General features: G+C 37.9%; 3 protein-coding genes across 3 annotated transcripts; all 3 read right to left on the bottom strand.

The window, feature by feature from the left end:
* Positions 1–2,366: 2,366 nt before the first annotated feature.
* fabp2 (fatty acid binding protein 2, intestinal) lies at positions 2,367–6,402 on the bottom strand. Its single transcript, XM_036582996.1, has 4 exons — positions 6,151–6,402; positions 4,282–4,454; positions 2,899–3,006; positions 2,367–2,608 (listed from the first exon to the last, which is right to left on the bottom strand). The coding sequence occupies exons 1-4, from the start codon at positions 6,215–6,217 to the stop codon at positions 2,558–2,560; spliced, it is 399 nt and encodes a 132-aa protein (XP_036438889.1). The 5' UTR covers positions 6,218–6,402; the 3' UTR covers positions 2,367–2,557.
* A 12,695-nt stretch (positions 6,403–19,097) lies between these two features.
* On the bottom strand, positions 19,098–66,780 carry gucy1b1 (guanylate cyclase 1 soluble subunit beta 1). The gene is made up of 13 exons (XM_036582995.1): positions 66,669–66,780; positions 66,075–66,148; positions 58,146–58,246; positions 57,122–57,240; positions 54,505–54,702; positions 50,281–50,511; positions 46,511–46,627; positions 44,105–44,238; positions 40,626–40,823; positions 30,123–30,360; positions 28,243–28,383; positions 21,379–21,533; positions 19,098–20,285 (listed from the first exon to the last, which is right to left on the bottom strand). Exons 1-13 carry the CDS (start codon positions 66,669–66,671, stop codon positions 20,165–20,167), a joined length of 1,830 nt encoding a protein of 609 aa, XP_036438888.1. The 5' UTR covers positions 66,672–66,780; the 3' UTR covers positions 19,098–20,164.
* Positions 66,781–69,244: 2,464 nt separating this feature from the next.
* On the bottom strand, positions 69,245–86,958 carry gucy1a1 (guanylate cyclase 1 soluble subunit alpha 1). Its single transcript, XM_036582994.1, has 8 exons — positions 86,536–86,958; positions 85,677–85,735; positions 84,349–84,437; positions 82,929–83,650; positions 79,425–79,910; positions 74,469–74,612; positions 71,508–71,662; positions 69,245–70,160 (listed from the first exon to the last, which is right to left on the bottom strand). The coding sequence occupies exons 1-8, from the start codon at positions 86,767–86,769 to the stop codon at positions 70,004–70,006; spliced, it is 2,046 nt and encodes a 681-aa protein (XP_036438887.1). The 5' UTR covers positions 86,770–86,958; the 3' UTR covers positions 69,245–70,003.
* Positions 86,959–115,568: the final 28,610 nt, after the last annotated feature.

The following is a 115,568-nucleotide window of genomic DNA, read 5'->3' as shown; positions in this document are numbered from 1 at the left end:
ATGTGAAGAAGATAAAGACACCGAAGGAGACTGACAGGACTGTAGTAGATCTCATGGAAGTTAGTGACCAAGAAGAAAGTGAGGGAGAGTTGTTTAAGCTTTTATTTCAAATAAGTACTGAGTTTTATTGAACTCAACTGGGAACATGTCACTATTACCATAAAATTCTGTCACCTAGCTTATTAAACATGCCTACAGAGCAAAATCACACTTCATGATTCCACCAAAACTGAACTGAACTATAATCTGTGCATTTGAATTATATTTTTAGGATCTTGTAACTGATCTATTAGAGAAGATATAGCATTGCTTGAGTTCAGTCCCCTAGGGTCATCTGTGCCTGTTGTGAGTGCATGGATACAGTGTTTAAATCATACTAGATCTGTGCTTAATACAGACTACAAAGATACAGCTCTGCTGTGTGCTAGTTTGACCAAATAACAATTTTCGTATCAATTTTCTGGCTGTTCTAAATGTTTATGATGTTATGTTTTGGGGCCCATTAAAAAATTCTCCTGGGAGGCTCAGCCTCCACATTCATAAACCTCTAGTGTTGACCCAGCTTTTAAAGGAGTGGTTTCTGTACACCTTTAGACACAGTTGGACATGGTATTGCCCTGGGCTAAAGCCCAGACATGTTTTGTGGAATTCTGTTCAGAGGTTGTGTTGAAACAAATAGTCTGGAGGCTGTTCACTTCCTTAGAAAACTGATGACCAAAGTGTTGCACTTTCATTTTGCATTTTGAAATGCATTCTATTCTTTATGCAATCTGCACTCTGTTTTTCTTTATTATTTATTATTATCAGCAGAAGTAGTAGTAGTAGTAGTAGCAGTAGTAGTATAGTAGAAGCAGTGGTAGAATAGTAGTGATAGAAGTAGTAATAGTGCTAGTACTAGAAGGAGTAGTGAAATAATAGAAGCAATGGTTGTAGCAGTGGTAACAGTAGTCACAGAAGTAGTAGTAGTTGTTGGAGTAGAGTAGTAATTGTAGCATTAGTAGTAGAAGTTGTTGAAGAAGTAGAATAGTAACAAAAGTGGTGGTAGTAGTAGCAGAGTAGTAGTAGTAGCAGTTGTAAAAGTGGTGGTAGTAGTAGTTATTATAGTAGTAGAATAGTAGTAGACCAGTAATAGAGTTGTAGTAGTACAATAGCAGCAGTAGTAGAATAGTAGTAGTAGTTGTTGAAGTAGTAGAATAGTGGTAGACCAGTAGTAGGTAAAGTAGTAGTGGATTAGTAGTAGTAGTTGTTGAGGTAGCAGAGCGGTAGTAGTAATCGAATAGTAGTAGTTGTTGAAAAAGCAGGATAGCAATAGTAGCAGTAGCATTCGTAGTAGCAGTAGTAGTTGTTCAAGTAGAATAGTAACAAAAATGTTATTTGTAGCAATTGTAAATGTTTGTAGTAGCAGTTGTAAAAGTGATAGTAGTTGCTGAAGTAGTAGAATAGTAGTAGAGCAATAGTGGTAATACAATAGTAGAAGCAGTAGTAGAATAGTACTAAAGCAGTAGTAGTAGTACAATAGTAGAAGTAGTAGTAGTACAATAGTAACAGTAATAGAATAGTAGTAGTACAATAATAGCAGTAGTAGAATAGTAGTAGTAGAACAATAGTAGTAATTGAATAGTAGTGGAATAGTAGTAGTAGTTGTTGAAGTAGAATAATAGTTGTAGTAGTAGTAGTACAATAATAGTAGTAGTAGTAATAGTAGTAGTTGTTGAAATAGTAGAATAGTAATAGCAGTAACTTTAGTGATAGCAGTAGTAGTAATAGTAGTAGTAGGAATAATAGCTGAAATAGTAGTAAAGTTATCATTGTTATTATTATTCATTTCTTGTAGCAAAAATAAACACTTCAATTTAAAAACCTTAAACTCCTTTTACTATTAATACCTGTAATGATAACTTTAAAACCCCATTTATCCTAATACCTCAATGAAATAAAACAAACAGCTTTATTTACCTTTAATAACTTTCATGATAACTTTAAAACCCTCTCGTCATCTTGTCAAATTTGTAATGAGGTATAAACCTGCTCCTACATGACATACATACTTGGAAAGTTCCATGTGACCACAAAGGTTACACAGTGAGAGCCGTAAAGAAATTCATGTAAATTCTGAGCCTTAAAGACATCACTGGTTTTCACAGTGGAACTTGACGTTGTGTGGGGTGAGATGCTCACCATTCCTGCCCCCCAGTACTTGAATTCATTTTCATTCAGTACTTTCAATTCATAGCAAATTCATAGCAAAGCTTCTTATCTCATTCATAAGTTTGTCATGTTAATCTTTCTTCTACTCATCTGCCATCCGTTTCTGTTGTTCAATTTTTTTTTGTGCTTTTATTACAAATGAAAAAGAAATAATAAAATACATCTCAGAAGTGACTTTATTTTCTTAAATATCAAAATTCACAGTTCAAAATATAACTGATGTGCTGTATATAACAGTGCCGACAGTGATGTTTGAAAACATCCAGATGGTTGAGACGTTTGAGTTTGATGAGAAACAAAAAAAAGAGGTGTTTCTGATCAACTTGTCCAGATTCAGAACCACTTCATTTTAGGACCTCTTGAAAATCCTCTGAGCGTCCACACCTTCATAGCTGTAGCTCTGTGGAAAAAATGAAATGTTTTATATAATCAATCATTTTGGTGAACCACATGCTAAACATTTTTAAGTGCTTTAGATTGAATATTTAAAGTATTTTTCAAACAAATGTGTTGCTCTGTTATTTGTCTTAAAAGGTGCACAATACAATCATTTTATATGTGTTCCCAAAATTTGGCGTTATATTGCTGAATACAGTGAAACTTCTGAATGCTAAGGTGAGAATGCTCATTTATTATTTAGTACAGGAAATAGCCTGTTATTAGTAACATTTCTATCTGTGATCCCATTACCTGTATGAGTTCGTCACCAACGATTTGCCTGGTGGTTATCAGTACTTTTCCGTTGTCTTTGCGGGTGAAGTTTCCCTTCAGCATTTCACCCTCCATGACCCAGCCACCCTGTTTAGAGTTCAGTGATCACAAAGTCAAGCTAACATTCACAATAAACATTGAACAAAGCAGTGAGTGATAAAGATGTTCAAGCTGCCTAGAAATGACACCAATGAGAGCAGTGTTTTCCTACTGTGAGGTGAAAAGATTTACAGATTAGCACAGATATACTGTATGTTTTTGTCTTAGCCTCTTCAAGAATGAACTTGTTATACAACCAGGCCGATGGCTGAGCTCATTAAAATCTAACTCTCGAGCCGTCTTTGGTTAAAAATCTAATTTACACAAACTGCTCCTAATGCCAATTGTAGGATTTTGCAATTTTTACAATATATACAATCACATTACATTTTCACTTGCTTTGAAATAATTTTGTACCAGAAGCTTCCCTTTTCACGTTTACATGTTCTTTACCATTCAAGTCAACTGGCTTTTTCTCCTGGCAAATTTTACTTCATGTAATCATGGCCTTAAGCATGCAGACGTATGCTTCAGTTGCTTGTTAGCTACGTTAGCCTCGTAGCACCTTGTAGCATTTTTACACCTTCCCTGTTGTAAAGAAACCTTGTATCTCCTCCTGCTGGTTGGGGTCTTCTTCAGTTTTGTACTGGAGCTATGAGGCTAATGTAGCTAACAAGCAATGGAAGCTAATAACCTGCTGGTGTCTAAAAAATAAAAATGTTTCAGAGCTAACAACAGTACTAGCAACCATTTTAAAGCCTGATTTTTGTTAGTTCTTTTGTCCATTTTAAATACATAAAAATGAAAACAGAAGCAAGTCTATTTTAAGGCAGCTGTGTGATGATTTAAGCTGCTGAATGCAGCACTAAGCAAAATTAACAGCTACTGGAAGCTGAATCCTTTTTCACATTCCCACACCCTTTACCATTCAAATTAACTGGCTTTTTTTGCCTGGCAAACTTTACTGACATTTGGTGTAACTGTGGCTTTAGACATGCAGTTTGCACAATGCTGACCTGGCTGCTAGAAGATTGCATAACTTGTGAGCTACATTCCTATCGCTAGCACAAAACTAAAGAAGCAAACTTAAAACATGTCTTGGCTGTTCCACTGCATTTGAGGTAAGGGGAAAATAGATTTTTGGCCAAACTATTGCTTCAAGTAACCATCCACAGTGGCCAAAGTACTCGATTATCATCCACTCACTGGCCACTTTATTAGAAACCTCTCAATTCATAAAGCGGTCAGTGAGTGGATGTTTCAGGCAGGAGTTTCTAATAAAGTAGATGGTGAGTGTATAGGTGCTTGTAAACGTTTGCTTACAGTGAGTTCAGTGCCATCAGCCAGGGAGTACTCAAAGGTGCCCCCGAGGGTGAAGTCCAGCTCCAGTGTGCGGAAGGCGCTGACCTCCTTCACGTGGAACTTGTCGCCGGTCTGCTCCAGAGTGATCTTCAGGTTATCATGAGCTGCAAGTTTTCTTTTCACCAAGTTGATGCCTGTTTGGACACACCCCAGATGATGACTCGTTCAGTTCACCCAGGAACAATTACGTAATTATCCGTCTCAAAGGATTAACCTGTACTGTTTCACCATGACAACAAGCCATGTATGTCATATATGTACTGTTGCTGCTGCATTGTCTCAGACTTGCTTTAGTGCTAAATGTGCAGTTAACCTCTATGTGTATGTACATAGGATTATATATAATGACCTTTTGTTCATTCAGTTTTAAGACCATTTTGCCCAAATTCTCAGAGAGAAGGTGTGATGCATGGCAACATACATTGGTGAAAAATTATATAGAAATATGTGGGGCATAGCAATAGCTTTCGAGAGCTGTTGAGGTACACTGAGCCTTGGTCATGGCATTTATGTTATGCTTTATTTTGGGTTAGTAAAGAATGCTAAAAAACTTTTAACAGCCCATCCTCATAAATTCCATTAATTTTAATAACGTTTACATTTTTTTAATATTTTTATCTTGTTTCATATATGTGCTTATGTTTGGCCCTGCCTATTAATACTAAGTTCCATTCCATGTTCCATACAAGGAACACTGTTTAATATTTTGGTGCGTTAATACAGAATACAGAACTTGTGTGCTCAGAAATGGCCTTGAAAGCAGCTCAGCCAATCAGATTTCAGAACCAGAACAGTTTTATAATTGATATTGATATTTTGATGGGCCGCATCCTTGGTTTTAGGCTTGCCAGTTAACAATTGATCGTTGAGTGCTAACGGTCGGTTATTGGTCAAAGAACTTGCCAAAAATTGCATCCCTAGTACATTTGAATAAAATATATTAATATCTAGAGGTGGCACCGATCTGATACTGGGATCAGCATCGGCTGATATCAGCATAAAACACTGGATTGGATATTGGTGGGAAAACAAATAGAATGACTCCAATCCTGTAACAAATCTGTCCTAAAACAGCACACACTCACATTGTGTTATGTGATGTTAGCTGTGAATTTCCTTCTATGGAGTAGTAAAGTGTATGAACAGTGTCTGCAAAATAGCCTACATTTAGATGCTCATTTTAGTGAAGTGCACCAATGAAAACAGCCCATTTTAAAGCTTAGAAGTTTTTGAAGAAAATAATGAGATTTGTATTGTCTGATATTTAAAGTTTCAGTATTGGTATTGGAAAAGAAAAAGTGGTATCATGCCATCTCTAACATGCACACAGTTTTGTTTCTCAGTCACTTTTATCAGTAATTTACATAATGTCATGTTGAAATTATGTGCACACTAAATTGTAAATTCAATGCATGACTTTTGTCACTTCCCAGGCATGTTCACCAAACCATCTTCTGGATGTTTACCTTCCTGCACATTTCATCTCTAACCCAAAACTAACAAACCTCCTTTAGCTAATCCAAGACTTAATTAGTTGGACTAGGTGTGGTCAAATAGGGTTAGAGCTAAAGTCCACTGGAAGGTCTCCAGGAGCAGCACTGGTCACCACTGCTCTGCAGTTTTTATTAACTATACCAGATCAACTTAGCTTCCAGAATGTTCCTAATCTCTTTTGTTAATTCAGGCTGTGCACTGAATACATATTGCACATCTTAAACAATGTGGCCCAGAAATGAGATCATCTGTTTTCAGTGTAGTTATGGAAATGTACAAGTCCTCAGTCCATTTGAATCTTATGTTGATACTCATAAATGAATGTATATTTCTCACCCATTTGTTCCATAAACTTCTCATAATTCTCATTGCGGTCCACTTTCCATGTGCCGTTGAACGTCATGGTGGTAGGAGGTTGCAGTCCTGGACAGGAGTGTGCAGGTTAGTGAGTGTGGGAGCACCAGAGTGGGCTGATATTTCCTCACGTCGTTCTTTATATGCTCTGAGCAACGACAGCACGCCCCCTTATCCTTCAGCATTATCTTTATGCTGATGTGGCTGAGTAAAGCTCACGCAGAGTGAATCTCGGCCCCCTCAAGGCATCCCGGCATGCAAAGCTTCTCTCAGGGATTGGGGAAAGGGGGAAAAAAGAAAAGCATGAAGGCTTGAGTCACTGTGTGAGAACAAGTGGCTGCTTGTGTGGGACGAGCAAATATTCGTGTTTGATTTGCAAGCCTGTTGTTCATGCTGACAGAGCCTCTTTGATTGGATGAGGGCTTGGAGCTATATGTTTACACTGCGAGGGTGTGCCGTAGTGGGAGAACATAGCTACGCTTCTGCAGTGTGTGCGCAGTTAACCACAGTGAACCTGTAGGGCGTGTGCAGTAACAAAGTACACTGTAATGAGGTAATGAGGTGAATTTAAGAAGCACTTTATCAGCAAGCTGAAGGATCTTTAGTAGTTTGCAAATGCACATGTATGAAAGTGCATGTCAGTGTAAAAGTTTATAGCACCCAAACTGCGAAACATTAAATTTATGACAAAAGCCCATCTGAAACTGGAGAATAATTCTGGTCCTGCCTTGTGTCTCATTTGTTGTATTTACAGTTCTGTGCAAAACACCGCTCTTCATTTATTTAATTTCCAGCATAATCAGCTATAAAAAAAATATTTGCAGGAGATATTTCTGATGACATTAGCTATAAGATAAGCCACTTGCATAAGGAAGTCCAAGGGAAGTGAAAACAGGTCTTTAAAAATATGGAGTTCAAAAAAATAATTCAAAGATATTGAGAAAATTGGATTCCTAACGAACACCTGCAAGACCTGGTAGACCACTAAAACTGTCCCTATCAGATAAACAGCACTTAAAGCTTTCATCTTTGAGAGATCTGTGAGAACAGCTGAGCATGAATCTGAAGGAATGTGTAGCTATCAAGCAGCTGTTGTTGCGAAATGAAAGAAATCCTGACCTCAACATCACTGAATGCATCTTGGATCATGAGAGGCAGAAAATGCAACCAATTTCTAAGACTGAACTTTGGAGGTGTGGAAAAATATCCCAGCAGATTTCCTTGAGAAACTGAAAGCAGGTCTCCTGAAAAGAAGGGAAGAGGTAATAAAGGCAATGGATTAACTAAATGGATTAAATTTAGTTGTTGAGGTTTCTGTGTAAATTTCTGTTAAATGTGTTTTCTGAAAAAAAGAAATCAATAACCATTTTTACCTGAAATTAGATAAATAAATGAAAGGTCATTGGTCTCTGGACAAACTGTTCTTGCTGACACAGCCTGATTATGTCCTGCGTTGACAGTTACCTGAGGAACAGTTGCTCTTCTGTTTTTCTTACGTCATGGTCACTGAATGTGCGTTTTTGACCACAACGTCCAGCTGTGTTAACTGATGTCAACTTTAAATCTAAACGCAGGTGTCACTTCAGTCACTGTTTCTGTTCAAACACTAGCCAGTTTAGCACTCTTTCTGACTGAAACTATATCCGTCCCCCAATAATGAACCCTCTTTCAGAGCCACTTAGATCTTTTCCTCTTGCCATCTAGATCCAGTATTGAGGCCTACACATGCTGCAGACCATGGTAGCATGTTAATTGCTTCAACCATATGGAAGCATCTGCACTTGTCATGTTTTTTCACTCATTACATTCAGGTTTTATTTACATGCAAGTGCAGTACACCTGAATATGAACAGTCACTCTGCTTAGGATTAGATTAGTCACTAATCTGTTCTCTCAATTCTTCGACCATTAAATGTGATTTAAATGTGTTCCTCTAGCTTGTTACAATAAGGGCTCTGGCACATACACTGTTGGTATGAGCCTCTTTTGGCCTTTTGTCATGAAGAAAACTGTCAAAATAATGTAGAACACAGATCCCGGGCCAAATGGAATAATAATAGGGCAGTAACTCAAAGGAATGAATTGTGCTGGAATATGATTTGGACAGTTAAGCCATGCCTGAATAAACAGAAGACACACTACGTTTTATGGCATTTGTTTTAAATCTTTTATTGTTCTGATCTATTCCTGTATATAGATTGTGTACACTGATTTATTCAGATCAGATTTATTATTCTGAATTATGGAGTGCAATCAATATTTATTGTAGTCTCTGTTCATTACCGTACAAACCCTTATAATCTTAACCGGGTGTCATTTACCTTTGAGCAAGCAAATGTTTTCTGTGGAGACATCTAGGCATCTGTCCCATTTGGATTCCATTCATTTCCATTACAGTCTTTCTGGTATCATTAATCCAAATGGGTGTGTCACGTTCTCTGTATAGTAATGGTTATATAGACTCATCAACTGTATCCGGCAGAGTATAATGACCAGAGTTAAACTTACACCTACATTACAAACTGACGACAATACAGTGTACTTTGCAACAATGCACTGCAATACTGTACTGACTGCAACTGAGTATACAGCACTATAAAAAACGTAGTTAAATTTTAAAACACTTCTAATGTTTAACTACGTTTGTTGGACTTAACTACCATTGATGGATTTATGAAAATTCTTAAATCCTTAAATTACAGTCAGTTTTTTAAAGACAGAAATTTACCATTTTAATAATTTGACTTAAGCATGGCCAACTGTCAGCTGTTGAGGATGCAGCATTGTGCACAAAACGTAAGCGAATAGTTAAGCCAAACCCAGTATTGGATGATACCTATGAACAATATTGGGCTTCCTGAAAGAGAGGTTTGGAAATGGTTAAACCAACACATTGACATACATAAAATCTGTTTATTGTCAATATTATTTGTATTGTTTGCTAATACAGATTGCGGTGATCAGTACATTCTGTTTGATCTGCATTAAATTGAAAAAACAGTACAAAAACACAATATTTGATGCTTTAATTTATGAACTTTCTTTTCTTGGAAATATACTCATAAAATATACAGGCTTGGAAAAAGTGGGACAGGAGCATGTTTACCACTGTGCTACATCACCATTCCTTTTAACAGCAATGGTTTTGGGACCAAACCCACCACTTGATCTAGTTTAGAAGCAGAATTTTTGCTTATGTAATACAAGTCTTCAGCTGTGCAACAGGTTCCTTTCAGTGTTAGACACCTGCACTCTCTGATTACACAGCCATGCTGTTGTATCAGGTGAACAAATGTGCAAGTCACCCAATAAAATCCCCCATCTAATGATAGACCCTGTCTTTTGAACTCGTTGTTGGTAATGTTCGTTGGCCCAAAGAACCCAACCTCCATTATTACGTTTCCACTGTGCATCAGTCCATTTCAAATGAGCTCGAGCTCAGAGAAGTCAGTGGCGTTTCTGGACACTGTTAATATATGGCCTCCACTGTGCATTGCACACTCTTAATGTGCATGTGTTGATGCACCAACGAAGTGTTCATGGACAACAGTTTGTAAACGTATTCCTGAGCCCATGTGATGAACACCATCACAGAAGCATGCCATTTTTTAATGCAGTGCTGTCTAAGGGGTCGAAGGTCACAGGCCTTCACTTATATTGACTTGTATGCATTCCTTCCTTAATAGTAAAAAAAAAAAAAAACAAAGGAATTTCAAAAAATACTTTTTTTATGACATTTTCTTACTGTGCAAGAAGAGGACACAATGGATTTACATCCTTTTTTGGAAAAACAACTGCATGTCAAAGTTATTTAATATATTTAATATTCTACAATAATGTTTAAGCTTGAATTATGGCGAATAAGTTGACAGAATTCTTTACCTTCGGTCATAACCTCTTGACCCCAGTCACATATTTGTGTTTCAACTTCTTTTCAGCTACCATCATCAAGATAAAGATCCATCATCAAAATGACCTCCACAATGTTAAAAGTACGATTCACATGCACAGCTTTGTGTGTGGCCTCATTGAAGACAATGCTGTGCCAGGTTGTGTATCCAATAGTGAAAGTTTTGCTACTTTGCCAATGGTCATTACAGACTATGCAGATGAAACGATAAGGTTAACCTGCCCTCATGAGTACACATTTGTGGCCTTGGACCTAGTGACTACTTTGAACATCACTATCTCTGATATCGGTCTTTTCCATTGGTGAACGAACCACGGTCCACTGACAACTCAATAAAAAAGAAAGAATAAAAAAACCTTTGTACCTCAAGAACAATATTTATCTCATTGGGATTACTGAGGAGAAATAAGGCGATGAATTGCATAATTGCAATGCAGTTAAAATAAAGTGACTTCAAAGGACACTCATGCCCCTAGTGAAATCAAGCATTTTTAAACTGACATCAGATTAAAATAAGTTCCCTCCCTCCCAAATGTATAGTCAGCCAAGAAATGTTTAAATGTATCTAACAAGAAGCTTATGTACACTAATTAGTGTCATGCAAAATGCATGCCAAACCACACTGAGCGTGACTTGCTAATGTGGTTTTTGAAACTAAATGTCATGCTGTTTTCTATAAAAATGGACAAAAGTGGTTGCATAGCTAAAAAACAGTAGTGGTGCAAGTCAGAATTTTGTCCAGTTTTATTGATTATAGTCTTACAGTGCCAGAAACCTAAATCTATTAATTGGTTACCTAACATATTTACTCCAAACAAATCTATCTTGGTAGGTGAAACTATCTTAAATATAGTGAAAATATCTAATATTTCTCATTTCGAAATAAGAAGTTCATAAGATTGTTTAATTTATTTCACCACTTTTTTAACCTGTTTTAAGTGATTTTAGTAAGTCAAAATTTTTTTTGTTTCAAATTAGTTTTTGTTTCAAGCGTATTTCTTACAACAAGGAAAGTTATCTGCCATGTTGTGTGATCATTTGACTTACTAAAATCACTTCAAACAAGTAAAAAATGTATAGGAATAAGTTTTTAAAAATCTTATATAAGCTTATAAGAATCTCAAACTGAGAAATAGTAAATATATCGACTAGACTGTGCAGTTTGAAGCAAGTACATTATGCAGTTTGCACAATGCTAATAGGTGGTTATAAGCTTTCAGTACTTGTTAGCTACATTAGCCTTGAAGCTCCACTGTAAAGCAAACCCCAATACATTTTGGGGAAAAAAAAATATGTGTAAATTTGATCTTTTGCTGAACTATCGCTTGAATAGTCCCTCTAGAGCTTGCGGAAATGAACCCCAAACAGCAGGTATGTTACTTGAATGGTTGAAGCTGAATGTGCTAGAACTTTAGACCATCCGAAAGCATCTTAAGTCTTGCAGAAAGCTAGTGCACAGCTACACTGGCAACTAAATTAGGAAACCCTTATAGCTCCACCTTGCTAGTGTACAGATAAAGACTGTAGCCTAGCACAGGTTGTTGCTGCACATCTGCCACTTTATAGCCCATATTTTTTTTATTTTGGGTTACACCAATTTGTCAATTTTGTCTTTTTTAAAACTAAAACCAAATGGATTAGGAAACAAGGATTTGTTTGTGCAGTAAAGCTCACCATCAGCTGCACAAAGAAACCAACAACACGTATTTGCTCAAAGGTAAGTCATTTTATTACTGTTTAGCTGGCAATGTGAACTAGTTTGACGTAATAATTGACCATGCATGAAAAAATACTCCTGTAAAAAACGTGTTGCATCCTTAGAACTCAAGTGTAGTGTTAGCTGCCATGCTAAAGGTTAGTATTTGCAGAACCATCAAAATCTTTGTGAGGGTAGTAATATAAAGCTGGCTTTAGCCATGCCTGCTTTGCAGGAACTTTTTAAGTAGGTGAAGTAAGTTAGCTGATCTAGCTGAGGCCTAGTAAAGCAGCAGGGAGTAAGGAGAGCTAATAGACCTTTTCATTATGCTCATTTTACACTGAGAGTGGTTGGGGTACTAATGTCAATATGTAATTTAAGCGGAAGCCATAGTTGTAACTCCACTGAGTGAAACACCACTGCCTGTAACACCACTGACAGTAGCTCCACTGAGTCTAACACCACTGACTGTAACTCCACTGACTGTAACATCACTGACTGTAACACCACTAACTCAACTGACTAACACCACTGTGTGTAACACCACTGAGTGTAACTCCACTAAGTGTAACTCCACTGACTGTAACACCACTGAGTGTAACTCCACTAAGTGTATCTCTACTGAGTGTAACTCCACTGACTGCAACATCACTGACTGTAACACCTCTAACTCCACTGACTAAAACCACAGAGTGTAACTCCATTGACTGTAACACCACTGAGTGTAACTCCACTGATAATTTTGCTAAAATTTAAAATTTTCTACAGTATAGTGCGCTGCCACAGTTTGAGTCACATTATATGTAGAAAATTACAAATGTTGCATTGATGTTCTTATTTTATTTCAATTTTAAAATGACTTCATATTTCATGAGTAACACCACTGATGCAATCTTTTTGTGACACATTTCACCCGAATATTTTCAGAAACATAAAGGAGTTTCACTAATCGTGGATATCTGAGAATTCTTCATCTGAGATATCCATAAAAAAAAGATGTTTTTAATGACACTTTATGTTTCTGTAAGACCACTCACAATAAAAGTTATATTTAAAAATATTTACATATTTACAAATTATTTTACCATAGGAGGGAAAATAGTCAATGCATTTTCACCATAGAAACTGAAAAACAATTACAATCATAATTGTTGATTCACAAAAAAAATTGCATCTGAGGTCACACTGTTTTTCACGCACAACATGACAAAAAAATTGTCCTAGTTTTATGTTTGTTAAACAAAGAATATACAATCTTCAATTTTCTGTGGTTTATTCATTTGTTGAACCAATTTTCATGACTTTGAAGTCATAAAATACCACTTACCACCATAATGGTAGAAAGAATTTGTGTGGTCTGATACACATGGGTTCAGTTATCTCAGTTTTCAGGATGGAGTCATTGCTAACTATACAGACTGTAGCCCAGCAACAGATGGTATGCACTTATATAGAGGAGCTATAAGTAGTTGTTTATAATAAAGTGGCCTGTGAGTGGAAGTACAAGATAGGTGTTTCTAATAAAGTGGCCAGCACATGGAAGTACAAGGTTGGTGTTTCTAATAAAGTGGCCAGTTAATGTAAGCACAAAGTAGGTGTTTCTAATAAAGTGGCCAATTAGTGTAGGCACAAGGTGGGTGTTTCTAAAAAAGTGGCCAGTGAGTGGACGTACGAGGTTGGTGTTTCTAATAAAGTGGCCAGTGAGTGAAGTCTGCTGTTCTAAGGTTAAAGAGCTGATATAAAAGCATAAAGAGCCTGTTCTTCCACTTCTCACAGTTCTTCTCCCAGAATAAGTATTGGAACACGTAGTTTAGGAAACTGTCTAGACATGCTTGGTGTGATTTTGTAAGGACATGCATGAGCATTTGAGAAGGTGAAGAGATGTTTTAGTGCCTCTGTAATGTCTTACATTAAAAAACTATTGCATTCAATTTACATTGTACATAATTTCCACAAGAATAAAATATTACATCAACATAAGTATTCCTAAAAGTACATAAACTGAATGTACAATGCACTTCTTTGTTCAGTGTTATTGTTTCAGTTTATGTTTATATTTATACCACACTTTGTGATCAGTATTAGGCTGGGATATGATGAGATAATCTCAGCACAGATCAGGACTTTGTTCAGACAGTTCAGCTGGAGGTTATCACTTTATCAGAGGTGTTTCCATGGACTGAGACTGTTGGTGATGGAGGAGACCTTTCTTCTTTTGCCTTGGTGATACAATCTCAAAGAGACAAGAGCCAGTAAAGATTATGTTTGTGACTAATCATTAACACCAACTACAAACAGAACATATACTGAACGGCACAGCGTGCACAGTCAGGACCGTCAGGACCATCTGCTGCCTCCTACAGGAGACGTACCTTGTCATTTAGGGAAAATGTGTAACAAATCATTCTAAAATCTCAGATATATGTTTTACATTTTTGTTAGTGCATTTACGTCCAACAGCCAGATTTAGTATGATCATGAAAAATGCCATAGAAATTGTTCTGGTTGGTCTAAAATGATGATCTTGGATATATATATTTATATGGGATAGGCTCCAGCAACCCCCATATATATATATATATATATATATATATATATATATATATATATATATATATATATAATTTTTTTTTAGACTTTTTCAGGTTTTCTGTTGTTTTGTTTGTCAGTAGTCCCATGTGGCCGAAAGAGTTAATTTAATTTGATTTAATATGATCAATCAAGTGATATAATCACTCACTTTTAGCCATATGCTTTGACTGGTTTGACGTATTTCTTTAGATTTGCTCAGGTAAGCTCAGAGAAAACGCAGACTAAAGGCAAATTAGATTCAGCTAAAGCTGCCAAACTAATGTCATTTCCCAATGTCATAAAGCTGAACTCAGTAAAAGTGACATGACATAACTATATTTTCAAAATCCTGCTAAAACTAAAAATAAAACTAAACTGACAGACAGACATAAGCTATGTTAACTAACATTAGAGCATGACTGTACATGCAGCTTACGCTTAAACTAGTGTAAATCTTTTTCCTTGTTTTTTTGACATGAAAGAGTTTCATATAGCATGTCAAAACTGGCAATGTTTTGAATTCATGTTTCTTGTGATGTCACCATACAAACTACACAAACCTTATAAGTAAAACTCAGGGGAAAAAATGAAATACAACAAAAATGTACAGCATTGGCCCTTTAAATATGCATTTTATTGGCTGAGCAAAGTAATGAGGATAAAGTTAAATGTGGTCAGAATTACAATAAATCTCGTTAGGTAGCGAAGTAAAGGTTAAAAGTGTAAAAATAATAATAATAAAGGCGTTTAAAGTACAATAATGGACTGTTTCCATTCACAGTGTAATACGCGATTTGACCACAAGATGGAGACATTGGCAACTAATGCCAACAGGCCGTGAGCTGCTGTGTTTGCTGTTGAAAAGCATCAACATTGATGGCAGATAAATGAACCTGTTTGCAGCAAACTCTCTGAAAACCATTCTCTCACAGTAACAAACCAGAAATCTCTGTTACAAGCCCAAAAATCACTCTGCTTCTTTTAGCTGTTGACTCCAAACATTTATTTTTTTGGCAAAGCCCTTCCTTAGCTTAGCCTAGCAGTGCTGCAGGACATACACCCCTTTTTTCAAAGCTTTTTCTGTGATTCTGTGAGCCAATTTTAGTCCAACAAACAACTAATAATTACTTTATTTGTAAAAGTAAAACAAAATTTGTTTGTATTTTGGGAACTATGTTAGCTACGTCTACAACAAGAGAACAGTGTTTTTTTTCCAGTTACTACCCTGCTTAAAAATGCATTCTGTGCTGGTTAATGCAGGTCTAGTGCTGGTCTGGTTCTGGTTTAGTTGGTCACCCCAGCATGACCATGCTGGTTGACCAGCACACAAGCATCCAAAACACAACATATGCTGGTTTTGCTGGTGACCAGCCATGCTGGTCTATGCTGTTTTTCCCTAAAAAGAAATTTAACACCAGCCGTGTTTAGAAGTATTCAAAGTCAGTAATATCGGAGGCTGATTTTGGGTTCTAGTTTTGATCCTACAACCCCATTTCCAAAAAAGTTGGGATGCTGTGCAGAATGTCAACTAAAAATAGAATGCAGTGATTCAATAATATGCAAATCATGTAAACCATATTTTTAAAGGAAAATATTACAAAGACAACATATCAAATGCTGAAACTGAGAAATTTTGTATTTTGAAAAATATATGCCCATTTTGAATTTGATGCCAACAACATCAACGTTTCAAAAGAGTTGGGACGGAGACATCTTTACCACAGTGTTTCATCACCTCTTCTTTTCACAACAATCTGTAAGAGTTTGGGAACTGAGGAGACCAACTGCTGTAGTTTTTAAAGTGAATGTTTTCCCATTCTTGTTTGATATAGGATTTCAGCTGATCAACAGTTCGGATTCTCCTTTGTCGTATTTTTCATTTTATAATGTGCCAAATGTTATTAATGGGTGAGAGGTCTGGACTGCAGACAGGTCAGTTTAGCACCCAGACTCTTTTAATATGGAACAATGCTGCAGAATACATGCAGAATGTGGTTTGACATTGTCTTGCTAAAATAATGAAGGCCTTCCCTGAAAAAGACGTCGTCTGGATGGCAGCATATCGCTGTTGTCAGAAGAAAACCTCATATCTCCAAAATGGCAACTTTACAGGAGAAGTAAAAAAGCTACTTTAATTTGATCATAAGTCAATGGAACCAGACTTTTTCCAAGTAATTTTGGGCAGTTTCTGTTGGTCCATTCATCATGAAATTTACACACAATATAAAGGGCAAAAGGTATTTTCAAATCATGTCGAAGCTGAAAAACAACAAAAATGGAGATACGAGGTTTTGTTCTGACAACAGTGATATGTTGCCAAAACATGTATATATTGTTCAGCATTAATGGTGCCTTCACAGATGTGCACATCACCCATGCCTTGTGCACTAATGCACCCCTATGCCATCATGAATACTGGCTTTTGAACTGTGCACTGATAACAAGCTGAGTGGTCTTTAGCCCAGAGGACACAGCGTCCATGATTTTCAAAAAGAATTTAAAATTTTGATTTGTCAGACCACTGGGCACTTTTCCACTTCACCTCAGTCCATTTTAAGTGAAACTTCGGCCCAAAGAAGGTGGCAGTGTTTCTGGATCCTGTTTATATGTAGTTTCTTCTTTGCATTTTAAAGTTTTAACTTGCATTTGTGGATGCAACAACAAACTGTTTTCACAGTCTTTTTTTTTATTAATAATGTCATTTGAGCAAAATCATTGTTTATAAAGCCTTTTTAATAATAAAAAAAAAAATCCTGAACTCTGAACATCCTGCTGCACAAAACTGGTTTGCTGTAGAAAAAAGGAATCATACAGGTGAGTTTTCTGTGCTTTTTTAGTGAAATACATCCTTCTACTTTCTAAGATTTCTAAGTTCTGGGCAAGTGTCTTTTGCGTTTCTAGCCATTGAGCTTTATTTACTCCCATACATTGAGGACTCACTCGTGGGCGCCCTCTGGCGTTTAGCAGTCCTGTTTTTGATATAACAGAGGAAACAGGAAGAGGCTCCTCATAAACCGGCTCTGTTTCTACATACTATGTACGTCTCTGTAGGTGAGTCTGTTTACTGCTGGGCAGTTATTTCCAGCCATATAAGACCAGACTCCTATTTTTTTTGAATGGGGAGAGACCAAAATACGATAAACTGAAGGTCAAATTCCGTTTAAAAACATATTTGAAATCACTGGTAAAATCTAACAAAAACCTCATAAATTTGGCTCAATATTGGAGGAATACATTCTTGGAATAAAGCACAAAAACATGATTATTTTTTTGGGGTTGTTCTGGCTGAACTTGCAGATCTACACAAAGGGGCGGGGCCTCCTGGCGTAACTAGCAAGCGGATTGGCTGTTTTTATTGAAGGGCGGGACTTTCTACGTAAACAGACGCCATGTTGAGCGTTGTTAGCTCTGCCACTCATATTTCTGTGAGCGGTCGTTTATAACGTCTCTGCTGGCAGTTCGTGGCTGTTCACCAGTTCTGAGCTGGTTAAAATGAAACCAAGATCAGGATTTCACAAACGAAAGGAGCGGAACACATAGAGAGAAGGCAAAAAGAGGACAGGCAAATTCTGACCTGTTTCTTTCAGAAAACGGGTGAGCCATTAGTGCCAAACTGTATATATATCGTAGTAACGGGAGCTAGCAAGCTAGGTTAGCTAACTAGCAATTATTCAAATGATTTCAATTCAAGTCAACTTTTATTGTCATTATGCATATGCAGGGCTACAGTAACAAAACATGTTCTGGCTAATGTCACTTCTTTGGTGCGTAAACATTAGGACGAAAGACGTGAGTGCACATGATTAGCTTCGTTTGCAGTCACTTGTAATACAAACACAAGCACAGGATTTGATTCAGTGCAGCAAGTAAGCATGTTTAAAGTAGCTTATGTAGCTAACAGTGTTTCTGTGATCACTGCACAATGAAGTTCAGCCTTAGTTCAGCAGCTAACCTGTAAAACACACTGTTAGTTCCAGAAGCAGCTACAGTCACTGAGGCAGAGACACCAGCAACTCTTCATTTACTGATGCAGCTGAAGACCAGAGACAAGGTGAGCTCACCAAACTAGGTAGCCAATAGGTAACTTCCAAGCAACCATCTGTTGTCCAGTTTTAAGTGGAAATGACAGTATAATATATTTAAGTATATGACATAGTTTTCTCACTTTTGGATTCCAGTCTAATTACATCAATTGTTTTGAACAGAGACTAAGGCCCAGCCCTGTTTCTTATTTTTATGTCACCCCTTGGAACTGAGTTACAACGGTAGTGGTTGAAATCTTCCCTTACGAAATAGAACAACCCCCAAATAAAGAACATGACTTCATTAACAGGCTACTAGTGGTGCTCTGTAGGCGACCCTGCCAGTCTGCAGTGATAGCAGAGGAGGGTAAAGTTCAGCAACCACCCTTTAGTTTAGCTTAGTTAAATTTAGGGAATTAGATGCCTTCAAAGGGTGGGGGAAGCAACAATTATTTATTGCCCACCCCTAATTCTTTTTTACTTGTTCTTGCTGAAATGTCAGCTTCCAAGATATCAGCTTAAAGTTGCTGCTCTAAAAGTGATACAGAACACACGTTATTTTTTTCTCACGTTTTCCCACATCTTGCACTGTGATTGGCCACCTGTGCTGTTATTGGTTAAGATCCTGCCAATCCTCGCATACAGGGTGGGACTTGTTGGAAAATGGGTGGGAAAAATATGAAGGACCAGGTGGCACATAATAAGTCAGATTTAAAACTTAGTCATATTCTTTTTTAAATGTTTATTTTATACAGACCTTGTAACATATGGTGCAAGTAAACAGTATAAAATGTGCAAACAAGTTAAGGTGCCAATCTAACCCTATTCTACATACAGCACATTAAGTAATAGAAAAAGACTTTCTCAGTTCTATCACAGCACAGAATTACAATTTCACTGTTGCAGTATTTTCTCTTAGAGCATAAGAAACAAATGTTTCTTGTATGAATGTGAGCAGCTTAAATACTGAAGAAAAAAGTGAGTGTAGGTTTCTATATATTATGTGCAGATTCATTAAAATACTATAAATATGTATCAATCTCAACTACTAACTTGCCTACTTATAGAACAGTGTTGCTTTGTTTATGTAGTGATTATAATTTAAAATATGGGTTTAAATAACTGTATATGATAACAGGAGTTAACTGAGGTCAAAGGTTGTTCTGTAAAAAGCTTTTGTCTGCGCTGTTCTAGACACACTGCATTTCATGCTCTACATCCTCTGACAAAATTCTTCTCTTAAAAAAATGGAGGTTTTTTACTTGTGTATTCCTTCTGGTTTTGCTTTCTTAGAAATATAGCCATGAATATAATAACCTTTTGAGAACACTTTCATATTAGTGTTTTTCTTTCTTTCTTTACCTTAGCTTCTCTTTCAAGTACTGATATTATATTTAAAATGTTTTAAATGTCAAAATACAATAACATACATATCTATTGCAAAACAAAAACGAATATAAGAAAAATAAGGACGTTTGCTGACATACTGTTAGCTTTGGCCCCTTCAATCTGAAAATAATAATAATAATAATAATAATAATAATAATAATGGCTAGGACACCTGTAATAGCTTTAACTAAAGACACATAGCATTATAAAACTGGTAGCTGCTATAAATGACAATACTGTAAAAAGAGGTACATATAGGAGCATGATCTTTCCTGCTAAATTAAGAAGGATTGCTCATATTTCAGTGTAACTGTTAGCTGTAAATTAGTTACTGTAACAAACAGCTTCAATAGACAAATTGTGGAAAAAGAGAGTGAAAATGGTGCCCCCTTGTGGACCCGTGCTGGTCTACGGAGTTTTCCGGGAGAGGAACCACACTTTCATCGGTTCCTTTTTGCCCTTCATGGTGACGGGTCCTCTGTACGCCAGATGAAACTGAGGGTCAGCATTTTCTACTGACTGCAAGCACCTAAGACAGAATCAATAATTGTATTTAATGACCACATCAAATAGTGCTAACAACAAAACAATCACATCTATAATTTTATAATTTTTATTCATTTTTATTCAGTTGAATCATGCTTGTATTTAATTTCTGCAAGTATTACAGTATTTGTACTATTCTTGTTTTATTGTTGGGTTTTGGATGGAAACAAAAGGGTTACATTCTTCAAAGCAAAAAATTGGTCAGTCAGGAACTGTTTTGTTCTCCATTGGAATCTAGCTAGATACAGCTAAGCAAGAGCTGAAGAGAAGGCTTTATACGCTAGATTAACTATTAGCATAATTACAAAGTGACAAAGGACCCGACCGATAACATTTTTATTTCCAGGGGGCTGGACCAAATTATTGAGAAAACGCATCACTCTGGACCTTCTGGAAGTTCTAGATACATCACTGACAAGTGGGCTGTTGGCTTTTCTAGTCACTCTGAAACTGCTACAAGGTAAAATATGTTAATATGGCTGTCACAAACTTTGAGTAAAACAAAGAATGTCTTTTAGAAGCTTCAAATGTCTGGGTTTAAACTTAAATGGCCAAAATATTCTTCATATAAATGACCATTACTTTAACGCTAACAAACTACTAGAATCCTAAAATTAGCATTACTGCAGAGGTTTTTTGACACCAATTTGGACATTTATGGCTCAAATTGAAGGTCTAGCTCTAATAGTCATGATTTGCCACTGGCAAGTACAATGTGTAATTAAAACTGGAGGACAAAAAAATGATTTCTTGACATTCAAATTATGTCCATTTGTGGAATGACTCATAAGCTTCCATTACCTGTTAGTAACATTAGCCTCATAGCACCAGTGCAAAACTAAAAAAGCAAACTTAAGACACCAAACATGTCTTGGTTGATTGACTACATTTAGATTATGGGACAAAAAGTGGAAATAAACAGAAATAAAAAGAAATGCAGACAGCAATAAATCAAAGCTAGTTTTGGCAGTTATCACAGTATAATGCTAACTGGCTCTACAACCTTTCATTCTTTATCTTTCTCTTTTCTTGAATTAGTGAATTCTGTGGTGGCTAACAGTGACGCGGCTGCTCACCTGTAGGTGTATTCAGACACGTTTATCTTCCCTTTCTCTCCTGTGGTCTCAGTGCGGCTCGTCAGGTTGACCGTGTTGCCAAACAGGCAGTAGCGGGGCATCCTTTGACCTATGACCCCTGTCACGACCTCTCCAGTGTGGATCCCGATAGTGATCTAAAGAAATAAAAGGCAAGCATAATCAAAAACAGTGACATGAAAATGCTGCTAATTTCCCTGTACAGTTTTTCACAACAATTTCACAAAAGAATAATAATATTAAACTTTAACATGTTATTTGCAATGCTGTGCTGAATTATGTGGTGTAGCATTGTTCCCCTTATCGGTTTGATGGAATTCACAGTCAGATTTTATTTTTCTTTGTGTTTTCACTCAAGAAAATTCTGTCACTACAACACCCATCATGCATTAGGTGAACACAATCCAACCAATCCTGAATGAATCAAAGCACTCACATAATCTGGCCAATGTAATTTATTTTAGTCAAAAATAATCCACAGGGCAGGAAGGGTTGCCGAATGGTTTGATGAGCCTGAAAGCAGTGTCAATTAACCACTATGGCCTTCAGCCCCCAGACCTCAACACAACATCTGTGGGAGATTTTGTACTAGTGTGTTGGGTAGAGCTCTTCACTACCATCATCAAAACTACTAAGGAAATATTTTTTTGAAGAATGTTGTTCCCTCCCCCCAGTAAAATCTAGGCCAAAGTGCATTCTGGTGTTTTGTAGTGGCCCAGCACCTCACTAAGACAGTTTATGTTGTTTTTTCTTTTTAGTTTGTGTGTGTGTGTGTGTGTGTGTGTGTGTGTGTATATAGCATAATAGCACTGTTTTCTAATTTTCTATGGACCAGGCCTGCTTTTAAACCATTTGTAATGAGGGGTTTACACACTGCAGCATTACTATAATATCCCGGCTGACAGTCTAATCATGTCCTGTAGTGATGTCCTAAGTCACCTGATGAACAGCTGCTCTTCTGTCTTTCTTTTAGTCATTGTTACTACTGAAACACTGCATCACTTATATTTTCTCTTTTTCCATCATGATCCAAAATCAAGGTGAACTGCTCAGCATTTGTATACATGCTACAGAGCAAGTTAGGATGTTGGTTAATTGTATCATGCTGTACACCTGTCTGCAATCTTCTGCCCTTGTTTTGTTTTCCCTCTCATTCCTTCAAGTTTTTCCTTTACTTTCTCCCCCTCTGTTTATGGATCATTCTACCGAATAGGTTCCTAGCCAGTTGAAAACACATTTCGGACTTTTAACTGACTTGAACCTTGACTGAAATCCTTCTGTTTTGAGTGACGCTATAACTTAATTTTATTGTTAGAAAATGTAGTATGTTTATTTTATTAAAATAAATGATTAAACGTTCCATTTTGTCACTACAAAAACAACCATAACACTACTGAAACTTGAGCAAATGTTTCGATAGTGACTGTTTCATTAGTGAAGATTTCAGCTTATTTTGAGCAAACGCCTTTTAACAGTTGTACAATTCATCTGATTTCAAAGCACCATATTTCACAACTGTGAGGCGCCTAAGAACCAATCGCATATCAATTGAAAGAGGGGGTCATTTATAGGTTACTGCATTGTTCTGTAATGATTTACAAGTGAAAACAATCATTTTAAAATCTGGTTAATCTTTTTGAATCACCCTGTATTTTTCATTAAAACACAAAAAAGTGTACTTAATTGCAGAAAATGTCTTTCAGTATGTTGCACAATGATTTTCAGACTTTGGGACACATTTACTTGAAAACAATAAGATCTAACTGCTCATCATGTGGCCATCTGGGACAGGTATGCAGTCTCACTTCCTGCTCTAAAATGCAGGGGTGTGGCTAAAATAAGGTTTCACCTATGCACTAAACCCTGTGTTTCGGTAGTGACAGGTAAAAATTTAGTGTTATTTTCACAAGTTTGAATTTAGGGGAATTTAAGCTAAATTTTACCCTATAAAATTTAGCTTTTACTATCTCAATTCAGGTAACATTATCCTTGTAAATATCTAAGGTCTGAAGGTTTTTACTGTGGGACTGCAGTTTGAACTAATTCAGTAGAATGGTCCCTATATATACAATCCATGTACTGGACTGTGTATCACCCTTGGCATTATTAGCCCGTGTATGGAAAATAAACACAACCATCGAGCACAGAACAGAATCCTGTTCGAAATGTCTCTTTACTCGGTGAGCTCTGAAGTGGGCACAGCTTGAAACGTTTGGGACAGAGTTAATGTGGGTTTATTTTTAAACAGACTGATGATTTTCAGGGAGGCTGATTTTTTTGTTTTTTTTTTTTGCCTCCGTTCGCATGTGCCTGTGCGAGTCTGTGCGCGTATGTGTGCCAGAGCAAGAGAGAAAGTGTGTTTATGTATGTGCCTATCTGTTTGTGCCAACCGGGCCCCAATAAATAGGAGCGCCTTCGTTTGACAGTGCAGTTTTCCAACACCACCCCTGCAAGAGTCACAGATACAATAACAAACCCGAGACGTCGCTTTAAACAAAGGATGCACTGCGGAGGCTCACGTTTATAGCAGCTCGCTCCAGCCACTTCTCAAAAGTGCACGGCGGGTATTTTTAGAATGCCCAGCGCACGTGGATTCGCTAGGTAAAGGTAGCGGACTGATGGATGTCATTTACACACAGAAAGCTGCAGCCTTTATGGATTCCCCATCATAATTGTTATGATTATGATTATACCTTCGTAAGGGGTCTAAGCTGTAATGTTATTATACTAATATGCAAGATACTAAAAGACATAAACTTTGCTTATTGGGTTTCAATTCATAAAAGGGCTCATGTTTGACCTGAATTTGCCTGATATTTGGTTATGTAGGTCTAGAGAGTGTGACATAAGCAGAGTGGGTGTTGGCAGGGCACCTCCGACAGCTCCGCTTGTCATTCTCAACCAGCTGGGGACGTGCAACATTTCAGGAGAGAGAGAGCAAAAAGAGGGAGTGGGGTACAGACACAGAGAGAGAGACAGACGCATGACAGATTGGATAAATAACTCGCCTGTTCTCTGTGATGCCACCCAATTATTCAACTGACCGGTGTGTCATCAACATCCAATGGTACTCAACCCTCTGACATAGCAACAGCCAGTCATGCTGACCAGTACTGGCAACCCATAAAGAGGCTTATATAAGATCCAGGGTTGTTTTTTTTTATAAAGCATCTCTGTAAGTTTTTGCTTTTCGTATCTTAATGAATACACCTGTACACTTACGTGCTTCATCAAAAGAGCCCATATAACAGAAAACCAATCAAGGAAAAGATATTAACTGTGACATTTTCAAATCATACAGAGTCCATATATAGAAACTGAGCTGCAAAAATGTCCTGTTTTGAATTATTTATTTTTGTGATGTCACAAAAGGAACGCATCTACGTACTGCACATTCACCTGTTCTGTCCACTTTACACTGAAGGTATTTATGAGAAGTGCTTCAGCCTGGACTGCGCTATGAATAAGGCACAGTACAGCACAGCCAATCAGTACAGAGCTCATTGACATGTCAGTCTTAAAGGCACAAAAGCAGCCTGTTTAATTCTAAGAGATAAAGAGAGGTTGAAAAATAGTCATGTAGAGATGAATTATGGCTGTCTTTGGTATATACAGTCATTTAAAAAATTACACATGGAAATTAAGCTGCAAAACCCATTTTAAATTCACTGTTATTGTGATGTCATAAAACCAAGACATTTACATATGCCTACTTATTTAGCCCACAGCAGCTGATCTCTGCCCATTCACACTAAAGTTATGAAAGGTGTTTCAGCCTGGACTGCTTTTGATTGAGGCACAACACAGGGCATCCAATCAGAAAAGAACTCATTTGCATATAGCTCATTTGAATGATTTGGGCACACAAAAGTTTGCATACTGCCCCTGGTCAGCTGACTGATTTTCTACGTTAACAGTTCACAGACCACATTTCTGCGTATTTTAATACACAATTACTGTTGTTGTTTTTTCCCCAAATTTAACAATTTGGGGGGGAAATTAAATATATAAAATGTAACCTGTGCAAGTGTTATGGCACATTTTATGTTTTTATTTTTTTTCCTAATATGTTAATCTCAACAAATAAATTTTGATATTTTGCAGAAAATGTCAGATTTATGTCTGCTCCCTGTGGATTTATTTTACCTCAGAAAACAAAACATGTCATTTGCCCAGGGTGCTCAAACTTTTCCATACAGCTGTAAACCCACACATCAGGTGACATGAGGGGGAAAAAAGTAATTAATTCAGTAAATTTATTATATCCATCTGTCTGTGCCATTTTGACACTTAGTATATAGAATTGATGTTTTTATATTGCATGTATGAGAATAACCGGCACAAGGCACAAAATGTTTACCTTTAAGTAAATCTTTTATCATTATATACTTTGTGAACATTATATACAATATTGTAAAACACAGTTCTTTTCTCTTTCAAAGCATGACTATGCAGGGCTATCACATCATCTGTCTTACTCATATGTACTTCAACCACTTTAAGGGAATAGACTGCATTTCCTCAAAACATTTTTGTTTATTTTTTTATATTTCAAAACAGTGTTCTTTGTGAAATGTAATTTTTTTTTAATGAAAGTTTGATGCAGTATGTAAACATTGTTAAGAATTCAAAGCACACTATTCATTCAGTCTATACAGCCCATGTATGAAAACTAGGCTGCAAAAATGGTCCATTTTAAATTCAGTGTTTTTGTGATGTGACAAAAACCAAGACATTTACATACATACACCTATTCAGCCTACGGCAGTTTAGCGCCACCTTTTTTGTTTCATTTTAAGGGATTGAGAGAGGTTGGAAATGGTCAAAAAAACGAATCGTGACTGTTTGTGGTACATTAAACCAGAAAAAACATCACAAGTGAACCATACATGAAAAATGTAGGATATGGGTCCTTTAACATATTCATAAAAAATGTTTAGTATAAAATAATTATTTAACTATTTTATTATAGCTAGTATTCTGGCACCTAAGAGAGAGTAAAGTGGAAAGTGTTTGTTTAGAAATGCAGTAAAGGTTTCAGATGACTTAAAAGATTACAAATGTTCTGTTTGTAATATTTTACATCATCTGAAACTTTTAATAACAGTAATAATAGCACTACTCTGAGACAGTATTGCACTGCTGTATTAGCAATTAATGAGTTTCTAAAAGCAATTTTGCTGTCTCATTCTGTACGCTGTGGAATCAGATATAATTTTATATATTATACAGATACAAGATACAGATGCAGATACAAGAAAACACGCCCATAATTTAAAAAACTAGAAACAAAAAACATTGGACTTTAAGGTGTATGAAATATTAATCTCAAAAGCAGGGATGCTTTTTTTTACTTTCAGATTAAGCTGTAATGTGGTTGAAGCCCATGTCCAGAGACCCTCTAAATACTTTATTACCCTAAAGTCATAAAGTGTTGCACCAAAGATACCTTAACAACTGATGATTAACTGTCATATAAATAATTGTAAATAACAGTTTGTCTTTTTTTGGTTTACTGTATGCAACTGTTAAAGCAGAAGCCTAAAGTAAGCTCACTGGCTGATTAGCTATGTTGCACCGTTGCTGTTGATACTTAGTAGCTCCCAACCGACCACAGAAACAGCTCAAGATAAAATGAACAACCATTAATCAAGTATTACTCACTGCGGTCCTCTACAGGTGGTACAGCGTCAAGTCACAAGTTAGTGTCTGAATAAAAGCATTTTCTGCCTTCTTTTATTTATATACACCCAATTGAACTCAATTAAATTAATCAATTGATTAACAACTGTGAAAAATAACTGCAATTAGCTAAAATAACTGTTATCAGGGGATTATGTAATAATTGTAACAGGCCTAGTGTTTATAGTACGTGTAGTCCATCGTGTAGTTTGAATGGTGAGCAGAACTGAAAGACACAGAGCACTGAAAACTAGAAAACTAACGACTATGCAAAGTACACACTACCCAAAAGTTGTTTAGTTTAGGGCTGTAATGTCATAAAGCCAGCAACATTTTGGGATTTTATTGTTGACCTGCTGAAAAAAGTAAGTCAGTCACTAATGTGTACAGCTACCAGTTCAAAGACATCTTCGGATTCAGAAGCTATGGCATTTACTGCCTTTGCTATGCTTATTCCATGTAATTAGAAGTAACTGATTCAATTAAAATTCACATATTAATTAACATTGAGCAACACATCTTCTCTAGGTAATAAACAACCTCCCGTTTTGACATTTTCAACTGCAAACATTCCTGCATTCGTGAGATCCAGCTGATAGTTTCATTGCCAGTTTCTTCCCTTTCAATGATGTGCACAAAAGCTACTGGAGTGCTTGTGGAGAAAATTGTTTATCTGTTCAGTTTACTAAATGAACATTAAAATTCCTGCTTTTTACATGCACATTCCAGTTAACCTTCGATGTCTAGCTATTATTCTTGTTTTGCTGTACTACATAAATGTAATCATAACATTACCTAATTTTACAGTCAATTATGTAATGAATTGCATTTAGGTTCTGTATCAGTTGGTTCGAGCCATTACTCATGTCCGTTGTTTATACATTAGTTCTAATGTCAATGACAAAAGCACGACTAAAATGGTTAATCTTTCCACAAAACAAGAATGTACATACAATAACCTTTCATCACATTTGAATCATATTTAGATATTCTCTTTCACTTACAAATATAACAGAAAGCTTAGAATATGCACTTTCATGTTTCTTGTTTGTTATGGTTGGCTGTAACTACAACTTATGAGGGTTGATGTATGAGGACAAATGGCAGAAAACATGCCTCCCTCTATCTCCTTTCTGAATGTAGACTCATCTCTATCGCTGTTACCTGAACAGGTTCCTCATCCACTTTCACTTGCCCAGCGATCTCCATCATATCCAGGGCCAGGTGGCAGATGGACTGGGCGTGGTGGGTGCACGGTTCTGGAAGGCCACTTACTGTCATGTACTTATCACCAACAGTCTCTACCTGCCAGAGAAAGATTTTAAAGTGACAGATCAGCAAAAAATCAAAATGATTTTGTCCTTATCCAAAGTCAATGTAGCTCCAAGTAATGGAAGCGTATGCACATTATCTTAGCATCCTACAAATTGCAAGTCTAAATCATCACATTCTTGCCTCAAACCATGCTAGGTTTGTTAAAAATTCTCAAACAGATGTGCTTATGTGGTTTCTGACATTAACCAACATATTGTTTCTTCAGATATAGACTAAATTCATACTTTGCTACTGTGTTTAGCCATGCTGTGTATCTATACTATTTTGGCTTGACTGATTGAATACATTTGGGGTATGGACATAACTGTATAAATCACACGTTTTCCCCTAAACTACTGCCTTAATATTGCGATGTCAAAACAAATCAATTTTATGGACTTGTAACAAAAATGAATGAAAGCAACAACTATTACATTAGCGATGGCCCAACAGGCCACACATTACGTTCTCAGTGTAATCTCTGACAGTCAACCCCAGCGTGTCGTCTTTTGCTCAATACAACCAAATACCCCTTGACATATGCTTAAACACACACATCTTTGAGAGCCCCTTCCCTCGAGAGACAGTAAAAATCTCAGGACCACCTAGACACAGATGGTCTAGAGTAAATATTGCTTTTTTTGGTGAGCCAGCCTTGAAATTCTAGCCTCCCATTTAGGTCGAATAGCTCAGCTTCTTAAAGTGCATTCCTGTCTGAAAGCCTGGCGCGTAAATCACGGAGGCCATCCTGCTGTACCCTTGTTTTCTGGAAAGTACATGGTATCTACAGCAGTCGCTGCAATGTGCTAAAAATGAATCAACCTCATAAACAAAATAAAACTAATCAATTGCTGTGCTCCCACTGCATACATTATTGGTTATGTACTAGAGGTTGCATAGAAAAGATAACTAGTCAACTCTTATATCCACGAGTCGGCCTTTGGCCTGCTGTCAATTAGCCGAAACAGTGCCTGATTTTAGTATGAAGTACCTGGAAAGCATTTTTTTCTGCTAAACACAAGACCAAACATACTTTGTTATGCCAGAAAAACTACGTAAGAAGCTAAATCAGTTTCACTTGCAAGAAGTGTAAGACTATGCTGAAATGTACATCTCACTGTCTCCACTGTCAGAGACACTGGTAGGTTTTGAAGCTCAGATTGATTGAGAACTGCCTACTTTGAAAGAAAAGGGCCATCAGAACATTGCAACAAAAGCAGAACCTGTGAAAAACAGTAGTATATGGTGGCTAGAATTCTACAGAACTTTCTACGGCGTTTGCTGTGAACTTGCTTTAGATTGTTCATTGTTGACATAGTATGGTAACTGGTGAGAAGCTAGCATTTACCCTATTAAACAAAAGTTTCAAAATCAAACTGATAAAAACCAGTACATGGAAATGCAGACAGCAATATTCCAATATCTGTGGTCATCTAGCCTCAGAACTAGTTCAACTAGTTGACTCCTTTTTTGGATAATCATCTGATTAGTATAAATAAATAGTCTTGCAACTTCTGGTATTTAGAATATTAATATTTATCTTTAAATGGTCGCACAATGTTAAGAGTCAGCTGGAATTTTCAAGGTTTACTTATGTCAGTGATAAAATTTCAAAAAATATCCATTATTAGGGTTTTATGTTGTTGTACTTTATAAAATTAAGACCCATAAGTTTAGCATTTAGTGAGTGACATGGCTAAAGTTGAACTGCTACATTGGCCATTCCTTACCTTGTACACGTAAGGGTTCTTGCGGGAGTCGGTAAGGATGTCAAACTTGGTGTAGATGTCATTGAGAAGGTTGACAATCTTTATGGCTCCCTCTGCTGATGCGTGCTTACTGCAGAAGGCATTGAATCCAACAATGCCGCTGAAGAGGATGGTCACGTTGTCATAGCGCTTGGCTGGCACAGGCCGTTTGTGTCTCAGTTCATTCGCCACAGAAGGTGGTAGCACTGAATACAACAACCTAAAACAGACAAAAATGATATAGATTAAAAACACATGTAGATGGAATGTAATGTTCATAACATAACTTCCTTCAGAACATCCACAAGAACCTAACAGCCCTCTAGTTCAGTGAAAAAAACAAACGTACATACCATACCAGTGTAAAAAAAACAAAAAAAAACATTTTTTGTTTTCATACCAAAAAAGTTATCATTGAGCTATACATATATAAAGTAGGGTGTGAATAATACACATTTTGTGGCTAATGCTGACAGCAATTTTAGGGGGCTATAACTTCTGCTGACCGATAATACTGACCGATACAATTTTAGATTTCAGTTGTTCTCCAATAATTTTAGTTAAACTGTGCTTTAATGACAACTCTCAAGTCTCCACTGTCACATTTCTTAGACTCAGATAACAGAAACTTAGTCTTAAATAATATAAATACTGTAGCACTGGGGTTGGAGCTACTCAGAATTCTTTTCAGCTTTTGGTTTCTATTACCTCTAATTTTTTTGCATTAGTACCAGGGTCCTTTCTATGTGGAGTTTGCATGTTCTCCCCGTGTCTATGTGGGTTTCCTCCGGGTTCTCCGGTTTCCTCCCACAGTCCAAAGACATGCAGTCAGGCTAATTGGACATGCTAAATTGCCCCTAGGTGTGAATGTGTGTGTGAATGTGTATGTCTGTCTGTCTGCCCTGCGATGGACTGGTGACCTGTCCAGGGTGTATCCTGTCTTCCACCCAATGACTGCTGGGATAGGCTTCAGCTCCCCCCGCGACCCAGAAGGATAAGCGGCTTAGAAGATGTTTGTGTGTTTTGCATTAGTTCTCTTAATTTAAAACGTTTTTTTTGTGTGTTTTATATTCTCACGCTAATTCTCAGGTGAATTCTCAAGCTAAATAACCTCATAAACAGAATATATCTATTGCTGTTCCCCAATCGTATACTAACTCTACCTGCTTTTTGTTGATATATTAGAGGTTTCACAGACTAGACTACTAGTGAACTCTTAAATCCACCAGTCGACCTTGTTTACTGATGTTGAGCCAGAACATTGTCTGATTTTAGTAATGAAGAGGCTCAAGACAGCATTTTTTATGCTAAACACGAAACTAAATATACTTTGTTAGGCCAGAAAACATAAGTGTCTGAATCACTTGCCAGTTGTGTAACAAACGTAACTTACTATCTCTGCTCATAATGATTAAGAACTGCCTGTTTTGAAAGGAAACTGCAACAAAATGGTGCAACAAAAATGGTACAACAAAACAGACCCACGAGAAACAAAGTGGCTTGAATTCTGCAAAACTTTTAATAACTTAGTTGGTTTGCTGTGAAGTTTGCGAACTTTTCTCAATCTAATGATTATATCTTGCTTCAAAGTTACTTGCTGTCACAGTATGCAGCTGTTGACTCGCTAGCATTTAACCTGATAAACAAGTTTATTTCCCTTCATAATGGTGCACGGAAATGCAGACAGCAAATGAGAGTGTAATTGGCAAACCTATACTGCTGTCTAAAAGTTAAAGGAATATTGGAATTCCCAAAAAAACAACTGTCCAAGGTTTTTGCCTATCGTCAGAAGATGATAAGTTGGAATCCTGGCCAAAACAGTTGCAAACTGTTATAACATTTTTGCAGATAAAACATGGGGTTTTCAATATCAGCCAATATTATTGGTCAACCAATATATCAGTCAGGGCCCTAATACAAAGAAGAAAGGGCCACTGCCAGACCTCCATCTCAGAACAACAGGTATATGAACAAACAGTCAGAAGTGCAACTCTTGCTTTTGCAGTATTTCCTGATTTGAACCTAAAGTAAATTATCCCATACCAAGTAGTTTAGCCTCACACAACCTGAACAAAGGACTTTAATTATCCTTAAGGACTAGAGCTAATTACCTTAATTACCCCATTGACCGTTGTTGTTTATTCACATTCGGGCATTTCTCCACATCTGCTTCATGCACTCGCTATGCTGACGTTACATGAAAAAAGGATTCAAAATAATGAGGCTCCTTTTGTAGAGTTCCATTGTGTAATGTCTAGGAAATGCAGTCTATCATGCTTGAAATTAGCCTGTTGGGATTAGTGCAGCTTTTCTTGCGACAAACGAGTGTTTGCAAACATTCTGAGGACATGAAGCCTCCCTCATGGTTAGATTATAGTCACATCATATTGAAGCAGGTCTCTGGAGAACGGGGATGGGTTGCTATGGAAACCGCCTTAGGTAGGCTTATTACTCCCTGCCAAAACCTCCAAAATGCATTAAATAATGAATTCGTATTACTGGGCACACTGCAGACAGGGCACATTTCAATGATCTAGTTTTGCTGCGGATGCCTTCTGCATATAAATCATCGCGCTCTGTGTGAGCAGTCGGCTTATGGCTGACTGCCGCACGCTAAATGATAAATATTCCAGAAGTAGAGCCACATGTTCTCTGCATGTGGCTGAAACAACGACTAATTGAGTCCTTGATGGACGACAGGAGCTTTATTGGTTTGAATATAATTGATTCAGATACATTGGTTCCGCTGAGATTTATCCCATCAACACATTAACTGTCTTTCGTTTTACTCACTTTTTGCAATAGTTGTGTTTCTAGCTATCACGGTTAATTGATTAAGAACAATTACTCGATTAAACAAATCATTATCATAGCAGTGGTACTCAGGCTACTCATAAAGTGAAGGTTTGTGCATAAACCTCTGCTATATAATTTATTCCTATCATTTTTTCTATATAAGCTGTGCAAAAGTTATTTTATTTATATAAGATATTCCACTTGCATTAAGAAGGGGAAGAAGAAGAGGGAAGAAGAGGAAAGTCAAAAGATGAACAAACAGGAAAGTGGAGTTCAAAAAGTTATTAGAAGCAGTGGAAATGGGACTCATTCAACTGTCCAAGACCTGGTAGACCACCAAAACTGTCCCCATCAAATAAAATGCAGTTAAAGCTTTCATCTTTTAGAGAGAGGAGAAAATCAAGCTCCACTGTTGATTCAGATCTGTAAAATCCACAGGTGTTTGTCTATCCTTCCACCAGACAAGAAGAACCTTCTAGTAGACGAAGAATAGACAAACAAGAATAATCTGTTACACTAAAAGTTACAGAGAATGCAGTTTCACTGCTCCACAGCCTAATGCAAAATGTATTGATGAAGACTTTGAGATAGTTCAAATAGAGAGATTTAAACCCCACCAGTCTTTGTCACAACACAGCTGATTGGCTGACATGCATTCACAAGGAAGGATGTTCTACTAGGATAATATTGTCACAGTTGGAACAAAACCTCGTAACTCCAAAGTGGTACCTTTACAGGAGAAGGCAAAACGTTCTTAACTTGTAACAGACATTAATGTAACATGATTTTTTAAGTCATTTTTGACCATTTCTGTTGGTCCGGTCATTGTGAAATGTGAACACAGTGCAAAAGGTAAATGGAGGTTTCAAATTATGTAGAAAAGTGAAAAATGCGAGGTTTTCGTATGTCAACGATATAATAATTGTGGTTCCAACTTTAAATGAAAACTAATTTGTTTTGCATATGAAGTCATATACATAATTTTACACTTCTAAGCAGATGTCTTTAGATCAACACGTCTTTAAGAATTTAAACAACTATTTGTTTCCAAACATTCAAATGTGTACATAGCTATAAATTTATTACATTGTGAGTTACACTGAAATACATTTCAATACATTGAAATACATTCAGTTTGCATTCTTCATTGACAGCTTTGAGGATTAAAGGGGTTAAAACAATGGTTAATATGAGGATTTTGGCCTGGATCTATGTGCACCATCATGAACAGGGCTTTTTCTGGATGCATTCTAAAAGAAATGAGTAGCTTGCTGTTGCTGGAAGTCCTATTTGTATCCTGGAATTCGCAGGACCGCAGGGAAATGCACACAGTCCAGAAAACCTGCTAGCGCAGATAAGCCAGCCTGTTCAGCAGAGGCGGGCATATAGCAGTTTTGTTCTGCTGTTATCACCAGTTAGCATGCTTCCAAGTCTCAGGGAAACAACAAAGTGCATGATGCTCTGCAAATACAAACTGCAGAGGAGGCACATTTTATAAACCTCCCCTCAGGGGCACGCTCCAGACCAAAAGACATGCGGCCTCCTTCGGAGAACATTGTGATGTTTCTATTTTTCCCTCTGACAAACAGTGTGTCACCAGACATAATTACGATGTCTGGTTGCTGTTCACAACTCGGAAGAAGACATACACAAATATGTATTCACTGAGGTAATTGCAACACCTCTAAAAACAAATCAGCCAGCACATGTAACACCAGTTCTTTAGTGATGACTATAGCTGTACTGAGCTATGTCATGATGTTAAATTTAACCTAATGTGAGACCTCTCCAGTTCATCAAACATAAATATTTAATATCTCCATTACTTTATCCTGTAAATGCTATGACTAACAACAGATGTAAGACTTATTACAAATACTTAAGGAGCAATTGTTCACAGTGGTGGTGATGGGAACCAGATGTCTGAAGAGTTGAATGCCTCACGAAATCATTACATCAACGTCTTATTGCACTGTATTGTATCATATAATTTGCGTGCATATGATTTCTAAAAACTAATGCACGCATGAACTATGAAGTACGACTGAGTCAATTATTAATCACAAAGCGTTGTAGAAATGAGAGCATGTAAATGAGCTTTCCAGCTCCACCCATCTTTTAACTGGTAAAAAGAGTGGTATAGTGTAGTGTAGTAACATCACTGCCTTCTATGCTGTAGACCCTGCCTGGGCAAGGACTCTACACTATACCATTAAGAGCCCTTGGGCAAGACTCCTAACACTACCTTGGCCTACCTGTGTTCTACAGACTAGGTGCTAACTAGTTTAAAAAGCATACTAAAATGGTCTGTTTTATTTTTTCTCAACAATACATTAATGTTAGTGTCTACCTGGTAGAGTTTTAGGAAGGTGATGTTGAGGTGGCTCTCCACAGTGCTTTGTTCAACCAGGTCCTCAAGAAGGACAAACATTTCTTATTAGCTTCTACTTAATGAATAAATGAATGACTGAACGGTGTTTGCTGTGCAGTTTATTTGCAATAGCCTAGTTTGCAACACAGTGTAAATCATGTAACATAGTGTAAATTTCAATTAAGTCATGTGAATTTTACATGATTTACAATGAAAATATTATACTCATTATATCTCTAAGAGATGCATTTTCACAGAACACACACTTTCGTCATACATGCAGGCACGGCGGAGGGCACGGGATCAGATTAAGCATGCTACTGTCTATTTGAGTTGAGTTTACCACATGAGAAGTGAAATTTAACATATCTTCCATCAGCAATAAGTTAACATCTTCACTATAGTAAAGCTGTTTGTCATGAGATGATTTTAAAGATTATTTGTTTGTTTATCTTTTATTCCACATAATATGAAATATCTGATGTGAAGATGTGTTGACTATTAGCTTAGTGACCATCACTTATAATTTTGTCTAATTCCTTTTTCAACTGAATACCTGTGTTTTTATTATGATGTAGGTAGTCATGCCCCCCTAGTCATTTGTGTCTAACTGATCCTGTCACAGGGACCGACTGCTGAAAGGTTTGTACATCAGGTTGGAAACGTGCCTTAGGCTACGCATGTTTTTATGTTGAAATTCCATTTTATAAATCATTGTCTAAACATGAATTTTCAAAGCCGTGCATATGAATCTTTTATCAGCACCACAGTTAAGAAATCTGAGTCTGTAAGTTTCTCTAGAATGAACTATTTCTGTCACCTATCAAATCACTTTTTTCTAAAACTCAACCATTATTTAGAAACTGGTGGGCTGATATTTTTATTAATATAATCAGATAAAACTTCAAAATATAATTAAAAATGTATTCAAATAGTTTTAAACATCTGATTTAATGTTAAAAAATAAAACAAGGCTGAACTGAGATACCTCCAAAATTGCAATTTATGGACACTGTGGAAAAAATGTTAACAATGGCAGTTGAAGACATACTCCTTCAAAAACCATTATGATTATTTATGACTAGGAGTGAATCGATTGAGAAGCTACAATCCCTAAACCTTTGGATGTTTCAAGTTATTACTGTCATTTTGCTATACCTTTCAAATGCAATTACTTTACTACAGTGATGCACAACGAAAATTCCTGGTCAAAACTAAGACCGACGTTCAAGATACACCTGGTCACAAACCAAAAAATTTGCCATTTTATTTTATACGTGGGCTGACAAAAAATTTACACTTGCCATAAAAGAAAATTAGTATGTAGGCTACAGAACATGCCATGAAATCCAGTTGGTCATTCAGGAGCGTGAAGAAAATATAGCGTTTTTATCGCTGTTTTTCAGTTTCATTGGCATTAAAATAATTTGTAAAGTCTTATATTTTAATTGGCTGGAATTCAAGGGCTTCCGTACTGAATTATGTAATTAATTTAATTTACATTCAATTTACATTGTATACTGGCAGATTCATGTGTGTCCTTCTCCTTTGCCACCATGTATTTTCTATTGCTGGCAATATCTGCGATTTCCGTGGGTTAAATTCTTGTTTCAGTTTGTGGTTATTGTACTTCTGTTACACTAGAGCTTAGACTAGACATTAATTGCTTTAATCAGTAAATACTCTAAGTAGCAATAAATCAAAGGCAATAAATCAGTAGTCTGAGTCCCTAAACTAATTGTCCGAGTGGCTGCGCAAACATGCTGCATTCATCTTTTCGTTCCGCTGTGGCCGTTCATCAGCTCCGGGCGGATTTGAGCTGACAGTGCTTGCGGCAGTCACGTCGCTAAATCCACCGCGGGGCGACTGTGGATTGAACTTTTTCCATGGAGCAGCGATGCGGCACTCAGAGCTCCAAACAGCTGTCAGTGTTTGCTGTCTGGGCAGGACTGGGACGTGGAGCACGGTGTGAAATACTGAGCTTTCCATCAGATTTAGCAAACACAAAGACATACAAACACAAACGCACACATGCTGAGGCAGCCTGCTTCCCTGCAGAGGCTTATTTCTAGAACAGGAAAAGAAAGACAGCCATCTTGGACAGAAAACAAAACACTGCTACACGCTCATGATATGGATGTCTTTTGGGATCTTTCAGTAAATATGCTTCTCAGAAATATAAATGTTTATGTCAGAAGAACTTGTGCACATTTCTGCTTCTTTTGTATTTGAAATGAGATGAATAATAAATAAGTAGTGTAGAGTTAATATTGTTTTCTAGTTGTAATTTAATAACTGCATATTTAAATTCATAGTTACGTTATGAATTACATTTGCATTCGATTTGCATTTCTGTATCAATAGCTTCGCATCTGCATGTCTATCCTTCATTCATTCGCTTCGAGGTCAAGAAATTACAAAAACACAACAATTTTTTGGCAAAAAGGATTTAGTCTTTCTGGATGGTGCATTCTGGGAGAATCAGGTTAAACTGTGGGATTGTATAGTAACTAGAACATGACTAATAAGTCTTGTGTAGGTTCACTGGTGGTTTTGGATAGAAAATAAAATGGCTGTATTTGTGTTGTAAATATGGTGACCTCTGGTTCCTGTCACCACCACTGCAAGAAATCTGAGTCTTTGTTTCTCTACAGTGAACCATTTCACATCAAACCACTCTGAATGACTGATAGCGGGAGCTTTTTACAGCAATTAAAATGTAAAACTGTAAACGAAAAAGCACGCCTAGAATTACAGCCATCATATTGCTATCTCAAAAAACAATATTATCAACAGGAATAATAATATTATTCATATTCAGAACAGAGATGCAATTTAGTGGCCTGTTTTTAGTCTGATCTGCTTCTTGTTCCAAAAATATTTAGCAAAGTATCCCAAAAATGTTAAATATGATGATAATTATGAAGAAAAGGAAGGACTCTCAATAACTGTTATGGCATAAGTCAATGAATGATCATAATAATACAGTCAACAGGTTATGTACTTTTTTTTGACAACCATCCTGCAACCTCCAAATTTATCTTGGGTAATTCTAAAAGTAGGAGAGACATGTTTCTACCTCTCCTCCCCTCCACAGATTCCTCTTAACTGTGTAACAGGATGCATGAATGTTCAGGCAATTGCTATCAGAAACTAATCAGACAGCTGTACATTAGAATGCAGGAGTGCAAAAAAAAAAGTAATCAGCTGTACTTAAAGTACATCATTATATAAAACATATATAAAAGTATGAGTACTGTAAAAAAAAAAGTAAATTACAGGATAAATTGTTGCTAGAAAATTACTGTAAAAATTTTACACTAGATGTTTTTGCACTTTATTTTAAAAGGAATTGATCTAGAAGCTCTACATAAGGTCTTTGGCGAATGTCAAATGAAAATATTTGGCAAGATGTAAAAACTAAACAATAACTTATCCTTTAGAAATCTACAGTTAACATTGTTTATTTTCTACCTATATGTAATTCCATAACTGCACAATTAAGTGCATAGTTAATTACATACTGAATTATAGCTACACTCAGTAGCTATAATTGTCTAACAGCTTTGAGACTGTCTAACAGCTTTGAGACTGCATATCCAACTTTTTTTCAAAATCAAGAAATTACAGAAACGTAAGTAAGAGTTTTTTTCTGCAAAACAAGACTGTTCATGGAGGTTCTGCTCATCAAATTCAAATCATAACAAAATATCTCTTCTGCTCACAAATACAAATATGGTCTTGAAATTACACTGTAAGAGTGTCTGTAAGAGTTCAACTACAAATGTATGGCTGAATATAAAAATAACAGTTAAAGGGCATTTAGTGTTCCAATTCCTTATGTAATAGTTTTGCTTTAATTATTTTAGAGGCTCTTGGTTAAATTCCGAGGGAAATATCTTGCAAGTGATGTAAGATTTGGCGTAATCATTGCACCATTCATTTACAAACTCATTAGACAAATAGCAGGCATGCACCACTGCGTGACCACATTTATCCAAACAAGGATGAGCCCGAGCAAACATTACCAGAATCCGTGTTAATGCATGTGTTAAACATGTATCAAATGTATTAACAACCAATGTAAATACTCTTGCTTATGTACATTTATCACACTTCTGAAAGTCATTTTAAACACCAAGTCTGAATGTGTTTTCTGATCCACTCAACCTCAATGATGAAACATTTACATTTGGCCGACATTCTTTGGCGGTTATGTTTTGACATCAAGTCTTTGCCCATTATTTCTTCTCATGGAAGAAGGAATACAGCGATAAGAATTTATCCGAAAGGTAACAGTGATTTCTCTAGTATGTCTGCTATTCAGCCCAATATGTAGGAGTCAGTATTAGGGAGTGGAGAAATATTGCTCTGATTTTTGCTTCCCTTTCTTGCAGGAGCTGTCATGTAGCTAAATGAGCAGAAGAAAGTTGGGTTTCTGTCAGATTAAGGGCTATTTTTATGTCTCCTCACGCTTCCTCTTGAGGACCTTTATCTTCAGACAGTTCTTATAAATATTTCTTGTCAGGAAGTTCATGGACGTTCTGTGTTTGACAGTCTTGCTAGCTAGCTACTTAGGCTAAGTGTCAGAGGAATCTGAGCGGTTGTTTTAAACTATGACCAAAAGACAAAGTGAACTGAAACGTGAATAATAACATCCTTGTGTTTTGATTTTTAAAAGGTTCTATGACAGTTAAGTAATTAACAATCACTATAACCTAGCATTGAACCAGAAGCCATTAGCAAACAGGCAAGCTAGCGTTTGCAGATACATTATTAGATAATCTTTTACTTTTGTGAAACATCTAACCCTCAATTTAGTAGATTTTAAAAGGTTTATCATAATAATGATAGTAGTAATACTACAGTAATTAGCAATTGCTAACCCAGCATGAATCAGAATCTATTAGCATACATTGAGCTGAGCTACTGTTTTATTAGTTATTTATAAATGAGCTATTTTTAAGTGAAATATCTGTCGGTTTAGTCTATTTTTTTAAATGTTTATCATTATAGCTGGGTAAAAAGCAATTGCTATAGCCTAGCATCATCAGTATACATTGAGCTAAGCTATAATTTGCAGTTAAATTATTAGCTAATTTTATTTTAGTTAGATATAATTTTTAAGACAATCTGTATTACATCACTTTAGTTATAGACCTATCTAATGTGTGTTATTAGGCAAAGTACCACATATAGGTACTTTTATTCACAGTAGTGGAGTGATAAAGTGATCTGACTGACACTCATTTAGGAGCCAACCTTTGAACACACTACATTATGTGACAGGCAGCATTGTGGGATGCGGGAGGACTGACCTGTCAGTCTTCTTCTTCTCGTCCTCCAGGGCTCGGAGCGTGTGCTGCAGGCGGTCGGTGAGGATCTCCAACTCCTGCGTTAGTTTGTACTCCTCTCTGAACTGTTCTCCCAGCAGAACCAGGTCACGTGTGGCATCGTGAAGCGGGATGTCACTCAGGTACAGGCCCCTCCGCGTCAAGTCGTCCAGGTTCATTACACTGATGAGAGTGGATGAACAAAAGTAGGGTAAAGCTCAGTAGTTGCTACACTGTTTCTGCACTGAAAACGCAACACTTCAAGGTGTCACATCTATAGCCTATATTGGATCAGTAAGAACAATGATTTTGATGCATTTGACTTAGAACAGAAAAGAAAACCCAATTGGCCAGCAGCTGAATTTGGTCAGTAAATCTTTATGCAAAACATGCTGGTTCTGCTGGTTTTAAATACTTTAGTACTCACTTTCGGTAGTACCATTTTAAAACTATAGATATAATTTCAGAATTAACCGTACCTTTAAGTATGTCTGTTTATTTTAGTTTGTGTTTTTTAATGAAATGGTTCCAGTTGTCAAATTGTAAAATCTTTGTTAGGCAATGTGTTTTCATGGTTTCACAGCAAGTTATTCCACTGCTAACATAGTGGTTCAATTCCATCACAGATGAAATCTCATCGATAGAACATCTCATTCAGAATTGAGGACTCGGGGAGTTATTACAATGTTTTATACTAAAATAGATTTAACATTCAAGTTAAACCAATTCGCTAGCCTGCTATCACTCCATAGTTATGTAATTTACATGTTGCTAATGTTTTTATGATAAAATGTCTTGTTTAATAGAGTTTTAAATATGAAACAATTATCAGGAATTTACAAATTATTGTCGAATTTTGGTGAGGTCTGAAGGTTTGACAAAAGTCAAAACTTCCGAATACTAAATAAGGAAATGCTGACATAACGAACGAATACTCGAGTATTGCTCAGGCCAGCTCTAGCAGCATGCCAACACTGATGAATTCTCCAGTCTGACGTATTTGTAAATTAAGCTGTACAATTCATTCTTTTGGAGATGGGACTAGTTTTCCAGAGTGAAGAATTTGCAGTGATTCACAGGATTACCATAGATACCAGAAATCCTAGGAGGAAGCAAAAGTAACCAGAACTACTTTTTTTTTTTTTACTGTTACCCATAAGTGGATAAAACAATCCTAAGACCTGTATTGTTTTAATTCACATTATATTCACTGAATTCAGCAAATGCTGAATTTCTATTTCTATTATAAGTGAGTTTCGAGTCAACGGGTTCACTGTTCTTTTGGTAAGTACGTGGAAAAGTTGAAGTGGTAATCGACTGCACACTACATGTGCTTCAGATCCAGATTAAGTGGAGAAATGCGGGAATTTTCCTTCAAGGTTACTCCTAAAGTTGCTCCCTATTCAACAGTCACGATTCTACAGTTAACAGTAGTTTTGAAGTCAAGTTAAGCAGACAGACGAAACCACTCCTCAAGCACCAGACTGTTGTGAAAGGCTGTTGTGTATAGGTATATTAAGATCATAATATACCGAATGTGCCACTATTTATTTAAGTATTTTTGTAGCTATGTAACTTCTTAGAACTCAAGGTTGTCTGCTTTCACAAAGCCTGCACCTATAAAACACGTCCATTTCTTTATCTCATATATTCTATTTCTTCACTACTACTCTAATCACAGCACTTCACTGCATGTGTGCTGTTTCGGTTTTCATCGCAGAAAAGCTCCCGCACTTCAAAAGAAAGGTCTGTTGCAGGATTCTAATTTGCCTCCAACAAATTGGGCCACGGAGAAGAAATCTGATTATTCTGACTAGCTGTGTCTCCTGCTGCAATACAAGGTGAAGCTATTGTTAAATTGAGTTATTGCCCGCTAGCATGAAGTGTGTCCGCCTCATCCACATGGCCACTGGACTGAAATGAGGTATTAGCACACGCACGCTGACTGAAATGAAAAATCCTCCCCCTCCCCGTCTGAACGAGGTAACCAATGAGAGGCCTACAGAATAATTGAGACGTGAACATCAGTCTCCAGCCTACTCCCCACTCTGATTCAGTTTACTATATTTAGCAAATATTCTACCATCTTTAAAGCCTAATTCAGTGCACTAACAACCACATGCTACAACATCTCACCAAAACATATCTCTGTCATATGGAAATCTTGTAAGTCATTAGCAGATGGTATCAGTACACATGGTATCCTGGTTGAAATTCCATCTCAGGTATGATTTTTGTCTTAACCTTTATACTGATAATCTACAAATAAGCACAGATAACATTATATAAAAATAGCGCAAATCTTGTAACGTTAGCCTGTTTAGCTGAGTCATCGATGTTTCAGACATGTTTTAAATAAAAATGAAAATGCAGCAGACCTTCCATCACCGCCTCCTGTCTAGTCCCTTGCATACACTTTGTTTTCGAGGCAGCCAGTCATTTAGGGTTATTCTTAGTCTAACATGGACACCAGAGCGATTGCCGCATTTCTGTCTCCTCTCTCACCTGTCTGCCTGACAAATGATTGGAGAATTCGACAAGGCTGAAGTTGGCTTCTTATTCGAATTTCCTGTTCCACCTGAAATGGTGCAGCAGTTACAGGTGCCAGAATTTAAAATGGAACTGAAAATCTGAATAAGAAGCCAACTTCAGCCTTTAGATGTAAAAGAACATTTAGCAGTGTTTTGCTGGGCCTGCAGCACTAATGTTAGGAAGCAATATTGACATAGATTTATCCAGTATATTGTTACATTTCACACAAAGAAAAATTGAAATTTACTTCAGTTGTTGAAAATGGTTCTTGTTAAAAAATGACGTAACATTCCAGAATAACAAGCCACTGTTAACCTACAAAAATGTTTACCTAAACATCTAAAATGGTTTTATTTCAAAATATACTTTGCAATATATACTGAAACAGTCAGAAATATTAAACTATTTCAAATTATATAACAGTATAAACTTGATAAAAACTTGAAATAAACATGAAATAAACTTTTAATGATCAATATAATAGTAAACAGACAACTGTAATATAAGGATCCTAATGCTTTCATGCTCAACATGTAAAGTACATCCACTATAACCTTTACTATCAGTAAAGACAAAAGACAAGTTTATGTGAAGAGAACTGATGCAAAACATCTAATTTACCGATATCAACAAAACAGCTAGGGATTCTGGGAAGCTGTTAATTTGTCTACACAAGTCTGTCATAATTGGCAATTCACAGTTTTATTAGAAAGGTTTATCAGGTCAGTGAAATACTATTTAATTACCAAAGTCTGGGAAACTTTTAACCATCTAAAACTATATCAGCCAATACTGTCAGTTATCAGAATTTTTAGCTCTTTCAAATCAGTACTGGTGACAATTTTCATTTCATTTTATTTTGAGTCGTATTTTCAGCACCCAGAAGCGTAGCTGCATTTCCGTCAGACTTGTGCAAAAATTGAGTGCAGTACCTGGGTGAGCACAGGAAGAGGATGTTTTCAGTCTCTGGGAGGGAAATCATCTGGCCTTTCAGCCTGAGGCAACTAATCTCCGCTCCCGTCAGCTCGTCCTCACATTCTGCAGTCTCCACGTTCAGCAGGCCCTCCTACATCCATACAAATACACAAGCAGCAGGGCCTTATTCAGAAACCCTATGAATATCTTTAACACTTCTCTCAGGGCTTGGAGTAGATTTTTTGGGCTGTGGAAGCTGCCATAGGCATGTGCACTTCTGCTGGAATCCACTGTCATATTGAAACTTGTTATTTTATTCAGTAATTATTTACACAGTTTAGCATGAAATATTATAAAATTGGACATTAAACAATGTTTAGATGTTTTACTCAATATTTCAGATTTCATCAAGAAGTTATTAATTAAATGCTTAATAATATATTTTAATTACACTATATTGCCAAGAGTATTCACTCACCCATCCAAGTCATTGAATTCAGGTGTTCCAATCACTTCCATGGCCACAGGTGTATAAAACCAAGCACCTAGGCATGCAGACTGCTTCTACAAACATTTGTGAAAGAATGGGTCGCTCTCAGGAGCTCAGTGAATTCCAGCATGGTACCGTGATAGGATGGCACCTGTGCAACAAGTCCAGTCATGAAATTTCCTCGCTACTAAATATTCCACAATCAACTGTCAGTGGTATTATAACAAAGTGGAAGTGATCGGGAATGACAGCAACTCAGCCACGAAGTGGTAGGCCACGTAAAATGACAGAGCGGGGGTCAGCGGATGCTGAGGCGCATAGTGCGCAGTGGTCGTCAACTTTCTGCAGAGTCAATCACTACAGACCTCCAAACTTCATGTGGCCTTCAGATTAGCTCAAGAACAGTGCATAGAGAGCTTCATGGCCAAGCAGCTGCATCCAAGCCTTACATCACCAAGCGCAATGCAAAGCGTCGAATGCAGTGGTGTAAAGAGTCGCCACTGGACTCTAGAGCACTGGAGACGTGTTCTCTGGAGTGACGAATCACGCTTCTCCGTCTGGCAATCCAATGGACGAGTCTGGGTTTGGCAGTTGCCAGGAGAACGGTACTTGTCTGACTGCATTGTGCCAAGTGTAAAGTTTGGTGGAGGGGGGATTATGGTGTGGGGTTGTTTTTCAGGAGTTGGGGCTCGGCCCCTTAGTTCCAGTGAAAGGAACTCTTAATGCTTCAGCAGACCAAGAGATTTTGGACAATTTCATGCTCCTATCTTTGTGGGAACAGTTTGGGGTGGCTCCTTCCTGTTCCAACATGACTGCACACCAGTGCACAAAGCAAGGTCCATAAAGACATGAATGAGTGAGTTTGGTGTGGAAGAACTTGACTGGCCTGCACAGAGTCCTGACCTCAACCCGACTGAACACCTTTGGGATGAATTAGAGCGGAGACTGCGAGCCAGGCCTTCTCGCCCAACTTCAGTGTCTGACCTCACAAATGCGCTTCTGGAAGAATGGTCAGAAATTCCCATAAACACACTCCTAAACCTTGTGGAAAGCCTCCTCAGAAGAGTGGAAGCTGTTATAGCTGCAAAGGGTGGGGTGACATCATATTAAACCCCATGGATTAAGAATGGGATGTCAATAAAGTTCACAAGCGTGTGAAGGCAGACGGGCGAATACTTTTGGCAATATAGTGTATCTATTTATAGCCATTTCTTGTCAAGTTATCTGCCTCAAGAAATAATCTCCACTTTTTGAAATATGTTGCGTTCTGGATATCAATTTTATTATAACTTCATTCTTGATGCTATACAGCTTTCTCAATTAGTATGGAATCACCTTTGGTAAAATCGTATATTTTTTATAGTTTCCCACTAATTATTTGGAATTTCTGAAGCTGTGGAGCACTAGCATAATATTAGAATCATTTTATGCATGTATATACAACAAATTGGCATTACATTATTAAAAACTAACTTGATAGTGTCCTAAAAATGATCTATGGGAAGTAATGCTATTGGATTGGATTTAGAAGACATTCTAGAATGAGCACCATTAATTCATTTGCTGATTTCATTTATTGTATATTAAATGAGTTACCTTTTTTTGTTAATTTACATGTAATTTAGCTCTAAAATCACCTCTAAAATATAGACAGTGCCTTTAATTTATTGCATATGAAATGAACAAAGTTCTGTTTTTCAATTTATGTGAAATTTTGCTCTACAATCATCTGTAAAAAAGATCCTGGTAATACCTTTAATGATGTAACTGCTAGAATCTTTTGTTAGATGATTTTTTTTTTTATCACTACAGTTTAAAATACGTTCCGTTCTTTGTGAAAAACTACTAGATATTGAGCTACAGGCGGTTGTAAACAATAACTTCATCATCAGTTTCCTCAGGCTTGGACTGGTACACGGTCGGGCGTGCTAACCTTACTCCGAAGCACAAACACAGTGTTGATATGGGACAGGATGCCATGGAAACTGAAGTCAATGTGAGGCCGCACCAAGGAGAACACAGAGGACAGATTACACACACCAGGCTGGAGCTGTGAAATCACATGCAGAGAGGAAGAGAGAGAATCAGCAGGCAGTACTTTTTCTGTTTCATCATATTTGTATGCTTTCTTACAATTTCAGCCATACTCTGTACTCTTAGTGTTCCCACTAAGCTGTTACATAAGATGTTACTCAGACAGTTGTAAACTATTTTTGACTCGTCCGCTTAATGTGTTTTTCAATTCAAGCGAGCAAGATGACCACAAAAAAAGGTAACAACCCGCAGTCACAACAGTGGGCGATATGGCTAAAATATGGAGAAAGTGTAATATTGCAATACTTAAAAAGCCCAAATACTACAGATTTTTTGTTGCTTGTGTGTGTTTTTTTATATAGCAACAATGATCATAATTCATTTTCACGTGACCATTTTCTAACCTCTTTATCCATTAAAATTAAATAGGCAGTTTTATTACCGTGCCTTTTTAGATTTTATGGAATATATAATGGGCAGTATTAAACATCTATAACAGGGGTGTCAAACTCAATCAGTTAATCATATTAAAAAATCTTATCAAATCTGGGGGCCAGAGAAAAAAAAGTTTTTATTTCATTTTTAATTAATGTTATTCTATAACCCAAACTCGCCATTGTTTATTCAAAATATGCAACAACTTCAACAGTAAAATACCGACACTTGTAGTAGACCTTGAAATATTACATGGACACTAAATATTCAAAATTTAAATGTCCCCAGGTGCTCAGTCTTTTAAACCCACCTATTTGCGTGAATTAGACACCCGGCATCTTTGCTGCAAGTTCATTAAGACTTTGTGCTCAGTTTCCGAGCTGCTGAGGTAACATTAACTGTTTATATTGGTTAAACTGCAGCTGAAATACATTTTGGTGATATGACTGGTGTGGAATTGTGCAGAATTATGTAGAATTAAGGTGTAACTGCTGTTCCATAGACTGGGGTAGGAGAGTCAGAGCACATTACGTTGCAGTGCATGCTGGGGACTGTAGTGTTGTGAAGCTGGCTAATATTAATAGAAAATGAAAATACTTTTGCTGGCCGGATAGGATTGTGTGGCTGACCTGATCTGGTCCTATCTCTGAAAATCCTAAGGCTGAATCCCACTGCTCCCTATATAGTGCACTATGTGAGTTATGAAATTTTGACTTTAACACCAAAATATTGCGCTTTATGTCCAGTTTAAATTGTGTACACATGGCCAAATCCAAAGTGGTTCTTAGGTTGTTAGACACACTGTGCTCTGTTTAGATGCAGTAGCCATTATATTAAGACCTACGCTCTGCACTTTGTAGGGAGAAGGGAGCCATTTGAGATTCTGCCTAAAACAGTTTGCAGCAGTGCTGCATCACCTGACGCGAATACTGCGCGCTGGTTCACTGAACGGATTCATCGTGTTCTGTCCAAGAACAGCAGGCGTTTGACTGTTTCTGCTAACGGCTTTTGTGACCAAACATATTTAGGGTTCAGAATGCGCTGTGTGTTATAACACACACACACACATACATACAGGGAGATTCACTCAAAAGAGGCCCCGAATGTTGTGTAATAACTCTCGCTAGGACGAAGCAATCTGAACGAAACGACGTGCAGTGTGCTCCTCAGTATTGGAGCTTCGAACAAGTCGGGATGCCCCTTGAATCAGAGCAATGAGGTAGGTGCCGGACAGCTGTTGCAACGTTTAACCTCCATTTGCAACTTCCGGGTGCATACTCCCGTACCCCTTCACTCAGTCACTCGACTTCTCATCAGGATAGTGCTGTACAGTTTGAGCAGCACATCTTAATGGTGCGAACCAACTGGGTCACAGATTCGTTTAAGCCATGTCAAAGGTCAAAGTGAATTTAGGAAGAAATATGGTGTTTGTGAAGTACCCTCAAAGAGTGTTATTCAGAAGATGGTATGGAAACTGGAATCGAGGGGATCATTGATCCCTTCTCATGGCGGAGGCTGTCCGAAAATGTGGCAGGACATAATCGATGATGTGCAACATCGTCTGCAGCAATTGCCTACGAAACCTCTGAGATGCCTAGCACAGGAGACTGGGAGGTCTTTTTTAACATGTCGGAGAGCTACAAAAAGGGCAAAATTGCATGCGTATCGTGATCACTGTCGTTCAGGAGCTCAAAGCAAGTCATGTGAAGAAAAGAGTCAGATACTGTCACTGGTTCCAGGCGTTTATTGGACATCACATGGTTCTCGGATGAGGCGTGGTTCCATTTGTCGGGTTATGTAATTCAATCGATTACACATACATCAAGGTATGTAGCGGATTTTTTTGGCATAGACTGCTTCATCCTAATGGGAGTTACAACAGAATATTTGGGGCCTCTTTCGAGTGAATGTCCCTGTATGTGTGTGTGTGTGTGTATCTATATACACCGATCAGGCATAACATTATGACCACCTCCTTGTTTCTACACTCATTGTCCATTTTATCAGCTCCACTTACTATATAGGTGCACTTTGTAGTTCTACAATTACAGACTGTAGTCCATCTGTTTCTCTGCATACTCTCTGCCCCATTTTACCCTGTTCTTCAGTGGTCAGAACCCCCATGGACCCTCACAGAGCAGGTACTATTTGGGTGGTGGATCATTCTTAGCACTGCAGTAACACTGATGTGGTGGTGGTGTGTTAGTGTGTGTTGCGCTGGTCTGAGTGGATCAGACACAGCAGTGCTGCTGGAGTTTTTGTAGAACTACAAAGTGCACCTATATAGTTATATAGTAAGTGTGCACCTTATATAGTAAGTGGAGCTGACAAAAAGGACGATGAGCATAGAAACAAGGAAGTGGTTATAATGTTACGCCTGATTGGTGTGTGTGTGTGTATATATATATATATATATATATATATATATATATATATATAAATAATGTATATAAAACGTGTATGTATGTATCACTGAAGGAAAAAACCTACTTTTAATGTATGTCAATAGAACCAGACTTCTTGCCAAATAATTTTGGGTCATTTCTGTTGGTCCATTTATCATGAAATTTACACACAATGTAAAGGACAACAAAAATGGAGATACAAGGTTTTCTTCCAACAGCAGCGATATATATATATATATGTATATATACACATATATGTTCTTATACGTATTTGTGTATGTATATATATATATATATATATATATATATATATATATATATATATATATATATATATATATGAGTGTGGGTTTGTGCTGTATTGAAAAAGGAATTCAGGCTGAAACACACCTTATGAATGTGTGGGGCTAAACTGCTCTTGCCTGAATAGGTGGATGCATGTGAATAACAATAATTTGATAAGATTTGTTGCCAGATTTTCAGTGTTATTTACTCGATTGATTTGTTGTTGCAGCCTTGCTAGAAGTACTAACGATATCTTCATGATGTCCTTAGGAAAGGGTACTATAGTGTAACTAATTATGATAATGTTAACACATCATACTGCTCAATATACTCAAAATGTCGGTATAACTAGGTTAACTCTGCTTGCTCTGCATAATTTGATCAAAATGATCTACATCTGTTGGATCATGTTAATGCCTTAATACGTCTGAACTCCACAGAAACATCTGTGATTGGTCAAGATGCTCACAGCTCACAATGAAAACATTTAGTGATTGGTTAGAGGCTTATTTGCGTATTGTGGCCTTCTCAGTATTAGTCTTACCTGTGGCAGGACCCTGAAGATGGCGTTGCCACACTGGGTGAGCATTAGGTCCTTATCAAACATGAGGTGGAAAGGGAAGGCCTTGCAGAAAGTATAGGGGCTAATGCGGGTCTCCTGAGTGCCATTCTCTTCAAAGCCATCCAAGTCCTCATAAAACGCCTCCTCCTCCGAGTCCTTCTCCTCAATCAGGAACTTAATGTGGTCGCACTCCTCGCTCTTCTGCTGAATGACCTGGTATTAGAGGGATAGATTTAGAGTTCAGTGATTTGTTCTCAGAGATACTAAGCGTGGAACCGTACACCTGAAGAGCCTCTAAAAGATACCTCACACATCATTATTACATAAAATGGTTATTTTTCAAAAGGTGGAGAGGCACCTGTAGGGCCATTATAAGGCAAAATAGTCCTTATAGAAAAGTTATTTACATTTTCAACATTACATGTAAATACTCAGAAGATGTGCTGGTTTACTGAACATTTTGGACAGTAAATGATGTGACTGTATTCACACTGTAGACATCACAACCCCTGGATCGTATCACCACTGTATCTGAGTCTGTAAGTTTCCTTACAATAAAATATTTCACATCAAACCTCTTTGGATGATGTTTACATCCCAAGCATTGAATTATGCAGAAAATACGAAAGTATGGTTTAGTGCAGCCAAAAGGATGTTTGATTTGTTTGTCTGCATTTTTAATATTGTATGTTTAAGATTTTGTTAAAAAGCATTGCTTTATGAATAAATTTGTTGGATTTAAATGGAATTCTGGACAGAATTCATTTTATTTTGGAATAATATTTTATATTTGTTTTATATTTCATTAATCTGCACTCTAAATGATTGCTTTTATTGTCACTACATGGTAACTGGTGCTATCCTATCAAGTTGTATTCTGCACTTTGGCTGATGATCGGTCGGTTCACGCCAGGTTTGGACAGAATATTGTTAAGCTCAAGATGGGTTTAGACTCAAAACCCACATAAAGTTATTCAGTAATCTCAAAACAGGTTTGCTTACATGTTTTTTGACACTTTGACATCCTGTTATCTATAACAAAATGGACAAAATTACATGACGTAGCTAAAAAACTTTAAAATTAGTAGCAGCAATCTTTATAGTTTTGTGCAAACTTTGAACATTAAACATGTCTCAGCTTGTGGGCAACATTTGGATGAAAAAAGGGAAAACTGTAGATGTTGTTATGAAATATTGTTACTACAATCTCTGTTGACTCTGTTGAAAGAGTGGCATTTTACAATCCCAACACAACATAGACATGAATATACAACTTATGACTCACTGGTGCCAGAACCTACGACTGGTAAATAGCTGTGCTTGCTCAGATGGCTGAGAGTCTCTAGCTTAATGTATCTGTATGTAGCGGGTTTTTCCAGTCCCACTCATCTAAGAGGCAGCTTACAGTCGTATGCAGACGTTTGAACATCCCTGTCAGCGTACATGTTGGCCACATTTTATGTTAAATTTAACAAATAAACAGTAGTTATGCATTAAAATGTGCATGTCGTTTGACCTGGGGTGCCCACAAACACACAGAGTTTTAGTCCATGGGTGGGGCCTTATTTTAGCCACACCCCTGCATTTTAGAGCAGGAAGTGTGACTGCATCCCTGTCCCTCATGGCCACATGGTGAGCAGTTAGATCCCACTGTTCAGAATGTGTCCAGAAATCTGAAAATTAATTCAGCATTAACAGTTGTCACTACTGAAACACATTTTCTGCAATTAAGTAAACGTTTTGTGTTTTCATGAAAAATATTATGATTTTGTGTGTATGACTGCTCAAAGCTGTGCTTGCTAGTCATGTACTGACTAGCAATTTTGAGTTCTGCCCAAAATTAGCTAAAATTGTCACTACCGAAACAGTCACTAGTGAAACGTGGTAAAGTTTCGGTAGTGTTATGATTGTTTTGTTAGTGACAAAAAGAAATGTTCAGTTGTCGATTTGAATAAAATAAACATAATTAAGGTACAGGGTCACTCAAAGTAAAAGGTCTAAAGTCCAAGTCAGAGTCCAAAATGTGTTTTGAACTCAGACTTTGAACCAGTCTGGTCAAATGATCCATATCCAGAGATTTCTTGTCCCATGCACATCAGTCATAAACATCACAAACATCCTGTGATAAGATGACATTACCCTACCTTCTCATGCAGGTAAAAAGCTCCAGAATCTTTACTGATGTCTATAAAAATACTGACATGATGGATTCAGATGGGACTAAAATCACTGAGAAACGCCAGTAATAACTGCATTTCCCCAATTCCCCATTTTCAACAAATCCTGTCTGAATAGTAATCGAGCGTAGTTTTCCTCTCAGATACTTTTCTCTTTAAACGGCTAAAACCTGGCATGTGAAAAGGCAGTATAGCAGCACACATGGCAGGCTGGTACACAGCCGTATGCTGCAGCTTTGCTGAGATTTTTCCTGCGTGTAACTGAACCCATTTTGCTTACGTCAAGGCACTGTCTTTGCCCTGCTGTCGTCATGACAACGGCGGGCAGCATTTTATCGAGAAATCAGGTGTTACATTTGGAGGGTCTGTCAATTCTGCTTGCTCATTTCACACTAGAGAGAGAGAGCGTGTGGGAGAGCAAGAGAGAGAGGGCAGTTTGGAGTCTGGGAGATGATTAGGCTTTTGGTTTCTTTGAAAAATAACGGAGGGACTTTTGTAAGGCAACAAAGAATGATCTCACTCTGAGACCAGGAACATCCTCTTCCTCTGCCACTTTTTTCTCATATTTGTTATCACTCCATGCATGATAACACAAGTTCATGTAAAGCCCTTAGACGGCTAGTTATTCCTGTTGATTTGCTCTACTATTTAAATGTATTTATGTAATTACACATTTAGTTACATAACAAATTATATTAACGTTTGGTTTACATTCTGTTTTGACAGGTTCCAGTCTGCACTTCTGACTTGTTTCCATTCATTTCAAAGTAAAGGCCGAAATGTAAATAGTTTTTCTGCCCACAAAAGAAGACTGTGCGCACAGTAATAACATCAAAATCAAATTATCTCATTTACTTATGAAGACAAACGCGGTGTGAGTGCAAGTTTAAAATGAGCTTATTGTGAGAAAGAATTCATATCGAATTCACCATACTTTTATCACCCGCGATGACTTCTGAGGATCAGACACGCTTATCCACTGACCAAAATTAGAAAGGCATCACACACTAAAAATTCAGGAACACTTTGCCTTCTTTAAAAATTTTCCCTGTAATGTTAAATTTACACTGTTATTTTTCACAAAAATCTGCAGTCAGCATTTTAACTAATACCTTGTGTATACTTTACAAAGCTTCATTTTAAATAAAGAGTATGTTTTACCTAAATAATGATAACAAGTGAGTAAGTCTGTCTGCCAGCCAGTCAGTGAGTGAGTCAGTCAGTCAGTAAGTAGTCAGTCAGCCAGCACATGAGTCATTCAGCGAGTCAGTCAATCAGTAAATGAGTCAGTCAGTGAGTAAGTCACTGAGTGAGTCAATCATTAAGTGAACGGATGAGTCAATCAGTGAGTCAGTCAGTCAGTTAGTAAATGAGTCAGTTGGTCAGTAAGTAAATGAGTCAGTCAGTTAGTAAATGAGTCACTCAGTCAGTAAGTAAGTAAATGAGTCAGTCAGTCAGTAAGTAAGAGTCAGTCGGTACGTGAGTCGATCAGTAAATGAGTCAGTCAGTCAGCCAGTGTTCTTTGTAAAAGTTTTATTATTCCCAAGGTTCCTTCAGTTTTGCAGTTTTTGCAAAGAAAAATTGAAAGATCTGAACCCCTTTCTATTAAAATATACCTTTAATAATATATAGTAAAGGCCCCATATCATGGGAAAAATCCCTTAAAATAAGAGATGTAACACTGTTAAAATATCAAAACATACAGTTTACTCCCAAATATCCAGTCCATGTATGAAAATTAAGCTGCAAAAACATATAACATCCACCTATTCAGCCAGCTGTTATTTAGCCCTGCCCATTCATGTTGAAGTTATGAGTTTTTCAGCCCAGACTGTTTTTTGAATTAGGCACAATTCAGGGCAGTCAGGCAAAGCAAAGATCATTTAATTATATCAGTCAAACACAATCTGCTTAACTGTATGGGATAAAGAGATGTTATGGTCATGTAAAAATGAATTTTGACTGCCTTTGGTATATAAACCTACGCAAAATCAAGCAAAGGAAGTAAAGGAGACAGAACAGGCCCGACCTTCATTTCAATCTCCGTTCCATGGATCTGCTGGGCGACCGTCTTGATGATGCCGATGACAATATCCTGTAGGCCCTCTCTCTCAGAGTAGTAGTGCAGGATGAGGTTGTTTCCTTTCTCTGCGTCTGTACAGCGAAACGAGGGTGCGCGCATGCCGGGATAGATGGTGCCCAGGTGGTCATGCAGAGCGTCCAGATTCTAAAACAGTAGCAACTGTTATTGTTATTATTATAACAATATATTATATATATTATATTATTATTGAGTCAAACTTATTTTTGAAAATGTCTATGTCCACATAAAAACATTACAAAAAATTGCGCAAGATACAGAGCATGAAGCTGGAGCAGAGATTTTCTAACAAAGTGACACAGATTTACAGTTTGTTGCCAGAAAATAAAAGCTTAAAAAAGTAAAAAAAATATCTACCACTTTCTGCTTTGGGGTAGGTTTTGTCTCCATGGCTATGCCACTGTCTGAAATGTCCACACAGTCCTGATCTGGCTTTTTTCCTGGCTTTAACTCCATTATTTTTTTTTTAATCTGTCTTTGGTTAATGATCAACTCGCATAGATTTAGAAGTATTGAAGTATTTTTAAAGCTACACTATGTATTTTTGGGGGATTGGGAGACCTCTCTGGTGGAAATGTATAATTGCAATATGCAGAAGAACATACTAATATCAAAGTTCTTATGGGAATTATGTTTTCCCCTCCCCCATGTTGTGTGAACTATCAGTACATTTCCACCAGAGAGGTCTCCCAATCCCCAAAAAATCCCCACATTACTACAGCAGTTTTTCCACTCTATGTGTGTATATATACACATATATATATTCAGAATTTTATTAAATGTCATTAAGTTGCAATTACAAAACTCTGTGGAGGGCTTTTGGTCTGAAACGACGGTCACAGGAAATTTATGAACATTGCTCTGACTGTTTGCGCAGAGTTAGGTCGAAGTGCCAAATGAAATGCTTGTCAGTGGAGACTATTTGTTTTATATTGATTTTAGGGCTGCAACAAACAACTGTTTTGATAGTTGAATAATCTATCGATTACTGAAGTTTGATTATGAATCACTACATTACCAAATAACTTTTATGTAGCTATTAACTTTTAAATTTAGCTGGAGGTTGTTTTATGCATTTGAATACAATAAAGATGAATAACATTCAAGAATTCACTGTTTTAAAGAACTTTCCTGCTAATACAAGTGATAAAAAATAAAACTCCAATATATTTTTCCTGTCAAAATTTATAACCAAGGATGTGCAAAGTAGCAGCAATAAAATATAACCAAACTAAATCCGTTTTCCTTTAATCAAGTAAATAAAAAAGTCAATCTTAATTTAAATGTTAAATGTAAACAGTGCAGTCTGTGCTGTGTGCATTCTGCTGTCTGTCTACACTTTGCTGAAACTAAACTCTACAGTCACAGGTCTTTATTGAAACGGAGTAAAGTCAGCATCTCTCCGTGCTCCTGTGAGAGTCTCCCCTCCTCAGAGAGCGGATATTCCCCGCTGTAGAGAAGATGCGTTCTGATGAAGCGGATGGGAAAGTGGAGAACGTTTGTGGCGAACTTCTCTATGAACAGTTAAATTTGAACGATTTTGTGTAGACACTTCATTTCAACGGTAACCCTTCGTCCAGCTGCCCTGTGTGTTCACTGAGAACTTCCTCCTTTAACTGTTAGCGAGTGGAGCCAAGCGTTCGTGGAGAACAGAAACCTGTTTGTAATCGCTCTCCTGTGTTCGCCGAATTTGAACGCACCAGCGGCCTCGACGTTAAGACGACGATGCAGTGTTTAAAAGTGTAAACGTTATCTGGAAAGTGAACAGGGTCTCTGTGAATAATAGTTATTCGCTTCTCTGTTCAAACTCCATTAACGATTCCAGAGAACATGCGCTTTAAAATACAAATGTTGCAGCTCAGCTCATAACATTAAGTAGGACGGCTTTTAGCACTAACATTAGCTAACTAGCTCGCTAGCATAACTATCGCCACGTCCCAAACCACACACTTCTGCACTTCACACACTGCTCTAATGAGTGCACTTCTAATGGTAGGTTATATGCGCTATTTTTACACACTATTTAGTGTGCTAGGTTAGTATGCAGTTTGGGACGCGGCGTATCTTACCGAGATTAATGTTCTTCATCCAGTGAGCCGATGTGTTTCCTCTTCAGATACTCCAACATGGAGGATGTGCTCCCGTGCCAGCTAAGGTCGGCTATACAAACAGCACAACTGACAACCTTTGTTTCTGAGTTTAGCTCCCACACTTTTGAGGATTTTGTTCTTGAGGCTGCCATCGCGCTGCTGTTAACTCTCCAGTAAGCGGTAATGTCAAAACGTTCCTAGCGAGCGCGAGAAAGACTTGTAATGACGTCACCAAACTAATCGACTACTAAATTAGTTGTCAACTAATTTGGTCGTCGATTTTAGTCGACTAAGTCTAATAATCGTTGCCCCCTTAGTCGATTTAGATTCTTATTTCACGTGTTTATTTTAAAATGTTATTTACATTAACATGATGCAACAGAGAAACAAAATGTCCAAACACAGAGGTCTTTTGTACAGTCTCTTGGTCAGATACATGAACAGTGGCTCCTTACTTGCAAGAATTCCCGAACGTTGGAGCCCAGCACTCGTAGGATGGTGTCATAGCCGGATTCCTGACAGAACTCAAAGAACATCTTCCCGAACATTTGCAGAATATCGCCAGCATCCATTTCTGTTTACAGCAGAAAGCATACCAAGCATTAATACACAACAGACTTTATACTAGTAATGTGTTACTAATACACTCACTAGACACTTTATTAGAAAGCCCCTGTAGCTCCACTTTGTTGAGCTCAGAGCCTGTAGTCCATCTGCTGATGCACAGTTTGTCTGTAACTACACCCATATAGTGGACCTGTAAGATGAATTTCTAATATAAATGGGGTGGTGGTTTCTAAAAAAGTTGTGCACGGTTACTACATTGAGTGTATAGTACTGTACAAAATTCAGGGACCATACCAATCATTTATTTAAGTTTTAGTAAAAATGGCCCTTAACTGCAAGTTATTAATTTTTCAGCAACAGGAAAAAAGGCAGAAAACATATTTTAAAATTACTCAGAAGCCTCAACAACTAAATATATCACTTTTTATTATGTCCACCATTAACCTTTATTAAACCTTTCATTCATTCACTTCTTTCAAAGAAATCTGCAGGGATATTTTACACACCTACAAAGTTCAGTCTTAGAAGCTGGTTTTGTTTATGTTATATGCTTATATTATGGCACAGCAATAAAGAAAGACATCACAAAAGTTATATAAACACAGGTATATGCCTTTTTTTCTAACGTTATATGATCAGTTTGTGATGTTCTTGTCACACTTTCATTGTTTACACTTTGCAGTATTTTCTATATTGTAAACAAGTTGCACAGAAAAAGAGAAAAAACAGTTGCAAAGCTGTTTATTATATTTGGACAAGGTGAAAGAAGAATTGTTTGAAAAATAACAAATATTAAACCACATAGCACATTGCTTAGCATAGAATTATCTTAGTGTAATTTGTTTTTTTTTTATACTAAATAAGTATAGATTAAAAAAAAACATTTAAGTATTAAACTACTTAAATACTTACTTAGCACTTTGCTTGCAGCAGCCACAAGATCGTATGTTTTGGCATCCTCGTAGATAATTCTAACCAGGAACTGTCCTTCCACGTCAACCTGGGCCTCGCGCCTAATAGAAGATTTGAATGTGGGTTATTTAGTGACATGCTTTTCTTGCAAGAGATAGATGTGTTCAACATGTAAAAGGTTAAAAGTGTTTATATTGTCATTAGTAATGGACAAAAGCAGTTACAGGCTCTGAAAGGCTTTTTTGTGCGTGTGTACCCATTCTTCATTTAGCTTTTTTGGAAATATGCAAACTTTGGTGCAACAAAACCTCCTACCTCCAAATTATAGGACACGCTGGGCCAGATGTATGCATGAGCGCACAATGTGCCTTGATGCGGCCGCAGTGTTGCATCAATAATGCTTCAATAAATTAACCCATTGTGTTAATTTATGAACATTTAAATCACTTAATTTAAAGTAAAACATATTCCTGGTGTTGTTCGTGACTCAAACAGAGAGACGACAGGAGAACACACTATTGTTAAAGCTGTATGGTAGCAGAATAACCCACTTTAGCCCTGTGAGTGGTGAGGATACTGCTTACATATGCATGACCCGAGCCATGTTCTCGACTTCTCTCCTAGATGACCATTCTTTGAGAAAGACGTTGTGCTATTTGTGACTCAGCAGCTATTATTTGATTATTTGAGACTATTTATGGCTGCTGGTGTTATAGGACAACATTTGTTGGCTTTGCAATGTAAGGTGCAACCATTACTGTTACCTTGTATAATCTCTACAGAAAAGCTCTGACGAATAGAACGGTTAGTCTAAGTTCACTATGCTCAATGCCAAGTGGAGCTCCATCCACTACATATGGGTTGCGTTGGAGGGGCGGTTGTGATCCAAAACTGATCATCCAATATCAGTATCTGACCTCACTAATGCTCTTGTAGCTTAATGCAGTCAAATCCCCACAGCAGTGTTCCAACATCTAGTATAAAGCCTTCTCAGAAGAGTAGAGGCTGTTACTGCAGCAAAGCAGGACAAAATCCCTATTAATCACTGATTTCAGAATAAATGCTGGATGAGGTGTCCTCAAATTTTTGGAGAGATAGTGTGATATCAGGCTTGTCATTGTAGCTTTTCTGTATAACTGTGAATCAGAAGCTATAAGCCCTTTTTTATTATAATTTGCATATAATTTGCATGAGGGTCTAACTGGTTTGTTCCAGTTTGTGACAGAAAACTGTGGTATTTACTGACTCTCTCTCTTATCTCTCTTTACGTTCATTCATCTCTTTTTAAAAGTATATTCCACTCATTTATTTGCTCCTATTGGAGACTTTTGTCTTTTATGTGCAGTGTGGTGTGTTTATGCAGATGTGCTGACATGTGGAGATAATTTTTTCTTTTTTATTGTCGCCGCCCTTTCATCAGCTTTCTTCTTTATTCTCCTTTTGATTCCCTTGTTATGTTGGAGATTAGTGCGAGCCCTATTTTTCTGAAATATTGTCCTTTATTAGTCATATTTAGTGATGGGAATGTTGAAGATATAACATTTTCTTCATCCTTCTTCTGTTTGAAAATGACTTGTAGTCATCTATAATTCTGTTTCATAAGAAATTAACTATGCTGTACACCAGAGGTCTCAAACTCAAAACCCTCAGGAGCAGGTGGTCTTCTCCAAGGGGGGCTTATAAGGATGAATTTCAACCCCACGAAGTTTTTCATTATATTTCATGTTTCACTTAATGTTTTAATTAACTAAAATACAGGACTAGTGTCCCATATATTTTTCTAGGTATGACTTTCAAATACATGAACATTATATAAACATTATATATTATTAATAAAAATTATATATATATTCATTTAAGTGCATCTTAGTCAATGTTTATTAGCAATTCTTCTGTTGACACAAACCACAACTAAATAATCAGTATTATTAGTAGCACTACTATTACAAACACAGAGTCTTTAATAAATATTTTAGTTTTCATTTCCATTGTGAACTTACATTTAAGAGTAGAATTTTATGGAACTCTTACTGTGATAACATTGCCATTTCTGCAGAACAAGAGTGAAGTTTTGGTAAAACAAGCAGTTAATCCTGAATTCTCAGGGGAGTCCTTCAATAATTCCATTCATTTCTTAGTTTTGAGATGCTGTTTCTGTCCAGAATGGATCAACAAAGGCAGATTTGGCTAACTATTAGTCTAAATTACAATAATAAACTAAGTTGGTTACAGCTAAATTCTGCGATGGACTGGCGACCTGTCCAGGGTGTATCCTGCCTTCCGCCCAATGACAGCTGGGATAGGCTCCAGCACCCCACCGTGACCCAGAAGGATAAGCGGTTTAGATGATGGATGGATGGATGGATGGTTACAGCTAAATTACAGCTTTGCTCACTCAGAGTACAGTGTTCATGTTGTGTCAGGCTTCAGATGAATAGATGAAGCAAATTTACCCACTAGATGTAAATATTTACAGCAGAAAAATGAAAAAAAAAATTGTGAAAATAGCTCTTTTTGGCATATAAACATACAGTCATAAATCTACAAAACATTACATATTATACCTTTAATCATGCTGGCGTACAAGACTGGCCTAACATCACTGTGTTTCTGCTGTAGGCCACACTTTTGTTAACGCTCCACATGTGGAAAAAGTACAGAATGCATACATTCCAACAAGGCTCAGTGCAAAACTCAGAAATATAAAATACCTGCCGCGCAAACAAATACGTTTTAATTCAAGTCAGTAATGAGGTCTAGATGACCTTATTACTGGGACAAGCTGAAAAAACAACACTGATTTGCAGTGCTGACCTGACATGATGAATGAGCGGATTAGCTAAACACGTAAAGCAAGGTTAAAACAGCATGAGAAAAAAGCTCCGCAGCCTTGCGCACACTAAAAATAGAACGGAGATCATATCATTAATCAGGTCCATAGCAGTCAGTGCTCAGAGATAAGCCAACGTTGTGATAAACATTAAGCCTCGCTGAAGTAACTTGGAAGATTGGAGTGAAGAAGGCAAAACACATAGGCTCCTTCTCGCAAGGGTAATAAAACAGCACTGTCAGTAAAAAAAAAACTTGTATCTCTGAAATTATTACTGGGTGATATATCGTCTGTATGGTATGTCGGTATTGGTGTAACACCAACATATTGAAAGATATCAAAACTGCAATGTGTCATTTGCTAGATTCTTCAGATTTACAGCTTGAAATATTTCTTGGTTTGGACGTCATTTCTCAATTATGTGCCGGGCTTGCATCAGGCTCAGATTACAAGCTTGGGCTCACCGATTTTACTCTGCAGTTCCCCTCCATGCTTTAGTTACTCCTTACATTATTACTCCTCTACTTTCTTTACCTTAAAACAGTTTTTAATCTGGCATGCTGGAGTCACCCACTCATAAATTTAGCACCAAATTGCATGAGAAAATAAAAGAGGTGGAAATAAAGCTGTGCATTATGGAAAGTTTATCCAGACTAAAAACGTATGGGATGTTGTTCAAAAGCAGGTTCTCAATGAATACATTCATTCATTATTTAAGGAGAATTTATGCTTAATTTTATACTTCTTTTTATTTATATTTTTATATATTGTAACAGTAACTTTTCGAGAGAGGGACACATCTTTAAATTTCATTGTAATTTAATGTAAAAAGGTTTTATTCCCACCAATTTTGGACCATTTATATTGTTCCATTAGGCCTGAAGCTTTCACACAAGTGATGAATGATTTTATTATGAATGAATGTTCTCTTTATTTTATTTATCCATGATCTAATTATGGCTTTTATTGTCGCTGTGTGTAATTTAAGCAGTGCTATCCTGTCAGGTTATATTTGGCACTTTGGATGGTGATGAACTGGTTTGTTTCAGTTTCAAGCAGAATTTTTTTGACTTGGGTCAATTTTGGACTGGATTTGGGGTCCGGACAAATTTTTCTAGGGCTGGTTGGGATCGAACTCAAAAGGTCAATGATGTGGTTCAGGTCAGATCAGACTTTGAGAGAAAATTCTTGGGCTGTATTTAGGGTCAGAGAAATTTAGGCCAGATTAAAGCTCTATTCATTGTTCTGTTTTCATTTAAAAAATGGCTAGAAATACATATGAACTACATAAAACTATATCTTGTCTTTCTGGAAATCTAGGCAATGATCAGCGAGACGTTTGGCTTCTCAGGCAGTACAGGAGGAAGCGCCGCAATCACTCTGGTGCTACACACCAGCTATTCCCTCGTCTGCCGATGAACCGGTATACCACAAAAGTGCTGCAGTATATTTGAAAAATATCATTATACTAAATTTTATCAGCACATTTAAAAATTTAAACAACACATAAATTTAATCTAATCTTGGACTGCTCTAAATGTCACTTTGGACCATTTCTCTGTAATTCTAACATCTCATAAAATGTTTGCACAATGTAACGGGCAGCTGGCAGTTTTGAACGTATTAAAAAAAGCTACAGGGTGTTGATATATAGTCACCATGAAACATGTTTACAGTGAAACAGCTGTTGCCCTAAAAGACTGGAATTTTAAGACAAGTCTGGGGGACCCAGGAAGTCAAATAAACTTCAGCTGTGTATATGCGCTTTGGTGATGGTCTCTTTGTGTGCATGTATGTGTATTTAGCTCTTTATGAGGACCATTTGTCCCCAGGATGATGGAAAACAAGGCCAGTCTGGGGACAACTTTCATGTTAGCCATGCTAACTCACGTGACATGGGCTAACAACAAGCTTCTTGTCTGTTTGATAACAATTTAGCTGAGCGTACCATTACCCCTACTTTGAGCTCCGTCTTCACAAATGATTGAACTGGTTTAGAAATTTCACACTCAGTTTGTTCCCACCCTTATAAGTCTACATTTCCACACAAATTTAGCCCAAAATTTCTCACAATTTCCCAAATATTCTTGTTACAGGGTCACATCTTGCCCTGCAAGGTTAATGTAAAACATGAAAAATGGGAAAAAAACTGGGGAAATAAATGGTCCACATGAGAAACAAATGCCTTTTTCACATTAAAAAATGCAGATTTTATTTGAAAAAGAAAACATCCACAAAGATTAGCTTTTAATTTCTGAGGCTGGAGTTGAGCATGGCAAAGATTATCTACGGTCACTGGAAATATCCCACAAAGATAGAAATACAAACAAGTGTATGTGATGGGGTTAGCAGTTGGGGAGGGGGAATAAACTTGGGATAATGCTGAGTCTTAAGACTATTTTAGGTGCACGCTCCATGACACTGAACATCTGGCGACTGCACAAGGGGTCTTGCTTTCTTGGGAAAACATTTTTCTCTGAAAGTGAAGATAAATATTCTAATCCACTGTCTCAACTTATTAATTCTAAGTTTAGAAGAGCTCATTTATTTCCTTTGCTTTTAGTTTGTTGGCCTGACACATAGTAAAACTGAATTTTCCTGGTGTACTGTATGTCCAAAAGTTTGTAGACACCTGCTCACTCTCACAAGTTTCTTCGGGAATCAAGGGTATTCATAGGGGGTTTGTCCCCCTTTGCTGCAGCCTCTATTCTTCTGGGACAGCTTTACACTAGATGTTGGAACACTGCTGTGAGGATTTGATTGCATTCATGCACCACAAGAGCATTAGTGAGGTCAGCTACTGATGTTGGATGGTTACTAATTATCACTCCAGAGAACACAGTTCCACTGCTCCACAGCAGTACTGGGGGCTCTGCACCCCTCCATCTGCTGCCTGACATTGGGCATGGTGATCTTAGACTCATGTGAAGCTTCTCCAGGGTGTCCCATTCTGGAAGCAATGCTCGTGTGCATAATTAAATGCCTGTGTCAGCAACGAGTGCACCTTAAGGTAGCGGAATTAACTAATTAAAAGGGGAGCCTGGGCACTTCTACATCACCACTTTTTTGGCATCCATTATCATCAGTTGTATCTACTACACCAGTGACCAGGCCTGGACCCAGAGATCAACCTTCCTGCAGACAGACTTCCAGCTACAATCGACCACACCTGCTCCAGCTAATTAACTGCTTCAGATGTCCTTGATTGGCTGGATCAGATGCATCAGTGTTGGGTAAGCATGTTTGATGCAGGTTGGAACTGAACTCTGCGGGAAAGCAGATCTCCAGGAGGAGGGTTGGAGACCACTGTACTACACTGTATATTCAGCTACATTATGCACTGCAACAGTCTAAAATCAGTGCAGTTTACTAATTTGAGATTTGAAACTACACGGGCCATAAATGTAACCCAAATCCTGCAGACCACAAGACTGAAAATGTGTATGAGAAAAGGAGGTATGCATGCTCATTGTAAATTAATTAAATCTTATATTAGGGGTAGTTTAGTTAAAAGGGGAAATTACGCTGATTTTTTTCATAATTTTCGAAAATGTTGTTTCAGTCGCTGAGATCAAGGGTGTAAAACACTGGAGGGGTTGACCAGGACCTTGTGTCTGAGGGTCTGCAGCTATGTGAAAGAAATGACAATACTATTAAACAGCTTTTGGAAACATGCAAAAATATAACAATCTAGTCAGTGTTTCCCGAAAGTATCTTAACACAAAGATAGTTCTTTAATGGTAAAGCGAGCATCACACTAAACACTCTCTCTACCAGTTAAGATGGTCTTAATCCTAAAATGCTATTGAGAAGGTGGGGCCTAGTCTTAGAACAAGAATTCCAGCCTAAATATGCAGTGATTTTAATGGTTGGTTTGACAATAAGCCAATAAGAGACCTTCTTCTCCAGTGATATAGTAAGGTATACTAACACTTGTTAGATAAGTCCAATCGTGGTCAGTTTTTTCTACTGGGTTTGAAAGGGATAAGCTGTAGCTATTATTTCATGCATTAATTCATAAAAATAACGTTTTTACTACTCTGGGTGCAATCAGGGGACAAATGGATAACATTAGTCCTGGGAGGAGGAGGCTACAATAATATTTCAGTCAATGTGTATTATATCAGTATTGGTAATACCAATACATTTATTTACAGTAGAATTCATTATATTAGTAAAAAACAATGTTTTTATAACTAAAATTAATTATTGGGATGGTGGTCCTGGAAATTACGCCCATGGCTGGGAAGTAAACAAAGTCATTCAGAGTATTTTAATGTGAACTGGTTCAACCATTGAACTCATTTAACATTTTATGTTGATAATAAAATATGAAAACAAGTAGTTTGGGTGCTATTTTGCCTTACAACACCACACAAGTACCTCTCTGCCATACATGTATTTTTAAAAAAATCTACGTTTTAGACCAAAACCGAGACAGTGTATTCATAACCATTGAGCTTAAGTCTGGGCAATATGACAGTATTTATCATTATCATTATAAATGATGTCTCAGTATGCCACAATAAGCATTTCTGAGAATATCATGGATATTGTCAATACTTAAAAAACACTTCCCAACTGCAGGTCTGATTACAAAGAGAGCACAGTTAGTCCCATTTAGAATAACCAATTAGTCCTATTAGATTTAGTGCAGCATAGTATGTGAAATATTAAATAAATTACATATATAAATATAAATGATTGTATTCGTAGTTTTGATAGTATTTTTAAATGTGGTAGTTTTGTCCTTTCCAATTCATCAAATGTATATCTGTATATATGTAAAAAATGTATATCGTGACACATCATTTGTGAAAACTTTATGAAGTGTTGTGATATGACATTTTTTTCACATCACCCACCTCTAACTGAGTGGAGTAGCTAACAGTTAAGTTTCTTTAAAGCAGCTTTAAGAGTTATTAAACACTTCAGATATCTGGTTGATCTCACCACTGTTATAAACAATTCTGAGTTAGTGAGTTTCTCTAGAATATTACATTCACACATCCAGCCTCTCTGGATGGCAGTGTTTACATCGTAACGGTTTAATTATGCAGTAATATTGAAAAAACGGTGAAATTCCCCTTAATACTCACTTGATATCTTCCCACACATCTGGCCCATAATTTCTTAACACCAGAAGCTCCAAAGCGTGGTTGACAAAGCCGTACTGCATAAAACAGAAAGATAAGCATTAGCATTAACATGCAGATTAATAAGGAGCATTTCTTAACCGTAAACTGTTTACATTCACTGAGAGAAATGTGTGGCAGCCCCAGTGTAGCATGTAGGCTAAACGGTACTGCCTTTTCAATTCAGTAAACAGCAAACAGCCTGACTAAAGCTACTGAAAACACAAGAACCACGGCCTATCGTATGCTTGTCTCTGTGAAATGAATATTTTTACAGCTAATTTTTAACGAGGCTGAAGTCGGCTTCCCGTTCCACCTTAAATAGTGCAGCAGTTACGTTCTGGCGTCTGCGCCAGAGTGTAACTACCGCATCATTTAAGGTGGAACGGGAAGTATCTCGCGAATAAGAAGCTGACTTCAGCCTCGTTAGTATTCGCCTATGCGCGATGCAACCGTGTCCTATAGTGCAAAATAAAGCTCTCGACACTCCGCTTCTCAAACAGCTATCTACGTATAAAGGCTGTCGTATAATTTAGCGAATATATGAACGTTACCTACCATGATCTGACAGCTCCTTCGGTTTCTTTTTTCGCCCAGATATTAAATTAAATCACCCAGCGGCAGCTCGGATAGCGCTGGCAGCCGTTAACGTGGGAACCCACCATTCCTGTGACTGGTTCCGGGTTGATTGACGCGCGCCGTAGCCAATGAGAGCTCGAGGATGCGCCACTGTGGGGCGGGTCCCGTACACGGACAGCCAATCACGTTTAGCCTCCAGTGAAACTCATCGAGGTGCCGTCAAAATCTGTCCGCGCGTGAGAATGAGGCTGCGCATGTGCAGTAAGTCAGCGGGTGATATTAACGTATAGAAATAATTTGGTTTATAATTTTCCACGCCTTTCATAACTTGTTGGGAATAATTCTTATGTTATTTGTTACGATGCTGAAAATGTATAACCGGTTTTGTTTTATTAGCTTTTTAAGCTAAGCTTTGTAAATGTAAACGCTTTAAAAATACGGTTCTTCAAGGGTTCTATAATAAAGGCAATGGTTCTAATTAGAGCCAGTTTATGCTTAAACGGTTCTTTGCATTATGAATGTGTTGTATATGGTTCCTAAACCTGTCAAGTTTGGAATGGCTGACTTTATCAATATAAAACCAACTTGTTTTCTAAGCAATTATTTAGACATTAATCAAGAAATCTCTGAGAAGCTGTGAAAATCGAAAAGCTTGTAGATGTATCATTTAATAACGTCTTCATGTAAAAAAAAAATCTTATAATTTTACTTTCTAGTGTCCACCTTATATTATTTATACAGTCTGCACTGTTTTAGTTATTGTTGGATAAAATAACAACAGCTATTAAGGCCAATATCCTACATTTTTCTTGTATTATATATTTTTTTCCCCTCTGCGGTCCTGAGGACGTTAGTGTGGGTTTACACTCCAAACACAGTCATAATTCGCTTTCCAACCTCTTTTTATTATTAGAACAAAACAGGTTGTTTTTGTTACTGCGCCTTAAAGACTGATGTATGTAAATGTGCTCTGTTCTCATTGGCTCACCTTCATTTTGTGCATTGTGCTTTATTAAAAAGGCAGGCCAGGATGAAACTCTCCTTATAACTACAGTATAAGGGGGCGGAGCTAAACTGTTGTTGGCTGAATAGGTGAGCGTATGAAATGACTTGGTTTTCTTTACCAAAACACCAGTTTTAAAACAGGCTGGTTTAGCACGTTAGCTTTCATAAATGGACTGATTTCATTATGCATTGAGTGACTGGTTCGGTTTGAAGCTTTAACGATGTCTTCATGCTACTTCAAATTTGCTTTTCTGTTATTATGAACAGTAATTCCAAACTTTTGAACGATGAAAGTTGAGTAATCCTCGTCATTGCTTATCAAGGCATATCCTCTCTTTATGGCTTTGAAGGAGCGCTGTGTGAATTTACTCCTGCTCCTTCCCTTCTACTGCACCACCAGTTCCAACCGGATTATACTGTTTAATGCTGTGAGGGGAACAAAAGGTTGTGCGAGGCTTTCTTCTGGAATTTTCTTTCCTCAGATAATAACATCACTGTGGAAAGTTTATCTGAGACATTTCTACCATAGTGGGAAAGGCCATTTTTACTCAATTAGCAATAACCTGCAATAACCTTGAAGAGCCAGATATCAATTCAAGGATTACAGAACTGAAATAATAGGCCTACAATTATCACTTGTAGGTTAATGACTGTGAATAAGGATATAAAATGATAATGAAGACCACAAAACTGCAGTGAACGTTCATGTTGCTTTTATATTTTTAATGTGTTAGTCATTCCTACGGCTGCCACTATCAGTTTTATAAGTAATTATTTAGATGCCTCGTCCAAATAAAATCAGTTTTAACAAAGGCCGAACAATAAAAATTTGACTTAACTGAAACAAAAACAACCCACAAAGAAGCTTTCAAAGATTCTGAAATGCTTAAAACTAGGACTTCACATTAAAAGATTTGTAAAAACATGGCAAAAAAAATATATATATATAAGTGGCTATTTAAAATATAACTAGTCTAGTTTTATCGAGTACCTGTGAAAGCCCTAGTAATTTGTATCTTGGTGTTAGATCAACAGCATTTCATAAGGAATCGTATGTTTTACCCATTAAAGGGGAATTCCACAATTTATTTTAGCAATTCTGGATTATTAAATTGTTAAGATCTAAATTCTCGAGAACTTTGCTGAGCCAGAATGGAGAGTTGCAATGGTGATAGGAACCAGACCTCTGAAGAGTTTAATGCCTCTAAATCACAGAAAGTTATTACATTAAATACTTGCAAATTTATTGCCTGATGTCTGATGTTTTATGATAGTTTTAAAAAGGTTAGTCCATTTATAGCAGAGAGATACAAGCGTGTCATAAGGTAAAATAGTCCCCAAAGAAATGCATTTTTTCAGATTCTTTGGAGACTTATGTGTTGTAGAAATAGCAGCCCCTGGTTCCTATCAACACTACTGTAAAGAAATCAAAGTTGGTATGTTTTTCTACAGTGAACCATTTCATTTCACTCTGAACAACTTTGTTTACATCCCAACTCTCATTATGAATATATTTAGAAAATAAAAAAAAGTGTATCAAAAGACACATCTTGAGTAGTCACAATGTTTATTATAGCTCTATCACAATACAAAAAAGTCACAATGAAACATTATAAATGTTTATATTTTCAGGATAATTGAACATTCATTGTGGTCAAGCTATGCTGTGATATAGTTAGGCCTACTGTGATTTTGTGACTTTTCATCCACTGTGAGCAAATACATTGACGTGATCCAGACATTGAGTCGAATGTGCTGTATTCAGAGTGTTAAAATGATTATTTTCACTTTGACACTTTTACATAAGTAAAAATGACTAGTGTTCAATGAACTCCTGTGGCTTTTAGCTCTGGAGTTAATAAAACACTGGTGATTTCACTGCGTATGTGCATATCTAAGGAGGATCAGTACAAGCAATAACAGAGAGAAACTTTTTTGGAAGTACTCAAACTTAGAGACTTTAGACTTTTTCCAAAGTACGATTTGGATGGTTTCCGTGGAGAAATCCAAATGAAAGTGGCCCTTCAGAAAGTACTAGGACATGGTCAGTCTTTCAGATGCTCTGCATAATACCTGTGACCCAAAGTCTGAGGTGGCTTCAAGAAAGAATCCTACGAAGCAAAACATAAACAGTGCTTAGTCAACCCCTTTTTAAATAAGCCATTTTTTTTCTTTCGGACACTTTTTGGCAACTTTCTATTGCTGAATTACTTGCTACCTCTGGCTCAGCTCAAGAGATATATACTGCGTACAGCACCAGGCAGTAATCAACCCACTGTGTAGAGTGTTTGTCGTCGGAGAGCAACTATTTATGTTTCTGTTGCTGAGTCTCTGCGAGTGTCATTTGTCCTTCGATCGGACGCCTCGAGGAAGTAACAAATGCCAGGGATGTCGGAGGGGAAGTTGGGCGGAAGTTCCTCTCTCGACCGCGGGATGAATGTGAACTCGGGGCGATCTTTTAGCAACCTGGGGCGGACAGGGCAGAAAGCACAGCTTCAAAAGGCAGGTAATTTCTCACATCATCTGGCAGAGGAGAGCCTAACAGTGTTGAATGAAATTTAGTAGTTTGCATGCGCTGTGTATTTGGAAAAGTGCTCTAATAAATCTACTTTCATGTTCTGCATCAGTTGACCAGTCAAAACAGCCATTAAGTACAAGTTTGTTTTTTTTTCAGGCGATATTTTCTGAGGAGATTAGGTATAAGATGCTTCACTTTTATAAGGAAAGAGAAAGTCAAAGGAAATTTTTTTTGTGAAAAAAACACCATTTTTTCCAAATAGTGATTAAAAGCTACAGAGGAAATGGAAGGAAATAGGACTCCTAACAACCATGCAAGACCTGGTAGGCCACCAAAACTGTCCCCATCAGATAAACGGCACTTATAAAGCTTGTATCTTTTAGAGAGAGGAGAAAATCAAGCTCTACTCTTCGGATTTTTAAAAAATCTACAGGTGTTTCTGTCCACCTTTCCACTGTGAGAAGATAACTCAGCGCTATGGATCTGAACGGATGTTCTGATTGAGAAAAGAAAATAGGTGAAAAGAAAGAAACTGCTAGTGTTCTCAGAACAATGGACTGACCACCCCAACATTGAATGTGTTTGGAATTATTTGGATTGTGAGAAGAGGAAAATGCAACCAAGATCTAAGACTGAACTTCGGAGATGTGGAAAAATATCCCTGCAAATTTCTCTAAAAAACTGAAATCAAGTCTCCTGAAAAGAACAAAAGCTGTAATCAAGGCAAAGAGTGGACACACTAAACACTAAATATAATAAATATGAACAAACAGTAAATATTAAAAACTATATTTCTCCTGTGTAACTTTCTGTTAAATGTGTTTTCCTGTTTTTTTCCAGACACTGAAAAATGAATAACTTGCACTTAATGACCATTTTGACTGTACATTAAATAAATGATGGCTGCTGTCTGACATTTGCACGGTACTGTGTGTACCACTAGGCTGGTGGTAGTAAAATTAAAGTAAAATAACACAAAAAAATACTATTTTCTGGGTTATTTGCTGTTGAAATGATTATTAAAACACTGTTTGAGGGAATCCATTGGAGTCTATTAATCATTTAATTATCTCAGTTGGTATTATCAGTTATCAGAATTTTGTAAAAATTTCTTAAAATTTCTATTAAAGATATACATTTACATCAGTTGAAGAAAGGGTGGTAGAACAAAATGTGTGTGACCACATGGAAATGAAGAAGTACAGAATGGAAACTAAGAAACAGAAATAGAATTGTCATTAAGTGTTTAGACCAAATGAGAAAAATGCTGATGTGCTGGTTGCCAGCTGCTGTACCTGTAGGTGGTGGGGCTGATGTTGATCTTCCTTGGTAGACTACAGGACTCAAACTTGTTGGCTAAAGTGACATTATTGCCAAAAAGGCAGTATCGGGGCATTTTTACACCAACCACGCCAGCCAGAACGGAGCCAGAATGGATGCCAATACGCATCTAAGAAGCACAGATTAATAGATGAATACATCAAAATCACTGACATTCAAAACACGATCATTAAAACACGATAATTATGATCATTAAAGCAACTTAATTTTAATAATCCACTCCAGATACTCCGTAGAAGTTCACCTTGTCTTTAGTGAACATTCAATGACATAGTATCTGTTAAATTCAACTTACAGAGCAATTACATTGGAATTTCTGTGTAATTCAATCATTAAGATGTAAACAGAGCCATTCAGGTCATTCGTCACTTTCTAATCAATCAACAATTTGTTCATTTTGTGCTGTGAGTATCCTCCAATCACAAATGAGTGTGCTGGAAGTATGTTGATGAATTAAGGCATCCACATGATCCAACAACCATAAATAATCTTGGTCAAAATAATGTCCAAGTCAAAATAATGCAAGATAATCTTTACCATTTAAGCATATCACAATCGTAATACATAGCAATAGAATCACAATCTGGTCTTTTGTCCACCATCATTCAGCCCTAACAGAAAACCCTTAATGCTCCATAAAACTGTGGAGCTTAAGCAGTCAGACAAGTCAGATCTGAATGATAAAGTAAGCTGAGTAAAATGTAAAAGCAGCAAGATGGTTAAGGCACGTGACTTCCGTAAATCACAAAAGCTGCTCGTCACGGTTCACCTAATATCTCGTTTGTCAGGCTGAGTTTAAATTGTCTGTCCAGGATAATGTAATATCTATATCTCACTGATAGATTGCATCCCAGAAAAGCTTTCTGGACATTTACTTATCTAACGGTGTTTAACAAATGAATCATGACAATGTCATTTAGCAGGACGAAAATCATAACTCATGCTCTCTTCGCTCTAGTCAAACCGTGAGAACACTTCTGTGCCTCGGCAGGCCATTCTCCTCACAGCGTCTTTTTAGTGCCAAAACGTAAGAGCCTGTTGTCTTCTGAAAAAATACAAATAACAAATAAATAAATAGGGAAAAAAAAATTAATCCTGTTTGTCAGTTACTCTGCTATGAATAAACTGAACATGCTGTATTTAGATGATACATGCTGCATGAACAGTAAGACATTTGGGAGAAAAGGTCCTGTGGGAAATTAGCTTGTGCAATGGAATTTAAAATGTCTGAAATCAGCACAGCAAATAATTGTTTCAACACTCGCAAACTGAACTATAAAGGACCATGCGTAAGAGGTGTAAAGTACACTTGTTACGTCCAACAACGTATTATTTACATGTCTTTTTTTTCTTTCCTCTCTTGCACAAGCTTCAGTTCTCGTCAGCTTCCTGCTCTCCCGTCTATCATAGCCACCAGGTGCTGCTGCTGAGGGAGGTGTAATGGCGCGCTGATTGGCTGTGCTGAGATCGGGGCAAGAGCTTATAAGCCTGGTGACTGGTTTCCTCAAGGCTCTTCCTCCTTCCCTTCATGTTGTTGCCAGACCAAGAAGTTCCAACATGGAGAAGTTGGGCCTACTCTCTGTGTAGTTGCTAGTCTAATGTATTGTGTGAAACTGTCCACCGTGGTGGTATGTGAAGCCTTTTCTTAAAAGACTTCTAGATTGAAAGCTGTAGTGGGTGTAGCCTTATTTTCTTTGGGGTTTGTCTTTGTCTTTGTTTTTGTTGAGGGAGTTATGTTTTTGTATTTTTGTTTCTTTTGTTTTGTTCAGGTAAGTTAGTTGATTTGGAGAGGTATGAGACTAGTAAAACATGTTAGAGTGTGATTGGTCTGGCGGGTTGGTAATGGGAAGTTGGGGGAGACACTTTTATGTTGCGGCCTACCCTAGATGGGTCGTAACAGCACTATATAGCCACAAATATGTAAACACCTGTCATGGGCATTGATATGGAGTTGGCCCTCCTTAAAAGACTTTTAAAACTCTTCTGGGAAGGCTTTCCGCAACATTTTGGAGTGTGTCTGTGGGAATTTGTGCCGATTCAGTCAAGAGAGCATTTGTGAGGTCCCCTGATGTTGGAGAAAGCCTGGCTCACAATGTTCCAGTTAATCCCAAAGATGGTCTGTAGGGTTGACGTCAGGGCCCTGTGAAAACCACTGGAGTTTCTCCACATCAAACTTCAAACCATCTTTATGGAGCTTGCATTGTCATGGTGGAACACTAACAGGCCTTTGCTATGAAGTTGAAAAAATATAATTATTTAAAATGTCTTTGTATACTGTAGGATTAACATCAATCATCACTGGATCTAAGGGGCTGAGCCCAAACTCTGAAGAACAGCCACAGCCCATTATCCTTCCTCCACCAAACTTTACTGTTGGCACTATGCAGTCTGGTAGGCAGCATTCTTCTGGCATCGGCCAAACCCAGATTCATCTGCTGGACTGCCAGGTTGTGATCCACCACTCCAGAGAACATGTTTCCAGTGCATCCAGTGGCCCAGTGTTTGTCTATGGAGACTGCATATGCACTTCATTTTACACATCTGATAGCAGTGAGTGTGGAAACACCTGAACTTAATAATTAAGGGCTGTCCACATACTTTTGGCCATAAAGTTATAACCTGCAATAATATGAAAATGGCATTTGAAAGATAAAAAGACAGATTATGACAGAACTTCACTGGAAAAAAAACTGACACACTGAATTTACCTTATTCAGATGTGTACATAGTTTCCACATGAATACACATCAACAAAGTTACTGTAAACTGAGAGGCAAACCTGGGTTGATATAGTATGCTGTATTAATGTGAAAATAATGTTCACATTCGAATAAAGTAAATTAAGTGCATCAATTTTTCATTGTGTTCTCTGTTTAGTAACTGACAAAGACTCTAATATGTGATGTGACACTGACCCTAATGACCTCCCCCATGGGGGTTGTGACCTCATCGGACAGTTCCATCATCTTTAGGGCCATGAGAGCAATTTGTACAGCGTGGGTCGGACTCTCTTTGTGCAAGCCTCCGGCAACACAGTATGCATCTCCAATGGTTTCCACCTAAAATAGAGGAAAGCAAACGAAAAACAAGTTCATTAACCCTTTAAACCAACAGTGCTCACACTTGTGGCCGAAGTGCGATGTTTCTGGTGGCATTTTACAGCAGTGCAACAATGATGCGCAAGCTTTCTAAACTAAAAATAGTGCGTGGAAAGGTGCTGATTCTGTTTTAGGATGTGTTCTTGACAATGAAGTTACCGCTTAGAATCTGTAAAATATTCAGTCATAAAATCACAAGCATGCCAGTTGTTCATGCAAGCCATAAACATAGTAAAATAATGCTGAAACATTTAACCAGAATCAAGAAATCAGGAAAGGTAAAAAGGTGAACAACATAAATAGCCAGTAAATGATAGAAGGAAGACATATATATATATATAAAATGTTAATGTTGTGTTCGATTAAATAATTAAAATCTTCCCTTTTCAAATCTGTCTTTTGTGTTCAATTATACTTTTGACTTAGCCTGTTCGTTTCAGACATTTGTCTTTTTTGAGATTCCATAATATGGTAGTACAAGAATTTCAACTGAGAAACAAATATCACAGTAATGTGAAGTCAGCAAGTGGACTGAGAGTCTGTACTGTTTATAGGGTCCTGAAAATTTTTGCCTTTAAAAACATTTTTATAATATAAATAAGCATACATACACAAATTACTTAAAAACTATTAATTTATTCTTAAAATAAAGGCTATTATTACCTTTATTCTTATATGTAACATCTAAATTTTCTCTTATTCTTTGGTGCAAAAACAGTCATAACAAAACAGTTATCTGTGCTTTAAAGCTTTTGCTTTAGTCTTCTGTAGCAAAACAGAGAGAGAGTGCAAGAGACAGAGAGGTGTGTGTGTGTGTGTGTGTGTGTGTGTGTGTGTGTGTGTGTCTTCTGTATTATTATTAAGAACTACCATTGTATTCTCACAAACATGTCTACTGCTCCTGATAGGCAAGTGGCCTTTTTCGCTTACACATGTGAAATGACAGGGAGATTTTTCAAAACACTGTTTTCTAGTGATGGGCTTTTCTGGCTCTTTTCAGTGAGTCAGATCAATTGGCTTCTTCATTCAGTAGCACAGACAGTTTTTTGGTTTTCAAAATTAGCTTAGACAGTGATATTATTTATCATTTAATTTTCAATAAAACCTTAGTCTACCTCCTAATTAACTAATTAACAAAAAATCCATTATGTTTGTTATTTATATGAAAACTGAATCAGCCTCTCTGGATGAATTAAGAGAGGCAGGGATCAGCACATGGGCAAAACACAGGCGAATCCATCAACTAGCCATCAACCATCAAAGGCAGGAAAAAAGTAAAAAATCTTAGGAACTAATGAGGCACACTTGGAAACACAGCTAAGAATCACGTGAAAACTGCCAAAAACAAAACCAGAGACAAACTGATGATGAAACCACAGCAGGTGTTGGGGATAATGAGGGGCTGCAGCCGTCATGTTTCAATGAGATCCAGGAAGGGGTCCTTTGATTTTCAGCTTCAGTGTCATAACATCTAGGCATTATCTTGTCTAAATTTACCGCCCCCCCCAAAAAAAAAAGGGAAGTCATCTCCCAACATTCGCCTAAAAGAGCCAACTCGTTCATGAATAACACATCACCACTCCTTTCAGTATTCAGCATTCATGGCAGACATTAACGTTGAATCCTGCTATATACAGCCCCATTTCCAAAAAAGTTGGGACGCTGTGCAAAATGTAAATAAAAACAAAATGCAATGATGTGCAAATCATTGAAACCATATATTTAATAGAAAATAGTACAAAGACAACATATCAGATGTTGAAACTGAGAAATTGATGAAACTGAGAAGTGATGAAACACAGTGGTAAACATGACCCTGTCCCAACTTTTTTGGAACGTGTTATTGGCATCAAATTCAAAATGGGCATATCTTTTTCAAAAAACAATAAAATTTCTCAGTTTCAACAATTGGTATGTTGTCTTTGTAGTATTTTCCTTTAAAAATATGGTTTACATGATTTGCATATTGCATTCTATTTTTATTTACATTCTGCACAGCGTCCTAACTTTTTTTGGAAAAAAAACCTGACACTAAAGAGTAATCCTAATCGCAATCCAACAAAATGAATTTCACAACCTAGGGATTAATGCTAATTTTTCAAGTGTGCAAAAAGATTACAATGGGCAGAATATCACACTTTGCCGGTCTGATTTCATGATACTTCTTTGGTGCACCATGAACACAGCTGAGAGCATTACATATGTATTACAAGTTAATTTTGAACAGATTCATTCAAACGTTTCCTTATCTCCTGAGCTCAAGCCACACAGATTTCCAACACAGATTTCCATGGTTTTTGGTTCCCCACATAGAAGAGCAGCTGGCAGACGACGCTGCCAGGTTAAGAGGGAGATCTATTTTAGGACAGAGCCGTTCCGTAAGAATGTAAGCAAAGCGGCGTCCCAAACTAAACTCTTCCTCTGCCGTCCTTTACAAGAGATCCATCTCCAGCGTGGAGGAGATGTTTTACTTTAGCAGAGACACTGATTACATTAGCCAACCTCCCAGCAGATTACGAGCAGTTGGCTGAAAGATCGGCTGATGAACGATTGTCCTCACTAAAGCACTTTGGCTAAGATAAAGGGGAAAGGACCGCGTAGGTTTTCGACTTCGTAGGGTCTTCGAGAGAGCTTGCCAAAAGTTCTTTTTCTCTTCGTTTGCTATGAAATCTTGAGTGGAGGGCGGATTTCACAGTATACCAAAAACAGTCATCCTAGGGACTCATGCAGCTTCTATCCCAACAGCAAAATTTATGTTGATCAAACAGATATCAACATAGCTTTGTCACGAATTTGCAAGACATTAATTCAGTTGTTGCAACTCGTCACTGTTTCCTTGGTACAACACTTCAGCTATGATTAAGTGGAGGCAAGTTAAATTAATGGACAAGTTTGGATATAAATCTATCAAGCAGAAAACAATGCTGAGCTGCCTTTATGCTTCCAAGATCAACAAATCACACTGCTGAGAACATAAATTATGAATGACACAGACTGATTCCTAATGAAAATGTGGTTGTGAGCCAGTATTTTGCTGTAGTCAAAGCCCAAAACCCTATTAAGAACTCTTTCAGACTCTTCTTAAAGTGAAGAGTATTGTTTTGGACCATTTAAACATAAAAATATCTTACCTTCTGTATTGTTCCTTACAATTCAACCAGAGCTCTGTGTAGTCTTAAAAATTAAAACAGTTTCAAATATGAATTTTAACAGTGCATAAGCTTCGACATTGAGTGATACTGGTCCTAGCAGAGTGCATTATTACAAAGGTTCAGATCTCTTCATGGTCAACCAAAGATGTAATGTTAAATCAGAACTTGATCATTACTGTAAACTTGAAAAAGTCAACATTATTGCCAAGTCTTGATGAAATGTATCCTCTTGGATTGGTATAAAGATAGTGTCAGTACAACTGTACATCTAATGATGGTTCTTGAACCCCTTACGCAAAAATGGAAATAACGAAGACCTCAAAACTATGCTACTGAAAGCATTTAAAGCAACTCTTTGGTTAAAATCAAATGTACACAGTTTTCTGCTCATCTGAAATGTAGCCAGTCTGTCAAGACATGTTTAAGAGTTAAACTTGTGAGGTAATGGTTTGTGGTTGGTGGCAAAATGTGCATCTAGGACTTAGAATGCTGAGCACAAAAGGTAGGACCATTGTGCAACTAGGTCCTACAATAGAGAGCATGTAGAAATAGGAATACTGTATTTTCTTCTTTTTGAAGTAGTGTCTGAAATTTGCTTATTGGGAGCTGCACTAGAGCTAAAATGTTGCTAATCATCACACACTTGGATGAAAATGTGTCTAGTTGAGTAATCTTAAATAGGATTGCTTATGAGGTTTCTGAGACTGCATGACATACTGTTATCTATAAAAATGAACAAAAAAGTGATGTAGCTAAAACAGTAGTAGCAGTCATGGTGAAGCATAATGTTTATAGTAGCTCTTTTGAGACACTTTTGAAAACTACCCAGTAGCTATTTTTAGAATGCCCAGCATGCAATCATTAGGTAAAAGTAGCTAGTAGGTAAGTACCAGACTGATGGACGTCTTTAAAAGTTGCAGGATGGCTGTCAACTCTCATACCGGAGGCTCACACAATTAGGCCTAATGTCATGGCCTCACACCACACTTGACACTTACCATGCATTTTTTCTGCCCATTGAAATGACCTCTCGACGAATCAGAACACCTATGAAGTTTATTACTACTGCTGCTGCTCCAGCTTTCACTAATGGATTGGCTATCCTGACACCAGGGAAGAAAATGACTAGCCCATTTTTGCTGTGTGTTACCTTTGACACCTTTGCTGGTGTCAGAAGTGGGATAGTAGCCCCCTACACTATATGTCATGCTGTTATCTATAATAAATTATCAAAATATTCTGCCGTCCTACAAACAGTAGTAGCTGCCACCTTGAAGGCTAAATATTATAATAATTTTATTGATCTGCCATAAAGTGTCAGCAATCACATAAACAAGTCTTATGAGCAACACAGTTTGAGGCAAGTTTGAGATGATTTACGCACGCATTACGTTTGTACAGTGCTAAACACAGCTACAGTCTTCCATTACTTGTTAGCTACTTTAGGCTTATAGCTCCAGTGCAAAACTAAAGAAGCAAACATGTCTGATCAACTATATTAAGCATAAATCGTGCACATTTTATTAATGATGAAACCCTCACTTCAAACATCCATGAAAAGCTTAGTAAATATGATGGGCTTTGGGCCATGGTTCTAAAAGTGAGCTTTACCATAGCTTACCTTGTACACATCCAGCTCACCACAGTGGCGATCGAAGCGGGTGTACAACTCACTGAGCATGGTGACCACCTGCATGGGCGTGCAGCGTGAGCAAATGGCCGTGAAGCCCACGATGTCTGAAAACAGCACTGTCACTCGGTCGAATTTCTTGGCCTGCACAGGGAGGCCTTGCCACAGGCGCTGGGCCACGTTACCAGGGAAGATGGTGAAGAGGAGCTCCACAGTTCTTCGTTTCTCTTCCTCCAAGGCCTGGTGTGCCTGCTCCAGAGCTGCTTTGGCCTTGCCTAGACGTTTCTTCAGGCCGTCCTGGGCCTTGGCCTGCTCTCCCACCAGCACCACATCCCTAAGAGCATTGTTGATAGGGATATCGGATAGGTAAAGGCCTCGGCCCGTCAGCTCCTCAAGCTTGTCCACACACGGAGAGCCAAGGAACAGAATGGCGTTCATCTCAGACATGAAGATCATCTGGCCCTTCAGGTCCATGTGCTACAATGAGAAAGCATGACTTTTAGCATGGATGCGAGGACTGGACAATAAATTGTTTGACAAATGTTAACACATTCTTTAACAAGGAAAGAAAAAAAACAATGACAAAAAAAGGAAATACATTTCAAAACATCTTATTAGCTGAGGGAAAAATTGCTAAGGGAAAACGGTAGATTTTCAGTTTGGATGAATAATAGATGCTGCCTCTTCAGATGAACTAATGAGCTAGGACCACAGCTAACTGTTACAAAAGTGAATGACGATGAGGAGTCATTGTTTTCTACAAGTGTTTTTACCCATTCAGTGGATGATGTACCAGCATATTAGTTTGTCAGGGAAATATATTTTCACTTTGACTTTTCCTCCTGCTTTACAGCACCCTTAGTGCAGTCTGGTTGGAATTCTTCTCCAGGTTTTCTTCACACAAAGAGCTTACATCAGTCAGATGTTGTGCTAAAAGTGCTTTTCTCTGAAGTATACTAAAGAACATCATGAAAGTTTCCCAGTGGTTAGTGTTTTGAACTGTAGGTTTGGTCAAAATAAAGCAGGCTGGTCATTATCAAGGGTTCATTCATGTGTTTGTAATATATTGCAAGCCATTTTACAGTCATAGTACATAGCAGTATAACCACAACATAGTATTATGTCCCTATCATGCAGCCCTAACAGTTGCTACTTTTGAACATCATTTATATGAACAGCTCTAGAACAGCAAAATGGAAATGAGTCTCATGTAGAGGTGTACCAGGTGTCTCTCTCTTAATTACTGTCACTATTATAGCCTGTGGGAGTTCTCAAAGTAGTCTTAAAATCAGCTTTGGTTTAATTGCGTAGTATCTCATTTTAAAGTAGTCTGGGAGTTACTGTGATACATATAAGGCCACACTATAAGCACTTAATAGGCTTTGTAATAGATTTAGCTGCAGGGTTCTCAAATATAGATTTATCCCATTTCATTGCACCTTCATTCAAATTGTATTAGCCCAGTTAATTGTGGTAGCCTAAAACGGTTCTTTTTAACAGTGAAGCCCCTATGGATCCGGTCCATAGGGATTAGCGACCTTATAAGGGGCCCGTTGTGTAAACTCAGGTGACATTTAACAAGTGTACTGAAGATTAATGCATGCTCCTATTGAGTGCATAGTGGTTCAACAATCCTGAAAGACAGCAGTGTACTTTGGGGAGATTTTATCTTTCTTTTCTTCTTCCTCTCTCTCTATAAACCAAGTGAATTGCCAAGGAGAAAGAATAAATAGCCGGACAGTGAGGATTTAAACATTATTCCTACATGTCGATGGGCAGCAGGCTAAGAGGGACAAGAGTTAAGTACAGTTAATTATCACAGTATGACTGGAATGTCATCAAACATGCAGTATGGTTCAGAGACCACCCATCATTTACTTTTTTAGCTTTCCAGTTAATTATTCAGCATCAGGAAAAAAGCAGAAAATATATTTAAAAGGAAATGACACAGAAGCCCCAACAACTAAATGTAATATCAGATATTTCAGTATTTATTGTGTCCACTCTGCCTTTATTACAGCTTCCATTCTTTTCAGGAGACTTGCTTTTAGTTTCTCAAAGAAATCTGCAGGGGTATTTTTACAAACCTCCAAAGTTCAGTCTTAGAAGTTGGTTGTATTTTCTGAGTCTCACAGTCCAAGCAAGCCCAACCACGTTAAGTGATGTTGAGGTCTGGACTCTGGGGTGGTCAGTCTGTTATTCTGAGAACAGCAACTTCTTTGTTTGTTTTGCTAATTTTCTCTTTTTGTCTGTTTCCTTTTCTCAGTAAGGGCTTCTTGACAGCTGCACATCCTTTCAGACCCATAGCGCTGAGTTGTCTTCTCACAGTGCAAGTATGGACAGAAACACTGTTTTTTTTTCACTTTTTTCATTTGACATTTTCCTTCCTTATATAAGTGGATTATCTTATATTTAATCTCCTCAGAAATATCTCCTGAAAATGAGTAACTTGTACTTAACGGCTGTGTTTACTGGAAGGCTGGTCTCTGACTTTTGCAGAACACAAGATGATAGAGTGAATGCCTCCAAGGTGAAAAACTGGACAGACTACATAGAACCAGACCAGGTTAACGAGAAAATGCCAGATGTTTTGTTTACCTTTATATGCATCTACATATGATGTGGTAATCCTCCCAGGTAATTCTTAGCCAGTAGCTTTAAATAGGTTACATTTCATTATTTGATGCTATGACAAGTGGATGTTTCTACATGACTTGACATTTGGCTCTGTGTTAGTCTCATCGTCTGCGTAGGAGTGGGCTTCCTCCACAGAACAAAAATTTCACTGCGTAGAGGTTACCTTTTCATCCTGATCTAGGACCAGTTAACCTACGCTAAACCCTATTTATAGCTATCTGACACCCCAAAAAACTGGTTCTAAGGTCAGTGGAAAAGAGCAGGAGGAAAAAAATCTCCCTAATTACTCTGCGCTGATTAGTCCTGACTCCTGGTGATTTGCTCAGCAGCTCTTTCTATGTCTAAATCTGGGACAGCCTTTGATTTTTCCGCCTCTTTGATCTGAGTGATTTAAAAAAATAATAATAAATAACTGAGCCCAGCCATAGATAGAAACTACATTCCACCATCAATCAAAATATACCAGCAGTGCAGTGCAGTGTATTGAAGGAGCTGCATTGTTTTTTCCTCATGGTGTACACAACAAATCTTAGGTAAGCAATGCACTCGATCTAATGTTGCTGGGTAAGCAATTTTACATGCTGCAGTTGGCCCACGTTTAACATTGAGTTCCTGGTCACCCAGCATGAAGCTCATTTTGCATCGTCTGAGAAAAGGCAAAACATGCCAGCAGTGCAGTGTGGTCTGTTGAAGGTCTCAAAGCTGCATTATTTTTTCCTCAGCTGAGCTGAGCAGAGCAATGCGCCCAATCTAAAAAAAAAATGTCCAGGTAAGCTCTTTTACATGCTACATTTGACCCACGGTTAACATTGAACGCCTGGACACCCAGCATGGAGCAAGTAAAATATTTATGATTACCTTTCCAGAGCTGGCTGTAGAACCGGACGACTGCTGTTGCTTCACTCGTAGGATAAACTGGGTGTTCAGCATGGTCAGGATGCCCTGGAAGTTAGCCCGTATTTCAGGCAAGACGATGGCAAAGTGCTCCTCAAACGTTGGCCTCCTCTGGCTGTCTCTGCTGCGCCCCAAGCGCTTCCTCAGTCCATCTCCTATCTGCAGCAGCCCCATGTCCTGGTCCAAGAGAATATGGAAGGGAAAGGTAGTGTAGAGCAAAGAAAGAGGGATATCCCCAGACGAGTGTGTCCTCATGGGGCTCGGCGTCAGGCTCTTGGCATCCCTCACTGCCACAGCGTACAGGAGATGAGGCTGGTGGCTGGCCTGGAGGGCGCCGCTGTCCTTCGCCCCCGCAAAGTCCATCCTGACCTCCACCTGTGTGCAGTAGAGGAACCTAGCCGCTGCCTGGATGATCCCAGGGAAGAAAAGCTCTGCGGTGGGGTGAGGGTTGAAATAATACACCGTGAGGAGTCCAGGGTCTTTGTCCAGGCACAGGACAGAGGCTTGGCTCACATACTGGCGAGCCTCGGCAGTGGGGGGCGTGCTCTGCTTTAAAAGGACGTTGAAACTGTTGAGGAAATCGTGGAGGGCGCCCCCGACCACGCCCAGAATGTGGCTGTCCTCCTCATAGCAGTCTCGGAACACTTCCAAGCCCAAGGATATCTTCAACATGTCCATGTGAATGCCTGGAATTCATAGTTACATATGAGAAAGTATGCTGATAAGCAACACATATACCATAACGTACTAGCCAGAGTTTAAAGTGTGATGCTTTGTAGATGCTCATCTTCTCTCTAAATATAAAAACTAAATATCAGTTAAAATCACCTCACATTCTAACCCTAACATTGTTGAGAATCAGTTGAGTTTCATAAGACAATTTGTTGTAGGACACATATCCTACAATTTTCTTGTATTTTACTTTCCTTGAGGTTCATTTATGACATTTGTATGACTTTGTGTACCAAGAATGGCCATAATTAATTTTTACGTGTCCATTTTTTGACCTCTTTTTATTCCTAACAAGCAAACATGCTATTTTTATTATGCAGTTCAGGCCGAAACACTCCTTATGACTTCAGTGTGAACGGGCAAAGCTAAACTACTGCAGGCTTAATAGCTGGATCTTTGTAAATGCATTGTTTGTAACATTGCAAAACCAGTGAATTCATAATGGGCTTAGTTTCCAAATATAGACCGTATTGACTGAGGAGTGAATGGTACATTTTGAAACATATTATAGCACATTTTTCTGTTTTTTAAAACAAAGCAAGGAAATTACTTTTTCTAAGACATAGGCCCTTTAATAATTTGTGCATCTGTGGATAATCTATATTAGACTAAATTAGACAAATAAAGCAGCAGCAAGCAATGCTTTATGTACCTGTTTTCTGTGAATATATCTTCATGACATCTAGTAGGTCCTCAGGTTTTTCCAACATCTGACAAAGATCTGTGTTGTGTCCTGCAGGGCTGTGGACACACATGACATAGAGTTAGGCAAAAAACTGTGAAAAAAGGACGCACAAACATGAAAAGAGCGTTGCGTGTCAGCAAACCACTGAATTATTCATGTAACTTTAAACTATAACATTTCAAAGAGTAATAACACAGTTTATGTGTTATATTCCACTGATATATTTCATTTTTTACTACATCCTTTACAGAAACGCCACTTGCATTTCACATGTGATCACATTCCACAAGTAAAAAAATGCAGCATCGTGAATAATAAGCAGTCACATATGTCAGTGTGAATGTGATCGCGGGTGACAGTGTGAATAATGTGCTCACATGATATCATTTGAATGAGATCGCAAGTGGCAACGTAACAAAGTTATGTGACAGTGTGAATAAGCTGTGATCACACCTGACGATGTGAATAGTATAATCAAATCACACCATACATCACATGTGACAATGTAAATGTGATTGCATATGACAATGTGTAATATGCGATCACGTGATAGTGTGAATAATTTTTGATCACACATGACATGACAGTGTGAATGACGTGATCCCAAATGACAGTGTGAATAATACGAGATCACGTGACAATCTGAATGTGATCATGTGACATAATGCAAAAAAAATGTGTAAACACATGACACTGAATAATGTGAGTAAAAATGTGAATAATGTGCAATCACACGTGACACGATATGAATACACGATCACATGTGAAATGTGATCACATATGACAACTTGTGAATGTGATCACACATTCACGAATGTGAATATCTGATCACACATGACATGACAATGTTTATGTGATCCCGTATGACAGTGTACATTATCACATGTAACAATGTGAATGTGATCATGTGACATAATGCAAATAAACGTGTAATCACATGACACTGAATAACGTGATTATGTGTTGAATGATGTCAATAATATGCTATCACATGTGACATGATATGAATGTGGTCACATGTGACCACAGACAATGTAAACTATGTGATCACAGACCATAGTGTAAACAAAGTGTGATCACACGTATGTGGATAATATCTGATAACGTGACACCATAAGATCACAGATGTAACAAACTGCTAATGAGTGAACAGTGACGTGAAAAATCATAAATGACGGATAAAAATGTAAACCATCCACAGCCTAAATAACGTGATTATTCACGAGTGAAGGTCATGTGATTTTTCTGTAAGGGATATAAAATGTGTGATAATGTATGTGTCTCAGGCATCTTACCAGGTCAGGTCTATTTCCTGCTTTATCACTCTCACCATCGCACTTCTCAGTTTCTCAAACTAAAAATGTAAAAACACAGATTACTTTGTCAGAATCAGAGTGTTTATATTACACACTCAAGGGTTCACAGGTTCTTTAGTAAAGGGAATGGTTTGATTTAGAACCGTGAGTTCTACATAGAGCCATTTCACGCTTAAAGGGTTCCTTGCGTGGTGAAGTAGTTCTTCAGATTGGCAGAGAATCAAAGTTCTATACAGCACCTTTTTGAGAATGATTCCCTAGCACTATGTTACGAGGTCATGGTGCCTTGTGACAGTAGATGAACCCTTTTTGGTGCTATCTAGAACCATTTTCAAAAACCATACACTACACATTCTCCATTAATCTGAAGAACAATTTTACTGTGCAAAGAACCATTTAAGCATGAAATGGTTCTGTATAGCACCTTTTTGAAAATGGTTCCATATAGGACCATGTTTTGACCATTGTGGCTTGTAACAGTAGAAGAACCCTGTTTGGTGTTATCTAGAACCATGTTTAAAAACCATGTACAACACATTCCCCATTGATTTGAAGAACAATTTTACCATGCAAAGAACCATTTAAGCATGAAATGGCTCTATACAGATTCTATAATAGGTTCCCTATACGCCCTTGCTAAAGAACCCCTCAAGAACCACCTTTTTTACGAGTATTAACATTCCAGTATTTACTCTGAAGACAAAAGCACAGAGTTTTAAACACAGTGTAGCCTCTCAATGTGCAAATAAAGGCGCATTATAGCTTCTTATGCCAGTAAGAGCTCGTTTAGTAGAGCTAGGAAGAAAAACCAAGTCTCTGTCAGGAGCGTAACCGTTACCTCAGGACAGACCAGTTTTCGTACGCTTTCGCCCAGAGAATGCAGGTTAACTTTGCTCCTGCTCGTTTTGCGTTTGGGCACGGAGCTCTCCACACTGCTCTGAACCTCGGTGGACACCGGCAGCGCATCTCTGGCTCGGTCGCCTCCGAAACCCCCCTGTTCTTCGTTTCTGACCAGCACGGAAAAGGGACATTCTCCTGAAATCTTCAGGTCCTTCAGCTTAGCGCAGAACATCCTTTCGGCGCCTCGGTGTCAGCGTGGTGAGACAACAAACCGTCTACTCTCCGTGCGCGAAACTCTCCGTCCGGCTACACTCATTCCCGACCCCTTTTGCGCGTGAGGTCATTTCTGAATGATGTTAATGAAGAGCTGGAGGAAGGGGTCGTGCTGTAATTCGGCTATTTCAAACTTGAACAGCGACGCCTCGTCCTCTCTCACTCTCTCTCACACGTACGCGGCCAGTCTTCATCGTAAATTCACAGCGGCTTGGTGAGAAGGAGGAGGGGGAGAAAAACCGTTAAGCGCGACCAACCGTCCAATCACAGCACAGCTAATCAGAGCTGCTTTCACAGTAGCCAATGAGAGCGCGGGTGGGCGGGGCTCGTCACGACGCGTTCCACGAGCGCGCGGCGAACCGTTAAAAAGACGTTGGTGATGGACTGAAGCAGGCTGGCTCTGTTTACACCGATCCGTAGCATTTAAACTATTCATGTTTCTACACTCAACGGTCCATTTTATCAGCTCCACTTACTATATAGGTGCACTTTGTTGTTGTACAAGTACAGACTGTAGTCCATCTGTATCTCTGTCTGCTTTGTTAGCCCCCTTTCACCCTGTTCTTCAATGGTCAGGGCCCCCACAGAGACAGGACCACCTATTGTTTGGGTGATGGATCATTCTCAGCACCGCCATGACACTGATGTGCTGGTGGTGTGTTAGTATGTGTTGTGCTGGTACGAGAGGATCAGGCACAGCAGTGCGGCTGGAGTTTTTTAACACCTCCGTGTCACTGCTGGACTGAGAACCAAAAACGTCCAGCCAGCAGCGGCCTGTGGGAAGTGATGATGGACTGCCCTGCTGGAAAAAAAACAGCACAGTTGGTTTATGTTGGTCTGGTGCTGGAAAAAGAATAAGTGGTGCAGAGCTCTACTGTATGGAATCACTGCCTTTACTAAAGGACCCTTGAAAATCTTTTTTAAGTGTGTAGGACTGTTTGATTCCGGAAATTCTGGATTTGACTCCTATTCCAGGTGATGGGAATTGATTGAGTAGATTCCACACAATAGACCGGGTCAGAATGTTTGTAAACATAATTGTTGGCTATATGTCTGAGTAGATAACTTGCATCCAGTCAAACAGAAAGCAGGTCAGTTTATGGCACAGTTTACAATGTGAATTGGCAATAAGGATAAAATCTTTTTGGGCTTGAGGCTGTAATGTCAAATGTACCCCAACGTGGCATTTTATTGATGTTACATTACGATAGAGCTGCTGTAAGTAGTATTAATCACACTGAGGGATCTTCTGTGTTTTCTAACACTTGCGGCTGAAGCCACAATGTAGCGGATCCTTTACTCTTTGTGGTGAAGATGCAAAGCACTATTACACGACCAACAAGTGCACCAAAATGTAAACTAGGACGACATGTTGATGTGTTGGTGGCCATTCTTAGAATTATTACTTTGTAGAGAGTTTGACATAAGCCAACAAACAGCCACAGAATGAGTTTTTGCACTATTTCACGCTCAGCAGAGAAAAATTGAAACTTTCTTCGATTGTACTTGATTCTGTGTAAATGTAGGCATTTGTGTGGTTGTGCAGAACAGTGCAGTGCATTGTTTCAGCCGTTAGGGTAAGCTAAACAGCAAGCAACGTATATAATTAGCCAAAACTAGATGCTGTTATTTGCATTAAATGACCAAAAAGACCATTAAATTGTGAATCGTGGCTGCTATGAACAGGTCCTGTAGTGTCTCAAGCAGGTGGTAAATGAACTAGACCCGACCGTAAGTTCAGTTGGTTCATGTCTGAGTCAGTTCTTGTTTTTGAATGCAGTGAGAAAACACCTTTTACAAAGTGAATTTGATGAAGCGAACTTTATAAAACTTCATCCACCATCACTTCTATATTAGTATACTGGACCATGATAGGTTCAGGCTCATTCATGACGTACTGCATACTACAACTTTCAACTATGGTAACACGTTTAATACAAATGTTCATCTATATAATCATAATAAGGCATCCAAGAGGAAAGTTAAACTCCCAGCCCTACAGGAAAACACAGGCATGCAAACACATGAGTAGTGAAACTTCAGTGTGAGTGGGTGGGGATTTAACTGCAGTAGGCTGAAATTCAAAACAGGCTATTTTTTGCATCTTTTGCATATATTTTTGCGGCTTAGCTCCTATTTATGGATTGTATGGACTGGAGAGCGAATGGCATGTTTTGAAACTTTATCAATGTTTATATACGACGTCAAACTTTTTTATTTAAAGAAAAGTGAGGAACATTTACTTTTCAATCCATGTATCATGTACCATATATATTAAATGTAATTAACACTCCATTCCAACATGTGATCTTACATAAGAATAGGTTTAAAGGAGTAATCCAACCATTTTATATAAACATACACATATTTTTAAACAATTTTGGTGGTTTTATCGTGAAAGAAGTGCTTTTAAAGTAAGATATAGCACAAACACTAATCACCACATACCACAGTGGGGCAGAGAATGAAACAAGATGCTTTTGGAAACAACACATGGCTAATGCAAAGCTGAAATATGACCCAACCATTATGCTATTATTTTATTGCGTAATGCTGATTTGAATGTTGTGGGTATTGTTGCTTTTTTAAAGTAATTCCACTGACTCCCTTTCAGGCATGAGAACATGTGACTGAAAATAACAGAATTTATTTTGTTAAAATTAAGAATTTATAAATTTTAAAGTTGTCAAATATATTGTACACCCCCAGTCCATACAGTCCCTATACAGAAACTAAGCTGCAGAAACAGCCTGTTTAGAATTAATTCATATTTGTGACATCACAAAAAAACAATTCTTTTATGTGTGTCTGCCTATTCAGCCTCTAGTAGTTTAGCCCTGCCCATTGACGTTAAGGTTATAAGAGGAAAAGCTAAAATACAGGAAAAGTGGTAGATATGGGCCCTTTAAACTAGTACTTTAGTCATAATTCTTTTTTACATAACAATTTTCCAACCTCTCTTTATCCCTTAAAATTAAGGATGCACCGATTTGGGAATTCTAGGCTGATGACGAGCTCTTATATTTTCTATGTGTGTGTCGGCCGATGCTGATACATAAACGCTCCTACAATGTAGACATTGGGGCCAAATCAATCGACCTATTACAGAGAAGTAGAATATTTATTTCTGTAGAGGTACAAATGCAGTAAAATGAAAAAAAAATGCAGATATTTTAGTCCAGTAGCCCAGTTACATCCAAACATTCTGCTCATCCAGAGTACAATAAACACATCTAATATCTGCCAATACTTTACTTTTAAGCTCATATCTGTCAATACCAATATGATTCCAAAATCATTGTGCATTTGTGTGTAAAATTAAGCAGGCTATTTGTGTGATCGTGCCTCTAAAATCAATTAATCAATCAACCTTTATTTAAACTCATTTTATGATGTAGTCGAGCCAATACAGAGATCAGGGAATGAGACGTTAATTACTAAAAACTTAATTATCTTGTTCCCGCACCTTACTCATAGTCATAGCCACACATTAGGATCACATTCCCACGCCTTACTACGTTGTGGCCATGCATTATTTTTATTTATACAGGATGTCACCAGCGGGGTTCCCTACATATAACATTAAACTTTCTTTTATTTAAAGAGTTGAGGAAAAGTAGTTTTTCCATAATAAGGGCCCTTTAATATGTATTACTTTAAAGTACTCCTTCAAAATAAAAACATATATATATATATAGCAAGAGGAAGTGATGATGTTGAACTGAATTTAAGCTCAACTTACAAGACTGAAAGTGGAGAGAGTTCAATACTATGGGAGCTGTTTCGAAGAAACAGGGAAATGGGAGCTGTTTAGAAACGTGCATGTTACCTACACAAATTTATTTTATTTATTTATTTGAAAGAAAACCACTGGTCACTTAATTGAACAGAACATTATAGCTACTCCTTTGGGAAATTTCCTCTGAAAGTGTTGCTCTAATAACATCAACAACTTGATGAGCGCTTAGCTGAAGTGTCAGCACAATATTAGAAATCTCTCACAAGAGGAATAAGCTACGGCTGGTGCCCCGAGCTCATAAGCATCAGACAGTTTATTAATTAGTCTTGCGCGTGTGCGTGAATGCCATGGAGATAATTCTTCCATTGTTCCAGTGACCTCTATTCCTTTTATAAATTTGCACTGTTGGCTTACCGGGTCGATTTCAAGTGAGAAGGACAGCACAAAAGAAGCCACAGACTGCGAGCGATTTTTTTGAACGTCTACTGCCGATAGTGATTTGTGGCGAGCAAAAGGACGCCTTGCTGCTCACTCTTGGTTTATGAAAAGACTGGAGGTGGTGGGGGCTCCCATCAGACACCACAAGAAGTGAGAAGAGAGTAGGTGGGAAAAAACAGATCAAAGGCCTATTTATATGTCAATGAAAAAGCCAAGGGAGCTCGCTAGTCAATTATTTTGTTTTGCTGTGGGTTCTCAGTCAAGCTACTTACATTGTCCAAAACTCACTCTGTCAGTTATGTTTTGCTTATATGTCCTTGCAGGTGGTGGGATATTGGACTGTCAGCCCACCTGGTTTGAATTAACTTATTTAATTTTTCCTCTTACTCAACAGTCGATTGGAACATTAGCTTCTGTAGTATTGCACTGAAGCTAAAAGGCTAATGTAGCTAACAAGTAACAGATGCTTATACTTCATAAACTGCATGTATAAATCATTGCCACTTGCATTAAACCCTGTGGAGTTGTTAACTAATCACCAATAGAATTGCTTATGTGGTTATACTGTTATCTATTAAAATGGCCAAAAAATAAACCCTATTTCTGGAATAGTTGGGACATTTCGTAAAATGCAATAAAAATGAGAATCTGTGATTTGTTATTACTAGTTTATGAACTGAGTATAATAATTATTGCAGTTATACAAGTGAAATTTTTGCTCATTCTTGCTTGATACAAGACTTCAGCTGTTCATCAGTCTGTAGTCATCATTGTCTGATACTTCTCTTCATGATTTGCTATACATTTTCAATAGGCAGGTGAGTCAAGACAGTGTCTTGATGGCATATGTGTCTCTGTAAAATCCCAATATACACCTCACACATATGCAGGTCACCCATGCCATGGGCACTGATGCATATCCATACCATGACAGATGTCGCACCACCATTCGCTGGTAAAAGTCTGGATGGTCCCTTTTGTCTCTGGCACGGACAACTGTACATCCGTTTTTCCCAAAACCAAGCTGAAACGTGGAGTCATCTGACCACAGCACACATTTCCACTGGGCCCAGAGAACTCGGTAGTGTTTATGCACAGAATTGATAAAACATCATTGTGATTATTTTTATTATTACTATTATTATTATTATCATTATTAAAATACAATCAAGTTGGTCAGCCAAAACATTTAAAGTCATTTATTTGTACTTTGTCAGTTAAATAAATGTTGAACAGAACATTGTATTTTGCAAAATGTCCCATCTTGGCTTAGCCTAAATGTTGTGCCTACTTTTGTCTATTTTCATATTGGTGAGAAACCACATTTAGTTAGTTAAGTCAAGTTAGTCTATTTCAGATTACTTACATTATAATTCCATTACAATATTTTTTTTTAAATAAAATTCCTGTGTAATTCAGTTTAGAAAGTGAGTAATAAACAGACTCGTTCAGAGTGGTGTGATATGAAATGGCGCACTGTACAGAAATGTATCGGCTTGGATTTCTTTACAACAGTGGTGATAGGAACCGTGGGTCATGATGTCTGGCACAAATATCATCATTTTTAATTCAAAATGACCAGTGAATCTATAGTTTAAGTTTAGTTTTATATATAAAGTTGATAATGATAAAATAGTCATAAATCAGAAAAAATAAGATTTTTTGGGGGGACTATTTTGGGGGACACCTTGCATGTACCTCTCAGCCATCCCATGAGGAAAAAAATATATTCCAAATATTCTAGTATATGACAATGGCTGAAAAATGTATTCGTTAGTTATATTTTTAAATGCATTTATTTGTATTATATTTTTTCAAATGATGAGTGTTTTTTTGCATTGTACTTTGCATTAATCATTGCATTAACCAATGTATTTCAAAGAAACAAGATATTATATCAAACCAGATATAAACTGATATGAAAAGTCAAGTTTTATTGTCATTCCATCTATGAACAAGTACACAGTGGAGTGAAATTACGTTCCTCCAGGAACAAGGTGCAACATGGAACAAAATAGACAGTACAAAGTGCAAACGTGCAGACTAAGTGTGCAAAAAAATTAAACTAGAAACAATACAATAAATACGATAATTAAAACAGACATTAGACGCAGTTAACAGACAGGACAGTGCAGCGCCGACACAGCACTCATTTCTAAACATGAGGTAGTGGAATAAGGTGCAAAGATAATTTAACATGCTGTGATCTGTGAGTACACACAGTCAGGTTATAACATACGTGAGCACAGCAGTTACTGAGGTAGTACTCAGTGTAAACAAAGTGTTGGCAGCGATGTTCCAGATAGTCCAAGTAGAGCATCAAAAGAGGGGTGTGGGTGTGTGTGTGTGTGAGTGTAGAGTATGTGTGTGTGTGTGTGTGTGTGTGTGGGTGGTCAGTTCAGTCCTTGTGAGTTTAAAAACCTGATTGCTTCAGGAACAAAGCTGTTGCAGAGTCTGGCAGTGATGGCACGGACGCTCTGGTAACTTCTGCCAGATGGCAGCAGTGAAAAAAGTCTGTGTGAGGGATGGATGGGGTCGTCCACAATGCTGGTGGCTTTGCGGAAGCAGCGTGTAGTGTAATGGATGTCCATGATGGAGGGGAGAGAGACCCCAATGATCTTCTCAGCTGTCCTCACTATTCGCTGTAAGGTCTTGCGGTCAGAGGCATTGCAGTTCCCAAACCAGGCAATGGTGCAGCTGCTCAAGAGACTCTCCACAGTCCCCCTGTAGAACATGGTGATGATGGGAGGGGGAGATGAGCTTTCTTCAGTCTCTGCAGGAAGTCGAAGCGCTGCTGGGCTCTCTTGGCTATGGAGTTGGTGTTGAGGGACCAGGTGAGGTTCTCTGTGATGTGGACAACGAGGAACACATCACAGAGAACTCATCCTTCAGAGTTTATCGAGACCTACAACACTTGTTTGTTTTTACCATATTCATTTGCTATATTTGAAATTTAGATAATGGAATACAAATTCATTTCAAAAGGCATTCCTAGCAGTCATGTGCATTAGACAAGTATTTTGTCTATTTTTATACATTTTGATAAATACATTTTTTGCAGTCTCGCAGTCTGTGGCTTCTTTTGTGCTGTCCTTCTCACTTGAAATCGACCTGCTAAGCCAACAGTGCAAATTTATAAAAGGAATGGAGGTCACTGGAACAATGGAAGAATTATCTCCACAACAATTTCGAAAATACGTGGAATTCCCCTTTAAATCACAAATAGACTTGATTATGTGATTTCTGTTACTGTATGATAACAAAATAAAGTAGCATAGCTAAAAACAGCAGAAGCCAGCCATCTTGAAGCATAACAAGTTTTCATAGCAGTTTGTCCAAAATCAGCGAGTCGATTTGAGATCGCTTAACATTTCAGCGTGGTTTGAGGCAAGATGACCTTCTGTTACGTGCTAGCTACGTTAGCCTTGTAGCTCCGGTGCAAAAACTAAAGAAGCAGACTTCAGACACAGAATGTGTCATTGCTGATCAGCTACTGTGTCAGGAGTAAAGGGGAAAGTGTCTAACACTTCAGATATACCTTGTGTAGGGTTGTGGTTATATTCAGCCATATATGTTAAGTCTTCTGCTGTACTTTTGTTAGAATGGGTGGAATTATCAAGTACAACGTTGCTGAAAACAGTACATCATTCAGTTCCTTGATTTGTGCTTTTCTTTAACACCAAGAAACTCATCTGTAAAATGTCCATCTCAGTGTATTTGATAGTTGCTAACTTCTACCCAGGTGATTTTGTATGCATCTGAGACCATGTTGCTTTGGAAACAGCTAAGAAATACAGCTTTATATTAAAGTGAGAAGACAGACATATATAAGCTGATGCTAGACGTGTCTCACTTTCTATAAAAAGGACATTGTCTACTCAAGATTATTCAACTTGTTCTTTTTTTCTACAGCAGGGATGTCAAACTCAGGCCTTGAAAAGCCACAGTATTACAGAAATTAACGTTTACTCTCTTCTAGCAGCCAGTTTAACTCATGAAGGCTTGTTGAGATTGGTGAGCTTAATCAGCCTTGTTGATTAGATTGGTTAGCTCAATCAGGGTAAGCAATTATTGTCCTTACCTCAAAGGTAGTGCATTAGAAGTCGACTTAACACAATTTTACTTGTAGCCAGCACAGTCAATGTTTTACACTGTTGCTAATGTAGCAAACAAGTAATAGAAACTTTTAGCATCATGTAAACTGCTTAACCATCAGACCCTGGCCTCAGATCGTGTGGAGTTGTTAAGTTACCTTAAATGGACTTGTTGTGTGGTTTCTCATGCTTGCCTCATTGGTCTGACAGAATTCACAGTTTTGTATTGTTTTCATGTTGCCAGTCACCAATGTTCTCTCACTACAGTACCCAGCATGCATCACATAAGTACATCATACAACCATTGGCAATCCCTGTGGTGTCAACCAGTCCTGACTACTAGCTTAGTTGATCTATGGTCTAAGAAATACAATCAAGCTAGCATTAGCGTACTTCGTTGAACAAAATTATGGGGACAGCATTTGTATCTTTGCTTAGCACGATTTTTTTATTCTTTTAGCCAGAGAAAAGAAGCCAAACTGAGCCAAGGTATACAGGTAGCCAGCAACCTTGTTAACTTTAGCTTAAGCTTGTTATTCTCTCTTCATCTGTTGAGGGAAGTGTTCGGTAGAGTAATCCATTCTCTCCATTGTGAAGGATTTGAAGACAGTGAGTGTGTTTATATGCACTTAATAATCTGATAACTGCTGAAAATCAGATTTTGTCAGAAATTCTCTCAACGGGTTTACATGCACTTGAAAAATCAGATAATGGAAGACTCCAGATCTACATGAGTCAGGCAGCAATCGGATTTCTGCTTTGCAACAAGGGGCGGATTTAGTGATTCTGGGGCTCTAGGCAAAAGGCAGGAATGAGGCCCCACAGATACACATTTTTAAAAAGTGACACAACCATCTACACTGCAAAAAAATATGTCTTGGCAAGTGGTTTGAGTCGTTTTTCATTTTGATAATATTAACAGATTACTTAAGTTATTTCTAGAAATATTTACTTATGTAATTTTAGTAGGCAAAATTATCTCATTATATTGGCAGATAATTTTGTTTGTTGTAAGAAATAATGTTTGAAAGAAACAGCATTGTCTGTCAAACTACTGAGATAATTTGGTAAGGTAGCAGTAACGTAATGAGTAATGAGATTACTTTTTGCCAAGAAGCAATAAGTGATCTCATTAAATTTAGAGAGAAGTAACGTGTACCATGACTAGATTACTTTTTTGAGTAATTAGTCCAACACTAGAGCTAACTAGCTGGTCTTGTTTCCACTGCATGGTCCCAGCTCAGCTTGACTGGTACCTGTTATTATTTTTGATATTATCTCCACCAAGATTGAAAAAAAGTGACCTGAGCCGGTACCAAAAGGTTACTTGGAAAAACTGCTGACTACTGATTGGTCGGAGAGAATTGCTATACTATCAGGGTAACATACCCTTGTCTCGTTGTCTTAACTCTGATGTAGTTTTTCCCAAACTCTCCCATTTTTTCCTCAGCAGTCTTTTGTCTTGCTGCCATAAGCCTCTTTTGTACAAAATAGCCTCATTTAAATCATGGCAGTTTTATGTGGCATCACTATGACGACAAGTTACATTGAGGGGATGCTATATCTGCAGTGGAAAACAAAGTAGCTGGAACCAAGAGCAAGTAGAGTCGAGTCGAGTTGAGCCATACCATGTGGCAGAAAAGTGCCATAAATGTATTTCATTTGTTGAAGTAGATAAAGTGGCGTTCTGCCTCTGTTATTGTGCTTCTTTCTCTCAGCATGTGTTGTAGGTTTTCTGGAGTACTAGTCACAAGTGATCATGTCACCCCATGTGCCCTATTCAAATGATGGCAGAAAATAGCCAGTTATAAAGATAAAATAAAGTTTAAACCAGTTAAAGAGAGTCTGTTAGCAGCAACCAGTGCTGTTTAACAGGCAGTTCATCATCTGGCATTTTATGGGCACAGATTTCAATGCAAACAATCGCATTACTGCTCTTGCCATAGTATTGGTTGACTGCTGGGCAAATGTTAGGCATGTAGGCCAGAATAGGGCCAGATGCCGTACAGTTGCATACATTTTTGCCTTATGTCTATATTTGTGGACCAATTCTGGTGTGAATGGTGTGGCCCGACAATGTAGTTGGGCCAGCTGTGGGACACATTTTTTAGTTCTACTTGCTTTACAGTGGGCCAGATCTGCACTGAGAACCCAGATGTATGCTAGGCCAGAACAAACCAAAAGAATGTGGCCCACAAGTGGGCAAATTTTGCTAATTGGAAAATTAAAACAGCAAAGATAATAATACAGTCTCCCAAATGACTGCCTATCATTTCATGTGTTTATTTAAAACCAAGAAGAAAGATTAAAAGGTTTGTGGTCAGCACAGCAAAGCAGTAGCACTATTGGTAGAGGATGCAAATTTGTGGATCTAATTTCAACAAAGAAATTTTGCATGTGAGAACGGTCATCATGAAGAATTCCATTGAAATGAATGTAATTTCTCATGTAGAAATTCTCTGGCAAATACAGGTGTGATTGGGCCTTTATAGAAACTATGAAGAAAAAATGTAAAAACCAACTAAAAAAACCAAAGACAATTCTTAAACCATTTTAAACCGCAAACAGCATGCCAGAAAAGACAGAATGGGGTATGATTAAGACACATTGGACATCCCTTCCAGCGCCCCCACAAACCCACAGTCCCCGGTCTGTTCGGTTTGCCGTGGCTGCAGTTTGGTGACCCTAATCTTAAGTGAAGTGCTTCAATTAAAAAAGCTCATTTTAAAGCCTAGTATGAGTTATTTTCAGTATCGCTGTCAAAAAAAGAAGTGTTGTTTTTCCATCTCTAGTAAGAATAAAAGAAATCTGAAAAGGTAAAACAGAAATGCAACCCTCTTTCAGTCACACACACACACTCCGAGCCTGGTTTCCTTCCGAGTTGGCTCAGTGCTAACTCCTCATTTGGCTTCTGTGCCCTCTGATGTCTTTCATGTCTCCTATCATTCTTCGCTTTGCCCACACAGTCTAAAGGCTGTTGCTATATTCTCTGCCAGCTAATGAGTGTCATTGTGTCTCCATCTTTCTGCTACAGGTATACACATAAACATGCGCGGTCACACACACACACACACTCACACACATAGACACTCTGACACACACACGTGAACATTTCGAGACCAACCGTTGGGTAGAGCAAGTGCCATTTCATTAAAAATTCAGGCCTTTTAAATGCCTCCAACTCTGGCACTAAAAGAGCTGTGTTCGTTATGCCTTGCCAGTCATTATCTCAGTTCTCATGACAGAATGTGGCCTGATGACCCAAATGCAACATCCGTTATTTAAAGTCTTCTGGACTCACAAGGTATGTAATAAGGCCTGCATCTGTATTCAGGCACTATATATTATATAATACATGATATTTTCACAGTAAACACTATTCACTTAATTATCTAGTGCCTGGATCTTTGTAAAGTAGTATCATCTCAGCTGGAACACTGACCTTTGGCACTAAATGGAAATGATGAATTGCCATGTGGTTCCTGATGTCATGCCTTTTAATCATGCCTGAATAGCCCCTATACAAACAACCAGCAATTTGAAAATAAATTTAAAAAATCACATTTTAGGATTTTTTAATCTCTAAATCTCCAGAAAAATGAAACAATTCATGTTTTTTTCATAAGTATATATGTTAACCTTTCAAAAAGTCAGGTTGTTCAAGTATACAAATTATTATTATTTTTTTGCTATTAGTTTATTTTAAAATAGTAGATATTTTATGCATTATTCTTTATGACTATTATGATCCTATATTCATGATAGAAATTGAATGCACAACCGTGGTGGCATGGGAATGCCTCAAATGTCAAATAAAATCATTCTAACTCGTTTTTAGTGATGTTCAGTGTTTAAACAATGTCATTTTTAATTCCATTGAAAATAGCAATAACTTCAAATGCTCTCTTATTTTGTACCAAAGTAAGTTTAAAATTGCTTTATTTGACCGTTCCTTCATATTTTCTGTGAACATTTGAGGGCAGAATCATTGTGCACATTTGGAGCACAAGTAGTTTAATTACGCTGCAGTGTAACATATTTAAAACCATTTTAGTGTTGAACTATTTTTATTTTGTTCTTGTTTCTCTGAGATACTCTTTATTTCCATTGTTTTTTGTTCCTTTTTATCATAAACTAACTAGGCTACATTAAGGTGACCAGATTTCTAAAATGAAAACAAGGGACATTTCCAGTTTGGCGGCAAAAATATGTCATTAATTACGTTATTAACTCATATTCATATTAACTATTTTGGCAGTAAAAAAAAAGATCTGTGTCTACAGAAAAAAGACCCATGGCTATAGCTCAGTAGCCTGAATCTAAACACACCCCTAGCTCCAGTTCTGGAGAGACAGAGACGGCTGCCATCAACATATGCCATATGTCCTATATGGATGGCTGAAAAAGTGGCACAGTTTAAGAAAAATGATGCACTATTTGTAGATTGCATAGGCCACAAAAAAACATGGACTGCCTGCGGATATATTTCACAATCATCCCAATTTTCTACAGTTTTATTGCAGCTGTTTTCCAGCAATTCTAGCCCGTAATGCGAGTATTAACAGTATGCTACATCCCTATTCATTTCCCAGTGTGAACACACTACTTGCAGTAAAAGTGGCTATTAGCTACATTACATTACAACTCGATTTAAAGTTCATATAATGGAAACTCGAAGTTCGATGTAGTATGTAAACACTGTGTATGGTTATGAATTCACTGTTTTCACACAAATGCATATATACAGCAGCCCCGCCCCTTCATGCTGACATTAATAGGAGTATTTCAGTCTGGACTGAGGCATGATACAAGACAGCCTATTAAACCAGAGGTCATTTAAATATAGTCTGTATATCTTAAAGGCACAGTAACAATGTAGTATGCAGTAACAGTGTCAATGATGACTGTTTTTGGTACATTAAACTACACAGATGGTTCGATTTGGGGGGTGGGGACAAATGTGGTATCCAGAACAAATTATTTTCAGCTTGAACAAGCATGCTAACATGGCTAGCAACAAATGGAATCCCATTTGTATTATGCTAATTGTTGGCTGTTCAGTTGTTAACAGCATTCACTGCTAGCATACCATAACATAACCTTTTTCACTGAAAGAATATGCAGCAGTCTGAATTGTTTGGAGGCCCCGGTTTTTACACTGAAAGCCTGTGCTGTGGAGCTTGATTCCTCTTAGGAAAACGAGTTTGAGTGACATCTTCAAACCCTGCTGGTGTGTGTTTGACAGCAAAACCATCAAATTATTCCATAGAGATGTTGTTAATAATATGTTGCTGCAACGTGCTTTTAGTCAGTGTATCCGGTCCATGTGGGGGTGCATCTGGTTGATCCACGAAACCAAAACAACGTCTGCTGAAGACTGTGCGTGTTAGTCATGGGTTAGTGAGCATTACCTAATTGAGCTGTTAGCTCTCTTGTGTGCTCTTCAAGGGCGGCTGCTCTGTTTCAGTGAACCGTGCTGTTCATGTAGCTGGGTCCATTTCAGTCGCTTCTCTGGGGGCTTGGAAACACGCTGCCTGTGGACCATGCCAGACCATGGGTGGGCTGTTGATTGGCCGATGCATGGGATGATAAAAGCTGGAAGAGAGATCAATTCCATACATGCAACCAATGGCAGCTTCAAAGGGTATGAGCTCTGATGAGTAAAAGCTTCTCAGGGACAAGTAGCTTTGACAGTTGTCTCATGCAGCCTTTTATCAACAGCACCAAGAACGGAGCAGATCGGCTGGATTCCACTCCTTAGCAACGTAAATGTCACATTTGGTAAATGTAATAGCTTACTGCTTTTTTATTAGAAATGATGAAACGCTTTTCTAACTGCCATGTCACAGAAAGTCTGCAGGACCCAGACGGTAAATGTATTTTCTGCTAATGCGGCTGCTGCTGCAGTGAAACCAGATTACTGTTTTCCACCAGAGACACGTTGAGACACGTTAAACTGTCTGGTTTTGTTACTGTGCCTTTAAGAATGATGTATGCAAATGACTTCTGTTCCGATTGGCTACCCTGTATTGTGCCTCCTAACAATACTTTTTATAACTTCAATGCTAAAGCAAAATTGTAATAGAGTAGATAGGTGGATATATGTAAATGCATTGTTTTTGTGACATCACAGAAGCATTGAATTAAGAACAGGATATTTTGATAATTTCCTTATATGGATTAGAGAGTGAAGGGAATGTTTTAAAGCTTCAACAGGGTTTACATAATGCATAAGAACAATGCATAACTCATAGCTTTTTTCCCAAACAAAGCAAGGATTTTTTTTTTTTGGTAACATTAAAGGGCCATATCATGGAAAACTGAATTTTTATTATTTTTTTTAAATAAAATAGTTTGGTGTAGTGTGTAAACATTTTTAAAGTTCCCAACGTGTACCGTTCTCTTCCTGGTCTATTGTATGAATTCACTGCTTTTGTGATGTCGGATGCATTTACATGTATCTGCCTATTAAGCATTTAACAGTTTAGCCCCACCCAATCACACCAGCTCATTTACATGTATCAGTCTTAAAAGCACAACAACAAGAAACAGCTGTTTGATTCTAAGGAGTAAAGAGAATTTGGAAAATGCTTGTGCAAAAAAGAATTAGGACTGTTTTTGGTGCATAAACCCGCACAAACTTTATTAGTGGATTTCAGGAAAACAGAAAGAAAGGACATGAAAAAAGTTGGATATGGGCCCTTTAAGTTCTTCATTCTCATATTACTTCCATATTGAATAATTTACAGTAGTTAGAATAATAACTAAAATATAAGCCATCAGTTTGAAGGGTTAAACTCAAATGTGGTGGGATTTGTCCACATAACGTATCCACAAGGCCATCTATGTTTTGACCACATCTGTCTTCATTAGGTATGTCAGCTACTTGTCCATTGTTAAGCTAAAACAGAGAGGCATTTTATATTGTAGCCAATTCATTATAGTAATATCGACATGTCATGTCGGACGTAGCTGAGATATCTAATTATGATTTCCCTGGTAGCACCAGGCATGCATAATTGATAAAGCCCGGCCGGCGCTTCGCCAGCATCTCTCCTCAGGCCTCGTCTGCCTCCCGCTAGATATGTGTATAATTTAAAAGGACTTTGGAATTGATTCGGAGTTGACGAGGATCAAAGCCACCAGGATTGGCTAAGTGAGCCAGGCCTGAATCTTATGTACGGCTGGGTGAGTCACTGCAATGAGGTGGCATGGGGAGAGGCAGGGGGGAGCCGTCTATGCCTTACAGTGGGGGACGGAATAGGGTCGAGATATGGAATTGCGTTCACAAGTAGAGCAAGGCTGCCATGGCTTTGGTGAACTGGACTGGATTGATTTTGGCTGGCTTCAAAAAGCTTGCATGGAAGAAAGCATTGCACATTAAAGGGGGCGGATGATGCCTTATTTCCAGCGTGTTCCTCTTTCTCTGCCCTTATAAATACCTAAGGCATCATTCATTCTTTTGAAGGTGACTTTCTCAATTAAAACATATACTTTCATAATTAAATCATTTAAATTATTTAAACAAAGTCATTCAGGATGGCTTCATATAAAACGTTCAAAAAAGCGCTTACAGCATTAGTGGTGGTGATAGGAACCAGATGTTTGAAGAGTTTATTGCCTCTAAAATCTCCCTTACAGAATAAATCAAATGGTATGAATATGTCATTGTTTTACAATAGTTTTGACATAATATGTGTTTTTAACATCTATTCATGGTACAGAGGGACATGTAGGCCGTTTTAGGGCAAAATAGCCCCTAAAGAAAACTTTCTTTTTTTAGATTGACCACTATTTTACCATCAACATTGCAGATAAAAATTTAGAAAACATAAGTAGGTTCACTGATTGTTTTGGACGGTCAATAAAACATAGACATTGTAGACACTGGTAAGTTTCTCTGCAACTAACCATTTCATCTCAAAGCACTCTGAATGACTAAGTACTCATAATTATGATGTAGATTTGTGCATCAGGGGATCATATACCAGAGCACAGTGCGAATCTCTTATAGCTAACGTTAACAGGGCTACTGGGCTATTGAATACAGAACTTATCCAACTCTTTTGACTCTGTGGAGAAGAAGAGCAGCTCAGTATAGTGAAAAACATAGACCCTAATGTGTTTACTGCCTGCTGCTCACTGCATAGCAGCTCTGTACAGTTAAAAACGAACACTCTAATATGTTTACTGCCTTATTCATCATAGAGCAAAAATGCTCTACCAAATAATAAATGTTGGTTTTATTTAAGTGACTGGTGAATATTATTGCAGGTTGATTCATAAGTTTTAATGCATTACCTGTCAATTTAATGAGGTGATGGGAAAACCTGTAGAATTTAATAAAAGTCATGAGACAACCCAGTTTTGTTTAGCATTCATTTTGGTCGGCATTTGAAATGTCAGCACAAAATCAGTACTCTGTGTTAAATGTTTTATGCTACATTGGTCAATAACACTGTGCAGTGTAATTCAAATACATGGATGAGTCCTGTTTGGGCTGTCACTGCGATGGAGTGGCAACACAGCAGAACTGTATGAAATACTTAATTTTGAGAATGTGAAAACTCAAGAAAATTACTTTCATGACTGTAAGACTGCAGCAAAGACACAAAACACAGAGTCTAATGGGTACGTCTAGGCATATTTAACTCTATTTAGTCAACTAAATAGTTCTCCCCTACGTAGCACAATGCTAAGCTAATGAGGGCGTAGGGATCCATTTCAGTCATAGCCATGGTTTGTTTCCAAAGGGTAGTTCCTTAGCACTGGAGCTACAAGGCTACTGTAGCTAACAGTCTGTTTCAGACTAATTAGCATTTGTGTAGCACTATGTTAAAATCATTTGTTAAGTAATCTCAAATAGACTTGCTTGTGTGGTTTCTGATACTGTATGGCAAACAGTTAACTGTCAGAAATGAATGGTTTTTAGCTATGTTGCATAGCTAGTTGAAGCCTGAATTTTGTCCATACGTTTGTAAAGTTTTATAGATGACTTTATGTTCTAGTGTCAAACCACATAAGCAGGTCTATTTCATATTTGTGAACAACTTAATTTGGTTTAAAGCAGGTGTGTGACGATTTAGGCACATGCTAACTGGTGCGCTCTAGGCCTGTATTACTAACTAGCTGCATTAGCCTCGTAGCTTCAGTGCAAAACTAAAGACAGTGTCAGAAACCACATAAGTCAGTGTGTTTGAGATGTGTGATGTAGACGTGCAGTTTTGCTATGCTAACTGCTTACAGTATGCTTCTGTTACTTGTTAGCTACATTAGCTTTGTTAGCTGATTGACTACATTTGGAGTAAAATAGATTTTTCGTCTTTATTCCTTTCGTCTCCAATAGTAAACAGTCCACCTCCACACCTGCCTTCATGTACCTCATTGTGTTTCAGCGCTGTGTGTGTGTGTGGTGTAAATGACTGCAGCGCCCGGCGGCTCAGCGCTGACAACTCTGCAGCTTGATGACCTTTCAGAGCCGGCCAGCACATGCCCACAGGGCACACAACCCCCTGAACTGGAGCTGACCGACACCGCCGCGTTTGTTCCAGCCAGGAACATCGTGTGTGTCTCGGCCATGAGCCCAACACGCTTTCCCTTCTGACCTGAAAAACGTCTCTCTCGCTCTCTCTCATTCTGTTTTTCTCTCTTTCTGTCTTACAACATTTTCTTTCACTTTCTGTCTCTCTTTGCTCAACTGCCAAAAAATGCATGTCTCAGTTTACAAAATTTACAACTCCTTGTCTCTCACTGTCTCACAGTCTCGCTCCCTTATTCTTTCTCTCTCACACTATCTCTTATTAGTTTCTTCTGCCTTTTTATTTCTCTCTTTGTCTCTTTTTATTTTCTGAGTTTTTTTTCTGTTTCTGTCTCTCATTTTCTTTTTCATTCTGTTTTTATTCTCTCTCTCTTACACACATTCACATGCACAAATGCAGAGATGAATTTCCCCATTGTGGAATTAATAAAGATTAACTCAACTTAAAGCTGCTCATGTAGGAATGTTTTTAGCCCAGACTTTAAAGCTCCTGGTGTCAGGGCTCTTCTAATGCTCTCTGTCAACTGGTTCCATTCCACTTCTCCATGTTTAGACTTTACCTTCGGCAGGACTAACTGACTAGTTCCTAATGATCTGAGAGTTCTGCTCGGCTCGTATCGCTGCAGCATATCAGATAAATATGCTGGTCCTGCACCATTAAGTGATTTATAGATCATAGATTTATAGCACCTTAAAGTCCATTCTGTAACATACTGGTAGCCAGTGTAATGATTTAAGAATGGGGGTGATGTGTTCCCTTCTATTACTCCTACTGAGACTCTGCCAGCTGCATTTTCAATCAGCTGAAGCTGTTTGTTTGTCTTTTTTGGAGTCCAGTTAGGAGACCATTACAGTAATCAATCCTGCTAGAAATAAAGGCATGGAGTTCCTTCAGGTCTGGTTTAGTCAGAAAATCTCTGATCTTGTTCATGTTTTTAAGGTGATAAAATGCTGATTTAGTAACTACCTAGCCTCTTTAACTCCTTGGGACCACCGGTGGTTCCAACATGCACTTCGTCATATTCTTTACTTCATAACTTTCATATTTCATAAGTTACATTCAAAAGGTGGGTTTCATATGACAGCTGTAACTCTCTTCTTTACAGTCAAATAGATGGGTAATGTAATTTTAAAACTTTATAATAAAAGAAGCTGAATTCACAACTTTTTTTTTCTTTGACTCATTTGAGTCATTTTTCCACAGATCCGAGCTATACACTGGATCTCAGATGGCATCTCTTCAGTGACATGCTCTGTAAAAATGACTTTTATAAACTAATAGAAAGAGCATCTAAGATTTTTGGTTTTCAGCAGTAAATTGTAAGCATACAGCATTATGCTTATGATCATAAAACACATTTTCTGTTAATTTGAGGGGGAAAAAAATCCAAAAAAATTTATAATGAGTTATTTCATGCAGTTACTGAATAATTTACCTTACAATTTGAACATGTAAATTCAGATGGACAAACCGAAATATACCTATGAGCATAAGAAGCTAGACTTGACAGCTAAAACAGATCGAAGTCCATTAGTTCAGACTAGATCACCAAGTTCACGTGCTAGTTCTGGGCTCTTGAATCCAGATAGGCAGGTATTAATATATTAACACGCCATAAATATGTATTTGTACAATAACATTAGCATTTGCAGCTGCATTTTTTAAACCCCTGGGAAGACCCTTGAGGGAAGGGATACAGAGAGTAAGAAGTATTTGCCAAACAGTTCATAACCGACTTCCAGCTCAGACACTTTCTCAGTCTCTCTAGCGCCCAGGGACAAGGCCTTTATGATTATGTAATATTGTCACGCGCTTATGAACACGGTGATGGTTTCATGCAGCACTGTATGTGTGTGTGTGTGTGGCTAGAATCTGTTATAGCTGAATGCCATAGCAACACACCATCCACAGGGACGAACGTTCTGCAGAGTCCAATTTCTTCTCCTGCTCCGGAATCCAGGCACTCTCCCAAATATTGTCTCCTCCAATCCTTTTGTGATTACCACTGCAGGGACAGATATATTAAGTCTTAGAGCCCAAATTCACGCTTAGCGCGCTATGACGTACTTTACTGTCACGCAAAGCCGTCATCAAGAGTTCCAATAATAGATTTCCAAGCCCATGTATGGCCTCTGTTTGTATTTCATTTTCATCAGTAGTAGTGCATCCCATTTCCTTATGCAGCAAAGCAGCAAGACCTTGATTACCAACTTTGTTAAAGTATTCCCAAAAGTGTTATTTAACCCCTTAAATGGCCAGGGCCCACCGGCAGGCCCGAAGTTTTATTACACACTACTATAACCTAAGCACTGAAGTCCCTGTAGTTACTGAATAATAAGCTTTAGTATGTAATAAGCCTGGGATTTTAGGGGTTAAACCATAATCATTTTTAAGTGGAGCAATGAAATTGCCCAAGAAACTACTAAATATAGCCTACTAAACATTTACACATTACCCAAAATGTAGTCAAAACATACTGTTATCTTTTTAACAGACAAGATTCAGACTGTAACACAACTGCTAGTAGTTTTTTTTAGCTACAGTCATATGCAGACATTTGAACACCTAGGGTGAAATGACATGTTTTGTTGATTTTCTAAGTGAAAATAAGTTGACACACCCTCTACAGAGAACACACCTGCAAATTTTAGTGCACAATTTCTATTTATTTTATGAGTTTAACATACGGAAACAAAATAAGGTAACACTTTATATGGAGTGGTCTCTTGTAGACGATCTTAAAAGATTATCAGTAACACATCAACAACATATCACTGAAGTAGCAGTAGTGAAGCATCTCAGTACATTGAAGTAAATATCTTGTTCTGTTGACACATTACTTACATTCAGTAGATGTATTGTTAATATGTTACTTCCATTATGCAAAACATAACCTTACTCAAAACCTGTCCCTAACCCTGGCTCTAATCCTAACCCTAACCTTAACCTCAACCCAAAACCTAATCCTAACCCTAACCCTGGCCCTAACCATAACCCTCATATGTTTTTGACATGTTACTGAGAGTCTGTTAAGTGTTTGTTTCATTTAAAATGACCACTCAAAATAAAGTGTCACCAAAAATACAACACAAAATATTAAATGTCCCATGACATTACATAGACATCAAACTTCTTCATTCCAAATAAGTGAGGAGAATTTAGTTTTCCATGACATGGGACCTTTAAAATAAGCTGTTGGTTAAAACCGATCCAAGTAATGGTTGGGTCTAAAACTGTTCTTATTTCATGTGGCCTCCCCTGAACGAGTTTCAAACACTTTAAATGCCCCCCAGGCTTCAGTGTTGGCCCAAACAGCCTGTTTATTTATTGAACAATTGCCTGTATACATGCGCAAGATGGAACGAAAATAGCTGCCTCATAGCGCTGGATTTAATCTGGCCACGAGCAGCGCCCCAGAAAGTGAGAAATCTCAACGCTAAACAAAAGACTGTTCCATCCTAGCCCACTTATCGATGGCTAAATGGCTTAGTGAGAGGGTGCTTGGCAATGGTAAGGCCAGGAGACCTTCCTGTAGAGCATCATCTCCTTCAAACACGACAAACACATTTGAAAGCTTAAATAATAGAGAGACAGTCAGAGAGGGACTAGAGAGCTCTCTCTGTTCCCTCACTATTACGCATCATTCGACCCACTGTGCTGCTTACTACTGCATCTAAACCCAACCTCGAGCCAGAAAACCAATCAGAGCTGCTCTTCCCCTGCCTCTTAAATGTTCCATTATCGTCCGAAAACGTCCACAAATAGGCCATTACTCAAAGTTCAAGGAATTTGCACCGCTTCAGTCATTCGGTTGATGGTTTAGTGCGACTTGGATATCCTTGGCTGATTCTTTACAATAATTACTGTGCCTTTATTTAGATTTATTGCGTTTACAGTACAGGATTATCATTCAGGGCTGAAAAAGGCCACCTAACATTTGTTCAAACCTTCTGCTAAGGAGAAAAAATGGGGCCAGAGGGGCCAAACTGAATGAAACAGATTTGTCCATAATCAAGCTGTAGCCATTTTTCATGATATACTATTTGAAGTTTAGCCAAGAGTTTGGAGGAACGCTGGACAAACAGTCTAGTGTTCCATCATTTTGGCTGTAATCATTTTGAAGTGATGCAGAAACAGTTAAAGGCCCACATCCTTCACTTTTCTTGCATTTTACACCCCCCCTCCCCCACCCCATATCAAAATATCTATAATTCATTTTTATATGACTGTTTTCCATCCTCTCTTTATCATTTAAGCTGCATTCACATTTTAGCAGTAGATGATGGTGGTATTCATCCATTTTTGCTGGAAACACTGTCACCATGGCAACGTTTCCATTTCTGTATGCCAATGTCAGTCACAGAATGTCGGTATTTTCAATGCCAACGTGTGAATGCAGTGTTAGAATTAAACAAGCTGATTTTGTTACTATGCCTTTAAGGCCGATATATGTAAATGAGCTCTGTTTTGACTGGCTGCCGTGTACTGTGCCTCTTTCAGAAAGCAGACCAAGCTGAAACACTTCTTATAACTTCAATAGGAGGGGCAAAACTGCTGTGAGCTGAATATACGGATATATGCAAATACATCGTTTTTTGTTGCATCACAAAAACAGCAAATTCAAAACGGGCTTTTTCAGGCAGCTTAGTTTTTTTGTTTACAAACAATGTTTACAAACTACAGCAAACTCTTATTTCATAAAAAAAAGTGGACAATTTGGTTATCAATGATAAGGGGCCTTGAAACTTGCAAATGGGCATTTTTACATTTGAATTTGCGTTTTTTATTGAGTTTCACAAATATTCAAATTGCAAAGTTTATTTTGACCACTGGTAAACTGTGACTATCAGAGCTAGGCCTTTGGTTTGGGCCATAAATGTCAAAACTTGGTCAAAAACAAGAGAAAAAACACAACTACGATACGCTAATTTTCATAGCGCCCCTATGGGATTCTAGTAGTATGTTAGCGTTAAGCACATAAACATTTGTTAGCTGTTCTATATTGAGCACTGACATTTGAAGCTTCTAAAATATGTTCAAAGTTTTATTTGAAGCTTTTAACAGACATGAAAATGTATTTTACCTTATATGTAGCAGTTTTACTCTTTCAGTAATGAGCTCTGGCAAAGAGATGCCGCTGCTGTTTTTCATTTCTAGCATCTGACTGAAACCTGGTTGGACAATATAAACACACAACACTAAGAAAAGGAAGGCTATGGGCCCTTTAAACTCATGCCTTTCCTGAAGCTGCGTAGTGATAACAGTGCCATGCAGTGTTTACACATGTAGCCGAAGCATTCATCACAGGTCCGTCTCCTGCGCTAAAGCCGCTCTGCACGTGTTTACGGTACAAAAGAGCAGCCTGGCTTTTGAAAGGTAAACAAGAAGCAGGTTTCCCACGGCGCTCGCCCTTTTAAAGACTAAAGCCGTGGAGCCGTGTTTACATGGACGAGAAGGGTGGCACATCCAGAATGGCAACTCCAAACCCAAATAGCAACCCGGGATCTGCGATCAGAGGCGGCGAGCGAGTAGCAATGATGTGTCCCTGTGTGGATACAGCTGCCCACAGATGCACAAACACAGGGAGTGTTTGCAAAGCGATTCGGGAGACGCCATATGGTCATGAGTGGCACCTCGGAGAAGACCGATAGCCGATTTTTTACACTCTTGTTTAATGAAGTCGCATTTATGGCAAATCTTGCTGGGTACTGGGAGTGAAAGAATTTAGTGTAAGTCTAAATAATCAAAGGCCTTAATCTTCACTGTTAGCTTTTCTTGCGAAAGGTTCATAGCAAAGTCCAGCCAACTCTGTGGCATCTCCCTCAGCACTGCCAGCTCATGCTCAGAGACACTGGCAAGTTTCGGGTCAAGTTTATTTGTAAAGCACAATTTCGTTTATAAATTAATAGTTTTTTTCCAGTGATGGTTTCAAATAAACCCTGATTAAAGCGGCCGTAACTATCGTTCTACTTAAAGGGAAATTACACTGATTTAAAGTGGTTAAGATGTACACAAATTCACACAGAGTGGTTTGGTGTGAAGTTCTCCATTCTAGAGAAACAAAGTCAGAATTGTTCAAAGTGGTGGTCATAGGAACCAGACATCTGAAGAGTTTAGTGCCTCTAAAAGCACCCTCACAGAAAGTGTGCTTGAAATGGTTCTGTATACACCGCCTGATGTGTCAAACGGAAGATACATGTAGGTTCACACTTGGATAATAAATAAAACACTGCGACCCCAGGCTCCTATCACCACCACTGCGACGAACTCTGGATCAATAAACATCTCTGCAATTAATCATTTTACATCAAACCAAACCTCTGAATGACTTTGTTTACATAACAGTGAGTGTGTTCACATGCACTCAATAATCAGCATACTCCAATTTCTTAGATCGGAGTAAGGTCTAGAAATCTGATTAAGAAATCTAGATCCAGAAAAATCAGATTTCTCGGTGCCTATGAACTCTTACCCTGATTTCTTTCAGATTTCTCAGTCTGCACATGTACGAAAACAGACGGTACCAGAAATAAGCAAACAGCTTGATTGGCTGCCCTGTATCATGCCTCTTTCAAAATGCTGACAGTGTTAAAAAAGTTCAATAAAATTGGACTTTTCCTGAAATATGCCAATTAAGCAAAAGGAAAAGAAAAGATACATTGTAGTTCAATTAAATATTGTTTGAGAGGAATAAAATAAAAATAAGAAAACTGGCATTAAAAGGTACCACATTTTATTTACTCAAAATGCATAAACGAGCTGGCTTACTGTAATAGAATAAAATGAGATGGAAACAAAATCTAAAAGGGAATTTTAAAGAATTAGTTTAAAAACAGAAAAAAAAATTATTACACAAAGACAAGTGAAACACCAAGACAGCCATTGTGAAGCAGCTCTTCACCGAGGGCATAATCATCTGAAAGGTGCTTCACGTCACATAGCTGTACACAGGACACCTCGTAATTGACTCTCGGGAGAAGAGCACGGAGGCATTTATGACATCTGGCTTTGCAAGAGACATGAAGCTTCAGCTTCACGGGGTAGTTGGTGTCCACCCGTCAATCCACGCACCTGTGAAGAGAGCCCTTCTGCGTGAAGCCTTGAATAGTGATGAGGCAATCAATAGGGATTGTTTCACAGCAGCAGCTGTATTGCCGCTGACATCTGCACAGCATTAAGTGGGATATTGGTATTCTAGCCAGTGCTTTCCTATCTGGCTCCCATCTGCTTGGCTTGGAGCACTGCCCTGACCATCTCTCCACCTCTCCATCTCCCTCTCTCTCTCTCTCTCTCTCTGAATTATCATGTGTAAATAGCAGCACTAATGAGAGCTTCAGCTGACGCATTCAGTGGTCTTTGGGGAAAGGCGGAGTGGGTATTTGCTTTTTATGCTCATTTTGAATCCATTCAATGGCTTGACATATGAATACTGTACATTTGCCATTTATGTTGTTATATTTTATGAATCTTTGCTGGTTGGTTTGAAAAATTACATTTTAAAAGTATGCAACCATTGGTCAGTGGCCACCGTGGCTGTTAGAGCTAGGCCTTCAGTTCAGACAATAAGCATCAAAATTCAGCCAATATATGAGAAAAGAAACCCTACCTCTTATGATAACACTAATTTCTACTAGCGTCCCTATTTGGTTTTTAATTGTATGTTAGCATTAAGCTAATGATGGTGCACATGAATGTTTTTGGGCCATTTACGGCCCAATACCTGGAGAGTTTCTAGACAAGCATGATGATAGTATTAACTTAAAAAGACAGGCAGTATTTTTCAGTTACCAGAAATCATTAGGCCTCCTTGGCAGGCCTTCAAGTCCCTGAAGGTTCCCAACCACCATTGGTATACGGCGACTTTTATTGCAAATACCAACAACTTCTGTTATTATAAGGTACCAGGCCTGTTAGCCTTGGTTTGCTTGTCCAATGTGCTTGGCTCATGGAGATTTGGCTAAAAAATCATAACTGAAAACCAAATGACAGAGAAGTCACTTGTCATTAGGTTCATTTTAGACCAAATACCGGTCATTGATTAAGGTCTGAGATAATTCCTTATCTGCACTTTTGTCAAAAATGGTCTTATCTGCTGCATATCCATTCCAAATCCTAACTTAGCAGAAAGTTAACTTTACTGTTGCTCAATGAATGGAGGAAGTCTCAGTATACTTTATCATCTTAAGGGATCTCTTAATCTTGTATAATCTGACATATCCATGAAAGTCCTCTACACAGGTCATTGTTCCTAAGAGGCAAGATAATCTTGGTTTTATGTGCTTCAATTGCTCAAAACCTTCAGGCTATAAACTGCCTGTGTTATGGTGCTTGGCCCCCTGAAATTGCTACTGCCTGTTATATTTTAGCCTATTGCTGTTCTTAGCCAGTCCTTTTTGTTTTTACAGCACAATAATTATTAGAGTTTTATATTTCAGTGACAAAGACCATTCTGACTTTGTTGCTGTCAGGAAGCAACTGCCAACAGTTCCCACCCCCCATTCTTTCCAACCTCTCCTCACGTCCCTTGTTTGATACAAACCAGTGACCAAGCAGGTTGGCCTTACAACTCATAACTTAAACAAAACCTCAAGCATTTAAAAGGCTCTTCCTCCTTCACGAGAAAGCGTGTGTTATGACGCAGCTGGAGCACTCTGGTTCACAAAGTTTTCAATGGTTTACAGGAACAGACTCGATAAAATCATCGGTCACACTGACACAAGTGCTTCTTTTAGAGCAGCCGACAAGCATCTACCTCCTTCACACATGAATCTAATTCGAATAAAAAAGAGACTTTGAAACCCATCTCAGCTTAATGCTTTCCCTCCATGTAACATGGCAGCTAGTCTAGACTCAGGCTGTCCGTACAGTGACCTGAGGGCAACCACGGACCTGGTGTTGTTTTTTCTTGAGAGGAACATGGCAGCTAGTACAGTCTGCCTGCTTTCCAATTCTAAAGCTGGGGGTAAAAAGCGAGTTTGAAAGAACAATAAATTGGGACTAAATGATTAATATCAACATGATTAATAGTATTTTTTTCAGAAAAATAATTGCATCAACATTTTTTTGTTTATACATGCCAAGAAACAAAACAAAACTAAGCTTTTTCAATGTTCTGTTGATTTTCTAAGTGAAAATCTCAGAGAACACACTTCTGCACATTTTATTGGACAATTACTGTCTGTTTGCTGAGTTTAACATATTAGCACGGTTGAAAAAAAGCAGGCAAAAGTATCACAAAATGTTTTGTGGGCCAAGAAATTTGTGATGGGCCATATGAAGCTGTAATTTGAGATCCCCGCCTTATAGGGAAGTCTGATCACTTGGCAAACTTGGCAATGCGGCAACCCAGGCAATTATTTCCACTCATACAGTTCTATCTGTTTGGGTGAGAAGAGACCTATAAACCTGAAACTAAAAGCAACATTAAGGTTTCAAAAACATATTTGGAAACATTGGTAAAATCTGACAAAAAACATGTAAGTAGTCTGTAGCATTTGGCTCAAATAACTTACCCCATAAGTAGACGCTGTGCTGAGCTTTACCATTCATTTTTTAACCAGTTTTTGTCTCCTCCTCCTTTATAATGTCTCAGATTTGAATCAAGGCATCTCAAGCCATCTCGTTCACCAGAACTAACTGCGTACTGTCGCTGCTGAGAGTTTTTTTTTAGCTAAGCCATCAGTGGGAGGTTGATTTGTTGCCATACAATGCATACTGTTATAAAACCAGCCACAGCATTTTGATCACCAATTATGTACAGTGGGTGGCCCAGCCTGATTTCTACTGTACCCTTAATTACATTTACATGAAATTTCTTAGGAAGGCTAAGAAACCCTTGCTTCTTTTAAATTCACCTCACGCCAGATTAGGAGTTTGTATATGACTATACATATATTCACTTTCCTTTGCCTTGAGGGTCACTTCATATGCATTCTTTCCCACAGTAAAGGCTTTCATTTAAACAGGATATTTTAAAGCCGCTATCAATCAACTAAACATCAAGATATGATAATACTGGCATAATATAAGACTGCACTGACCTAAAACTATATGTTCTTTGTTGTGAAGAGCTGCACTGTATCCCTCACCTTCATTGGTTTGACAGAATTCACAATTTTATATCATTTTCATGCCCCTCATTCATGCTTCACACAAATACGTCACACAAATGTTGAGAATCCCTGTGGTGTCATCCCATCCTGCTAGGCTAGCCACTGATCTATAGACTGCTAAGGCAGTAAACACAACTAAGCTAGCTTTAGTGTAACTAAACAAAATTGTAAAGAAAAAGCTAAACTGAAATTAGTCATTCAAATAGCAGGTTAGCTTGTTGTCCACCTCATCTGATGAATCATTTCTATAGTGAGGAATCTGCCTCTGTTTTGCAAAGCAGAGAAGGAACAGAGTAGGTCCAGAGTTGCAAGATTGCTCCCACAGTTTCCAGTCCAAAAGTGTTCAAATCTTCAGAAGGTCATCCTAACCATACTATAAAATAATATAGTACATAACCAACATGATATCAGTAAGAATAAGCGTCTGGGTATGTTATCCACTGATGTCTTGCTTTCGTAAAGTTGTTTCTCGAGGGCACTTTTTATATGAATTTGTTTATCACTGCTATGAAAAACATCTAAGAAATGCCTGGAGAAAGAAACTAGAAAGAAAGAATTTCAATAAAATAATGAAATTATTTGATTTGCATATTTATCTTATTTCCATAACTTGTAGAGTGGACACAAACTCATCCACGCTTTCCGAGTGTTAACATTTTTAACGTGTTGTGTATGATAAGACTTATGATCTCAGTCAGAAAAGCAAATGAATAGCATAGACAATCTGTGCTCAGCCCTGAGGCCCATCCATTACATTAGTAATAAACTGTCAAACGTCAACCAATTGTGAAGAAGATAAATGGAGGTAATGGCCTCCTCTCAGTAAAATGTATGTC

The sequence above is a fragment of the Colossoma macropomum genome, unplaced genomic scaffold (assembly GCF_904425465.1).
Source record: "Colossoma macropomum unplaced genomic scaffold, Colossoma_macropomum, whole genome shotgun sequence".
NCBI lineage: Eukaryota > Metazoa > Chordata > Actinopteri > Characiformes > Serrasalmidae > Colossoma > Colossoma macropomum.
Note: the sequence above shows the minus strand (reverse complement) of the source record. Positions and strands in the feature narration are given on the sequence as shown.

Coding starts and splice junctions, on each gene's coding strand:
- gucy1a1 (XM_036582994.1), bottom strand. CDS start 86,769: ATGTTCTGCGCTAAGCTGAAGGACCTGAAGATTTCAGGAGAATGTCCC. Junction 83,651..84,348: donor GATATATTCACAGAAAACAG/GTACATAAAGCA, acceptor TATGAATTCCAG/GCATTCACATGGACATGTTG. Junction 79,911..82,928: donor CTACAGCCAGCTCTGGAAAG/GTAATCATAAAT, acceptor TTCTCATTGTAG/CACATGGACCTGAAGGGCCA.
- gucy1b1 (XM_036582995.1), bottom strand. Junction 44,239..46,510: donor TGTTTGTGCTTCGGAGTAAG/GTTAGCACGCCC, acceptor GTATGGATGTAG/GAGGGCCTGCTGAACGTGGA. Junction 28,384..30,122: donor AGAACCCTTACGTGTACAAG/GTAAGGAATGGC, acceptor TTTCTCTGGCAG/GTAGAGACTGTTGGTGATAA.
- fabp2 (XM_036582996.1), bottom strand. CDS start 6,217: ATGACGTTCAACGGCACATGGAAAGTGGACCGCAATGAGAATTATGAG. Junction 4,455..6,150: donor GAAGTTTATGGAACAAATGG/GTGAGAAATATA, acceptor GTGTCCAAACAG/GCATCAACTTGGTGAAAAGA. Junction 2,609..2,898: donor TTGGTGACGAACTCATACAG/GTAATGGGATCA, acceptor TTTTTTCCACAG/AGCTACAGCTATGAAGGTGT.